This window comes from Entelurus aequoreus, linkage group LG12 (assembly GCF_033978785.1).
Source record: "Entelurus aequoreus isolate RoL-2023_Sb linkage group LG12, RoL_Eaeq_v1.1, whole genome shotgun sequence".
Lineage (NCBI taxonomy): Eukaryota > Metazoa > Chordata > Actinopteri > Syngnathiformes > Syngnathidae > Entelurus > Entelurus aequoreus.
Genome location: NC_084742.1, coordinates 30622523 through 30766701, shown reverse-complemented (window position 1 = coordinate 30766701; position 144179 = coordinate 30622523). Strand labels below are relative to the sequence as shown.

General features: G+C 39.6%; 5 protein-coding genes across 13 annotated transcripts in view; 2 read left to right on the top strand and 3 right to left on the bottom strand.

The window, feature by feature from the left end:
- The window catches only part of LOC133662007 (protein bicaudal D homolog 1-like), a 37001-nt gene extending 29583 nt beyond the window's left edge, over positions 1–7418 (bottom strand). For 2 of the 3 annotated variants that reach the window (XM_062065644.1, XM_062065646.1), the window contains exons 1-2: positions 7382–7418; positions 5141–5404 (exon numbers count right to left, since the gene is read on the bottom strand). In XM_062065644.1, the coding sequence (XP_061921628.1) occupies positions 5141–5404; positions 7382–7396 (279 nt within the window). In that variant the 5' untranslated portion in view covers positions 7397–7418. The remainder of the gene's footprint in view (positions 1–5140; positions 5405–7381) is intronic. The other variant, XM_062065645.1, reaches the window with a different exon arrangement.
- A 446-nt stretch (positions 7419–7864) lies between these two features.
- On the top strand, positions 7865–20377 carry strap (serine/threonine kinase receptor associated protein). The gene is made up of 9 exons (XM_062065643.1): positions 7865–8304; positions 8570–8705; positions 12037–12118; positions 12197–12269; positions 12405–12504; positions 12605–12742; positions 16756–16892; positions 17921–18070; positions 19724–20377. The coding sequence occupies exons 1-9, from the start codon at positions 8193–8195 to the stop codon at positions 19783–19785; spliced, it is 990 nt and encodes a 329-aa protein (XP_061921627.1). The 5' UTR covers positions 7865–8192; the 3' UTR covers positions 19786–20377.
- Positions 20378–23345: 2968 nt separating this feature from the next.
- spx (spexin hormone) lies at positions 23346–30883 on the top strand. 3 transcript variants are annotated; one of them, XM_062065641.1, is made up of 7 exons: positions 23346–23481; positions 27382–27623; positions 27826–27906; positions 28353–28410; positions 28480–28542; positions 29318–29404; positions 30685–30883. In XM_062065641.1, the coding sequence occupies exons 2-7, from the start codon at positions 27618–27620 to the stop codon at positions 30747–30749; spliced, it is 360 nt and encodes a 119-aa protein (XP_061921625.1). In that variant the 5' UTR covers positions 23346–23481; positions 27382–27617; the 3' UTR covers positions 30750–30883. The 3 variants fall into 3 exon arrangements, with proteins under 3 accessions (XP_061921625.1, XP_061921624.1, XP_061921626.1); XM_062065640.1 differs by having other exon boundaries at positions 23382–23481; positions 27602–27623; XM_062065642.1 differs by lacking the exon at positions 23346–23481 and adding an exon at positions 25646–26435 and having other exon boundaries at positions 27602–27623.
- A 10455-nt stretch (positions 30884–41338) lies between these two features.
- Positions 41339–80813, bottom strand: gys2 (glycogen synthase 2). Of its 5 annotated transcripts, none has more exons than XR_009828049.1 (18): positions 80612–80813; positions 74878–75059; positions 73434–73625; positions 73068–73253; positions 66858–67002; positions 66246–66363; positions 65454–65574; positions 65257–65363; positions 65091–65150; positions 64942–65020; positions 60118–60231; positions 59123–59249; positions 58183–58278; positions 57943–58106; positions 57370–57450; positions 51539–52038; positions 41903–42368; positions 41339–41651 (listed from the first exon to the last, which is right to left on the bottom strand). XR_009828049.1 is itself a non-coding variant. In XM_062065638.1 (17 exons), the coding sequence occupies exons 1-16, from the start codon at positions 80733–80735 to the stop codon at positions 51817–51819; spliced, it is 2118 nt and encodes a 705-aa protein (XP_061921622.1). In that variant the 5' UTR covers positions 80736–80813; the 3' UTR covers positions 47875–51593; positions 51787–51816. The 5 variants fall into 5 exon arrangements, 3 of the variants coding, with proteins under 3 accessions (XP_061921622.1, XP_061921621.1, XP_061921623.1); XR_009828050.1 differs by lacking the exon at positions 41339–41651 and having other exon boundaries at positions 41797–41970; positions 42080–42368; XM_062065638.1 differs by lacking the exons at positions 41339–41651; positions 41903–42368 and having other exon boundaries at positions 47875–51593; positions 51787–52038.
- A 6188-nt stretch (positions 80814–87001) lies between these two features.
- On the bottom strand, positions 87002–117791 carry ldhba (lactate dehydrogenase Ba). The gene is made up of 8 exons (XM_062065636.1): positions 117636–117791; positions 107989–108124; positions 107727–107844; positions 107492–107665; positions 103126–103299; positions 102924–103041; positions 92352–92475; positions 87002–87639 (listed from the first exon to the last, which is right to left on the bottom strand). Exons 2-8 carry the CDS (start codon positions 108115–108117, stop codon positions 87472–87474), a joined length of 1005 nt encoding a protein of 334 aa, XP_061921620.1. The 5' UTR covers positions 108118–108124; positions 117636–117791; the 3' UTR covers positions 87002–87471.
- Between the last annotated feature and the right edge of the window lie 26388 nt (positions 117792–144179).

Here is a 144179-nt window from a genome sequence, read left to right as displayed (position 1 = left end):
CCCCAATTCCAACCCTTGATGCTGAGTGCCAAGCAGGGAGGTAATGGGTTCCATTTTTATAGTCTTTGGTATGACTCGGCCGGGGTTTAAATTTACAACCTACCGATCTCAGGGCGGACACTCTAACCGCTAGGCCACTGAGTAGTGCCAAACACTCATGTTTAAATCATCTGTCAATATTGCCAACCACCTCTTCTGTTCTTCTGTGTGTAATCATTGCATCAAGACCCAATACTTTATCATCTCGTACTGTCTTGGTGATGACCTGAGCTCATAAGTAACGAGTCTGTCAAAGTCCCCATCATATTGTAGTCTGTCTACTCATTGTTTCCTGTGTCCATAAAACCCATACTATCGCGGAGAAAATACATGCACAAATAAAAGTTTAATTCAGGCCGACGTACTAACTGACCATCGTGCTGTTACTTTGTTGCCCCAAAACTATTACTATATAGCAGTTAATATGTTTCAGGCGAAAGTTTTTGCCAAAAACATTCCTCGGTTTTCGTACAATTAAACCCATGTAGGTGACTCAATCTCTGTGCTTTTTTTATTGAGTATGGCTGCAAAATAAACCACCTGAGTGCCTAATAAAGTTGTAGCAAACAGCAATAGTGGGAGTGTAACGATTGATTGATATATCAATAGATCGACTTATAGTCAGAAATTTCAAGTATATCTTAGCAAATTGGCCTTCCGGAATAGGTATCGAACTAACATCATTTTGATAGGAAATAAATCAATTTTATTGATTCTAGAATAATGAAAACATTTGATTTAGGAACGGCAGACTTTATATAAAGTTTAGCACTTAAACGTCTGTCTGACCGATCGTTGGGTCATCAAAACTGAAACGGCAGATGGTGGTCGAGAATGGTCATACCAAATGCAAACGCCACAACAACACAAAAACTCTCAGCTACAGCACGACTGTTAAAGCAACAAAAAAATAGAAATGACACACAACAATAATATAAAGCCACAACCTAACTTTAACCACAAAGGATGCGACGAACAAAACGTAAGTGACAGCGGAGCAAGTTTGCAGACGGACCAGCTTGAGACGGAAGTTTAAAAACAATGTAATAACCACTCACCGTATATCAATATTATTGAAAAAGTTAAGTTTTAAAAAAGTTCTTTATGACGGAAAAAGTGGTCACACTTCACTTATGTTCCCAAATTCGTTCATTACACCCTCGACCATTCAGCCACCCCCAAACTCCCCCCCCATCGTCAAGATTCATGTGAAGATGTTGAAAATGAAGTGCCACAAGGCATGCTCGGAGCACTTTTAGTTTCCCAGCCAAAAATAACCTAATAAATCATACAATCTATCAATTGTAGTCTAAAACATGTACCTGGTGCCATGGTACCTCAACTTAAGAGTGTTTTGAAATATGTTGAATATTATGTATAGTCTGCACCATACTGACGCAGAATGAGTCCAACACCAGCAAGGATGTTAAAATAATATCAAAATTGTTCTCTTTGAAAATATGGAAAAGCTGCCGATGGTGTGTTTGACAGAGAAGCAGCTGGAAGGAGATACAGTAGAAGTCCACTCTCCAAGGTAAACATTACTACAAACAAACTACTGTGGTTGTTAGTAGCACATTATATTGTATTGTTTTACACAATATTTCTTATCTAAAAGTTTGTTTTTGTTTTAAAAGGCATGTTACATGTTAAAAGTGTGCTGTTTTAGGTGCGTGAAGCACCAAAAACCATTGATTTCAATTATTTCAATGGGAAACCTTGCTTTGAGATACAAGTGTTTTGAGTTAAGAGCTCTGTCACAGAACCAATTAAGCTCGTAAGCTAAGGTATTAATGTATATTAAATGACAAAATACAAAAAATGTAGCGTTATTTAGGTTAACGATTATACTCAAGTGAAATATTTTTTTCAATGCACAATTATGTTTCAGCATTCCTTTGATTCATGACAGGTGCGCAGATCGGGGGAGGAGGGGTGCGCAAAAACGCAGTCATCGCCTGATGTTAAACATCCATATAGCCATTAAATTCGTAATTTATATGCATTTTACATTGTTTTCTGCATGTAAAACTAATTACTTCCAGTGACAAGTGTTTTGTGTTAACATTTTTGGGCATCTGGAACAAATTAATTGAATTTACATTGTTCCTTTAGAAAGATTTGTTTTGATTTTCATAAAATTCGGTTTTCAACTGACCCTATGGAAATGATTAATAACGGGGTCCACTACTGTTTGATGATAACATATTTGTATCTGTACTACAAGAGCAGGCCACATAAAACTCAGATTCAGCAGAATAGTGTACCTTCAGTTTCACATTACAGCGTGATTCATCTCATCTTACAAAAGAGGCGCTTGGCTTGTTGATGCTTTTGTTTCTCTTACTCTTATAAAAACCTCAAAAGCATCACTTTGCACCGTGTTTTGTTTTTTTTGTCCTCTTTGTTGAACATTGCCATCCATGCAGGGTAAATTCACTATGCAAAACGACAAGCTCCTAGTGAGGTAATTAGCAGCAAGCTGCGGCAAGCTCTTTACAGCTTTACTGACAAAGCAATCTAAGGCTACCTCTTGCTGTAAAGACCATGATTAAAACATAGAGTAACACCTTATCTAACATAAAGAAACTAAACTTAAACTTAAAGGAAGTTTAAGGCTATGTTTCTTTAAATAACGGTATTCATAATAGCGATGAGGTGGCGACTTGTCCAGGGTGTACCCCGCCTTCCGCCCAATTGTAGCTGAGATAGGCTCCAGCGCCCCCCGCGACCCCGTAAGGAATAAGCGGTAGAAAATGGATGGATGGATAATAGAGACCTCAATTAACCAAAATGGTCATTTTTAAACGTGAGGATTTATCATACAGTAGATATTTGGAATTGCATGCCAAAATGACTGGACCTAGTAGAATATCAAAATTGTCAATATATTCACTAATTCAAATACTCAAAATGAAAGCAATCAGGGGTACAGTTATTAAGAACAATTATCAAGAAAGCTGGCTACCCCCAATATTTTATAGATAAAAATGACAATAATAAAGAAAAGGTTGGACGGTTCAATAACTACTTAGTAAATATTAGACTAAACCTGGAGAAAGGAAAGATCAACAATCCCTCATCAATTTGAGGATCGGACTGAGGTAAGCCATGCAGTTTAATGTTTCTCACTGAAGTGACAGAACAATAAATAATTGATATTGAAACAAAATCAAAATCATCTACTGGCTGCAATGGAATCTATATCAATTCATCCATTTTGTAAATTATATATTAAAAAAAGGTTATCAAAGAGATACGTACATATACTGTATCATTAATGTATTTTTTTCAACTCATTTTTTATTTACAACAAATATCAACTCACAAACTACAGGCCAGTTTCCTTACATACATAATGTTCCAAATTATACAGAAATGATATATATATATATATATATAGAGTAGGGGCAGCACTGTGGTACGGGGTTAGTGCATGTGTCTCACAATACGAAGGTCCTGGTTCGATTCCCGAGTTCGAAGTTTGCATGTTCTCCCCGTGACTGTGTGGGTTCCCTGCGGGTTCCCTGCGGGTTCCCTGCGAGTACTTCCTCCCACCTCCAAAGACATGCACCTGGGGATAGGTTGATTGGCAACACTAAATTGGCCCTCGTGTGTGAATGTGAGTGTGAATGTTGTCTGTCTATCTGTGTTGGCCCTGCGATGAAGTGGCAACTTGTCCAGGGTGTACCCCGCCTTCCGCCCGAATACAGCTGAGATAGGCTCCCGAAAGGGACAAGCAGTAGAAAATGGATGGATGGATATATACAGTGTATATATATATATACACAGAAATGTATATAGGTATTTATGTGTATATATATATATATATATATATATATATATATATATATATATATATATATATATATATATATATATATATATATATATATATATATATATATATATATATATATATATATATATATATATATATCTGAGATTCCAATAAATACAATTATTACAATACAATCAATATTAAAACCAATGCAATATAGCAATCAACATTATTTGGATATTTGATACAACTTGCAATCAATTTAACAACCAATGCAATATTGCAATCAATATACAACCGATGCAATATTGCAATCAATATAATTTGGATATTTGTTACAATATTGCAATCAATACACAACCGATGCAATATAGCAATCAATATTATTTGGATATTTGTTACAATATTGCAATCAATACACAACCGATGTAATTTAGCAATCAATATTATTTTAATATTTTTTACATTATTGCAATTATTATTACAACCAATGCAATACTGCAATCAATATTAGTTGAATATTTCTTCAGATATTCCAATCAATATTACAACCAATGCAATATTGCATGAATATTATTTGCTTATTTGTAACAATATTGCAATCACATCAAACGCAATATTGCAATCAATATTATTTGGATATGTGTTACAATATTGCAATCAATATAACAACCAATGCAAGATTTCAATCAATATTATTCGGATATGTGTTATAATATTGCAATCAATATTACAACGAATGCAATATCGCAATCAATATTAATGTATTTGGATATTTGTTACAATATTGCAATCAATATACAACCAACACAATATTGCAATCAATGTAATTTGGACATGTGTTACTATATTGCAATCAATATTACAACCAATGCAATATTGCTTAAATATTATTTAAACATTTGTAACAATATTGGAATCATAGCCAACGCAATATTGCAATAAATGTCATTTGGATATGCGTTAAAATATTGCAATCAATATTACAACCAATGAAATATTGCAATAAATATTAATTGGATATTTGTTACATTATTACAATCAATATAACAACTAATGTAATATTGCAATCAATAATATTTGGATATGTGTTACAATATTACAATCAATATTACAACCAATGCAATATTGCATTACTGAGCATGCAGGTGAGCACATGACACCTTTGCCTTGTTACTGCATTGTTAACATCTCTATACAGGTATCATAAAAGTATATTAAAGTTATTCTCCCCGGCATGTTTCCTAAAATGCAACTTTTCAAATTCTACATAATAATAATGTAGCTATACTTTCTTTCTTCCAAACTATTATGCCATACCGCTGTTGTTCCCACCTCCTGCAGCTGGTCCAGCTCCTGCCTCAGAGCCTCCTGCTCGGCCTCCAGCTCGGCGTACTGCTGCTTCCAGTTCTGGTTCTCCTCCAGCACCGCCAGCCCGCACTCCGCTGCCCGGATCTTCTCGCGATTGGCCTCCGCTAGCTCCCGGCTTAGACGCTCCACCTCGGCTCGGCACTGCTCCACCGTGTCTCCGCATCCTCCTGCTGCTGCCCCACCGGCGGCCATCGCCCTTCTCCTTCCTCCGAGCTGGAAGACGCGGCGTGAGGAGGGAGGAAAGTCTGCTTTAGCTCTTATGTAGGAAACAATAAAAATTCATGAATATCCACTAAGGTTGAGTCATCTTCAGCCATGTGATGCGGATCTTTACGATCCCCTTTGTTGGATCCAGCTGTGGACCACATTTATTGTAAAGACCACATCACTGGGGGGCAATACTGTAAGGGTTGACGTCTATTCGATACCATGTGCATACAGGGTCAGTAGTCACAACGCCGATACCATTAGATGATTTTGCTTTTAATTTGTTAATGAAGATTATAATCCAAAACAAATCACGTTAAATAGTTTGGTCCAACAACCTAAAGAATGATCACACAGTAACTTTTGAACAATTTACAGTAAAAGACAATGGAATAACAAATTGTGTCATTATTACCTTGTTTATAACAGTACTACAGCGAAGATTTTGATCTCGGCATCGATACTATCGCTATTTGTATTGATCCGCCCACCCCTAAGCAGTGTGACAGAACAGGCACTAACCATAGCAAAAATCTTCAAAGAGGATAATGCAATTTTCTTAACACTTTTTTTGTGTACTACAGACACACTTAGAATTGAACCAAAACAAAAAAGTGACATATATTAGCATTGTTATAAGAAACATATCACATCACTTTCTATACCAATTTAAAGGGGAACTACACTGTTTTGGGAATTTTGAATATCATTCACGATCATAATGAAAGATATGACATCAGATGTATTTTTTTTCTATGTGTGCCCCGCCTTCCGCCCAAATGCAGCTGAGATAGGCTCCAGCACCCCCCGCGACTCCGAAAGGGACAAGCGGTAGAAAATGGATGGATGGATGGATGGCATTCTAACTTGCAAATAAACGTGGGAGGTCCTCTATTTCGCCCATAAAATCCAATAAATAACCATAAAAACCGCCAACAGCACTCCATTTACATTATGTGATTTGAATATTAACCAAGAATTAGTGATATTGTTATTATAAGCACTAACACAGATGAACTATTAGCGGCGCTGTGATCACTAGTCTGTGTACAATTTCGACGTGTTTTCTCGCTACCTGCAGGAAGTGTATTGTAGATCATAAATTATGCATCTCACCTGGACAGAAGAAGTCTGAGGACATCGCGACGACACAAAAATACTTTTCGCCGTGAGGATTATAGTAATTCTTCATCTAAAAGTTTATGAACATCCTAGCAGTCTGCATCCTAATGACAGCAGACATTGTACAGTAAGTGATGTTTTATTTGTATTTGTTGGCTCTCATGAAGTCTGCAATGAGCAGTAATCAGTGATGGAAGAAAAAGCATCTGCTTTTTTTTTTTTTTGATCATGCACCGTGTATGCTTAAAATGATCAAAATACGTAAATATTCAAAGTTTTTATAAATGTGTCCGTTACTACGTCATGTATATAAAACCTCAATGGAGGTGTTTGGATGTTTTTTTAAGGGCTTTGTAGGCGGAATAGAGCGGCTCTCATAATTTCCATTGTAGGCGGACTTCTGATCGCATTTATTTAATATTTAGAATGCAAAAACATTCTATAAATAACATACATCGTCATTTCTCTCATAATGATTGTGAACGTTAGGCAAAATAAAATTTAAAAAAAACAGTTCCCCTTAAAATCTCCCATGTTTTCCTATAGCTTGTTTGAAATTAATTAATTTAATGAATTGATTGATTGGTTGATTGAGACTTTTATTAGTAGATTGCACAGTGAAGTACATATTCCGTACAATTGACCACTAAATGGTAACACCCGAATACGTTTTTCAACTTGTTTAAGTCGGGGTCCACTTAAATTGATTCATGATACAGATATATACTATCACATATATGGGCAGAATAGATTAATTGTACTATTTGACACTACAGTAAAGCATTAGAATTGTTGGATGTATTTAAATTGACCTTATTAATGATTAAAAAATCATACTTTAGCAAAATAGCTTGTATTTACCTGACACACTGCCATATAGGGGAAGTTGCTACAGCAAATTTGGTCCTCTTATAAAACACGAAGTTACAAAAACAAACAATTTACTGTACTATAAACACAACTACAATGCTGTACTGTAAACACAACTAGTATTTGGTATTATAATGTATTTTGTCAGAGTTTAGTGTCCAGCAGGGCGCAGTACACCACCAGACACCTGACATGGATAGTGGCGGACACAGGACTCATGAGGGGTTACCTTCAAAACAAAAGCATATTATGTTCATCAAACTAACCATTTTCTTTAGTGGCAATATTGTAAGTTAAAATAATAAGAACAGCAATATTAATACAATCAACAATGCATAAAATAATCTATTAAATTAATACATTTAGCTGAGGTTACTAATTTGAGGCATAGTACTGTAAGTGACAATGACAGCGCTTTATAAAATATGTTAAGTCACGCTACAGTTTTATTTTGAAAATTTCCCGGAGTGAAATCCTTCTGTGACTGGAGGAACACCGGGTCGATCACCCCCACAGCAGATGGATCACATCGCACGTTGCTAGTTAGTTGCTATTTTGTAGCTATTAGCACGGTAGCCATTCCTTTGCTGGGGAGGGAGACTCGCCGTTTAAAGTTAGACACAAAAATTACGCCTTTCATTTTCATCTGTGTATACCAAAACAGCAAATTTGAGCTCCTGTACAACGGATATCGCCGAGCAAACTTAGAGCGTGTCTTTTCCATTCGCCGTTAGCTTAGCCAGCTAGCTCGCAGCGTTAGTGCTACCCGAGTGAGGAGCGTCACCCGGCCGGCTGGAGGACCATGGCGATGAGACAAACCCCACTCACCTGCTCTGGTCACACCCGGCCTGTGGTGGACTTGGCCTTTAGTGGAATCACCCCCTATGGCTACTTCCTCATTAGCGCCTGCAAAGGTGAGACTGCCATAACATTCATTCACATATAAATGTTATTGTGTCACTGCATGACCCCAAAATATGCTGACTCACTTGTTTTATTTGATTAGTAAGTATCGTGTTAGAAGATGACTAAGTCTATAACTTACCTGTTTCACACCAATTTAAATGGAATAAAACATCTCACTGGTTTGATTTATATGCATACACATGTTGATTGCAGAATAAAGTCATTTGTGTCAAAATATGTTTCACCCAAAAGCATGTGTTTTTTTTATGTTAGATGGCAAGCCCATGTTGCGCCAGGGAGACACAGGAGACTGGATTGGAACGTTTCTGGGTCACAAAGGCGCTGTCTGGGGAGCCACTCTGAACACAGACGCCACCAAAGCAGCCACTGCCGCAGCCGATTTCTCTGCGTGAGTGGGGTGACTGTACAATCAGGCCTGTATCATAAGGTTTTATATAGTGCAATGCCTAAATGGATACAGTGGAACCAATATAAGTTAACAACCCTCTTAAGTCAACCAGCTTATTAAGTCCTGGTCCACCGTGTTGTTCTTATTACTGAAAAGTGGCCACTTACAGTAAGTGAACGTAGACACACAAGGTCGACGTAAAATTCGAATAATGCACGTCCTCGCAACTTTATGATAAAATTAGACTCTGCGCGGTGCTCAAATGTGTATGTCATGGATATAATCAAAACTTAGTGGTTAGAGTGTCCGCCCTGAGATCGGTAGGTCGTGAGTTCAAACCCCGGCCGAGTCATACTATAGACTATAAAAATGGGACCCATTACCTCCCTGCTTGACACTCAGCATCAAGGGTTGGAATTGGGGGTTAAATCACCAAAAATTATTCCTGGGCGCGGCCACCGCTGCTGGTCACTGCTCTCCTCACCTCCCAGGGGGTGATCAAGGGTGATGGGTCATATGCAGAGAATAATTTCGCCACACCTAGTGTGTGTGTGACAATCATGGGTACTTTAACTTTTAAGTTTGTTCCTGTGTAGATGAAGCAGGAACAGCAACGTGTAACAGAAACATTCTTATTACTCAAAACAATTGTAGTCCTCCCGCGTACCTCAAATCAACTTCTGGTTCATGTTTATGGCGCTAAGCTTTTTAGGTAATGTAGTATGTACTGTAAACATGGTGTGTACCTTAAGGTCTGTTTGGTATAAATCGAGTACAACATTGATACAGTATTTGTTTTAAAAACAATTATTACATTTAAATCATGTGCTTTTTGAGGTTAAGGTTCCAAGGAAAACCTAAAACATTGATAGCCAATTCATAAAGTCACGAGTTGTATAAATGTTATTGAAAAAAGCACGCCTCAGAACATTGCAACTTTTGCTGCAGCTGCGAATTCAGGTATTTTATGTGGGGGGCCATCACACAAAAAAATTGCAAAATCCTGGAGGTACTGAATATTGCTAAGCAGTGTGACAACTTAACTACCTTTTAGTTACAACAGTGACTTCCTGTTCAGCGCAAAGTAAGCTGCAAGATAAAAGTATGAAGGGGTACATAAAAAAATAAATTCACCCCGATAAATATATATTTATTTTTTTAATAGGTTGTACTCACCAGACGTCACGTCCGGCTCATTAACATTACGAGGCTCGAAGTGGTGGCCCAGCGAACAATTTGCATGTTTAGAAGAAAAATGCCCTATGCTTTTGTTGTTTTAGGCCGTTCAGATCGCGAAAAGGATAAACGTTTTGTCAGAGTTCCTCAAGATGTATTCAAGAAAGGTGAAAGATGTCAAGATTTTACAAAAGACAATGACAAAAGTGGTACACACTCCAATCCAAGGCAGCAGATCGAGTCGAAGAACACATGAGTTTGCGCTGATCACTTTGTTAAAGGTTTGTTTATTATACTGTAAATGTTTAGTATTTCCTATTTAAGTATTAATCTTGGTATTATTTGTATTTTATCTTGTTTAGGAGTTTTTAAAACACATTTTTGCTACAAGTGTTTCGTAAACCACCAACTTGCCGAGTCTAAATAAAAGAAATCAAATGTGACCAAAACTTAAAATAGTTAAGCTTTTACCAAAGGCAGCAATCATATGCTCAGCTTTCAGCACATACACAATGTTGACATCTGTAGTTATATTTTGATAAAGACGGGGAAAAACTCGTAAACGGGGCGTGCACCAACAAGGCAACAAACATGGCTGTAGACGCTAAGATAAATCATGAAATGCAACCTTACTTGAGCAAAATGATGCGTATTTATTAGGGAGAGTTATAATTTCCTTGAACCAGGCCCACACAAAGAAGTTGTAGACCTCCATGCCTTTCCTTATTTTCATGTGTTTTGCCATGTAGAATGATGTCTGGAGCACCAGATAGTTCGACATGTCTGGGAGCGCGACCAACAGAGAATTCTTGAGCTCACTCGACAAATCTTTTTTTTTGATAATGTATAGGGACAGATTACATTATTTAGTTTTTTTTGCTTGTATCTGTTTTAAGTGGTAAAATCTAAGCCCCTTGCGTACTCGAATAGTTCACACACTGTTTGCTGCAAAGTAGCCATGTTGGTTTGGTGGCCCACCACTTTTTTTTACTTCCATTCAAAAGTCACGTGACTGGCTGCAACCTATAATATTACATTTTTAAAAAATATGTTTTTAGGCCATCTTTAGAGAACCAAAAGGAGCTTTTCAAACCTTTTAAACGTTTCATCACCAATTAATACATTAAGAGAATCATGTTGAATTGAGAATCGATTTTGACTTGTCACCCCAAAAATCATATTGACTTGTCCGCCGTGTGTCCAGCCACAACCGTTCCGACAGATTTTGTAGAGCAGTGCAAAAAGAGGCTACAACAAAGTTAAACAAGACAGGAGAGGACAAAGAAGCAAGCAGGACAGACATGGAGATGGGAGGGAGTGCGACCGCCTTTAGAGACAAGAAAAAGACCTTATGGTTGAGTTTTCCATAAAATGGTCAGAGACACATATGCTTGCTTACAGGAAGTTGCTCTGTGTGTTTGTTGCGCTGTCATTTTTGTGTCTGCACCGTTATTTAATTTATTGCTGTGTCCAGCGGGATTCAAGGTTGCCATAATACATCTAAATTAGCCGGCCAGAGTGCACGAGCTGCAATTACAATAAACTCTGAAGTTATGTAGACGACCACTTAGGGCTGGGCGATATGGCCTTTTTTTAATATCTCGATATTTTTAGGCCATATCGCGATACACGATATATATCTCAATATTTTGCCTTAGCCTTGAATGAACACTTGATACATATAATCACAGCAGTATGGTGATTCTATGTGTCTACATTAAAACATTCTTGTTCATACTGCATTAATATATGCTCATTTTAAACTTTCATGCAGAGAGGGAAATCACAACTAAGTAAATTTAGCAAAACTGTATTTATTAAACAGTTATTAAGCAGTGGCACAAACATTCATGTCATTTCCAAAACAGAAAGTGCAAGATTGTCAGAGACATTTTAAAACAAGCTATAAGTGCACTTTTGTGCATGATGACACACAAGATATTTCAATAAGTGTCACATTAAAATGAGCTGTATATCAAATAGTATACTGTATGTCCTACGGTGTTGATGTGGAAAAAGTTGCTTCGGCATTTAGTTGGTGTCCTAATGTGATGCATACGCATTGCTAAATGTGCCTCAAAGATACCTGTAATTGACTCCATATATGACAAATAATCCAATTTAAATATTTTGCGTTAAATATTGTGCTTTGCAGAAAAGTGTGGGATGCAGTGAGTGGCGATGAAGTCCTCACACTGGCACACAAACACATTGTCAAGAGTGTCACCTTTACTCAGGTGGGTGGGGTGTCCTATGGATGTAATTTTGAAATGTCCCGGTTAAAAATAATATTTTACTTTTGTGACACCTCACAGGACAGCACCTGCCTGTTGACTGGAGGCAACGACAAGCTTCTGCGGATTTATGACCTCAGTAGCCCTGATGCAGGTGAGTGAATGCAAACATCTGCTTCGTTATGGATCTCCTTCATTGCAGTAGAGCACTGCCCCGTATTGGAGGCTCAACCGAAACGCAAACCCTGATATTTGTTTTACAAATGTTGTCCTCTTTTTGTATATTCAGCACCACAGGAGATTGCCGGTCATACTTCAGCCATCAAAAAGTCCTTGTGGTCTAACAACGACAAACAGATCATCTCGGCTGCAGATGATAAATCCATACGGTCCGTGAAGTGGCCGCTCTTCATTTACATTAACATGTTACCACTAATCATTCACTGATTAGGCTAATGGTGATGTAATTGGGTTATTTGGGACGACCAGACTCTGGGACAGGACCTCCATGGAGGTGGTGAAGACGCTGGCCTTTGATGCGTCCGTGAGTAGCATGGAGTACATGGCTGACGGGGAGATCCTTGTTATCACGTACGGCAAGACCATCGCATTCTACAATGCTCTCAGGTTTGTACCACTCTCACCATATTGTCCACTTTCTGCCGTAGTTGGAGAAGGATTTATTCATCCATAAATATGATAACTAGGTGTTGTCATGCAAACATTGTTTTTATTTAATTTACAAGAAAATGTTTTACGAATGAGCACAACTAAGGTTGTCAAAAGTATTTATACTTCAATATAGAGTGGGATACCAACACACAAAAATACATAGATACCTGCGTTTTTCAGTATCAAACACTTTCTTTTGCAAGCCGCCTCAATTCTAAGTCAGTGCCAAAGTAGAAATCCTGTTGTTTTAAAAGAAATACAATGTTTTCATATATTTATTTACTAGTAGAAGCCTGTTACGAACGCAGATTTAGCGCTTCTGGTTCGCCCTCGCTCATAAACAAATCATAATGGAAGTGTCGCAGTGTAGTAGGGATGTAACAATAGATGTAACAATAAAAAACAGTGGTAAAACTCAGCTGTTAATATTATCGTATTAAACTAAAATGTTTGAAAAACTGAATGATAACCACACTTTGATAAACTTATGCTTGCTAGCTGGATTGAATGCTAACATGAACACAAGACATTAATTTATTTCCCTATTAAGAAAAATCATACCCCAATCAAGGGGGGGTCTTGGTGAACTGTCATTGGGGGCCTGAGAGGCAAGAGACTTGCAGTATTAGCGTCTTTTTTAATTCTTGGGCGATACACAAGCCTCCAGCTTGGTGGCAGCGCTGCTCGAAATAATCAACAGGCTCAACCAGGAAATATGACAAAGTAAAGATAAGTTGTCAAGGAGTGGTGTGAGAAAAACAATACACAAGTCTTCAGCTTGATGGCATCAAAGGGGAATTGCACTTTTATTTGGAATTTTGCCTATTGTTCACAATACTTATGAGAGACAAGAAGACAAAAGGTTTTTGTTTTCGCTTTCTAAAGTATAAAAGTTGGCTCGTTTTAGGTGGCTAGCAATGCAGCTAATCGGAGCAATCATTTCTACCTCTAAATCACTTTAAAAACGCATTAAAAAATCGCCAACAATATTTAATTTACGTTCCGTAACCTGTATAATAACAAAACTTTAGTGACATTGTTATTGTAAGAGCGAACACTAAGGAACTCTTTTTGTAGCGTAGTAACACATCGGCGTGCCGTAAAAGCTAACTACGGAAAGAAATAAGCTGGCTTCTACGTCAACACGAAAAGCGTTTGAATTTGTAATGCACAACACAATTCGGTAAGACAACAATCTGTACTGACTGAAAAACATAAACAATAATTTTACAGTATCCATAAAGTATTAGCCCACATTTCATGTTTTGTTTGTACACAGCTAGCCCGACAGCGTATGCACTGTAGTGTACGGTGAAGTGCTGCGTGTATTATGAACAATGGCAGTGTTTCCCACACATTCATTTATTTGTGGCGGCCCGCCACGAAAGAATTACGTCCGCCACGACTCGGATTTCCTCATTTTTATTTTCGGGATTTGAATGCATTTATTTTGAAAGGACAGCTGGAGAGAGACGGGGGAGGGGGGAGAGAGGGTGAGAGGGGGGATTGACGCGGAGCAAAGCGACTGTCGGGTGGGGTCGAACTGGGTCGCCGCCGCAGCGGGTGCTCTACCAGGTGAAATAGGTTATAGCTGCATCGCTCGCGGCTCGTCATATATGTAACGTTAATCCGCGATTTCACAGAGCGTTTCACTGACGGTGAGCAGCCTGACGCTGCTTCATTAACACCGCCGCTCGCTGTTTGACTCGGGGGCCGGGGCAGACGCACGCAGTAACAGTCACCTGTTACCATACCGACGAGCTAACGTGTCCAGGTTATAACTGTAATATTCATAGCCAATGAAGACCCTATGTTGGATGAGTGGCATTTTAATCAGGCGTCTGTTTAGGCAACTACATGCTCAAGGTGGCCTGGTAGGGGACACAGCTAACGGTAGAGAAGTTGGATGTAGATGACCTGTTGGAATAAAAGCACAACTCAAAGCCTGAAGAAATCGTCCTGCAGTTTATTCCATACATGGGAATATTACAATAACCCTGTTGTCAATAAACACACATGGAGACGGTGCTTCAGATACTAATACTAATTTGATACTGTAGTAGTTATCTTTTGTGTATTTACAATGTAAAATGGATGGATGGATGGATGAATGGATGGACGTTTAAAACACAACTGTTATTATTAATTAGTAAATATACATTTTTTGAGTCTTTTTAGAGAAAATCATATAATTGTAGTAAATTATGCAAGTTACTCAATGATGTCATGGTGACCACGCCCCCACCGCCACAGGTATCTTGGCAGTTTATGGGAAACACTGAATGGTATAGTGACTCACTCGATGGACAGTTGTCCGTTTGGTCAAGCTGGCCGGGGACGTTTCCAGTTGATTTGGGCACTCCCAATAATTCGGCATAGCTTGACTCAAAAGTTCCAGATTTGCAGCTTGACCAAATCGCACCGACCTCACTCTCTTGGCTTCAGTCTGCTCCAACGTTTCACCCTCTTCTTCGTGCTCGCTTCTATAAGCAGCAGTCCATCCTCCGTTCGTATATTCAGCTTCAAAAAGATAAGGTTGTGAATCGTCATTTGTCCAAAAATGGTCGTCTTTTTTTGTCTGTTACCAAGTCTGCCATTATTAGAACACACTCCGAAGTACGAACACACAGTAGATGCCGGAAGTTGAATGTGCGCTGCTACGGAAACGGAAATAAATGCGCCAGAGAAGGAAGTCCTGCTATTGATTAAAATGACCAAAATACGGTAAATATTGTACATATTACATATTATTATGACTGTGTCTGTTACTACATTATATATATACTTGCAGTGTGTATATAAAACGTTGATGGAGGGTTTTGAAGTTGTTTTAGAGGGCTCTGAAGGCTACATCAGTGGCTCCCATTAGCCGCATCTTTCAAGCGTTTATCATCTTTAAAATCCTTAAAAAAAAAAAACATTTGTTGTTTTCTCTCATAGTGATTGTGATCGATAGGCAAAATTCCCCCAAAAAAAGTGCAGTTCCCCTTTAAGGTGCTGGCGCCAGCAACACAAAAAGTGGTTTGTACGGATAATAAATATTAGGTTCTCCTCTCAATCCTTATTAAATTTAGGGCTGGCATGAAAAAAAATTATGTCCAAGACCAAAAATAGAGAGGCACTGCCCCAATCTAACCATGTACAAACACATTACTGTCTGAACAACTAAGATATTGCAGTAGAGCAGTGCCCCACAAAGTGATCGATCTATACTCAACATTGTCAAGGCGATGAAAAGGTTGACACTGACGTAGGTGAACTCGCGTGATGTCACATAAACTGGACATGAGGCAAAGTGAACACATATTACAAAATGTTGTCATTTGGCAACACTTTAAACACTACTGCTATACTTATTCCACCAGGAAGACCAAGTGTGGCTTGGTGACCGTTTGTTGAACTAGACTTTTTTATTTTTGCACATTGTACAAAAAAACCCCAGCAAAAATGTAAAAATAGAGCAAAAAGGTATAACGTAATGAGAAAAGGCTGAAATGTTGATTGTAATGAATACAAACATAAAGATTAGTCAAATATGTTTTAGCCTTATTAGCTTATTTCACTACAAATTACATGATGTCACACTATCACCATATTGAAAGAATATTAAAAACAAAATTGTTAGTAAAATTTAAAAGTACATGGGTATCGTATGGACTCCTGAAATTCTGGCATTGTGATAACACCAAGTACGAAGACTTGATGAGTTAACATGAATGGATTAGTTGAGCAAGTTCTACTGTAGTCTTAAATGCTAATTGATGTTCTAAAAATGTGAGGGTTGCTTAAAAGCGAGAGTACACAAGAAAAGAAGAAAAAAAACAATTGGCAAGTGCAGTCATCGGAGCAATACTGCTGTACAAAACATGATCCGATAAAGACCCCACCCACAAAATTGTGTATAATACTGATGTGGCAACACTTACTGTCAGTGTTTATTGCTTTATTCAATCATGTTCATTTTTCAGCCTGGACCTGATCAAGGCAGTGGAGGCTCCAGCTCCCATCAACTCGGCGTCCCTCCATCCAGATAAGGACTTTTTTGTTGCTGGTGGCGAAGACTTCAAGCTCTATAAATTTGACTACAGCACCAAGGAAGAGCTGGGTGAGGACCTGATTTTACGTGCGTGCGTGTGTTAGGGGATTGGGCTGCAAGGCTAATATTAGTTGACTAATGCAATCGCTCCTCTACAGTTGTATTTGGGGTGCACAGTGTGTGTGTTGCGGCGATTGTGCTGATAAAGAATACAATTACACGCACACATGTAGCATAGCTGAACGTATTACAATTACCCCATCACAATACATATTCCAAACTTCCAAACTAAGAAAACAATAGTCTCCAAATAAATCCACAAAGTTGAAAGACTTGTCATTTATAGGGCTGCAACATTATTATAAAATTATTCGACAGCTTTGTTATTGTCGACAGGTTGATTTATAAAATTTTAATTGATAGACTGTTTATATTTACACTTTTATTGAGTAAAATAATTACATTTAGTTGCAATGATTTGATAATTGCAACTAAATAACAGTACTGAATAAAAAATACTGTTTGCACTGAATGTCATGATGTATAAAAACATTTTATACTTTAAAGTCTATTGATTTTTTTTCACTTTGGGTATGTAGTTTGTGGAATAAAGTAAAACCATGTCTTTGTCAGTAATTATGTTTCTTTTGTTACAATTGAATTTACTATATTACAATGAGTTAAAATCAAGCCGTGGACACAATGTGAAACTCAAACGTGTACAGATCATAAGCAATAATCGTTCGACTAGTCGAAAAAATAATCACTGACGAGTGGACTATTAAAATAATTGTTCGTTGCAGCGCTAGCCATTTAAATATGTGATCACTCCACATCGGATACAGAGAGCAGAAGATACATTATAAAGGTGACCATGTCAAGACAGGAATGACATTGTCGTGTGAATAAGATTAGCATAACCATTTTATTTAAATAATAAATAGACCTGTTCTATATAAAAAAGTCCTCTTTAAATTACTTAGGTTGTAATCTGTCTCCTTTCTGCCTGTGATATATGTAACGATACAGTACATCTTTGTAATTTCATCTGTTTAGTGAGCGCAGTCCATGTGCCTAATGCCATTGTCTCTTGCTAGAATCCTACAAAGGTCACTTTGGTCCTGTGCACACTGTTCGCTTCAGCCCCGATGGCGAGCTGTACGCCAGCGGCTCTGAGGACGGCACTCTTCGTCTGTGGCAGACCGCAGTGGGGAAAACCTATGGCCTCTGGAAATGCGTTCTTCCTGGTAAATCTTTTTTTGTACTAGCAAATGCTGCTCTTATCAAAAAGCAAACGATAGAGAATGGTTGTGTAGTATGAAGCATGTTAACTGTAGCTTTTAACACTCATTAGTCACAAACATACAACATTGGGGACACTGGCACAATGTGGAGCGCAGACTACAGGCTGACATTTTTTCTGTAACCACATAGGTCATGAGACTCCCACGGGAATATTGCGGGATGGAAGTCATCTTTACTATTACGTGATTGGGACAGTACAATGTTAAACGTGCCGTATTTGTCGGACGATAAAGCGCACTTAAAATTTTGTCAGTGCGCCTCACTGTCGATTTTTTATTTTTTTGCACCTAATGTAAGGATTAATTTTGGTTGTGCTTACTGACCTCAAAGCATTTTTATTTGGTACATGGCATAATGACAAGTATGACCAGCAGATGGCAGTCACACATAAGAGATAGTGTGGACTGCAGGCTGACGCCCTCTGTTTAATAAATGACGCAAGCAAGTACTTGTAAGCAAGCAACCTCAAAATGTTGATGTTTTTTTGAGAAATAAAAACATTACACACGGCGCTCAAAAATCTGTCACAATGTTTTAGTATGACTTTACTAAGCTACGAAGCCGCACCGCTTAATGGATTGTTGGCGCATTACGGCTACTGTAGTCAGATGTACTGTGCTTCAACATAAGGGTATTATGTTGTGTGGATAAGGACCCCAAAATGGCACTTATTAGGAGACACATTGTCTGGCGTTTTCGTTTCGACCTATTACGCAAAAACAACTTTTCTTAACTATTGGTTTCTACTGTTGTGTATTTTGAAGTCTCGAAAATGTGTGCACGTCCGCCAGTGAAGCCCACCCTAAAGTCAATACGCTCTTTCTCTATCCTCTTGTTGTGGGACATTCATCCTCCGCTGTTGCCATTTCTAATATAAGGTATCGTTCAGTTCTAACTTAAATGTGTACGTAGACTCGCTATGCAAGCGCTACAAACTACCGGTACAACAAAGATTGCGGGGAGAAGACGCTGTCAAAGTGGAGCCACGTACAGTAAATAAGACCGCCCACAAATTGGCCCATCTAAAGAGACGATAAGAAAGCGGCTTGAAAATGGTCTGTAAAACAATCTATGCAACATTTTGACTAAAGAACCACCATTACATGTTATGTAGACCACGAGGAAGTGTTTTAAATGTAGAAAAAAATCATAGTATGACCTCTTTACTGCGCCTTATAATCTGGTGCGCCTTTTGTACGAAAATAGACCTAAATAGACCCGTTCATCGACAGTGCGCCTTATAATCAGACAAATTAGGTGTACCAGACCGGAGCGGGTATCAACCAACGGGAAACAGAAGCTAAGATAGGGCCAACATTTTGTAGTCATCTGTCGTCTGTGTGAGTAACATAAGCCAAAAGAACTACACGGCCCAGAAGGCAAGAGTGTTACTAGCCAGCAATGTAGGGAGTGCCAATATAGAAACTGATGTGGTAAAATATGATTTACAATGAAGAGTAAGAAATAACACATCCATCCAACTCATTGGTGTAAGTTACAAATGTGCGTAATTAACACTTCTTAAAAAGTTTTTTTTCATGGTGCAATTATCAATACTAAATCTTTACCTTTTGACTTTTTGTGTGACTCCTTAGAGGACCTCGGAGCAGAGAACACTGAGCAGATTTATACCACGCCCCCTGAGATAAAAGTCTAAAAAGATGAAAAATTATTTGGAAAATGCACACAGAGGTTGCAAAAAAACAAACAAAAAAAACAGAACGGTGGTCCAGGGTTGTGGGTTCAGGCCCCAGCAAGGAGCGGAGTCCAGAGCATCTCCATCTATCAGGAACTGATGTGGATATTATGGCTGACTTGTCGGTCACAGACATGTGTGCACACACACGGTTTATGCAGGCATGTGGACAAGGAGGACGACAGAGTAAAGCAGTAGAGCTTATTGATTGTTTTGTTCATGGCTGCCTGCTTTCTCTCTGATAAGCCGAGTTGTGTATGTCTCCTTAAACATTTGTCCTTTTAGTTGATATCATATTTCAGTATTTCATAACCAGCTAAAGACCTTTTTTGTTCTCAGTTCATGGTCACAATATTGCTAACTTTGTGAGGAACTTTTGGCTTTAAGAGTTTGCAGTAGCTGCTCGCCTTAAGAGAAAAAAAAAGTTAATTGTACAAGTAAAAGAATGTTTTGTGACAAAAGTGGAAAGGGAAAGAAACAAAATGTCACTTTTTCTTTGGGTTTGTTTATGATCCATTGGTTAAATAAAGAAATACGTTTTATTTCAAGGTAATACACACAATTTCAGTGTTGCTTTATTTCATGTTGCAGATAGAATAACAGTTATCTGTGAATTTGTATCTTTTTAAATAAATTGGCACTTTTATGCCCGCTTAGAAATAAAGACAACTTTGTACTCGTACTTTTTAAACTTCTTACATCGTTTCTTCTAATCCAATTATTTCTTTTTGCCGGTGAATCCTTGTTAAATAAATTCAACACTGTTAGATCATTGGTGTATTTGAACAATTGTCTAAATATGCTCAAATATGGTATACGACACACCTAAAACATTCATATTGATAACTTTCAGATTGATTGTTTTGAAAAGACAAATTCTCATAGTGCTTTTGTCCATAGTGCATGTTCTAAAAATAAACTAAATTCATTATTAATTGCATATTTTTAGATATACACCAGGCTTAAAAACAATGAAACATGTTGAACAATACTTGAAATGCCCACACAATAATTTAAAATGAAGCGGTCATTCTCTGGGGACCTTATGAATTATGTCCCTCATAAAAACACTTTAAAGTATGGTGAAATGTATATTATACTGCTTTGTACTTGACGTGAACTCTTAAGAGGACACGTTTTAGTTGTCATGTGACCATCACAAGATGCCCCACAATAACAGCATGTCAGTTAACACTTCTTTCTTTTTTTTAACTAAAAATCCCATTTTAATGCTTTGATGAGATGTTGAATATTAAAATGCAACTGTTGCTATATTTCTAAAATACATTTACCGTATTTTTCGGACTATAAGTGGCAGTTTTTTTCATAGTTTGGCGGGGGGTGCGACTTATACTCAGGAGCGACTTATGTGTGAAATTATTAACACATTACCGTAAAATATCAAATAATATTATTTAGCTCATTCACGCAGACTAGACGTATAAGATTTCATCGGATTTAGCGATTAGGAGTGACAGATTGTTGGGTAAACGTATAGCATGTTCTATATGTTATAGTTATTTGAATGACTCTTACCATAATATGTTACGTTAACATACCAGGCACGTTCTCAGTTGGTTATTTATGCGTTATATAACGTACACTTATTCAGCCTGTTGTTCACTATTCTTTATTTATTTTAAATTGCCTTTCAAATGTCTATTCTTGGTGTTGGGTTTTATCAAATAAATTTCCCCCAAAAATGCGACTCATACTCCAGTGCGACTTATATATATGTTTTTTCATTTCTTTATTATGCATTTTCGGCAGGTGCGACTTATACTATACGGTATATGAAACAAGTTGGGAAAATATCGCTCAGGCTAATTCTCGCCTTGCTATGAAGTTACTTATTTGCCAAAATACTTGTAAGATAAAAATTTCACTTTTTCAATGAATGAGTACATTTGTGGTAACGGGAGCTCGGTGAACTACAGGGATCTGGCGAGAGTCAGGTTCCATTTGTGGTAGGCCAATATAAAACGTTGTTATTTTCAAATGACTACTTTTATCAGTGTAACAAACTGGTATTTCAGGGGGTAAAAATGTTAAAGGTTTTGCGTGTTTTCCAGTGGTATAGTGCAACGTTCACGGTGCTTCACTTTTTTTTTTTTTTAACATTGTTACAGCTTTGTTTCAAAATTAAAAGTATTTCCTCAAAAATTGTTCTACTGCATTGTATGAAAAACTAATACATCACAAAGTATGCACATGCTTTTGCCCAATAATAGGCATACAATCTTTGGGCAGTTACTTTCCGACACCATTACGCTTTGCAACACCTCAATCTCCATCTGTTGTGAATAGTAAGAAGATTCAAATCTGGGCTCTGGCTGATCCACTCAAGGATATTCTCAAAGTTGTACTTTAATATCTGCGCTTGTGTTAAGAATCGTTGTCCTGCTGAAAGATGAACTAAAGAGCTCAACCAACTGGATTGACCTGCGGTGGTCTCCAATGGTTCTGCAGAAACATCTCAAAGATGATCAATGGAAACAGGGTGGAGCTAAGCAAAATGTTTACATTAATGGGAAAGGGTGTGCATACTTTTGTGATTTCCCAAAAACTGCTTTCATGTTATCACGACCTGTGAATTTAATCCCATGTGGGGGACAAGGTAGCACTAAGGGTTAAGTGGAAGTCTTTGACACAGACACTCATTTACTCATGTCGAAAGTGCCTGCAAGTCTTGAAATAATGAAAATCGGTTAAGTGAAACCAGATTTAGGATCAATAATATTTTTAAGCAAGATAGATGCTAAAAAGCCAAAGTAAACTGGCAATGAAACATGACACTACCTTCTAATGGTTGGAAGAAAGCTTGTCAATCAATTCAAAGCATGAACAAACAGCCATTTGATTGCAAAGAGAGAAGGGAAATAAGAGCCAACAGTGCCATCAAGTGGCCAACACACAAAAACGCACATTATTGCTTTAAAGGTCAACACAGCAGTGTTAATAATGCGTTGACTAAAAATGTTCGTCAGAGTTATCGTCAGCTACCCATTTTCCCCTGACTAAAATAGGACGACAACGAGTCAAAACAAATGCACGTTTACGAAAACAATGACAAAATTAATTGTCAATTTAGTCGCCGAATAAAAACGAGACAAAATAACTGACAGAGGAAATCCAATCATATTTTTTTCGTCTTGAAGTAGGTGGGACAAGTTATGAATCTATCCAATCACAGTGGCATGCCGGAGAGGGGCGGTGGTAAATCATGGCAGGGATCCAATAAGAGCTACAACTACGAAGACAGTGTTTTGATTTTTTTTACCGGGAAACAAGACTACATTGTAGGGAAGTAACAATAAACGGTAATAATGATGACGGCTAAACACTCCTGTATTACCCATTTCAATTAAAATGATCTAAAAACCGATAACTGCACTTTTATAAACTCACGAGCCACAGCGGAATTACTGGTGCTGTCACGCCAAATTTCTTCCCCCTACAAACCCCCCCCCCCCTTTACTTCCGGGGCTGCGTCCAATAAAATCCTTGGACCTTAACCGGCACGGGACTGTCCTGTTTCGCGCCTGTACAAAAAAAAACAATAATCGATTTCTTCAGATTCCAGCAGCTGTCAAAGACGAAGTATCCTTCCTGCGACGGGCAGTCAAAGCCGAAGTGCTATCGATCGCTGTCAATGACGTAAGAGGAAACATGACCACGGAAGTAAATGGGGGGGGCGGTTGTAGGGGGAAGAAATTTGGCGTGACAGTGCCAGCTCGCTAGCTTGAATGCTAACATGAAAACAAGAGACATGTTTCTCCCTGTTAAAAACAACATATCTCAATTTAAACTTCTATAAACATATTACTGTCTGAGCAACTAAGAGAGAATATAGGACCCACTTTGTCAAATATGATGACGTCATATAATTTTAGTACGAAAAAATAATTCAACAAATTTTAAGTCCCGCCCCTGACTTCCGGTGTGTATGTCCTGTCTTCTGACGTCCTATGATTTGACCGATCAATTTATGAAAGATGTGTCCTTTCATCGCTATATATTTACTATATTTAATTTGACAGGTCTTTGAAATATTAACAAAATTATCTATATATTTACTATATTTAATTTGAAGTTATTGCGGCTGTAGTCATTGTGTGTTTTGAGTGTAGGCTTGAAGGGGTCTCGTGTTCTTAGTAAGGGTTTTTTTTACAGGAAGTTTAGGGGTCCTATATTGATCGGTCAAATCATAGGATGTCAGAAGGCAGGACATATACACTGGAAAACAGGGAGCGGGACTTTAGTTTTTTTGTATAAAATGTATATGACGTCATCACTTTTTGACAGAAAGTGGGTCTTATATTCTCTACTAAGCTATTCAGTTGCGCACACTGAACCTACAAGCTCTGCTCTCTGAGCACGGAATTATAATGATCGATCTTTCCTCAGAGAAAAAGAAACAAAGTGTTTTTTGCGTTCAAGTACCACTGAACAGAGAAGGACAGATAAAACGCCTGCCAGAGGTGATACATAATTATAATTGATTTTATTTGTTAAACACTTTTTATTTAAGTAAATCTTAAAGTGCTACAGTACAAACAAATATTTACAGTACAAACATAAACAATTAGCTATTAAAACAGATACAACACTAAGACTAAAACACTTCAGTGAAACAAACACATGAAATGCAAAATAGTGTTTTTTCTAACAGTGTGTTATTTTAGTTATGTTTAATAGGCTTTTTGGGCACACTCAATCACATAACACCGATATTCCGTCATACTGTGCATCTTAGCCAGCCGGACCTTGGTATAATAGGTACGATGTATTAGCTTGCACTGAATAAGGCTGTCTAACACAAATAGAAGACTTGTGAACTCTATTTAGAAGTTTGGTCCAGCTCTCCTCAGAAAGGGTCACTCCTAAGTCACACTCCCAAAGTGACTTAATTGAAAATCAGAGATTCAGGGCGTAAATTACATTTTTTTATTGTAAATATGTGTAATTGATCCTTGTAAAGTCGGAAATGGTGTCAAAAAAGCGCCTAAAACTGTGTCAGTCATAAATTTTGGAAACCTTGGAAAAGTATTATGAACAAAACTCCGGATCTATAGATACGTATCTAAAAAAAATTGTTGTATAGGTAGTGAGAATTATTACAAAGTTGCTGGAAAGTGGCAAACATGTTGTCAATGTATACATCTTTAATGTTGTTGATCCCCAGACTTAACCATCTTAAAAAGGCACTATCGACAAGAGAGGGACGGAAAGCATGATTAGCAGTAATGAGTGCAAGACTAAAAATAGTCTGTAAACCAAAATAGCGCTTACACTGAACCCAAATACTGAATGAGTTTTTTTTACGATTGGCTTTTTCAAAAAAGCAGAAGTAGAAAAGTGGATGGGAGAGTGAACCAGAGCACTAAGAGAGACTGGTTTTGTTGAGTTAGCCTCCATAACCAATAAGGATGTCCGATAATGGCTTTTTGCCGATATCCGATATTCCGATATTGTCCAACTCTTTAATTACCGATACCGATATCAACCGATACCGATACTGATATATACAGTTGTGGAATTAACACATTATTATGCCTAATTTGGACAACCAGGTATGGTGAAGATAAGGTCCTCTTTTTTTTAAATTAATAATATAAAATAAGATAAATAAATTAAAAACATTTTCTTGAATAAAAAAGAAAGTAAAACAATATAAAATCAGTTACATAGAAACTAGTAATGAATGAAAATTAGTAAAATTAACTGTTAAAGGTTAGTACTATTAGTGGACCAGCAGCACGCACAATCATGTGTGCTTACGGACTGTATCCCTTGCAGACTGTATTGATATATATTGATATATAATGTAGGAACCACAATATTAATAACAGAAGGAAACAACCCTTTTGTGTGAATGAGTGTAAATGGGGGAGGGAGGTTTTTTGGGTTGGTGCACTAATTGTAAGTGTATCTTGTGTTTTTTATGTTGATTTAATTAAAAAAAACAAAAACAAAAAAAAAACGATACCGATAATAAAAAAACCGATACCGATAATTTCCGATATTACATTTTAAAGCATTTATCGGCTGATAATATCGGCCGGCCGATATTATCGGACATCTCTAATAACCAACCATGACGGAGGGAGATCAAATGCTTCATAGCCAATATTTAAGAATTCTAATGTTGGTTGCCCAGTAATAAAATCTAAAGTTTGGTAGTGCTAATCTTCCCGACGATTTGGCTTTCTGTATTAATTGTTTACATAATCTGTGAGTCTTTTCATTCCAAATTAAGTGTAAAATCTGACTAATCTAATTTACGAAAGGACTGAGGGAGAAAAAGGGTTAAACATTGGAACAAATGAGAAAATCGCGGCAGTACATTCATTTTAACAGAGTTGACACAGGCCACCGTAAATAAATTAAGTGAGGACCAGCAGTCAAAATCTCCCTGGATTCTGGACAACAGTGGAACAAAGTTGGCTTTATAAAGCTTTGCAAGCGTATGTGTGACCCGGACACCCAAGTAGGTGAAACTTTGCAAAGCAATTTTAAAGGGAAAATGGTCAGAGCTTGTTGGATTTCCCTCAGCCAGACATCACGGAATTCACAGGCACAATACACAAAAAAGAAGCAGCACACGACAGGTCAGTAAAAATGATGGTAGTGTTGACGGCTGGAATTAGTAAAAATATAAAGATGAGGTGACGACTTGTCCAGGGTGTATCCCGCCTTCGGCCCGAATGCAGCTGAGATAGGCGCCAGCACCCCCCGCGACCCCGAAAGGGACAATTGGTAGAAAATGGATGGATGGATGGATAAAAATATCCACAGAGCACCCGCAAAGCATGCCTTGCACAGACCATGCTCAACCGGAAGTCAGCATGTTAGCTTTTTTAACTAATTTTTACAGGTTTGCCCCTCAGGGTCATATAATTTGATGCTTGGCGCACGTTAAATGTTAGCACGCTGACGTTAGCATTTTATCATGTTTACATTAATGTGCTAGCTTTTCCTGCTCAATTTGCTGAAATGCTCTTTAGAGTCGCATATTCTGTTAATCAACGCTATCTAGCCGGAGCTGCCCATTAGCGTTTTAGTTTGGCTCTGGCATTTCAGCAGTCATACGCTTTAATTCTTAAAATGTGTATGTTCTAGTTATAACAATTATTTGACAACATTGAACTGTGTGGTTTGCTAAATTTAGACATGAGTTTTCGAATTCTACTTTTCATACTTGCATTCTAATTTATAAGAACACAAAAATACAAAATTATATATATACATCCCTACTCCTATTTTAGGTTTTTGGGTGCTTTTAGGCCCAAATTTGTTAATAAACTAAGTCAAAATATTATAAAAAATTAGGAGTGCAAACCTGAACCCAAACTGCAGTCCAGCACCATTTCTTATTATTGTTTAGTTCCATCGGCTCCATCTTTCATTTTATCCATGTTTGCTTCTGTGCTCAAGGGGCACGTGTGAGTATTTCTATTGACTGTCACCATGCAGTCATTGTGAAGAACTGCGCTGTCCATTAATAGAGAGAGAGACCTGCTTATGAACACATTTTTAATTCAGAAATATTTACAGTGGCGTGCAATCAATGAACAAAGCTGAATGGATGTGTGGCGTCTATTTATTCGTTCATCACATTGACGTGACCTATCGCTTGCTGACGTCCTGAAAGAGAGCAGTGGGATGTCCACAATCCACCACCCCCACAACCCCCATGACAATATAAATACAACAAGGCGGATGAGCAGCACAGGCAAACTAACCTTTTCACCCTTCTTTACTCCACTTCTGGAAGCCACATCACTTTCACCATGAAGGTAAGTCAATTATAAAGATATTTTTAATCAACTTTTAACAATATCTTGATTATTTTTGCACTATTAGCCAGCACTCATGCTAATATTTTAGACCTACTTGCATGCCCCAAAGAAGACATTATGAATTTTGTAAGCAGTAAATATGGCGACTCTCCAAAATTGACATATTTTATTGTATTCAAATGCTTCTTTTCTCCCACAGGGTTTGAAGTCCATGACTTTAACGTATGTTCTCACACTCCTACTGGCTGCATTTGTCACGCAAACCTGGAGTGCACCAAAGGTGATATTAATATAAAATACAACTTAATTTAATAAACATTTGTTTTGTTTTTAAGCTAGTTATTTTCTACATTGATTAGATTCATTTATTATATTTATTAATTATTACTTGCTCTAAGGTGTTTGTGGTTGCTGCTTTAAAAATATATATTTTTTAAAACAATTGACAGAATGCACAAGTTATACAATTATTTAAAAAATAATTTATATTAAATGTGTGCAGCATACATTTTTTTGAATAAGTTATTTTTATTTTCATTTATTTGTATTTATATAGTAATATTTTTATTATAAAGATTGAACATTTTAAAATGTTAATTGGTTAATTCATCTTTTTTTTTTAATTAAAAAAATATGTATTAGAATTTTAAAATAAATAAATATTTTGTCATTTTTATTTATTTTCTAAAAAGACGTAGAATACATAATTTTATTTCTCCTTTTAAGGCTTCTTTCCAAAGGAGAAACTGGAGCCCGCAGGCTATGCTGTACCTCAAAGGCACTCGTATGTACATATTAAATTATTTGGATTATCTTGCAATTTTAATAACGTGCACTTTTTTTTTTTTTTTAGAAGGACGCAGGTTCATCTCAGAGGACCGAAAAGAGGGTGATGTGTATGACACATTACACTTAGGTATGATAATATTTTACTACACTTAATTATGAGAATGATACATTTTTGGAATAATTCTGTCAATATTAATGCTATCCATTCATCCATTTTCACTTTTATTTTTATATTAAAAGCTCAAAGATTATCCTTTTTTCGTGCACTATTTGGAAATGAGTAGAGATATCACATTTAAAAGAAACAAAAAAAACACTTTACCTCACTCTTCTCGAGTCATTTTTTACTTTAGTAATTTATTTATAAAAAATCATTATTATTGATGATTAATTTTATACAGTATGTAACTACAAAAAAAATTATAACATAATAATATAAATAATCATTACTAAATAAAGCAATTTGTGTAAATTAATTAATTAAAAAAAATCAATATTGTTAATATAATAACTATTTTTAATCTCCACCGTTTCTGCTTTTCCCCGTCAAGGTTTGCCACAGTGAGTCAATCAGCATCAGTGGTTTTAGTTTTGTTTTACACTGCACTCCCTTCCTGGCGCAACCCTGGCCGGGAATGATACCCTAAACTGCTATGAAAAGCATAAATGTGTACAATTACACACAAGGGATAAAAAAACACAATATATTATTATTTAAAAAATATTAAATTGTATTGTTTTATATTAATCACATTTTTGCCTAAGGTTGGTTTTACACCCTTAAGTACTCTAATACTGTAATATAGTGTAGAACATGTTCAATGATATTTGGTTTTAGCATAGTAAATTTGCAGGTTGAAGGTTTAAAAAAGGTACGATGGGCTGGTTTTTTTAACTTTCAGAGACCCGTAGCCAGAACACAGAAAAGCTGAGCGTGGATCAAGCCGCCACTGTTTTACTCAACTTTTTGCAGCAAGCCAGGGATGGAGGTGAGAACAGAGTTTACTGAATTAAAAGTATTGAGAGCGTCTATGATTACAGGACCTTGACTGTAACCTGAGGGACACAACTATGGGGAAAACAAGATGCTATAAAACGTATTGGTTCAATGATAGTCATAAGGCAAATGAAGCAGCTTTAAATGTTTAATTTGGTGTAATGTTGTCGCATTTCAAAATAATTTCCGTATATGTCCAAACTTTTCGCATTAGCAGACTTACGGTTGTCGACATAACCGAAACCAGTCAGCGCTTCCACTTTTACTTGTGACTTTGGCCACAGACGTAAAAAGAATGGCCGATAATTAAACATTGTTTTTAACCTACGGTAGTTTGTTGACATTTGTAACATTTCTGCTTTTTAATTTCGTTGTATGTCGTAAATACAATGACTATAAAACTTTTATGCACACGCAAGCCTTTCTTCTGGTGGCTAAGAAGCAAAAATAAATAAGTAAATGAGTGCAGTTTACTTTGTTACCGCTATGCTTTTATTTTTAAGTTTATTTTGCATTGAACAGGAAGTCACTGTGTACATGTACCTGTATAATGCTAGCTAACTAGACAATAGTTGTGTTTTTAATAATAATAATAATAATAATAATAATAATAATAATACCTGGGATTTATATTGCGCTTTTCTAAGTACCCAAAGTTGCTTTACATGTAGAACCCATCATTCATTCACACCTGGTGGTGGTAAGCTACTTTCATAGCCACAGCTGCCCTGGGGTAGACTGACGGAAGCGTGGCTGCAATTTGCGCCAACGGCCCCTCCGACCACCACCTATCATTCATCATTCAATTCACCGGTGTGAGTGGCACCGGGGGCAAGGGTGAAGTGTCCCGCCCAAGGACACAACGGCAGTGATTTTTTTTTTTTTTTTTTTTTTTTTGATGGTAAGAGGCGGGGAGCGAACCTGCAACCCTCAGGTTTCTGGCACGGTTGCTCTACCCACTACGCCATGCCGCCCCATTTTGTTGTTGTTTCACACTTAGTGATAATGATGAAGTTACGACACTACAAAAATACTACAACATATGTCAACAAACAGAAATTCCCTTTTTGGGGTCTCAAACTTTGTAGACAAAAGCGGTCTACCATGTATGTTGATGTTGAAAGTCAGTGTCTTTCAATATGATGAAATATGCAGGTTAACTCTGTATAAACTTATACTAGACAGCAAATTACATACCATTTTGATATAACATATTGTGTTATATATAATAATAATAATATGGTGATGCTAACGTCTTTCTTGTTCTTGTAGCGGATGAAAACCCAGATGAGATGTACTTCCAGGAGATGCCGGTGTGGAAGAGAGAATACTTCTAAGTACTCCTTTAAAATATGATGGAGAAGAAAATATGTTTTTGTACATTATGTAGATGATACAAGTATATTTCAAATGTGATGTTTTAATAAACGATAAATAAAATAATATTATCTCAAGTTGGACTGCTCTTTACACTCCCAGCAAGGGATACCTGCACAATATAATACTAATAATACAACAAATCTGCCAGTCCAAAACCATTTTATTTATTAAGCTATTATATTTGTATTAAAATTAATTAGATTGTGTCCAGGGTGTGTATATTGGTATTGTGTGCTAGCTTACTATACATGATCAGGCATCAAGTGAACACAAACGGTTAAAGGTACACACTAGCAAATACAAACAATGGGTTTTTACTCCTATTTTTTAAGAAGGAAAAAGTAATGTTTGGTTGCAGCAGTGGTTAGAAAAAGAGCAGGTTTGCATTTGCAGTCCAGCATACAGTATATCCACTGACTATTGGCTGCAAAGTGCACATTTCAGCTTCACTTGACTCACTTTAAACCCAGTTATTAAGCAAAAGTAAAAATAGGTAACTTCTATGAAAAATAGTTCTGTTTATGTCGACGTGTGTCAAGTAAAATTAACGTTATTATCTCTAAGCAGCATGCACACAGGGACTTCCTATTTAGTGCAAAGTAAGCTTCAAACTAAAAGTAGTACTGTATTAACCTGGATATTATCAAAACAACTAACAAAATGCACCCATTTAATGTTTTTGTAAAGACTTTTGCTACCGCTTACAGTATGTAAGTGTCAGTCCAGGGTCTGTCCAGGTTTCAGCAGTTCAAATGTAAGACTTTTTAAATACCTTGAATGAATAAAAATGATCCATAATGACAATAGACAACAAAGACAAAGGAAAATCAGAGGCTCAGAATATTTGGGCAGTATATCAATTCATCCACTGCTCTTTCACATTGAACAACTAAAATGCTTAACCTATCTAAAAACACTACAATACAAACTAACATTTGTTTGGAACACTGAAATAAATATTGGCAAACATCGTAACGGCCGTTATACACCACACACTGATGGCGGAAGCTGCCATGCAAGACGCTAACCATGACCCATCAGGAACAAGGGTGAAATGTCTTGCCCAAGGACACACCAGCCATGACTAGGATGGTGGAAGCTGGAATTGAACATGGAACCCTGAAGTTGCTGACACGTCCGCTCTACCATCAGTACCACGCCGCCCCAGAAAGTGCAGTGTGCTTCATATCGAGTGTTTTCACATAACAACAACCAGGAAGTTGGCCACGATGAAGGAAAGCACACCACTATATTATCTGTAAAAGAGACTGTCAGCACCTCTGTTAAAACTAATTAGTTAACTTTTGCAGTGTTTTCAGCTGTCCGAATTGAGAAAACCGAGAACATCTACACTAGTACTGTCTGCACAAATTTGTTGAAAACACAGAGAGCAGACAGAACAATTGTCTAAAACTTTTCTCTTGTAAATTGAATGTATTTAATGTTGGCTACCGGGTCCTCACCCAAGCACAAACTGATTGTAAGTCAACAACCATGTATAGCTTTTAAGTTCAGTTCCTGTATAAGCTTGGTAAAAACATTATGTAGTTTACAACGTCTGGGAAGCTGACCTTTAAAAATAAAGAGGTATAAAAATAATAAGGGGATTACATTTTATTAGTTATACTCCTGTGAGTGCACTATTATTAGTCATTACGACACAGATAAATTAGCATGAGCTTATTTTATGTAATGTAATAATTTTACTAGTAATCATCTCATACAGTATAGATATTATTTGGCATATGGTGATACTTGGTGCAGCACGGTGTCATAGGGGTTAGTGTGTGTGCCTCACAATACAAAGGTCCTGGGTTCGATCCTGGGCTCGGGATCTTTCTGTGTGGAGTTTTGCATGTTCTCCCTGTGACTGCGTGGGTTCCCTCCGGGTACTCCAGCTTCCTCCCACTTCCAAAGACATGCACCTTGGGATAGGTTGATTGGCAACACTATAATGGCCCTAGTGTGTGAATGTTGCCTGTCTATCTCTGTTGGCCCTGCCATGAGGTGGCGACTTGTCCAGGGTGATCCCCGCCTTCCGCCCAAATGTAGCCGTGATAGGCTCCAGCACCCCCCGCGACCCCGAAAGGTAAAGCGGTAGAAAAATGGATGGATATGGCGATACTTTACCCACAACGCTCTTCTTTGGGGGTTTAAGTCGATACCTGCACTGTTGTGCTGTTTTAAACAGCACAACAGTTAATGACCGGGCCTACCGGGCCCAGGCCCAGGGGGCCAGAGGCCCCAAGGGGCCAGGCCAACTTGGCCCCGCGGCCGCGACCCAAGCAAAACTACTTTTGCAAAAATAATAATCTTAAGCCCCAAGGGGCCAGGCCAACTTGGCCCCGCGGCCATGATCCATAGAGGGTAAGAGGCCCCAAGGGGCCAGGTCAACTTGGCCCCGCGGCCGCGACCCACAGAGGGCCAGAGGCCCCAAGGGGCCAGGCCAACATGGCCCCGCGGCCATGATCCATAGACGGTCAGAGGCCCCAAGGGGCCAGGCCAACTTGGCCCCGCGGCCACGATCCATAGAGGGTCAGAGGCCCCAGGGGGCCAGGTCAACTTGGCCCCGCGGCCACGATCCATAGACGGTCAGAGGCCCCAAGGGGCCAGGCCAACTTGGCCCCGCGGCCACGACCCACAGAAGGCCAGAGGCCCCAAAGGGCCAGGCCAACTTGGCCCCGCGGCCGCGAGCCACAGAAGGCCAGAGGCCCCAAGGGGCCAGGTCAACTTGGCCCCGCGGCCACGATCCATAGAGGGTAAGAGGCCCCAAGGGGCCAGGTCAACTTGGCCCCGCGGCCGCGACCCACAGAGGGCCTGAGGTCCTAAGGGGTCAGGCCAACTTGGCCCCGCGGCCATGATCCATAGAGGGCCAGAGGCCCCGAGGGGTCAGGCCAACTTGGCCCCGATCCATAGAGGGTCAGAGGCCCCAAGGGGCCAGGCCAACTTGGCCCCGCGGCCACGACCCACAGAGGCCCCAAGGGGCCAGGCAAAATTGGCCCCGCGGCCATGATCCACAGAGGGCCAGAGGCTCTCAATCATTATTATCAAAGCTAATTCTCAAATTGGATGGATCACACAACCTCACTCACATATTCTTTATCAATTATTAAAGGTTGTTTCTGAATTTTGATCACAGAACTTAATGCAAATATTCTTGATTGATTGACAAAGCTCATTCTCAAATTTTGATTACACAACCTTACTCTGACAAATTATCATTATCAAAAAGCTCTATCTCGAATTTGGATCACAGAATCTCACTCAAGTATTCTTAGCTGTGCCCCTCCCCCATCAAGTCTTTCATAAACCGGTCTGTTCTTTTAGAATCTCCTCATTTGGTATTTTGAACTCGTGAGAGACTGCTCAAAATTTGGTTTCCTTTCCCTCAGTTCAGACTCAGAGATAATTTGAAATCATTCAACAAGAAGTTTAACGCGCGCACACACACACACACACACACTTGAGTTGAGCATTACTTGGAAATTCTTATATTTTCCATTTTGCTGTTATTATCAGCATCTTCCCATTTTGTCCTTTTCTTTCGAGAAAGTTTACAGTCTGACATTTGTCACTGCTGTCAGTTAATAACTTTTTGGTCTTTGACCCATTTTGTCATTTTCTCGATTCGATCGTCACTGACCACTCTCTCCTGTCTGGCAGACATCGTTGCTGCCATCATAGCTAGCAAGCTGCCTGCAGCGGGTCATCCCTATGTTCCCCGTCCCTATGTTACCCGGGTCCTATGTTCCCCTCTACCGGGGAACTAAGGACCCTTTTTAAAAAAAAAGGGTTCTATGTTCCCCGCTGCGGGGAACGTACAACACTTTTTCCAGAAAAGGGTTCTATGTTCCCCGCTGCTTCCAATGCGCGACTAAGTAAGACGCACGCAGACACGCATGACAGAGACGCGTTTAAGTTGTCGAAGGAAGGAAGTTCGCGTTTGAGTTGCTCTATCTGCTGCCGCACGCCCTGTGACAGGTTAGGTTTAGGGATGGTTTTGGTCAGGGCACAATTTCGCCAAAAAAGTGCTCCACAACGCCCTGTGACAGGTTAGGTTTAGGGATAGTTTTGGTCAGGGCACAATTTCGCCAAAAAAAAGTGCTCCACAACGCCCTGTGACAGGTTAGGTTTAGGGATGGTTTTGGTCAGGGCACAATTTCGCAATTTCGCCAGATACAATGCAGGGAACATAGGACCCTTTTTTAGAAAAAGGGTCCTAAGTTCCCCGGTCGCATACAAAGACCCAGGAACAACCGGGGAACATAGGACCCGGGGAACATAGGACCCGGGGAACATAGGCACGCTCCCGCCTGCAGATAGCAACATTTTGGTGTCCTTTGGGAAAATATTTAGAAAGAAGACAAAAGTACACACAGTTGTACAACTATTATCTTTATGATCTTTTTTTTGTTAGTTTCTCTGTTACTGTGTGTGGCCAATTAAGCGACTTTTGGCCATACCTGGCTGGTGACATTTAGCGACTTTCTGGTTGATGTTAAGATTAATAATAGCAACAGTTCTCTTCATCTTAATGCAATTTATTGTGTCTGTCTCTCCACATTTTGCCATTAGGTACTTTGAGCTCTTGTTGGTCAGTCACTCTAAGGTACATTGTTGCTGCCATCATAGCTAGCAAGCTGCCTGCAGATAGCGACATTTTGGTGTCCTTTGAGAAATATTAAGAAAGAAGACAAAAGTACAAGACATTGTACGATTACTATATTTTTAAAATTATTTGTTTCACTGTGTGATTGACCGACTTTGCCGCTAGATTTCGCGTCTTTTGGCCATACCTGGCTAGAAAAACATCATTTAGCGACTTTTTGGTTGTGAAGATAAGTGGTAAAAGCAGATCTTCCTGTTGGTCTTCCCACATTTTGCCATTTGGTACTTTGCACTCTTCTTGGTCACTCCAAGGCATTTGTCCCTGCCTTCAGCTAGTCACTTGGCTCTTTTGGAATATATTTCACTGTAATTGGCTCTCTCTCTCTCTTTCTCCTCAGTACAAATCAGCCTGTTCCCTTGCCATTCATCACTGACCACTCTGCTCTCCTGTCTGTCAGACATTATTGCTGCTTGCAGATAGCTTGGGGTCCTTAGAGAAAATATCAGAAGAGAAAAGTACACAATTATCTTAATTATCTTTTTTATTCAGTCAGTCCTTCAGTGAGTCCCAGTGTGTTGGCGATTAAGCAACGTTGGCATTCAATTAGCGACTTTTGGCCATACATGGCTGGCGACTCAAAAAACTAGAAAAAAAGTACAAAAAGTTGTACAATTAATATCTTTATTATCCTTAATTCCCCTGAATCCTAGAGTGTGTTGCAATTAAGCAACTTTGCTGCTAGGTTTAGCGACTCTTGTTTTGGGCATACCTGGCTAGCGACTACAAACATTATTCAGCAACTTTTTGGCTGTTAAGATTAACGTTAATAAATTAAATCCTAATACAATTTATTGTGTTGGTCTCGCCATCTTGCTATTAGGTACTTTGAATTCTTGTTGGTCTCTGCTAAGGTATCTGGCTGTTGTCTTTGCCTTCAGTTAGTCACTTGGCTCTGGAATATATTTAACTGTACTTGGCTCTCTCTTTCTCCTCAGTACAAATCAGTCTGTTCCCTTGCCATTTAGACATTTTCTTGATTGGATCATCACTGACCACTCTGCTCTCCTGCTGTCTATCAGACATTGTTGCTCCCATCATAGCTAGCAAACTGCCTTGGTGTCCTTTGTGAAAATATTTAGATAGAAGACTAAAGTGCACAAAGGTGTACAATTATTATCTTTTCAAAATATTTGTTTCACTGTCAGTGTGATTGACCGACTTTGCCGCTAGATTTCGCGTCTTTTGGCCATACCTGGCTAGCGACTGAAAACATCATTTAGCAACTTTTTGGTTGTGAAGATAAGAGGTAAAAGCAGATCTGCCTGTTGGTCTTTCCACATTTTGCCATTTGGTACTTTGCACTCTTGTTGGTCACTCCAAGGCATTTGTCCCTGCCTTCAGCTAGTCACTTGGCTCTTTTGGAATATATTTCACTGTAATTGGCTCTCTCTCTCTTTCTCCTCAGTACAAATCAGTCTGTTCCCTTGCCATTTAGACATTTTCTTGATTCGATCATCACTGACCACTCTGCTCTCCTGCTGTCTATCAGACGAATCAGTTGATTCTCTGCTCTCAATTGTCTATGCTAGTAAGCTGTTATTCTCTGCTTTGGAGTGTTGATGCTGGGTTGCTAGTTTTCTAAATCACCTCACACACTTGAAGGAAGCAGCACCGATCATAAACACACAAACAAACTCACACACACACACACACACACACACACACACACACACACACACACACATAGTTGGTTTATCTGTTGTGATAGGCAAAGAGCCAATGTGCAAAGAAAGAAGGGAAATATGGATCATAAACGTTTAAGTGGAGGAGCTAGAAAAAAAATTCAGCAAGAAAAGAAAAAAAAGGAATCAGTTTTACTTGAGAGTGTTCCAAATATCTCCAGCTTCTTCAGTACAAAGACATCTGCTGAAAGCAATTCTATAAATGCTACTGCAAATTCAGCTAAGGTTAGCAATGCACCTGAGCTAGCATGTAGCTCCCAAGATCCTGAGACCACTACAAGTGTAGACACTGAACCAAATGCTTCTGATGCTTATGATTCAACCAATTCAGCAGTAGCCAGTTGCTCGGATGAATGTGAGGTCACTGCACCTCTGGACAGCATAGAAAATGAGCTGAATCTTTCTTCAACACCATCTACAGTGACAACTCTACCTAGTGATCCCGCTAAATGGGCTGAGACCCTCACTGAGTCAATGAAGGAAGTTCTTATTCAAAGAGGTGCAAAATCATTTCACAACCGTCACAGCCATTATCCAGCTTCTGTGAGGAACAGTGGGCTAGGAGGCAAAACCCGATGCCTAAACAATGAACATTTTACTTCACACTTGCCCAATGGACAACGAGTACAAAGAGAGTGGCTGATGTACTCTCCCTCTACTGGTAATGTTTACTGCTTTGCATGCAAACTGTTTTCCCCAAAAACGCATTCTTTTGTGACAGGCTATTGTGATTGGAAACACTCAGAAAGATTTGGTGAACATGAGCGAAGTGCTGAGCACATAACCTGCATGCAAGCAGTCTTGAACCGCGCCAAAGGTGCCACAGTTGATGCAGACCTGTTCAAACAGTTTCAGGCAGAGAGCAGCTATTGGAGGCAGGTGTTACAAAGAGTTGTTGCAGTCATTAAATTCCTTGCAGAAAGGGGCCTTGCATTTAGGGGTAAAAATGAATCGTTAGGGTCTCCTCTCAATGGGAACTACCTTGGTATTCTGGAGGTCCTGGCTGAATTTGATCCCTTTCTAAAGGATCACATCAGAAAGTTTGGGCAGATGGGTCGAGGTAATACCTCATATCTGTCCTCCACCATTTGTGAGGAATTCATTGAATTGATGGGTGCAAAAACCAAACAGGCTATAGCAGATGAACTGCAAGCAAGCAAATACTACTCTATCATTGTGGATTCAACCCCAGATTTATCTCATGTGGACCAATTGACATTCATATTCCGTTTTGTTAGCAAAGAGGGCAGTGTTGTTGAACGCTTTGTGGGTTTTGAGCCCATTACTAGCCATACAGGTGAAAGTTTGGCTAACTGTGTCATGTCTGTGTTGGAAAATCTAGGGTTAGAGCTGTCAAATTGCAGGGGGCAGGCTTATGATAATGCCAGCAACATGTCAGGGAGGTATAATGGGTTGCAGGCTCACTTAAAGAAAAGCAACCCATTAATACACTATATTCCATGTGCAGCTCACTCTTTGAATTTGGTGGGAGTCAACAGCATTGACAGATGTGGAAATGAAGTCTCTAAGTATTTTGACTTGATTCAGTCTATTTACAACTTCACAACTGCATCCACACACCGATGGGACAGGGTATTTGGCAATTCCAACATAGATCTCACACTTAAAGCTTTATCCAACACGCGTTGGAGTTGCCGTGCAGAATCTACCAAAGCACTGTGGCAGAACTACAGTAAAATAAAAGCAGCACTACAGGTTATTTCCACTGATGACACAGAGAAACGAGACACACGAACTGAAGCTGACAGTCTAGTGCGGAAGCTGGATTCACTTGAGATGGCCTTCATGGCAGGCTTTTGGGACACTGTTCTGTCCAGATTTCAGGCCACAAGTCTGCAACTTCAAAAAGCAGACATGGACCTTGGTACAGCAGTTAGATTGCTGGAATCTCTGCGCACCTTTGTTCTCTCCCAAAGAGATCTATTTGATCATTTTGAGCAGAAAGCCTTAAACATGTTGGGTGGCACCCCATCTTACAGGGCTGAACGGACGAGGAAACGTAAAAAGTTTGCTGATGAATCAGCATCCCCAGATGTTGTGCTTGAGGGAAGGCAACTGTTTCAAATAGAGACATTTATTGCCTCTATTGATCAACTGAGTTCAAGCCTTAATCACCGTCTGGAGGCCTACAAACATCTGAACAATTTGTTCAGTGTCCTTTTCTCTTTGGATACAGAGTCCAATGCTTCAGTCCTTCACAAGGCCAAGATTCTCACTGAATCATACCCATCTGACCTCAATGAAAGTCTTGGACAGGAGCTTATACAGTTCAAATCTTTTATACAGCTCAACAACACTGATGAGGAGAGGACCCCTTCAGGACTGCTCAAAACAATAATACATTTTGGACTACAGCCTACGTTTCCTAATACATACATTGCGCTACAGATTTTTCTCACTCTACCGGTCAGTAACTGTGAGGGAGAACGCTCATTCTCTCTTTTGTCAAGAGTAAAAAATGAGCTGCGCACAAGAATGACTCAGAAAAGATTAAATGCGTTATCTCTAATGGCAATTGAGAGTGAGCTGACAAGAGAGTTGGACTTCAATGATGTGGTGGATGATTTTGCAAAATTGAAAGCACGAAAGAAACCCCTTGCTTAAAGGTGCACTGTGTAAGATTTTTAGGTTATTTCCAGAATTCACCCATTCACTAATGTTAGGCTACCTGTTTTCATGAATACTTACCACCACCATAAAATTCTAAGTATCCATTATGACTTGGAGAATTGCACTTTTGCCATTTCTGGGAAGTGTCACCTGGATTGTGAAGATAGGATTGACTTTAGGCAGAAGCTTGGTGCTTTCTCTGGCAAACTGAACCTCAAGCTTCATTCTCTGCAGCTTTGCATTCTTGTGCAGACTTTCATCCACAAGGAACTTTTCAACTTCCCCACTATCGTGAAGGGGCCATCAAAAGATTTCAGTGTGTCCAGCATGTCTAGTCTCTTACTCTCCTTTCTTTGAGCCATCTCTTGTTTCTCATCTGCCCTACTCTCGAATTTTGCCTTCATGAATTTACTCCAGTTGAGTTCAACCTCCCTTTTTGCTTGTGCTGCTGCCTTGAAACCTCTGAAGCTCCTGGCTCTTCTGTAAAATTATTGACCTATTGACTGCGTTCAGTGTGCCCAACTTCTTCAGTTTGTAGTCCACCTTGCCACATTGTCTCTCCATCCCAATGTTGTGCACAGGGGTGCCATCAATGTTACTAGCCTGTTCACTGACAGGGTCCATTGGGAAGGTCTCCTCATCCATCCTCTGCCTGGCCAGGACAGTCTTCAGATGGGGCAGCATGAGATCTGTCAGCTGCTTCACTTCATCCAAGTATTCGGCAGCCACGTCTGACACTGAGTTCAGGACATGTCCAGTGCCTGTCCAGCCACTATAGCATTCTTGGAAATGGGCTATCTTGACCTGCATGCAGCCCTTGTACCATGAACTGGCCTACACCTTTCTTTGTGGTGCTCTCCGATGCATGTTATCATTTTACCTTTCTCCTTCTCCTCAAGCTTAACCACAAATAGATACAGACTTTGAGCCTCAATTTGCTGCACAGCTGCCGTTATGCCAATGTGTTTTCCTAAGATATTATTTTATTTTTAATGATAGAAGGGAGGAAAAGGGGGCAAAAATCATGTCCGATTTAGTTTTTTGGGTGGGTTGGGGGGTTTATTTCATGATAGCTACCAACTTCCAATACATAATATCTCTCAAATGACCCAATGCACCATCACTGAAGTGGGCGTAATCATTTTCAAAAATGTTTATTTTTAGGCCATTTATCCCCTCCCCCTGTGTCTGTGTGAAACCTGTGCTTGTCAGTGTCTGTGTGGTATACCTAATAGTGTGTGTGCAGTATGTGCACTCTTCTGTACAGTACAGTGTGCATGTCTGTTCACAGTATACAGTATTTCTTGCATAGTGCGTGCGTGTGTGTGCGCCCACACGCGCGGGGGGTTGAGGGGCCAAGACCATGTCAGGCCCAGGGGGCCAAAATTTCTTAATCCGCCCCTGGCTGTTTAGGCATCTTTTGACACAGATTTGTCCAGATTTTCGACTTTTTCATAACCATTCCATTCACTTGAACCACAATGTCCACCAACACTGCCCTCCACGATGGCTCCAAACACGGGTCCTGACCAGAGTTGTGACATCAGTGAAAAAATGTATTTCAATCATGCATTAACTTGTTTGTTCTACAGCCACAAATCATTCAACTTGCACCTATACTCACTGGCTGTGACATGGTTGTGCAGGTACTTTGTCTTGTAGATATGAATAGCGCTTGCAAAAAAAGTTGAAGTCGAAAGTTGATGCATTTGTTTTAAATACTGTATTTTCTGGACCTATGCCCAGGTGCATGTCTTTGGAGGTGGAGTCAAATTGCCTGGAGGGAACCCACGCAGTCACGGAGAGAACATGCAAACTCCCCGCCTTCCGCCTGAGTGCAGCTGGGATAGGCTCCAGCACCCCCACCCCCGGTAACCCTGAAAAAGGACAAGCGGTAGAAAATGGATGGATGGATGGATTTTCCAGACTAAAAGCCGCTTTTTTTCCCATAACGCTTTGAACCCTGCTGCTTCTAAAACAGTGTGGCTCATCAAGTCATGTCTTGATTTATGTTTAGTAGCTTTATTTCCTATTTACTAAGTTTTTGCTTTGTGGCGTAATGTGCGCCGTCGATAGACACATTTTTTTTTCATGTTTTTGCCTATTATATGGAATAAAGGAATCTTACCTGCACGCTGCTCTTGGTGCTTCCTGTCCTTTCTTCGCATCGTAAGAATACCACCATCGCAGCATTGCCTAACAAAGTGTTTTTGACAGATAAGGACAAACATAGTATTTTTGATAAGTTGAAAGCAGAGGCGCTGTTACTGTGGTATTCCTCAGAGGCAAGGAAGATGAGGTGTACCTCGCTCCTGAAGGATTGGAGGCATGGAACTCCCTGATGGCCTAAATCATGGACGCAGAGAGCTGGCACCATTCCCGGGAGAAACACAGGGAAATGGCCCCGTCGGACCTTGTTTTTACCGATGATGTAGCCACCCTGCCATCACGCACTGGACGTCGCCAAAAGCCGGTCCCAGCGTGCTTCCCGCGGAGATCAACTCTTCACCCGACCCAGGCATGGACCACTGCTTCTCCATCGATTCTTCAGCCATGTCCAGGTATGATGAACTCCCACCTTTCCTCTATATAGGCTGCTTGGGATGTTGTAATTTCACAACATACTGTATATATCGTTGGCTTATAGACCGGTGCAGCTAATATATCTAAAAAAATGTTTATCTTCAAAAATTTGATGTGTGCTTCTTGAACACTATATTATATACATGTACATTATATAGTCCGGAAAAACGGTAAATATAACATTAATGTACTTTTTAAGGCCTTTTTATTGTCATATTAAATAAATCTTATGAGATTTTCATAGAATTTAAAACATTTTGGGGTCTTAAATTATATATTTGGATTTTAGAGTTTTAACACTTTAAAACCCCACATGTACCCTGTCATCCAGACATAAACAGGGTCTTCTCGAGCACCAGTTCCATCGCAGGAACTTTACTCAAGAACCAGGAACTTTGGGCCTTCGAACATTTTTCTGGGCCAAAATTCAGTCATTTATGAGAGTAGTACTTTATAAGTTCTGGGAACCATTAGGCAGAATTTGCAGTGCTGAACTCAATTGAGTATTTGACATCTTTGAGCTTTTTATTTCACTGTCCAGGTTTGAAAAGTCTACAGCTCACTACGATTCAGATGTAACACTTTTACTTTGTGCTACAAAATGGAGTCTCTGAAAAAAGGCTGACCACATATGTGCGGGGATATTAAGGTGCAAACTCGGTAATTGTTCTACAGGAAAAATTAACGCTCAATTCAAGATATGATAACGTTTAGTGAGGAATGGAGGACTGGTTGATTATAAGTAAATCCCTTATCATAGTGGAAATGATTTATGAGTGATGTCGACGTAACTGAAATCTAAACCAAAACCAGCCATTAAATTGTGACCTTTAAGGAGAATTGTGAATATAGTGTACTGTTAGTTACACCCCTATTAAACCCCAAACATCTTTATACATCATACTGGGAACCTTATCCTCAAAATAGTACAGCTTGTAATGACTGTATTTATGTAACATTACAACTTTTCTCTCTCACTGTTAAGACTTGTAATTATATAACTTTATTTCTGCAGTATTGCAACATTGATCTTACAGTAGCTTTCTTTATTCTGTGACATTACAACTTTTCTTGTTTACTTTAAGCTATTGAAAGCTATGAACCTTTTTAAAATAAAAATTCACAGAATGTGTGAGCAAAAATATTGTGTTTCAGTTGAAATAAATACAAACGTACATTAGTCACACAGTGGTGCAGCAATAGCAATAGGGTGCCAAACCATATAAGTCAGGTTTGGTGTCAGATCAATTCCACAGACTTTTGGCGCGTGAAAATGCGATAGATCAAATTAAAAGCACACTTACCCGTTGTTCTTTGCATGTACAGAGCTAAGTTTGGGCAATTTCAGCACTACATAAGATTTGAACCCTCTGAGCCCAACATAGGTAGATACATAGATTTTTTATTGGTTTGACAGGATTAGCAGAACTTCCACACTTTTTTTGTGTAGCATGTAGGGATGGGTACCTCTTACATTTTCAGTACTTTTGTGTCTGTTTAAATGTGTTAATAAATGTCAATTGTCTAAAAAGAAATAAAACGGGAAAAAAAATAGAATTTAGCATTTAACACTGAGCAAATAATACGCGCTAAACAGAATGTGAAAAAAATAAAATAGCGTGTACTATGCAATTTACTCACACTGTCTGTGCAATTGAAGAGTGGTGCCGACCGCCCTATTTAAATAAGGATCTTGCAAGCATACAGGGTTTTTACCATTTTCTGCACATTCATCTTATCATGCTGCTGTGTGTGACGTGTTGAATGCAAGACACTGCACAATACAGCATAGTAATATATCTCCTGAATTAAAAAAAAAATACATTAAAAAATAACGCCAGCAGAAACCAAAGTCCATTGAAATACATTCATTGAATGTATTTTTAATCAGCCCCATAAGTCATGCAGAACCCCCTATAACAATTTTTAAATGATGTGGCTGAATAGATGATGTCTAATATTTTTTATTTCCGACCGTCCAAAATGTTGTAGGACGGCGGATTCTCGTCTGTCCATCGTCTGTCTGCAGCGTATTCACCGATTCTGCAGCAGTGTGTGAAACTGTCTGTTTGCACGTCTTTCTGACACATGCTAAATTTAAACGTTTTATAGTTCTCACAAAACGGTGAGTAATGATAAATCACACTGTGTGTGCTAAATAATTATATTTGCATTTTCTCCTTCTAGTATTGTGGTCGTTTTAATGATATCAGCATATACTTTGCATATTAATGAAGATAGAGACGCAAAATGTATTGTATGCCCTGTTTTGCTCACTTAACAGATGCAATACACTTTGCACACGTTAGTAGATCAGCTTTGCGTGTGCGATCAGGTTTGCATGTGTTTTAGTACACGCAAACCTTTAGTAAATCAGGCCCTTCGTGCTTTAGTCAGGAGGTATGTAGTCTATGCAATTAAAGTACCAGTGGAGTAGAAAACAAGTTGTCTCTATACTGAAGCTATAATCATATACTGTATATCTGATGTATGACACCGAAAGATAAATAGATATGATCAAAATAGTATCAATCTCACGGAGATTCCCGAGCCATTTTGAGAGATAATGAGTGAGCCAGTCACGTGACGAAGAGGTACGAACCGCAGATCCCTTCCCCATCTCCAACAATGCAGATCATGCAGACTTTGTGAGAGCCTAAAACGATTAATTGGGGGAAATGATGATCCATAAACTTGTATTGTTGATCCTATAGATAAGGAGGGTGAGATACAAGTTTTAGAAGCTCTGCTAAACAGATCCAGCTTTAGTGAAACACTAAGCCAGTGGTTCTTAACCAGGGTTCGATCGAACCCTAGGGGTTCGGTGAGTCAGCCTCAGGGGTTCGACGGAGCCTCCGCCGCGGAGGTCAAGACACACCCGACTCATCGTGTAAATAAAAACTTCTCCCTATCGGCTTTATGGATACGATAACAGCAGAAGTCAGACTGATTTGCAAGTGTGTAATTTGTTGTGAGTTCATGCACTGTGTTGGTTTTGTTCTTTGAACAAGGTGATGTTGATGCACAGTTCATTTTGTGCACCAGTTGTTGTGTTCATTCAAGTTAATCTTAAATACTGTTCTTATACTTGAATGCCTATTGGTAATGTGTTCTACTGTCTTACTCAGGCTATTTACGTTGTGCCTTTTGATACCTTGAAGCCACCGTAGTTGGGCTGGGCCTTTTGAGGAAGTGACTGAAATAAAGGAGAGTGCTGTTGTGAAGTTGAGCGAGGCTGTTGTGTCTGTTATTCGAACATAACATTTGGCGAACGAGGATGGCTGACACACCTATATTCTCCCTGCCACCTCCGGACCCGTTTCTACCCCTCCCGGGCGATCCTGTCATTCCCTGGAATCAGTGGAAATCGTCTTTTGAGACGTATCTTTTGGCCACAGGTTTGGACAATGCCACTAGCGCGAGGAAGCGCGCCATCCTCCTACACCTGCTTGGAGCGGAGGGGAACAGAATTTTCAATTCTCTCAGCGGTACGCTGGACACTTATGATGCAGTCATAACAGCTTTGAGCGGACATTTTGTAAAATCACAGAATATCCTACTCCGCCGGTTGGAGTTCAGACGAAGATGTCAGCGCCCGGGTGAGTCTGCCAGGCAGTATGTAGCAGATTTAAGAGCCCTATCACAGAACTGTAATTTCGGCAACCTCACTGATGAACTCATTCGAGACCAGCTCATTGAGAAAACGTCTAATCCCAGAGTGCAGGAGGAGTTGTTACTCAAGGATGCAACTTTGACACTTGATGACGCACTAATAATCGCAATACAAGTGGAATCGGCTACTGAATGTGCGGCCAAAATTGCGGAAAATAAGCCTCATAGGCCTACCCCTGTTATTGAACAGTCAGTGCAACAGCTATCAACCTCAGACCCTGATGCTGCTATACAGGTAGCGCGTCCCCAGCCAACACGTCAACAGAGACGGTGTGGGAATTGTGGCTCCAACCGCCATGCAACAAGGGCCCAGGACTGCCCTGCTAGGGGCCAAACTTGTCGCCGTTGTCAGAAGCCTAACCACTTTGCCAGGTGGTGCCGGTCCGCTCCGGCCGATTACCCTGATGCACAGTCACATGACCCGGCGGTGCCTGTGCGCACTGTAGGCCCCCACTCAGCGACTTTCTCGAGGTGCCCTGTTTACCTGGATGACTGCTGTGTCCCTCTCCTCCTCGACACTGGGGCCAAAGTGTCACTACTGAATGTCGACACCTGCAACCTGCTCTTCCCGAACAGACAGCTACAGCCCCCGTCCACTGGCCTCTGTGGCTACGGCCGCAGCAAAATCGATGTCGTCGGCCTTCTCTACCTCCCGGTTCGCTACACCTCTACAGCTGTGGACCGTTTCCCGTTCCACATCACGCGCCGCGGCGAGAACATCATGGGCCTCGACCTCTTCACTAGCCTGGGTTTTACCCTGCAGGACAACAGCGGTATGCGGATTCTACACGTAGCGTCTCCGAGGCAACACGACCAGCCGGAGCTGTTTAACGGCCTGGGCTGCCTCAGCTCATTTACACACAAGCCACTCCTGGACCACAGCGTGCCTCCCGTGGTCCAGCCCCTTCGCCGTGTTCCCCTGGCTTTGCGGGACGGCGTTACGCAGGAGCTTCAACGCCTCCAGGCTGGTGGAATCATAGAGCCCATCGACGCTTCCCCATGGGTGTCCAACATTGTCATCGCCAAGAAGAAGTCGGGCGGACTGAGAGTCTGCGTCGACCTCCGCCAAGTGAACAAGGCAGTGGTGCCTGACAAATATCCTCTTCCTACGACGGAGGAACTCACTACACACTTCCACGGCTCCCGAGTTTTCAGTAAATTGGACTTGCGCCAGGGCTATTTACAAGTCCCTTTACATAAGGAGAGTAGGGACTTGACAGCGTTTATCACCCACACTGGCCTGTACCGCTACACGAGGATGCCTTTTGGGCTCAATTCAGCGCCGAGTTGTTTCCAGAAAATCATGTCCACAATCCTCGCTAGCTGCACTGGGACTGTGGCGTATCTGGATGATATTGTGGTGCATGGGCCAGATGCTGCCACACACGATGCCCGCCTGGAACAGGTTTTCACCGCACTCAAGCGCCACCATGCCACGCTGAACACAGAGAAGTGTGTTTTCGCTGCACCCGCCATAGACTTTGTTGGGTTCCGTGTCTCCGCCGACGGCATCTCGCCTCTCCAGTCGAACGTGGATGCCATCATCGACGTCCCCACTCCTGCGACGGCCTCCCAGGTGGCATCATTTTTGGGGATGACAGCCTACTACATGCGGTTCCTGCCTCAGTACTCCTCCATTACGGCCCCGCTCAGGATGCTGCTCAGGCAGGAGACACCATGGTCTTGGACTCCCAAGTGCCAGGTTGGTTTCGACGAGTTGAAGCGGCTCCTCACCACGTCTCCGATCCTGGCGCACTTCCAACTGGACAGCCCCACATTCGTGACCTGTGATGCTTCCGCAGTGGCTCTAGGTGCCGTTCTGTCACAGATCCATGATGGCGTAGAGAGACCGGTAGCGTTTGCCTCTCGGGCGCTCAGCCCCACTGAGCAGAAATATTCAGTGGGCGAACGGGAGGCACTCGCCTGTATATGGGCATGTGAGCGTTGGCATCTCTACTTATACGGAAGGTCCTTTACTTTACGGACGGACCACCAGGCCCTGACGACCCTGATGTCTACCTCTGGTGTGGGGCACAGGCCCCTCCGTCTTCACAGATGGTCAGACCGTCTGCAGCAGTATGACTTTCAGCTACAATTCACCCCTGGCAGGAATAACGTGGTGGCAGACTACCTGTCCCGTCCTGCCACCACCCAGGGCCCCGCTGTCTCTCCGGAGGACGAAGAAGACGTGGTCCACCTGGTCCACTCACCATTGAAGGACACTGTCTCCCTTCGTGATTTGGAGACGGCCTCAGCAGCCGAGCCTGTCTTCACCATGCTGCGTGACTACATCAGACACGGTTGGCCTTCCCGTGTCCCACCTGAGCTAGAGCCGTATTCCCGTGTGAAGAACGAACTGTCATGCTGGGGTGAGGCCTGCATCGCCCGGGGACACTGCGCTGTTATCCCAGTAGCCCTCAGAGGGTGTGTCTTACAGATGGCACACCAGGGTCACCTTGGCATAGTCAAAGCCAAGCAAAGGTGCCGTGACACAGTGTGGTGGCCCGCCATCGATCGAGACCTGGAGGGACTCATCCGCTCCTGTGCAGCGTGCCTCACCAGTGGGAAGACTGGGCCACCCGCTTCGCCTCCACTCCAGCCCCTGGACTGGCCAACTAAACCGTGGGACCATCTCCAGCTTGATATCTGTGGTGAGCTGCATAATGTGCCACACCACCAGAGGTTTCTTGTGGTGGTCTACGACCTGCATTCCAAGTGGCCTGAGGTGGCTCCCATGGGAACGGTCACCTCTGCTGCCGTCGTCGCCTTCCTGGACCGCCTGTTTTCCCGTTGGGGTTTACCCCGAGCCATCACCACGGACAACGGTCCTCAGTTCCTGTCCTCGGAGTTCACCGCCTACCTTGCCAGCAAGGGTGTTACTCACATCAGAACCTCCGTCTACCACCCCCAGGCAAACGGGGGGGTGGAAAGGTACAACCAATCACTGAAGAATGGACTGCGTGCTCACATGTCCGAGGGATACTCGCTGGAGGCTGCACTGAATCAGACCCTCCTCCACTACAGGGCGACTGTCCACTCTACAACAGGGGTCTCTCCTGCCAGCCTCATGGTGGGTCGAGAGTTTGTGCTTCCCCTGTCGAGACTCCGCCCACCGATGGCCGCGAGCCCGCGACCATGCTCAGCAGCAGTCAAGTCTCGCGTCAAGGGACAACAAACTTCCATGAAGCAAAGGTTCGATCAGAAGCACAGGGCTAAATGGCCAGCTGTCAGAGTGTCGGACTGGGTCAGAGCGCGCCGGCCCCACCGCGCCAACAAACTGTCAACATTCTGGTCTGCTCCATACCAGGTCAGCCGCCAGCTGGGCCCAGCTTCATTTCAGTTAACCGATGGATCCCGTTGGCACGCTAGCTGCCTGCGCAAGGTACCTGCCCCTCCTCACCAGCCTCACGTCACAGGGGTGGCACCGAACATTCCCGCATTGGGGCCACGCCCTCCGGTGCCCGATCCAGTGGCAGCACCCCTCGCCCAGGCTGTGCCGGTCGCGCAGTGCCCTGCTCCAGCACCGGCCCCACTGCCGGTCCCCCTTGCTCCTGAGCCTCGGCCTGTTAGGGCCCGTGCACGCCCTGAGCGTTTTCAGGACTTTGTGGCCACCTTCCATACTTGAAGTTTTAAGAGAGGAGGGGAAATGTTGTGTTCATTCAAGTTAATCTTAAATACTGTTCTTATACTTGAATGCCTATTGGTAATGTGTTCTACTGTCTTACTCAGGCTATTTACGTTGTGCCTTTTGATACCTTGAAGCCACCGTAGTTGGGCTGGGCCTTTTGAGGAAGTGACTGAAATAAAGGAGAGTGCTGTTGTGAAGTTGAGCGAGGCTGTTGTGTCTGTTATTCGAACATAACACCAGTAAAAAAACATAACTTTGTCTTGAACTTGAAAAAAAACATCATTTTATTTTTCACTAAAGAAGGGTTCGGTGAATGCGCATATGAAACTGGTGGGGTTCGGTATCTCCAACAAGGTTAAGAACCACTGCACTAAGCATCATGTAGCAGTATTGCTAAGTGCTAAACAAGAAATGCAAAATACAAACATAATAAAACAATAGCTTACTGTACAATGTCTGCTCTTACTTCGATGACGACTGATAGGATGTCCATATCTTCCAGTTTCAAAGAAGAATTAATCATGATGCACACGAAGGGTTAACAAGGAAACGTCTCCCTGTCTTTGGTTGTGTGTTTGTCTCCATCTCCGGGTATGAATTGAATGTCACAGATTAACAACTTCTAGATTCATGGCTAAATCCTCCTAATATCCAGATGAGAGGCATGATTTATAATCTAAAATAACTTTGACGAGACGAGACGCGATAATGCGGGAGCAGCAAGACATCAAGGCCAGCTCACAATAAAGCAGCAGAGGGTGACTTAGCTGTGTGTTATCAATCCGCCGCTAAAAAATAGTTTGTCTGCGTTAGCGCTTAAAATAACAACATTGCTAATATTTGGTTAATATTCAGGTCATGATTTGTATATAAAGAATTGTTAGCGGGTTTTGGATAGTTATTTAGAGGGTTGTGTGGGTGCAATAGAGAGTCTGCTTTGACTCCATTGTTAGCAGACTTTTTTTGTATTTATTTATTTACGAGTGGAATATTCAAAATGGCTGACTGAATTTGTGGCATTTTGTAATAGCCATGAAAAATAGCTAATGCTAATCAGTGGCATGTCTTTGGCAAATCCAATATATATCAAAATCATATTTAAAAGTGGATTGTCAATGTACTTTTGAACTCCTTCTTCTTGCTTTGTTGACAGGGAACAAGTGTGACATTAACTAGAGACAGTACAGCTGAGTGCTTGACTGCTTGTTTCCCGGCCAAGTGCTTCATATATTGCCAAGTCTGCAACCAGACGTGACGTCATGAGCAACTGAGGTATTAAAATGTAGTACCATTGGATTTTATGTGAATCGGTATGCAGTACTACTGACATATTTCGGTTGGTGCCTGTAAAAGTACTGAATTCGGTACCCATCCCTATTAGCATGTACAGTAGAACCCGTTTAAGTCAGTCCTGTTTAAGTCGACCAACACATTAAGTCTCGGTTTCCGTGATCTTTTTATTACTAAAAACTATCGGCTTAGTCAACCTCAACATTGAATTTGAGACGCAAGGGAACCATTTCTATGAAAAACATGTCAGTAGTGTAGAAGTGTTGTTAACATCATCATTACTGCTTGCGGGTATTCGCACAAGTGGATATGTGGTTGTGCAAATACCTGCAAGCAATAATGATGTTGTTAACGACACTACTAAAAAAACATGCACAAACATTTTTCACCAAAGCTAGTCCAAATGAAAGAAAACAAAAATGTGCACGCAATGGCTAGTTTCAATTATGCTGATTAAATGTTAATGTCGATGCGAGTCAGCCAATTCGACAGATGTTGGCTTAAATGGGTTCCACTGTATTTAACATTTGTAGATACATTTTTTTTACTAATTGTAATATGTATTCCTCATGTAGTCAATTACAACGTTACCTGAGTGTTACATTTCCAAGGAATCAGTTTATGTCAGGTGTGTCCACTGCATAGCCTGGGAGATATTAAACCAATTAGCTATGTCATCTATATTTTGTTCAGATAGTTTCGCATATATTGACCAACATTAGATTGGATCTTTCATGTACAAAATGTATCAGTGTGATTTATGCGACCCTTGTTGAAAACACACCCCTGATTTACGTCATCGGCAATATAATAAAAAAAATGGAACAATCTCATCTCACCCTATTTCTAGGAACCAGTCAGGCATCATGTCAGTTTCCTGATTCTCCTGGATGCTTCTTTTTGCCCTCTGGTGCAGCACCCAGGACAAAAGGAGCCTTTATGTGCAGCCGGTCCCTTTCGGCCTCGTCATCTTCATCGTAGGGCTCATTGTCGTCATCATCCTCCACATCACTGTGATGGGGCGTGGAGTGAACGGAAGCTGAGGGAGAGGGCGGCACTGAGTAAGGTCGGGGATAGCGGAAACCCTCTGTCTGTGGAGACAAAAGAAAATAAACTGATAAACTGAGGTTTCACAACAAGATGTGAAATAAAGAAAGCAATGAATTCCTTGGCTCTCAAATGTTATGTCAACAAAAGCGGTCAACCATGTACAGTATGTCGATGTCTACTTAATCTTTTTACTTTTCGGTGATATGAAGAACACAGCAGATAGGGACTTTTTGTTTTTGTCCTGTCCAGCTTCTCAGGCAAATCATTATGTTGATGTAGATGCCCATATTTGCTGTACAGATTTACTTTACAAAAGAGAAGTGTGGGATACTTCTCTTGACTTATTTGTCTCTGACTTTATCAAATGGATTTATATCAATGTTTGGCACAACTGGACCAGAGCAGGAGGGGATAGAAAGAGAAAAAAAGGAGGACAGAGGGGGAAATTGCAGATGGGAACTTAATGAGTTGGTCATAGATGAGGTGTTGACATAAGCTTTAGACTGCATTCCAACTTTATTGTCACAGCATTAACCTCTTAAGGCCCAAGCTGTTTGTTTACATGTTTTTTTATTTCTCTTTGCTATTTGGGCTTATTGGACCCCAATTAGAATAAAAACTAAAAATCTTCTTTTAATATGATTTACTTAGTCCATAAATGCACAAACATGTACTTCATGTGTAGTGACATACAAATTTTTATTTTTACACTTTTTTTTTCAAAATTCCATCGTATGTTATACTCTTCTGACACTACCAGATAGCAGTGTAAGTGTCCATATGTCGGCATAAGACCCCGATTCAGTAATGTACACAATTTTGGAAATAAGAGCTAAAAGGTGCTGTCCATGCATGTAGCCACTAAGGCCTTTAGAGGTTAAGGCAATTTTTTTATATTACAACTTTGTGTGGTAATATAAATGTACAGTCAATCTTAAATATGCGTCTCTACTACAGTCCTTGGTGAAAACAAGTCTTGTGTTGTGACACAACGTACCAATTGGCATCAATCCACCCCAAAGTGATGGCTTGTCAATCTTTCAAATGCTAAACTGTCAATTAAAACCTGACAAATGTGGATCAGACAAAACAAAAACCACCTTGTGCGTCACTCATGAGAAGCGATCTAACCTGAGATTTAGCAGTGCATTTCTGTCCTCTGTAAAGGAAAAGGACGTGCTTGACAGTCGTATTTACCCAAATGCAACACACAAGAATAAACTTTGATTTACAGTGGTGTATAATTTGTCTGTCCAAGGAAATACAATACTGACCAGCATGTCTTATGGGCACACAAGATGTTCATTATTGTGTTTTTAAAGTTAAAAACTGAGGGGCTTTTTCACTGGTTTGAAATGGGTTTTGTAACAGACATCAAAAACACAGTAAAGTACATCTGCTGATGCTTCTGGTCACTTCTTCAGTGATGTTTTTGCAATCATTGGGTGTACCGTCATCCAGGTGACCCAGCCATGGATGATCAGGCCCCTGCTTGTGAACAGTTGGCTAATTATCTATGACTTCATATATTGCCCCTCTTGAACCACTGCAAGGCTCTTCCTCTCTCCCTTGATGCTTTAACTGCAGAAGGCTCTGGCCAGAGAATGGGCAGCGAAACCTCTGCATCCCACCTGCACTGGAAAGCACCATGCTCTACTGTACTTGTAGAGTTTTATCTCAAATGCTTCTTACAGGCCGGACGATCGGGATGATAGCAGAAATATGGCTGGGGAACTTCAGCTGCTTCTCAAAGTCCATTAACAGCTGCCAGTCTCTTGCAGACTGGTGTTGCCTGCTCCCAGGCTCCAATGATTATCTCGGTAGGACGTACCTGCCTTGCCCATTTAAGTCAAGCGCTGATGGCTTTAGCGATGGTCTTAAGGACTTGGTCATACCTCCACCAGTACTGTCCTCCAAGTAAGGATGTGATCTTGGGTTATTTAACTTTGAACACACTGGGCATGCTGGTGACTGTGCAATTCGCTGTGTGTGCACGCTTGGAATCACATCATACACTGCCTGGATCAGGAAAACAGCTTGATTTTCCAATATCCTTTGTGGTGGACATGGGGACATATTACCAATACTTTTTTTTAATTTAAAATGTTGAAGATGGTTGTGTCACGATCGGCTTTTCCGGAGTAGGACACCAACGCAGAGAAGAAATACTAAGAATAATAACAAAAAACAAACTCAAAAAAGAGTGAGGAAAAATTACAGAAATCACACACAAAAGGTGTAGAGAGGAAAAAGTTAACACAACACTGCAGCGGCAGACAAAGAGCCACAGGAACGAGCATGAGTGGAGCCAAAGCAGAGGAGATGAACACGACTAGGAATCTACTGCCGCTGAGACTGGAGAGTTTAAAGGGGAACTGCACTTTTTTGGGAATTTTGTTTTTCGTTCACAATCAATATGAGAGACATAACGATGGATGTTTTTTGTTTTTTTTTGCATTCTAAATATTAAATAAATGCGATCAAAAGTCCGCTTACAATGGAGCATGTGGGAGCCAATCAATTCTGCCTATAAAGCCCCTAAAATAACATCCAAACACCTCCACTAGGGTTTTATATACAGTACATGATGTAAGTATATACTGTATGTAATGTAGTAACGGGCACATTAATAATAACATTCAATAATTACGTATTTTGATCATTTTAAGTATACGTGGCGCATTAATTTCAAAAACGCATTAAGACATTTGCTTTTTTCTTCTTCTTCATCACTGATTTTTGCTCACTGCAGACTTTATGAAAGCCAACAAACAAGTTAAAACATCACTCACTGTGTAAGGTCTGCTGTCATTAGGATGCAGACTGCTCGGATGTTTATATATTCCCATTTATATAATTATAATAATTATAATTAGGGGGCTGGCTGGTGACTGGTTAAAAAGTTATTTAACAGGGAGGGTACAGTTTGTAAAAATGGGTAAATTTTTATCTGATACTCTTGGCATTGCTTGTGGTATCCCCCAAGGGTCAGTGTTGGGGCCAAAACTGTTTAATGTGTATATTAATGATATGTTTAATACATCCAAAGTACTGAAATGTATACTATTTGCAGACGACACAAATATATTCTACAGTAGTGATGACTATAATGAGCTCATAAATACAGTAAATACAGAACTAAACATAGTAAAAAAATGGATGGACACAAATAAATTATCTTTGAATATAAATAAAACTAAGATAGTGATGTCTGGAAATTGCAACATAACGTCTGAACAGAAAATAAGTATTGATGGTACCCAAATTTAAATCGTAAATGAGAATACATTTTTGGGAGTAATAATTGACAGTAAACTATCATGGAAACCTCATGTCAGACACATTAAAACAAAAATCTCCAAAAGCCTCTCAATTATAAACAAAGCAAAACTATACCTCAATGAAAATGCACTCCGTACTCTATACTGCACCTTGGTACTGCCATACCTTACATACTGTGTTGAAGTATGGGGGAATACTTACCACAACACAATTCATCCTCTGATCATATTACAGAAAAGAGCAGTACGGATCATTCACAACATTGGTTATTTAGAACATACAGGGTACTCATAATCTGTTTATGCAATCAAAGTTGCTCAAATTTGATGACCTTGTTAAATATAATACATTAATAATCTTATATAAAGCATTTAACAAATTATTGCCGCCTAATCTACAACGTTTTTTTATAAGACGAGCGCAGGCTTATAACTTAAGAGGCTTTGGATACTTCTTATTGCCGAGAGCTCAAACCACTCGTAAACGTTTTTGTGTGTCTGTATGCGGAGTAAAAGTATGGAACAAACTTGACTTACAACACAAGCAATGCCAAACTATTAATCGATTTAAACTATTATACAAACATGTGGTCTGGTTCAAATATAGAGATGAGGGTCTTTAATTTGACCTGCTGTTGTACTCTGTCTCAAAGTGTTAACATGTGCTCAATGTTTCCTTACCATTATTGCTATGTTGTCTATTACCATTGTTGGCATTTTGTCTATTACCATTGTTGGTATGTTCATTATTCCTACATTGTTGATACAAATTATTGTTACGTTGTAATAATTATTGTTACCTGTGGTAATGCCACTATAATACAACATTTGTATTATAATCCTTGAACAAAGTAACAGTGAACTCATGTGAATAATCACTGAATGGAGAACTGGGGGTGGGATTAAATAAATTATCTTCTTCCCACTCCCTTTCAGGCAAAACTGGACAATCATGCATTACATACTGTACATTTACACTATATTAATTTATATTATTATGTGTTGTCAACTTTGTACTTTTTTATGTCATTGCCTGAAATAAATAAATAAATGGGAAAAAAATGAAAACATTTAGATGAAAAATGAGTCATATACCAATGCATCCAGACACAGAAATGCATGATTGTAACCAGGAAGAAAAAGTATGGTATGAAAAATATGGCGTAACACCAAAACCATGAAAAAAAAAATTCAAACACCTATTTAAGGCTTTTGTCATCTGCAATGTTACTCGAACTGTAAACATGGAATATCAAAATATAGGCAAGTCAAACTGTACTGGCACAACCTGTCAGTCCGAGTCTGACAATATTCTTGTGTTTCCTATAGTTTTGTATTCTCTTCCCTTCCTTAATGTTGATGGCTTGCCATCGCCCATACTTTCTGTTCAATTTCCTGCCTGGCTCCCTGAGTGCTGTTTTCCTCACCTGCCTCTGTTCAGCGATCAGTAGACCCACCTGCTTCTGATTGCTAATCAGAGAACTATATTATGCCAGCCAGCAGTGGCCCAGCACTGTAGTCAAGTTTGGAGGATTGTGACTTTGTCACTTAACTATGTTACTGATGATTGTGTAGTGTTGCTAACTATTGAAAACTATTGTTTGTTATGCTGCTTATACCTCGGTTGCACTACTTGTAGCAACAATTAAAGACTCTTACCTGTACGTCGTTAACTGTCTCCTGCATCTTGAGGTCACAACTGCCACAATAATGCGTGTTCGTGACACTACACATCGCTTTACATCATAAATCATTTTTCTAGGTGTCAAGAAGCTATTATTATAAATTATATTGTAAATAATTTGATGTGTGTATACTATTTTCTAATTAGATAACACAATAAATACATGATATAGATAAAATTATGATATAATCATATCTAAATTTACAAATAATATAAAACAAAAATAATGTGAAGTAAGCATTATGTGGTGCTTTTCTGGAGCAGTCAATTGTTTGTAATTATTTGCTAGTAAACATACAACACAGGGTTACTAATTTAGCCTGACATTTGTGCTAACATGTTACAGTATTGAGTAGATGTAGAGGTTATTACACTGAAATTTGTTGCTTAGTATAGTTATTTCTTACCTTCAGAGGGGCCATTGGGTCCACTTTGAACTTGTCGGGGAAGGCTCTGCTGAGTGCAAGGTGGCGTGCATGTATGTAGAACTGTTAACGACAAGTCAGTAAACCATTCAAGTCAATTGAGTCAAAAGAGCATTTTTTCACTCCACTCTGTGTATATATTTTTTGCGTGTGTTACATCCATCAGTGTAGCCTGGGTTGCAAAGTGTAGTACCTGCGCCTCCTAACCCATAGTTGCACCAGTCCATAATTGTTTTTATCCGTTTGTCCCATCTTAAAAACAGCTAAATCAAATACTAGCAGGTAATTATTGTTGATGTTGTTGTTGTTGTTGTTGTCGTCGTTATTATTGTTTTCTGGTCTCACATTTCTCTCAAGAGAAAATTATAATTTCAATTGACCAGTGCCGTTATTTGAATCCTGGATAATTACTAGAAGACAATTGCCCATTAACATTTCAACCACTGTGTTTAATTAGGTTTTAAACTTTTTCTTGAAAAATACTAAAATAAGTAACATATTTCTCTGCATATACAAGAAGAAAATAGAATAGTTTTAAGTTTTGCATTAACAAACCCGTCCTAGGTATCTCCAGTCCAACAGGTCGGACAATCTCTCAGCTCTGTTTCGTTGGATGATGCGCTGACGACGGGACTGTTGGCAGAAACTGAACATGAACTGAGTCAACTGATTACAGGACTCCTCAGCAGAACGGAACCGCCGGTCCACAATGTAAATACCTGAAGCCAGGAAGAGATCAATTGCGTTAATAAAACAATACAGTATCTTTGTGCATGTGCGTATGTGTGCACACACCATAGGCAGCAGGGTCGGATACATGCTCCTCCATGAAGCAACCAAAACCAGAAAGATTGGTGGTCACACTGGGAATGCCCATGACAGTGCATTCACCTGGGGAAGCAGAAAAAAATCAACTCAAGGTTAATATGTACATGATTTATGGAGAGGTTGTTGGAGGTAAAACTGAGAATCTAACATCAAGATGATCTAAAACATGCCCGTCTGACCGAAATATATGAATGTTCAATGGTCACTACAGTATTGTTGAAGAGGCTTCATCTGCTGGATGTGGTTGGTCACTGCCCCACTTGACCTCAATACAAGTGAACTATAAGTGAAATTAACGGTGTATTCATTTGAGGTCTCAACCAAATGCAATTGGTTCTTGCTATGCGTGTGCCACATTTGACAGTTTCATTAAAACTGGTTGTGTAACTATTGGCCACCAGTACACTTTTCAATCAATCATTATTCAAGCAAGACACAACAAGACTAAAGGGAAGCTGAGGAAGAGACACATTTTAGAAGGCCTCCAAACCACTGAGAACACAAGAACAGTTGTTAATTAACATACAGGTAAAACTCGAAAAATGTGAAAATTGTGCAACATTCAACTTCGAATGTGAAACTAATATGTGATATAAACTCATTACAAGCAAAATGAGCTATGCCACGCCTTTATTTGTTATAATTTTGATGATCATGGCTTACAGTTTTTGACAACCCAAAATTTTCTGAGATTTTCAATTCAAGGTTTTCATAAACTAAGCATTATTTACAATGTATATCAAAAGAAGGCTTAAAATATATTGAGTTACCTGTTATGAGCATAAGTCATATATTAGCTTCACCTCGTAAATCTAATTTCTGGAATAAACAAACAAATATTAAAAACATTTTTGTTTCACCTGTATGTGATCGATACAGAAAATTTTAAAGATTGTAGAAACCATACCTGGTGTGTAACCCCATGGCTCATAGTAAGAGGGAAATACTCCAAGGTTACAGCCACGGACAAAGTCCTCATAGTCCATGGGCAACAGGGGACTAGTGGAGGACAAGAACTCAGGATGGAAGATAACCTGAGCAAGACAGGAGAGAAAATGTAAAAACTAATCAGAAACCCCTCACCGAATTTGGATATTTGGAAAACTATGCCTCTAATGTCACACAAAACCTTGACAAGGTTTGAGTCAAACATAAAGAACATGAACCATCACTATGAAGGACCTCCACACACCTCAGTTTATCAAGCATCAAAGGATTAACTTGTATGTTTTTCTTTTCTTTGGCTTTTTGATGCATTAATTTAATTAATACATGTTTTTACAGAAATTCACAAATTTCATGTCGACAAAAGCTGTCATTTGAGTTGGGTACTTTTTTAGAAAAAGTAGAAGTAGACCAGGAATGGCTGTCATAATATTAACTGTATGTATTATTGTTAATCCAAATGCCTTATATTTATTGTGCAAAATCCAAGTCCGTGCACATTTGTTGTAGGTGATGCTGGTGGGTTTTTTTTAGATGCACATCTTTCCGCATTTGTGATTGCTTTTCTTTTTTCAAAATGCACATATTCTTTCGAAATGCACATTTTGGACATTATCCTGTAATCTATCTTTTTATTTTGTTGTATCATTTATACTGTAAGTTTTTGTTTTTTTCCCATGTATGTTCAGCACATGTTGGGGGACCCCGATGAAAAAATTGATGACATTGACGTCAATAAGCAGGTCCGACTTAAACAGGCTCCACTATATCAGCACGCATAACGTCACCATAAACATCTTCAATTGTTACCAAAGTTAAGGCAGTGTGGTTTATAGTGGAAAAATTAGATGCGTGAGGCACATCTGTAATCACATTTGCTTTACACTTTTATCATTTACCATTTTGCGTCTCAAAGGCGAACAAAGGCAAACATCACATAGGGAAGCAATTGTACACCTTAATGCGGTCATTCCTGGAATTGAAGAGGCCAATTCGTCTGATGTTACTCAGAATGGGATCTGTTGAGTCATCCAGCATGTTGTGGGTTGTCACTGGAGGGAGGCTGTGTCTCTGTAAATATACAATCATAAAAGTTGTAAGCCCTTAAATATTTAATTCGGCCATGTTTGATTATATAATGTACAAGAAGTGGATGTCCACGTTTAAATTATTTTTCTTTTTTATATTTTACAAAAATTGAAGGTAAGTACAGGTTCCAATACTGTAGATACTTGTACATATATTCACCTACAGCTTTTAAAAAGTGGTGCTGAAGGTTCTATAGAGTTTAACTTGACAAGGCCAAATCCTACTATTTTCTCATTAATGCTCATGATTGACTGCAGCTGAAAGTGTCTCTTTAGCAGCAAAAACAATATTTATTTCACAGCACTTATTGGATGAACAAACACTCAAACAATTGGAAAGTACATGGACACATGAGAAGATCAAAGGAGAATCATATATTTACACTAGTCTGTTGAAACTATTTCTAAACAAATGAATAGTCCAAGATCAGTTCCAACAATTGTATGTGGGCACAAGTTATTCAAATGTGTCGCTACTTTGCCGAAGATTGAAAGGATATTTCATACCAAAGACTATAAAAATGGGACCCGTTACCTCCCTGCTTGGCACTCAGCATCAAGGGTTGGAATTGGGGGTTAAATCACCAAAAATGATTCCTGGGCGTGGCACCGCTGCTGCCCACTGCTCCCCTCACCTCCCAGGGGGTGAACAAGGGGATGGGTCAAATGCAGAGGACAAATTTCGCCACACCTCGTGTGTGTGTGACAATCATTGATACTTTAACTTAACTTAATATTTGTTAGGCTGTTCAGAAACAACCCAGAAACCACCAAGGCTCAAGTCTAACATGAGCTTGAAACTGCTGGAACACAAGCGTCACTGTCCACAGTGAAGACAGTTTTACATCAACATTGACTGCGAAGGTGCTGACCAAGGTATACAGTAATGTGTATCCAGTAAAAGTCATAGTTCTAATACATACAATTTTACATTTCCATCATCCAAACAAAAGCCAATCAAGGGAAATGTTTATAGTTTCGATCATGGACTAGTTTTACCTTTATTTTAAATCTTCCAAAATGTTGCTTAGAAATACAGAAATAATCTTAATAGTTCTGAAGATAGCACACTGACTGTTAGGTTTGCGGCTAGAGAAGCTTGAAGCGTGACCCCAAGATGCAGATGCGGAAGTCGGAATGCAGGTAAAGATAATAATATATAATGACTGTAAATGAAAGGATAGTGGACAGGGCGTGCACAAAAAGCTAACAACCATTCAGATATCAACAAACACAAAACAACACATAGGAGAGCTTGTGCAGTCAGGACATGCACAACACAGAACAGGACAATGATCCAGCCCCATCCAGAGGGCAGGGCTTGCATATTAAGCTTCCTTATTGGCAACCAGGAACAGGTGTGTCCTGATTGCCAACAAGGGACAGGTGAGAAAGGCAACACTCCGGCCAGAAGAGAAATGGCAGGAAATGAAAGACAAACAGAAAATGGAAACAAGAAAACAAGGGCACTGAAACGGAAATAACACTAAGCAGCATCCATTGTTCCTTTTGTTCATATGTTTAGTTTGAATATCAAAATATTTAATAAATATGTTTATTGCGCCCGCATTTAAATATTTTATACAGTATTAATATTAAAATGATTTACAGTGAAGTGTTATAAGAGACTGAGTCACCCGACTGCGACTAGTAAATTTTCCTAGTAGGAAGTATTGATCTCAACACACATTATGGAAACCTCAGATTAATGACATCTGATTAGGCTCTCATCCAAATGCATAAAACATAAAACTGGTGAAGCTTTCACTCTTTTCCTTGTGAGTAGGTGTAATTTAATGTGCCTTCACTTGACTTCCAATCAATTCCGATTACCTGTTGTTTATAGCACAATTCTTCTCAGCAAATCATAGACTTGCTGAATTTGCAGTCATGACAAAAAGCTGTGTTCAGAAAAAAGACTTTAATTTGCAAAATGTAAGAACTTTTGGTTAAAGAGTAGGTAAGGTTACAACAATCCTTTTTTATTTCAAGTCAGAATACTCATTGTGCTATTTCCCACCGCATATTGTATGTTATGGTATGTATTTTTGTCATACTCTTGTTTTCTGTTATGTGAAGATGTCAGAACGTTTCCCTTAACTCTGTGCTTTGACTTATTGTGTTTCGCCTCCTGCTTTAGATACCAATATTTTACTAGTTTGTTTTTGACTGCATTACTTTTCCTCATTATTCCTTTCTCAGTAGGTTTTTCATTTCTATTCCATCTAGTCCAGGGGTGGGCAATTAATTTTCACCGGGGGGCGCATAAGCAACCCGAGCACTGCTGGAGGGCCACACGACAATATTTCAATTAAATTTTGCTCAATATTATTTTTGATATACCGTAAGATAAATAATAATGATGATAATAATAATAATAATTAATAATAATAATAATAATTTAATGTAACCTAACTTAACTTTATACAAAAGCAGATTGCTTTTGATGGTCACTTTATCCTGCATTATCCAACATTTTTCCCCGTCAGATTTGGACAACCATCTGTTGTTAAAAATAGTTTTCAATCATATTTATTTTATATTGTTTTTTATATTGGTTTTATATGTAATTGTTTTTTCTTTTTATTCAGTCATTGGTGGAGCTAAGGATAATATTTGAATATTGTTTTTAATATTGTTGTGCAGCACTTTGGAAACATTTTGTTGTTTAAATGTGCTATATAAATAAAGTGGATTGGATTGTCACACCTGCCAGCTTGTCCCATTTCAGTCCTAACATGTCCAAATACGCATTTACCTATGTGAACAAGTCATTACCTGTGGTTGTCTCTTTAATTGACTGCATGGCTGCCAGCTACTCTGTGATTTGAAAGTCTGCAGTTATCCCACGTAAGAAGAAGAGCAGCTGGGCGGTGTCACGTACATCACAGCTCTCATCCAAAGTTAGCGAAAAACAGTCCATGTTTCCGGGCATATCAGGGCAACAGAGTCCAATAAGCACTCCTTAATAAACTCTCCGTCAGAAAACGCCTTACTTTTTCTGGCGCTTTTGTGAGAAATGACGAAACTTGTCCTGACGGCTGCATCTCTGGGGGTGTGAAATATGGCAAAAAGTCCTTGTTGGGTTTGCAGTTTTACCATCAACGCATCGGCCTCCCTTGCGCGCGCTTCATCAGACACATTCCGGTATTTTCCCTCGTGTTTCTTCGTGTAGTGGCGATTAAAATGATATTCTTTAAACACAGCAAGCTGTGTACCACAAATTAAGCACACGGCTTTACCATTAATTTATGTAAAGAAATACTTGGCAGTCCATGTCTTGTTGAAAACACGCCATTCGTCATCAACATTTCTTTTTTTAGCGTCTCATCACTTGTCTCTATGCACCTTCACTCACAGGTTCCCCCCGGACATACGGCATAAATAACACATTTCAAAATAAAAGCAGCACAGTTGTATTGCGCGCACGACACAGATGTTTTTTAAACTTTATTTTGTCATTTGTGATTGCGCCGTTCAATTCACAATCGCACACGCGCATACGTCCACACGGAAGTAATACAAATAACGCTTTTCATAACAAAAGCAGCACCGTTGTATTGCACACTCGACATAGATACTTTTTGAAATTTATTTTGTAATTTATGATTGGCCTCACGCGGGCCGGATGCGGCCTGCGGGCCGTACAATGCCCAGGTCTGATCTAGTCACTAGTTATATTCGTCTCAATGGTTACTGATACTTTTTTTTTTGTTTTCTCTACTTGATACCTTCCTTTTTTTCGCATGTTTTCACTAATTTGGACATGTAGGCAGCTGGGTAATAAACTGAGACTCACCCATCAACTAATGTCTCTGCATCGGCGTCCTAACAACCCAGTTCGTCACACCAGACTCGTCGCCAGTCTTATTTGCACTCCATTTCAAATATCAGAAATATTGACGTTAAGATAAATGTATTTAATTGAGGAATGTTTTAATAGGCATGTATATTTTAACTGTCTTCTATAGCAGAGACCACCAGCCTATTAAACCACAGTCAGCACAGACAGTTTTAGTGTGCTTAGTTATTGCACTGACTTTCATTCATGCTTTTCTACACATCCCCCACACCCATTTTTGTAATTCACAAGCAGCTGCTGCCATCACTCTATTTTATTGTTACACTGCTTTAGAAATGCCTAATCGATTCATAAAAGTACAGCTGAGGTTGTCAATGTGCAGTGGAACTCCATCTAGCAGACTATTTTCAACATCTCCTCAGTGTTGGAGATAATAGACTAATGGATGAGGGAAAAGCACAAAGGTCCATACATCCTTTCCACGATAATGGATGAGGGAAAAGCACAAAGGTCCATACATCCTTTCCACAATGCTGGTTGACTTCCATGTTGTACTGTTGTACATTACCATCCTCTTGGTAAAATGTATATGTTTAGGACTCCTGTTTTATTTTATTCATTTATTCATTATCAACACATTAAAGGCAGAATCATTAAATCATTCAATGATCAGCTACACAATCTCATAAAGTACATGAATACTGAACTGTAGGGTTATACTGTACATGTTATGCTTTATCATAATGTGCTTATAAATTATACATAATTATTAGGTTTTTCGACTAATAATGAAAAAAACATTTGGTTAGAAACCCTGGGGCTGTAAATGCTGAATAGTGAATAGGCAGGGATTCAATGTTAATGCTTCATTTGAATTAGTTAAGTAATTACCTGAGTGGCATAAATGGCTCTCTTCATAATAGTAAGGTCATCTCGGTCCAGAATGGAGTTCATATTAGGGATCTGACCTCTAAGAAAAAAACACCAGTAATATTGTCAATTTTTTGAAGGAAAAAAAGGAAATTTTACAATTTACATACTTTAATAGAGCATCATACAGCCGTTTCCCAAATTTCTCCTTCACAGTGTGGGCGGTGTCCCTATGACATAAAAGCACAAGGAGCTTAGAGTGGTTTGTGTTAGGGAGTATACTTTAATAAACTACATATGCGTAACATGCAGTAAATGAAACATAGCAGGGCATACCAGAGTTGTTTGCGTACAGCTTGCCCCTTCAGGGACTCCACATTGAAGTTGTTGGTTTTTGCTGGCATAATAAAGAAAACTACTACTGTTATGTCGTTTCTGTGGACCTGTCCAGAGGGAGGCAGAACAGGAAAGAAAGATTTACACAAGCAGCAGGATGATCTCTACATATTGACTTCATCTAATGCAGGCCTCACCCTCAACAGGTAGTTCAGCCTGGAAAGCGACTCAAGGAAAATATCAGCACCCTTGTTGGAGAACTCATAGCGTCCAGCAATGAAAAAGAAAAGGGTTTTCTCTAAGTTGAAGTCCAGATGTCTGTGAAAGTGAATGGATTGAAATCAAAACATCACACACACATTAATACATCTGAATACAGTATACATATATGACGCAACAAGGAATTATTTTAGTTTATGTTGACTTTAACTTCATCATTATGGCAAAGCAACAATCATGTAGTACAAGCAGTCTGTGTGATTTACAGTAGGGAAGGGATGCATATGGCCCCATTCCTTGGGGGATCTTGCATGTGAGGAAGAGGGGGGTTCAAGGATTTTATAATGCAATCTGCTGAAAATGATGGAAAGCGCCACTTTACATAGCAACTGACACAATGGTCAAAGTTGAAATTACCACATAACACATTTTAAGATATTCAACACTCTATTACTGTTGATAGTGCACACCCCTAATTTGTTACGTTTCATGTGTTAGGTAAACCGTGACAAATGGGGCCATATGAATCCCCTTCCTACTGTACTTCATAGATATACTGAACAGATAAATCTGGTTTACTTTTTTTATGTTTTATTTGTGGGTCAAATGCAAAGGATAATTTCACCTCACCGAGTGTGTGTGTGACTATCGTTGGGAGTTTAACTTAACTTTAATGCCACCAGACATTATGTGGCTGGAGATAAGACAGACAATGAGAAAAATGGTTGTGGCATGTTTGTGTCTTTTTCATACCTAGAGAGTCTACCCACCCGTAGAAGTGTCCTCTGACAAACTCCTGGATGCGAGCCTTGTTGATGGAGTGCAGGTTTTGGAACTCATGCATGGCAGAGAATTTTTTCACATTCAGCCCATTGGGAGTCATCGTATCTGTTGGATCAACACACAGGTTTAGGTGAAGAAAAACAACAATGCTCTCTAAAGTGTGAGAAATGGGGACGAGGGGATTTACAGAAGCTAACTTCCGCTTCGGTTAAGCAAACTGGGTCAGTTGAGGGGGCTTACTGGACATTTTTTGGGCCCAAAAAAAATACAGTAGCAGTAGAAGTAATAGTGGTCATAAATTTAAGTTTGGAATCATCATCCTGCCACAGCACACATCACCAAACATGGAACAAATATAGCAAGCAGGGCAAAATAAGATTTTCTTGGGAAAACAAGAGGGTTGACGGGTATTCCAGTGAATGCTTAACAGATTTGTTTCTGTTGACAAAAATAATTAAATAAGGCAAGAAATAGGAAAAAAATAAATAAATCAAATGTTTTTTTTAAATCGTTGAAGATGTTTGTAAAATAACCAGATGTGTCTTGCTTGAGGCCCTCAAATGGACAGGGCAAATGGTACAGTTAAACAAAATGTCTACCTGGCTTTCTGTGCAGGATGTGATTGGCCTCCACAGCAGTGATCTGGGAGACTGTGGTAAAGACATGAGAACAGTGGACAGCAGCTCTCTCCAGACAGTACCGATGGTAGATCTGTCGTTCACCAGCCTCTTTATCAATGTTGAACTACAATAATTACACATTAAACACACAAAAACTGCATTAGTTTTATGGAAAATTACAAGTAGACTGCTGACATCAGGTATTTTAAGATTTGTTAATTTTTACTGTGTATTAATGTCCAATCATCCAACCATCCATTTTCTATACCACTTGACCTAAACAAGGTCACGTTCACAGTCTCTGCATGATTACCCCAAGATGCATGTTTTTTAAGATGTACTCTGTAGCAGACAGAGAACATACGAACTCCACAAAAAGATTGAAACAGATTTGATACTAACTTTTTGCCCATGCTGGGCACAAACCAGCGACCACACATCCCCACTGATTGAGAGTTAATCAATTAATCAATCAAAGTTGATTCATATAGACCTTAATCACAAGTGTCTCAAAGGGCTGCAGAAGCCACAATGACATCCTCTGATCAGATCCCACAGTTAAGTCAAGCATCGTAAGCCAATGTGCTAAAATGCAACCACGCTGAAAAGATAGCCAGAAGGAGATATGAAATCAAGATAAAGAAGGAGCTTTCAGATGGTAGTCTCAGCAGCAAGAAATGGTGGAACACTGTAAACAACCCGTGAGGAAAGTCAACCATTCATGTGCTGAAAGATGAACAGCAAGTATACATGACAGCAATAGATAAGAAAACCATCCTAGGAAACCATCTTATATCAGACAGACAGTTTGGCTTCAGACCACACCACAGCACAGCAGACATCCTAAATATCCTTACTCAAAATTTGTCAAACTCTCTAGACCAAGGCCATGAGGTATGTGTGATTTTCCTTGACATCAAAGGAGCCTTTGACAAAGGGTGGTACAACGGTCTCTCCTTCAAGCTCTACTCAAAAGGAATAACTGGTAAACTGCTTTCCTGGATCAAGAGCTAACCATCGGATTGTTCCATAAAAATTGTGCTATCTGGCCTGTTATCAAACTCTGCCTCCATCAATGCTTCAGTCCCTCGGGGATCAATACTTGGTCCAATCCAGTTCTCAGTCTTCATTGAAGACTCTACACATTTTGTGGGCATCCTTAGTTATTTTTCCTCACTCCTTTTAGAGTGCGCTTTTTGTGATTATCCTTATTACTACGGCGAAGGCCAATCGTGACATAATCACTGTTATTATAAAAATTTTAAAAAACAGTGCTCCCATTTTGAACCTATTTAAGCATGTGAGTCAACTTTAAATCAATGTAAGTTAACCAATGTGCTTACTTGTCTATATAATAATCCTACCATAAGTCTAATTAACAGCACCTACTTGTTGATATGCTAGATCAGGAGTCACCAACGCGGTGCCCGCGGGCACCAGGTCGCCCGTAAGGACCAGATGAGTCGCCCGCTGGCCTGTTCTAAAAATAGCTCCAATAGCAGCACTTACCAGTGAGCTGCCTCTATTTTTTAAATGGTATTTATTTACTAGTGTGACAGTCCTAACTGTCGTGCGGGTTCTCAGGACCATCCAGGGAAGACATTGTCGTGAGACGGTTTAGACTTCTTTATTATTTCAATCAGTCTGTTGCGTGCTTTTCAGCAGCTGCCTTTTTTCTCACGTGAGCACACGAATGGTTTCCTCCCGTCCGCCGTCTGCTTTTCAGCAGCACGTCGCCGTCGTTTGCGTGGCAGCAGAGGATGGTTTCCTCCCGTCCGCCGTCTTTCTCCGTCTCCTCCCTTGATGTTCACGCCTCTCACCCTTTTATACGGTCCGAGAGGGTGATTGCACTGTCCACAGCTGTGCGCTCCACGCACCTTATGCTGATGGCGGCGTCGCTCCCAGCGCGCCCCACCTTGCCGCTCGCTCGTCCACGCCTCCTCGCCGCCATCTTGGAGCGGGCGCCGTGAGTCCGCCGGCCCCGCCTCCCCACAACTAGCAAGCTGGTCTCGCTTTGCTCGACATTTTTAATTCTAAGAGAGACAAAACTCAAATAGAATTTGAAAATCCAAGAACATATTTTAAAGACTTGGTCTTCACTTGTTTAAATACATTCATTTATTTTTTTACTTTGCTTCTTCTATTAGGAAAGGAAACTAAGAAAAACAAAAATCTAGAAAATCTGTAGAATCAAATTAAATCTTATTTCAAAGTCTTTTGAATTTCTTTTAAAAATTTTGTTCTGGAAAACCTAGAAGAAATAATGATTTGTCTTTGTTAGAAATATAGCTTGGTCCAATTTGTTATATATTCTAACAAAGTGCAGATTGGATTTTAACCTATTTAAAACATGTCATCAAAATTCTAAAATTAATCTTAATCAAGAAAAATTACTAATGATGTTCCATAAATTATTTTTTAATTTTACATGAGTTATGATTTGTACAAACATGGTGCAAAGTAATTCATGATTTGTTAAAAAAATGTTAGTGGCTAGCTAGTTAAAATGGGATATTGTGATTTCACAAGACTGTCTTAGTGATCATTTGAAAATGTTCAATTTGAAAAATGTGCACTTAGAGAAAATATAAAAATAAAGTGTTGCATATTGATATTTATCTGTTTCTATATATATTTAATGTGAGAAATCATTAAGATGATCAGTGTTTCCACAAAGATAAATATAATTAATTATTAATAATAACATAGAGTTAAAGGTAAATTGAGCAAATTGGCTATTTCTGGCAATTTATTTAAGTGTGTATCAAACTGGTAGCCCTTCGCATTAATCAGTACCCAAGAAGTAGCTCTTGGTTTCAAAAAGGTTGGTGACCCCTGTGCTAGATCAACGGATCATTCCCGTCCTTAGATGAGGAATCATTAAAAATCAATAAGGTTCTTTCTTGAAGGTTTTGGCTATAACTCAACATGATATGGTAATGGTAGGGGTGTAACGGTACACAAAAATTTCGGTTCGGTATGCACCTGGGTTTAGAGGTCACGGTTCGGTTCATTTTCGGTACAGTAAGAAAACAACAAAATATACATTTTTGGGTTATTTATTTACCAAATTTGCAAAATCTTCCACCAAAAATATTTTTCTTAGTGAAATATTTGATGTGAAGTAATCGGAACCTTGGATGGGTCAATAATTCATAACAACATTGATTTTGATTCAATATTATGTTTTGAGCAATGACAGTTTGAAAGAAAAAAAAACAGCTTTGTTTTATTAGTCAACATTGCAACTTTTTCTAAATTACATTTAACCTTTAAGCTTTTTTATTTCACTTTTGTTATGTTTTTGTTTATTTTAATAGTATTTTTAGAATGTGCCGTGGGCCTTTAAAACATTAGCTGAGGGCCGCAAATGGCCTACGAGGGCACACTTTTGACACCCCTGCTTTAGATAATAAAAAATTAAATCTGATAAATCTATGGATAAAAAGCAGAGCCTGGCGACGCATGCACGTTTATCATAACTCTCTCGCTCGCTCTGCTTTGCCCCTCCCTCACGAATGCTGCTGCGTGCACAATTTGTTTTGTTTTTAACCCCTTCTTAACCCTGAACGTACTATGAAAATACACGCAACCCTAACTCAAAATGCCGGATATTTGAGGCATTTAAGAATCTCTGCCCTGACAGCTCCGCAAAAGAGGACATGTCCGGTGAAAAGAGGACGTACGGTCAGTCTATCGTAGCCTGTTAGCTGCTAGCATGCCATGTGTTGTGCCTCGGTGTGCGTTGTTTACACAACGTGCGTTACGCTACTTAATATGTCCATGTGGAAACTCGTTCAGTACACCTCCGAACCGAACCGGAACCCCCGTACCGAAACGGTTCAAAACAAATACACGTACTGTTACACCCCTAGGTAATGGTGTTCATTTATAACCTCTGGATGTGTGTCCTTCATCATAATGTGTTCTCAATATGCAAAGTGCAACATTCATACTTGGCATCATTTCAACAATAAAACAGATTAACTATATATGGATTAACTGTTTAGGTCAAACAGTACACCTTTGTGGTCAATTACCCACTGAACCAGAGAGTGGCCTTTTGCTCCAGGTTGACCTTTACAATGAGCCAATTACAACCCCTTGCCCTGAAACCATTTACACACATTTCAGAATCATTAATGATAATCTAAGTGTTTGGAAAGGTCTACAATATTTTTCAGTCTGTGTGCAAAATTACATCCGTACCCACATTAGTGAGTTCAAACTATTTGTAAGAGTAGATAATGGATAGGAACAGCTTTCTACCCTCTCTTAGGTTTAATGTATGTTATGAGGAGAGCGGTAAAATAAATTGGCAACTTGGTGTACTGTAAACAGTACAGTGGTACTTCGGTTTTAGCTAGTAATCTGTTACAAATGCCATAGATAGTAGTCACCGAGCCCTCAATTAAAAGTAGTTTTTCAGAAAAAAACCATCTTTTTGTGAAAGTTTGGTGGTGGAGCAGGACTCTTCTTGGCACACACTTGAAGCAACTTTTTCACAGACTGAAGGCACATTACCGCGAAACAAAAAGGTTAACCAGAAACTTCCTAATTCTTCAGATGAGACTGGAGGTTTGAATTGGGTCCTGAATTGGGTAATACAACCAGCATTTTTGTTCTTCGAGTCGATCTTGGGCATTTTGAACTTAACTACAGATGCGCGTGCATAAACCAAAATTGATGGATATGCGTAAGGCAGTCTGGGTAGAATTATACCATGTATGGATAGTCCGCTGACGATGTTCCTAATTGGTGAAGTCACCCATTGTGCACATTCCAAACGGACCGTTTGGAAGAAAGTAGATAAGAAAACAAGATTGTTTTATAAATATTTCCGCAATGCCTCCATGCTTTGATTTCAAATTTTCGGGATTTATGCAGATCTCAAATGCACAACAGCAGGTACCACTAGGTAAGAAAAGTTGGTTTTGCATGATAGGGCCCCTTTAACACAAAACATATAAAGAATAACTATAGTTTCACATGACAAAACAATGCAAAATACATATAAATGACGACTTAAATTAATAAATGAACATTTAACATCATTTTTACCTTTATTGAACAAGGAGGAGGGTAGTGGAAAGCCACACGGACGGCACATTTGTATTTTGCTACAAGTTTTTTCTTGAATTCAAGTCGAGTTCATCACCTTCTTCATTAGTCTTGCAACTTTCTTTGGGCCCATTTGCGGTTGTACTCGATAAAAAAAAATCAGACACTGAGTCACCAATCAATACGATTGTTCGTTTGGGCACTCGATTTTGCGGAATGATTTGTGGGCAAACGGACCACTTTGTTACGTGCAATTTTTGGCCATACAAAGACCGAGATGGTATACAAAACATTTTTGGCAAACATTTTAAAAAACGAATCATAGGAAAAGCTTCATATACAAAAACGGAGGTGGTACTGTACATATTAATAGCAAAACTAAAACTGGAAAACTGCAGGGGTCATTACAGCTATTTCCTATTTGGCCCTTTTTGAGATAGGGTGATCATTAGGGTCACATATGTAGACAGTTACAATATTATTTACAGTATTGATGTGCATGTGCATGGAAATGATGCCACCGACTCTATCTACACCTACACCAAATAATTAGGAGCCTGATCACAATTATAATGCCTAGGGTTGCCCCGCCATATAAGCAGAACACACACAATTCGTAGGTCCCCGCAAGTCGCGGGTCGCATTGTTTGGTGTGGAGAAGCGCATAATAAATGCCAATAACGAATGACAGGACACTTTATATTAAATTGTACTGCAAATGTATTCCTAGCCGCTTCCTGCCCTGTCAGTGACAAAAATATAATGGCAAATTTCTCCAGTGGTGTACAAAATCTGTGTTCGAATCAGTGTTGATTTAATAAGATTTATGCTATATTGATGTTAAAATTGCACTAAAAAAATAGTATTGAACAATCTCTTTCTCATTCATTTGTTTTGGTACAAAACATGCCTCAAATTAAATTCAAGTTTGATTAAAAAGTATAAAAATAATAGTTTTTTTTCTGTATTATCATAGTTGTTGTTTTTTCATTATTATTTGTATTTATCATATTTTGTTATATTTAAAATTATTATAAATTATTTATAAAATTATTAATAAATTTTTTCTTTGAGATCACATTACTAACATTAATATTATTAACAATAAACTAACACTGCAAAGATTACCTTGTCTAGGTTGTTGTAGAAGTCAACATTTCCAGCACAGAGGTACCGTCCCAGCAGAGTTGCATGAGTAGTGAAAACCGTTGCCATGGGGATCTTACGAGAACGACAGAGAATAAGCCCTGGACCTGCCTGCCACTCATGGAAGTGAGCGATGACATTTGGATTGTCTCCAAGCTGGTCTGTTAACTAAAAACAAAACAAGTACATCGACATGGTCAGTACATTTATGACACTGGGTCAACTTACTCTCAGACTCCCAGACTGTAAGACAGACACACACAGGCAAGAGAAAGAAGGGCAGCCAATAAAGAAGACATAGAGAGTAAGGACCCATGCACCAGCAGTGCACACAGAGAAAGACCTAACCTCTTTAAAGAACCAGGCAATCAGGGAGCCGAGGATGAGTGCGTCGTTGGCTTCTCGGTCTTGGTATGGCAGACCAATGTTGCAGGTCTCCCACAGGTCCCCCTTCCAACGGTCCAGGTTCCAGGCCGCAGAGCCAATGTCAAACAGGATAACATACGGACTACCCTCGATTAGCCAGCGGCCAAAATAAACCTATAATCAAAATAGTTTAAAAAAACAAAAAACATAATTGCAATAGGCCATGCGATGAGGCGGCGACTTGCCCAGGGTGTACCTTGCCTTCTGCCCAAGTGCAGCTGGAATAGGCGGCCAAGGAGGTGGTCCATTGTACGTTAGCATTGAGCTAGCAGCATTCGAGCCAATCTCCCTACCGTATAATTGTATTGCTTTTTTTCTGTTTATTCCAAACAATATTATTAGTTTAACATGATTACTACATGTATGTGCACTTCGTATGTATATTAAAATACTTTCATTTGTGTGCTTAGTTTTATAGTGACTTCATTGTGGAGAACATCAATAAACAACCTCAAGTTATTTATTTTATAGTGCAGCCTGTTTTACATTGTACAATAAGAAGCAGAAATAAAAAATAGAACTAAATGATATTATATGAACAAATATATGGGAATACTAATAACTAATTAAAAATATTTGTTTTTAAATACATGCAAAACATTTGTTTAGCTTTTTTTAAAGAAAATATATGCATCATTACCGATTAAATTAATCATGATGTCATATATATGATGAGGCTTTATTGGTATTTGTTTATATTTCTGTACTTTACTGTGATGTTAAGATAATTTCCTCTTTTTATTATTTATTTCTCTTTGTTTTTAACATGTCAAAAATAAAATACTACTAGTACTTCTACTAACCCAAGTAATGCACTCAATAATGGAGGGTTATGGTGTACGACTGCTATCTAGTGGTCACCTCTATCAATTACAAGAAGTCCCTATTTAGTGAACTGAACTGAATGTCAAAGTAAAACATTTTTACACAGTATTGGTTGCTATAATTGCTTTGATTTGTGGACATACACTCATCAAAAAGTGGACAAATAAATGAATTCAGTAATTAATTTCTCCTCCTTAGTAGCCTAACACAAATTGGTATTGTTGCTTCAATGCAATACATATAATAGAAATAATTGAGCTAAATCCCATTTCCAGATACTACTTTGTATTTGTATCTGTATAAAAACACAAGATAAAATGTAGTATTAACATTCAAAATGTCAAAGTACACTTTCTAATTGGAATAATAAAAAACATTAGTCCATAATTACATTGACCATTTTTTTAGCTGTAATGTCTTTAAAGCCATTTAATTACACTACCTAGCAACCTTGTATGTTCTAAATTGTTGTGATATTTGTATCCACACCCTACAATGACCTTTCACCTTTTTTACGAGACAAAATGTACCAATCTCTCACCTGACAGCCATTGTGGATCAGGGCGTCCATGGCATTTTGGATGCTGGGAATTGGCGGCTTGCAGGCCTCCACTTGTGTCTTAAAATTGTGTTCAAAATATGGCCCAAGCATGAAGTAGTTTTCCCCCCATTCGTCCACAGTGATCTTAGCCTTTGTCTGGATCACAGTGTAGATTCCACCGACTACAGGGGAAAAAAACATCACAAAAAACATTTAATGTTTGCAAAATGTTCTATTTCCGTCCGCCCAATCCCAATTAGCAAAAATCCCTGAAAACAAATTATCTTCACATTTTAGTAACCCATAATAACACAAACAGGGTAACAATTTGCGCTTTAAAGGAAAAATTAGGGTGGCTGTCCCACAGACCAAATGGAATTCACAGAACACATTTGTAATGTTTTTTTTAAATGAAAATATTACTAATTCATACTCAAGCTGTGTCATGTTACATTTATAGTTTGCAGTGAATGTATTCATTATTTGAGAAGAACTCAACATGACATGTTTTTGTGATAACAAAAATGTCCTTTGAATTAAAACAAATAATATCCATGTATTACAAACCACTGAAACAGTGACATTAATCAAGTGTCTAATGAACATTTTTACTAATTTGACAAATGAGTCACAACCGGATTTCCATAGGCATTAGCTAAAAGCCAGATAGCAATATCAAACTAGCTTGCTTTCTGTGAAGAAATGTAGTAATAACCGTAAAAGTGTTATATTTGATATACTATTAAAACATTATAATTGTTAAATGGCAAATACAATTTTGGAAATTAGCTATAGCTTACCTGACACAATGCCATTTTGGGGACACCATTTCCTGGCAGATGACAACCACTCATAAACATATCTTAGCTTAATAGTTTTGTATTAGTTTACTCAGGAGATATAGCAAATATAGTTTAATTAGAGCCGTCGAATGGCTTTAAAATGATCTTAAATAAGGAAAAAAAACTTTTGTAAATTAGCTAGCTTACCTGACACACCGCCATTTTGGAGAAGCCCTTTCCTGGTATAGTCACATGACTGTCGTATGACAACCACTCTTAAAGCTTTCCTGCTGCTTACCTGACACCCTTGCTATTTTTGTTATGCTTGATACAATTGAAAATAGGCTTACAGGATCACTATTGCGAAGTACAGCGGTATGCAAAGTAACGTAACTTTGTTTAAATATATAAGCTTTATGAACCTTGGGTTAGGTGAACGGTCTTTTGGGCTGAGTGATTGTGTGTGTTGATCAGGTGTTTGAATTGTATTGGCGTGTTCTATGGAGCTAGGAGCTAGCAGAGGAGCTAGGAGCTAGCATATCAAACACGTAGGTGTTTTTATGCAGGATTAATTTGTGGCATATTAAATATAAGCCTGGTTGTGTTGTGGCTAATAGAGTATATATATGTCTTGTGTTTATTTACTGTTTTAGTCATTCCCAGCTGAATATCAGGTACCGTGAGTAGCAGCTGCGCTTCCAAACATTTGATCGCTTGCCAGTACGTGCGCGTCACGTACGTTACTTTGTTTAAATATATAAGCTTTATGAACCTTGGGTTAGGTGAACGGTCTTTTGGGCTGAGTGATTGTGTGTGTTGTGCAGGTGTTTGAATTGGATTGGCGGCTTATATGGAGTTAGGAGCTAGGAGCTAGCATAGGAGCTAGGAGCTAGCATAACAAACACTGAGGTGTTTTTATGCAGGATTAATTTGTGGCATATTAAATATAAGCCTGGTTGTGTTGTGGCTAATAGAGTATATATATGTCTTGTGTTTATTTACTGTTGTAGTCATTCGCAGCTGAATATCAGGTCACCCCCGGCTCTCACAGCATCTTCCCTATCTGAATAGCTTCCACTCCCCACTAGTCCTTCACTTGCACTTTACTCATCCACAAATCTTTCATCCTCGCTCAAATTAATGGGGAAATTGTCTATTTTGTTTTTTTTTAAATACTGACAAAATGTATGAAATATTTATGTAGCATTTGTAAATGTATACATTCATTCAAATAAATTGGCTTCTATTTTGTACAATGCTGTAGTTAAATAAAGTTACCTTCTGTAGTTAAATATAGTTAACTACAGCAATGTAGTTTATATTTACAGTATTATTAGAGATGTTTAATGTACTTTTAAATATTTATTTAAATCAAAGATTTGTTAATATTTTGAAAGTAATTCTTATTTGAATTAAATTTTTTGCATGTTATTAGCTTTAGCAGCGGTTGCCAACATTTTCCAGCCCAAGATCCTTGGTCTCAGCCAAAAACAAAGAAATATCTGCCCCTGCGTCAACTATATTTTATATGTGTATATATGTATATATCACCCCGGTGGGGCGGTATCTGTGTTATCCTCAAGCTCGGGTCCTCTACCAGAGGCCTGGGAGTTTGAGGGTTCTGCCAATAACAGGCTTGTAGGGATGAAATAGCCTCTGTGTTTTTCCTGACCTAACGTATATTGCTCTCTACCCCGGTATTGAGCACTGTATAACGGATAAACCACAGAAACCTCGACTATATATATCCATCCATCCATCCATCCATTTCTACCGCTTGTCCCTTTTGGGGTTGCGGGGAGTGCTGGAGCCTATCTCAGCTGCATTCTGGCGCTATATATATACATATATATATGTATATACACTACCGTTCAAAAGTTTGAGGTCACCCAAACAATTTTGTGGAATAGCCTTCATTTCTAAGAACAAGAATAGACTGTCGAGTTTCAGATGAAAGTTCTCTTTTTCTGGCCGTTTTGAGCGTTTAATTGACCCCACAAATGTGATGCTCCAGAAACTCAATCTGCTCAAAGGAAGGTCAGTTTTGTAGCTTCTGTAACGAGCTAAACTGTTTTCAGATGTGTGAACATGATTGCACAAGGGTTTTCTAATCATCAATTAGCCTTCTGAGCCAATGAGCAAACACATTGTACCATTAGAACACTGGAGTGATAGTTGCTGGAAATGGGCCTCTATACACCTATGTAGATATTGCACCAAAAACCAGACATTTGCAGCTAGAATAGTCATTTACCACATTAGCAATGTATAGAGTGTATTTCTTTAAAGTTAAGACTAGTTTAAAGTTATCTCCATTGAAAAGTACAGTGCTTTTCCTTCAAAAATAAGGACATTTCAATGTGACCCCAAACTTTTGAACGGTAGTGTATATATTTAATGCATGTATAATATGTATGTATGTATGTATGTAATATATATATATATATATATACTGTATATATATATATATATATATATATATATATATATATATATATATATATATATATATATATATATATATATATATATATATATATATACTGTATATATATATATACTGTATATATATATATATATATATATATATATATATATATATATATATATATACTGTATGTATATATATATATATATATATATATATATATATATATATATATATATATATATATATATATATATATATATATATATATATATATATATATATATATATATATGCATATATATATATATATATATATATATATATATATATATATATATATATATATATATATATATATATATATATATATGTATGTATATATACAGTATATATATAGTCTTTTTGGGGGGTTTTGTTTTGTTTTGTTTTGTTTTTGTTTTTGAAAGACAAAGTTTTGTGTCGTTATTATTGGCTGATTTCAACATTTGGCCTTTTTCTCATTGTGTTTCTTGCTGTTTTCCCAATTTTTGCTGGTGTTTTTTGTAATGTGTCTAGGGCCAATGACAAACGAGTCACGGGCCACAGATGTGCCAAACTTTGGGCACCCCTGCTGTAGAAGCAAATTGTTTATGGTCACTGTAGTCTTAGTACTGTAGTGAATTTGTTCATCCTCTGTCACATTTGGGACGCGAGTCACATGGTTGTCTTGCTTCAGCGCCGGAAGTTATAAAATCAGCTGTTCACCTGGCAGGTTTTTCCTGTGTGATTAAAAGGGAATAAACTGGGCAGTCCTTTAGCTGCTGCCTTTGATCATATTTTACTGCCTTTGCAAAAGTCTATGTTTAGTTTTGTATTCACAATAAATCAACACAAAACCTGTACTTTGGAGCAATGTTCAGGGACTCTAGTATTTAATCTAACTAATATGCACAGCATATAACATAAAATATTTATTTTTGAACATTATTGGCATGTCTCTCCAGTGGTCATTGATATTTTTTGTGTTGTGCAATAAAGGTTCATGGCCAGAATTTGTTATGTTGTAACATTTAAAACTCGTGGATATGTTTTCCTTTTTTCCCCAGTGCTTTAGTGAGCAAAAGCAAACAAAACACTGATATGATGATTGACGTCAGGCCAGAATGATGTTAAAGTACATCAGAGGACAGCATCTATAGAACAGTAAACTGGACATTATGACCACTTTTAGCAAAGCAACTAACTCATAGACAATATAGACAGTGTATAGACAGTGTATATAACAGTGTATAGTATGCATACAGTATAAGGATTTATTCAACTGAGCTTATTATTTCAAAAACTTTTTAGGGTGTCCATAAAGTCTGAAGATACAGTATACATATAAACTATTCAAAAACAATATTTAAGTAAAATAAAATGGACAAGCGGTACAAAACAAATGAATGGATGGATGTATTAAATAATAAATAAAATAATTATTTACTGAAAAATAATTGCATTTAAATTACTTGAAAAATACATAATTGTTAAAAATATATAAATAAAAGCATGTATTCAAAATGTTTAATCTGAGAGTAAATATGTACGGTAGTATATCAAATTTTGGATATATTAATTACTTATTTAAAAAATATATAATATAATTTAATATTGTTTATCTGATAGTAAATACATTGAAATATATATAAAATATAGTATAATATAATAAACATCCTTTTAAATACAGTAAGTACTTATTTAAAAAATATTTATTTACAAATCATTTGAATTGAAATATTATTAAAGACAAATATGTTTAAAATAGAAAAATAATTTGAACATATTTGCATTTTTTTTAAATAAATGTTTTTTAAAGAAAAAAAGATACATATCTATTTATATTTAATATTTTTACAGGTTTTCCATTTTTATAGTCTGGACATGCAGAAACATATACAATTATAAAAAATATATTGAGATAAATGTTTTTTAAGATTTATTCTATTATTATTTATATAATGGAGCTACCATTTTTCATTATTTAAAAGTAATTTAAGTTTTAAGTATTCTTTCTAAATAATTAAATGAGAATGAATAATGACAATAAATAAACAGTAGCAGTACATGGAAAATAAAAAACAGATAATAAAATAATGAAAACCAGAGTACATAACTGACAGAAACATTGTTTATGGATAAATGCTGATTATGGATTAAGCATAAATATGTCATCCCTCCATCCAAATGTTTAATGCAAACATGACGGATGATCCACTGCCATGTGGTGTGTTTGCATTGATAAGGCAATTAATGTGTTTTTAATAGTTAGGGTTCTTTACATTGTGGACTGGGACCACTTATCTGAAGCTTAATGTTTAACCCTTCAGAGGCTATCTCTAATTTCTCTGGCTTCCAATATTTACTCTGTGAGGAGCTTCAGAGTTGAACCCAAAATGCAACACATTTGAATTTCCTCTACTATTTGACCCACATAATAATAATATGTGTTTGATGTTTTTTTCCCTAAATTTTTGCACAGTTATACACATTAAGATCTCACCTTTATTGGTGACTTCCCAGGCCACCTCAAACAGCAGCAGGTCTTCCACGGGCAGCTCATCCTCCTCCCAAGCTGGCAGTACGCCGCTTAAGGATGTCATGGACAGTGAGCGTGAAAGTGGCATCTTCAAACGCTGCCACGACACAAGATTTCCTCTAGATAGGTGAGCAGATGTCCTTCAGGAGAAAGCTGAAGTGGAACAAGACACATACGGGGTGAAGTGGGTGGCTTCCACCCCGCCTACTGCCACCAACCTTTAGCCTACCACACGCACGCACACACACACACACACACACACACACACACGCACACACGGGTGAAATGTTTAGTGACACCATGAGCTGGTTAGGAAATGTTGAGGGTTTGATCCAAAGCAAAGTGGAGGACAGAGAAGCAAGTTTTTTAATGACAAAAGTTGCTTTTTCGGGTTGCAGACACGTTGTAAAAATTATCGGGATTTCACAGCATGTAACAGTATTTTAAAATACTTTATTCAAAATTTACTCTAAGATTAATAAAAATAATAATGGATTAGATTTATATTTTGAGACACTCAAAGCGCTTCACAGGGAACTGAGAACCCATCATTCATTCACTCCACATCCACACGAAGATGGTGGTAAGCTACATTTGGAGCCACAGCTGCCCTGGGGTAGACTGATGGAAGCGTAGCTGCCAATTTGCGCCTATGGCCCCTCTGACTACCATCTATCATTCATTCACACGGTGGGATAAGTGTCTTGCCCAAAGACACGATGGTGAAAGCTGGATTCGAACCGAGAACCCTCAAGTTGCTGGACAGCCGCTCTACCATGTATTCCTACATTAAACAAATGACCTTAAAGGCCTACTGAAACCCACTACTACCGACCACGCAGTCTGATAGTATATATATCAATGATGAAATCTTAACATTGCAACACATGCCAATACGGTTAACTTATAAAGTGCAATTTTAAATTTCCCGCGAAACTTCCGGTTGAAAACGTCTATGTATGATGACGTATGCGCGTGACGTCAATCGTTGAAACGGAAGTATTCGGACTCCATTGAATCCAATACAAAAAGCTCTGTTTTCATCTCAAAATTCCACAGTATTCTGGACATCTGTGTTGATGAATCTTTTGCAATTTGTTTAATGAACAATGAAGACTGCAAAGAAGAAAGTTGTAGGTGGGATCGGTGTATTAGCGACGGACTACTGCAACACAACCAGGAGGACTTTGAGATGGATAGCAGATGCGCTAGCCGCCGACCTCACCTTGACTTCCTCCATCTCCGGGCCGCCGACCGCATCTATGATCGGGTGAAGTCCTTCGTCGCGCCGTCGATCGCTGGAACGCAGGTGAGCACCGGTGTTGATGAGCAGATGAGGGCTGGCTGGCGTAGGTGGATAGCTAATGTTTTTAGCATAGCTCTGTGAGGTCCCGTTGCTAAGTTAGCTTCAATGGCGTTGTTAGCAACAGCATTGTTAAGCTTCGCCAGGCTGGAAAGCATTAACCGTGTAGTTACATGTCCATGGTTTAATAGTATTGTTGATTTTCTGTCTATCCTTCCAGTCAGGGATTTATTTATTTTGTTTCTATCTGCATTTAAGCACGATGCAATCACGTTAGCTCCGTAGCTAAAGTGCTTCGCCGATGTATTGTCGTGGAGATAAAAGTCACTGTGAATGCCCATTTCGCGCTCTCGACTCTCATTTTCAAGAGGATATAGTATCCGAGGTGGTTTAAAATACAAATCTGTGATCCGCAATAGAAAAAGGAGAAAGTGTGGAATCCAATAAACCCTTGTACCTAAGTTACGGTCAGAGCAAAAAAAGATACGTCCTGCACTGCACTCTAGTCCTTCACTCTCGCGTTCCTCATCCACGAATCTTTCATCCTCGCTCAAATTAATGGGGTAATCGTCGCTTTCTCGGTCCGAATCGCTCTCGCTGCATTGTAAACAATGGGGAAATGTGAGGAGCCCTTCAGCCTGTGACGTCACGCTACTTCCGGTACAGGCAAGGCTTTTTATATCAGTGATCAAAAGTTGCGAACTTTATCGTCAATGTTCTCTACTAAATCCTTTCAGCAAAAATATGGCAATATCGCGAAATGATCAAGTATGACACATAGAATGGATCTGCTATCCCCGTTTAAATTTAAAACAATTCATTTCAGTAGGCCTTTAAAAATTACAATAGCCTTATATTTCCAAGCAATTAATAGCAATTAATTGTCATTTTAATTGTAAATTAGTGTAAATGTCAGTGTGAAAGTCAGCCAGCAATTTGCTGTAAATTTACAATGGAATTTTTTACATCTTCTTCCGCTTATCCGAGGTTGGGTCGCGGGGGCAGCAGCCTAAGCAGGGCAGCCCAGACTTCCCTCTCCCCAGCCACTTCGTCCAGCTCCTCCCGGGGGATCCTGGGGTTCCCAGGCCAGTCGGGAGACATAGTCTTCCCAACGTGTCCTGGGTCTTCCCCGTGGCCTCCTACCGGTCGGATGTGCCCTAAACACCTCCCTAGGGAGACGTTCGGGTGGCATCCTGACCAGATGCCCGAACCACCTCATCTGGCTCCTCTCGATGTGTAGGAGCAGCGGATTTACTTTGAGCTCCTCCCGGATGACAGAACTTCTCACCCTATCTCTAAGGGAGAGACCCGCCACCCTGCGGAGGAAGCTCATTTCGGCCGCTTGTACCCGTGATCTTGTCCTTTCGGTCATAACCCAAAGCTTATGACCGTAGATGAGGATGGGAACGTAGATCGACCGGTAAATTGAGAGCTTTGCCTTCCGGCTCAGCTCCTTCTTCACCACAACGGATCGATACAGCGTCCGCATTACTGAAGACGCCGCACCAATCCGCCTGTCGATCTCACGATCCACTCTTCCCTCACTCGTGAACAAGACTCCGAGGTACTTGAACTCCTCCACTTGAGGCAGGGTCTCCTCCCCAACCTGGAGATGGCACTCCACCTTTTTCCGGGCGAGAGCAATGGGGCGGATTTGGAGGTGCTTGATTCTCATCGCAGTCACTTCACACTCGGCTGTGAACCGATCTAGTGAGAGCTGAAGATCCTGGCCAGTTGAAGTCATCAGGACTACATCATCTGCAAAAAGCAGAGACCTAATCCTGCAGCCACCAAACCGGATACCCTCAACGCCCGGACTGCGCCTAGAAATTCTGTCCATATGAACAGAATCGGTGACAAAGGGCAGCCTTGGCGGAGTCCAACCCTCACTGGAAGCGTGTTCGACTTATCGAATTTTTTACAGTGTAGAGTAAATATTCTGTAATGATATGCTAACGCTGCACAGCTCTTTTCAACGCTGACACCAAAGCAGGCAAGTACATCATTGCCTGCTTTGGTTACTTATTCAAATGGATTATCCAAACTGCAAACCGAGGCGACAACTTTTCTGCGAAAAAGCGTATGAATGATGCATTTCAGGAGCAGAAAGCACCGCAAATTTACCTCTGCAGACGTAAAAGCGTGTGATTGGCTGCCAAGGTCACCTATCGGGTGGGATATAAACAAAGTCTGCATGGAATGGCAGCGTCAGTATCTGGTATACGTAGTGCAATATTGAAGTCTAAAAGGTTGCAGCTGTGGTTGTGATGTGTGCACGAGTTTGTCACGATCCGCAGACTCTGAGAGGGTCCCTGCCAGAAAACACAAGGAACAAGTATGCTAATTAACTTTTTTTATTGTAGAACAGAGGAAAGTTGCTTTTTATAATCTATTTGACATAAACTATGAGTGATTACTACATGTTTATTACAACTATATTATTATAATTTATCCATCCATCCATCCATTTTCTACCACTTGTCCCTTATTATAATCCATTGAACAAATAATATTGTGTAATGTAGTCAAATTAAATGACAACATCTAATTGCATGGTTAAACGTCCATCCATCCATCCATTTTCTACCGCTTGTCCCTTTTGGGGTCACGGGGGTCGCTGGAGCCTATCTCAGCTGCATTCGGGCGGAAGGCGGGGTACACCCTGGACAAGTCGCCACCTCATCGCAGGGCCAACACAGATACATAAAGTAAATACATTGTTTTTAATAGTGCTTTCCACTAATCATCACCATAATCATCATAATATACTTGAAGATTTGTCCCTAAAGTCTGCACATAAATAATAGATTTGTCAAATTAGTTTTTGATTATTAAAAAAATACCAAATCAATCATAAGTGACAAAATGAATTTTTTTTTAGATGAGAGCAAAAAAAATTGTCATAACTACAGACATAATGTACATCCATTATAAAAATTGTAATAATATATTTTTGGGAATAAACAAATAAATCAAAAGTTATACAATAATTATATTGACATATTTTAAAAATAAATCCAATAAATTCAGCATATCATAACTAGAGACATAATATATACGTAAATCCATTGTACTTTTTTTGAATGTAATTCATTTAAAAATAAAACACAAAATAAATCCTAAATAATAAAATCATTATTTTAACAAATCTTGAAAATAATAGCAAATAAATATATCATAACTACAGACATAATATAATTTTTTTCACATTCGATTCATATATATTTTAAAAATACTACATAAATCATGCGTGATCCAATTATTATATTAACACATTTAAAAAATAAATAAATATATGATAGGATATACTTGTATTTATCCCACAATGGGGAAATTACCTTGTTGCAGTGCAGGTTTTTACTTACAGTAACAGAAGTAAAGAATAATGAAAAACAAAACAATAGTATGAAATACTACATATTGCTCACTAATATGTGTAGATCCTGCCATTCCATCCATTTTCTACAGCTTGTCCCTTTTGGGGTTGAGGGGGGTGCTGGAGCCTATCTCAGCTGCATTCGGGGGGTAGGCGGAGTACACCATGGACAAGTCGCCACCTCATCACAGGACCAACACAGATAGACAACATTCACACTCACATTCACACACTAGGGCCAGTTTAGTGTTGCCAATCAACCTATCCCCAGGTGCATGTCTTTGGAGGTGGGAGGAAGCCGGAGTACCCAGAGAGAACCCACGCAGTCACGGGGAGAACATGCAAACTCCATACAGAAAGACCCCAAGCCCGGGGATCGAACCCAGGACCTTCGTATTGTGAGGCACATGCACTGACTAACCCCTGTTCAACCGTGCACGCCACAAAAAAAGATCACAGTAATCACATAAGTGCGTTGTAAAGTCTTATAGCTGTGGGTAGAAAGGACCTGCGGTAGCGCTCCTTCTTGCACTGTGGATATACTGTATAACAATGATAATGATAGTACAGTATAATTTCAGTTTGTGGACATTTGTATACCAGTTAAACACAATGTAAGCGTACAGTATTACACAATATGCATGAGTATTGTAGGATGATGTGGTTATTACAACTGTATATATGCAGATAAATGGATGGACAGATATGGATTGAAATGCCATTCATTATGTCACTATCCGTGGACCTAATAGTATTTTTGAAATGATAGATAAATGGATAGATAGATAGATAGATAGATAGATAGATAGATAGATAGATAGATAGATAGATAGATAGATAGATAGATAGATAGATAGATAGATAGATAGATAGATAGATAGATAGATAGATAGATAGATAGATAGATAGATAGATAGATAGATAGATAGATAGATAGATAGATGCTTAATTGATTTTGTTGCTGTTTGTCAAGGTTCCATTGTAATTAATCCGAGAAGAAGCACCGTAGGACATTTTTTGGAAGATCCCAAACTGTGTTTCTCCCTGAGTGAAAACAACGCCCAACAGCAGCACCGTCAACAACAACAACAACAACAACAACAACAACAGCTCAGCTGCAACAGCCACAGGAGCCAGTTCGGCCTTTGCTTGGGGAAGCACTACAATCAAGTTTACACCTACAGGAGAGCAGTTAAAAGGGCCAGAAGAGGTCGATTTTACCTCGCGAACCACAGCAAATGTAAACTTGGACCACAAAAATGTGACATTTGATAAGTAAAAAGGAAAACACATGACTTATTGTACTTATAAACACCTAAACACATGCTGTACACTAGCATTCGTAATCACTCTTTCTTGCGTTGTGTACATACATGTAGTGATATTAGGTGGTAGTAAAACACCCTTTTATTCACAAATAGCTTGAATATGAATACAAAAACTAAACACCTCGGATAAGCGGAAGAAGATGGATGGATGGATGGAAAAACTAAACAAAAAAATACAAATAAAAATAGATAATTGATTTTAGCCAGCTAACAAAAAATATTGATATAGTAGTCCATCCGTCCATTTTCTACCGCTTGTAAGATACACACTTTAAAGTCATGATTCAAAAATCATGAATGAATTGTATGCGGTAGCAATGTATATGAATTATAAACTTTGTCATTCCAGAGAAGAGTGCTTTGTCAGGTGTTTGAATTCATTTATTAACTGCTTCCATCACAGACTCAGACAATTACAACTTGTGCACTTTCAAGTTCTTCTGTACTAACCTACATGTGCTCTGGAAATGCTGCTTCATAAGACACAAAGGCAACATGAGGAAAACTGTTTGGGTTCCTTCTGGATAGATCAGCTTCTCTATTTGTTTCACAATAAATGCAGGAACTTTATTAAAGACACACATTAAATCAATTGTTTTGGTTGTGCTTGAATCTGGGGTAAACAGCAAAAACACTACAATATTTTTTCAATTTACTAGTCGTTTGGGAGAAAATGTGCTTAATACTTGAATCTTGTCATGGTTAAAACAACGCTGGTGTTGTGCTTTTACATAATTATCGCAGTTGTACACAGAGGAATGACGTAAAATGATCAGATTGTGCAAATTGGGTCCGGATCACGGTGGTCTACCGAAGTTCACACGTCCTTGAGGTCCCTCTGGATGCCCCACAGAGTGTCTGCGCTCCTTTTCAGCTGTGACACCTCGGCCTCAGTGAGGGTCACGTTAATGACGCTGCTCACGCCGCTGCTGTTCAGAATGCAGGGCAGGGACAGGAAGACCTCCTCCCCGATGCCATGCATGCCCTTTGGTAAACAGACATGCACACTTAGAGCCTCATCTACTCAGGTCCAAATAAGAAGTGTTATACAGCGTGTGCAAACTCTAAAACGGCGTGTACTATTAATGGGCGTGTCGCGTGTGATCTACTAAGACTTTGTGTACAATCGATAACATGTGCAAATGTGGTGCAGACCGCCAAATTTAAATGAGCTTTATGCGTGTATACAGGCTGTCACCATGGAAACACTAATTTCATTCCACATTCATGGCATCGTATGGTCAGACCTGTGACGTTTTGTTATGAACATGCAGCACACAAAGATAACATGTGTATGTCCATCTTCCCTGGGCTATATTGAAGTGTGTTCTAAACCAATGGTGGCCACATTGCAGTTATGGCTGCCTTCAAAAGGGCTGCTTGTAACAGTGAATATGTATAATTATAAAGGTATCATTGCCTTACGATATTACTTCACGATTGCTTATGCATTTGATTATTACATTGTACAAATGGATGGATAACTTGCTTTGAAACCATGAGTGAGATAATTCACATGCAAGCAGATATTTAGGTATTCATTTTTATACTTACAAAAAAATTGCAATGCAGGATATATTCAATATTTGTTGCATGATCAGACACTGTAATATTGAAGTTTAAAGGACAAGCAAATTCCAAGCGGTACATACATTGGTAATATTGGAAAGATCGATTACATTTAGTTTGAAAGATTAAAGGGAACCTGCACTTTTTGGGGGGAATTTTGCCTATCGTTCACAATTATTATGAAAGACATGACAACAAATGTACTTTTTTACATTCTAAGTCATAAATAAACGCTAATAAAAGTTTGCTTACAGCGGAGCAAATGGGAGGTCCTCTATTCCGCCCATAAAACCCAATAAAGCGCCAACAATTCTTCATTTACATTTTGTGACTTGAATATTAACCAAGTATTAGTGATATTGTTATTATAAGCGCTAACACAGACAAACTATTTATAGCGGGGTTGTGATCACAAGCTTGCGTGCCTATGTTGACATGATCGACTGATCAGCTGCTTCCTCGCTTCCTTGCTCATCAAACTTTATTCTTGGGGACGGTGTGGCGCAGTTGGGAGAGTGGCCGTGCCAGCAACCTGAGGGTTCCTGGTTCGATCCCCAGCTTCTACCAACCTAGTCACGTCCATTGTGTCCTTGAGCAAGACACTTCACCCTTGCTCCTGATGGGTTGTGGTTAGGGCCTTGCATGGCAGCTCCCGCCATCAGTGTGTGAATGTGTGTGTGAATGGGTGAATGTGGAAATAGTGTCAAAGTGCTTTGAGTACCTTGAAGGTAGAAAAGCGCTATACAAGTATAACCCATTTACCATAACCCATTCTAGATTATTAATCACGCCTCTCACCTGAATAGTAGAAGGATGAAGATGTATTCCAACAAGTTGGTACACTTCGACAGCCAATTATGGCCAGGCAAATGGCAAGAACGACACAAAAAGACCCTTGATCCCACCCCCTTTTCTTTGCGAGGATTATTAATCATTCTTCATCTAAATGGGAATATATGAACATCCTAGCAGTCGGCTTCCTAATGGCAGCAGACCTTTTACAGTAAGTGTTGTTTTATTACGTTTGTTGGCTCTCATAAATTCTGCAGTAGGCACTAATAAGTGAACGTCGTGACACGTTTTATTAATTAACCACGTATGCTTAAAATGATCAAAATACGTACTTATTACATGTTATTATGAATGTGCCCGTTACTACATTACATATATAATTACGTCATGTACATACAACTTTAATGGAGGTTGTTCTGAAGGTTTGTATATTTGTGTAATTGTCCCTTTAGTTCTGCAGATTGAAGATAATTTCTGTTAAGGGATTAATTATTATTTATTTCTATTTCATATGTGTCGTTTGGGAAGCTAAAATGTGCTTCTGTAAGTTGTTTTAACCGTTGCTGTGGTTGCGGTTGCTATGGTTACGGGCAGTAAACATGAATTGATTAACGTGGACCCCGACTTAAACAAGTTGAAAAACTTATTCGGGTGTTACCATTTAGTGGTAAATTGTACGGAATATGTACTGTACTGTGCAATCTACTAATAAAAGTTTCAATCAATCAATCAGTTCCGTTTCCGCTGGCAGGTAAAAGAGTGAAAGTGTTTAGAGAACTCCGACATTAACGAGCAACGTAGCGTCGTTAATACTGCACGGGAGATAGTTCACCGCGGCTGCAGCTTGGAGAAGTAACTACTCTGGAGAGCGAGTGTGGGAACATTAGAGAGAGTTTAGCTGTTTGCTATCGTGGTTACATCAATGCGAGGGACGTGGACAGCGCGAGGTAGGAATGTCACGGACTAGTCGGCAGAGAGGTGACCCAGGAAGAGGCTGGTTCTCCTCTCGCTCCATACTGGGCTCGGGAGGCGAGCTAAAGGAAGCACGGCCGAGTTTCTCTTCTCTACAACGGGAGGTGTCCCCCCTCTCCAACGCCCCCTTTGTATCCAGCAGTTTCAACTCACCCCACGCCACCCCTACGTGCACCACCGAATTAGCAGAACCGCAACGGACAATCTTCTGGCCCAGCCAAGGGGCCCAGGTTGGACATGGACTGTGTGTGTGTGTGTTGTGTGATTGGTTTAGTGCGGGAGGTCCTAATGGGGAGGCAGTGTGTGAGTGGGGATGAGTGTAATTTATGTGTGTTTATTATTGTCTGGTTATTGTATGTTTATGTGGTATATAATAAATTGTTCAACTATATAAGTCGTCTCCTCTCACTCTCCCTTAGACTAGATTTCTGTGGTATATAGTGAATAATTCGAGCATCCCCCTAAGGCAGGAATGTCAAACTCGTTTTCATTGAGGGCCACATCGCAGGTATGGTTGCCCTCAGAGGGCCGCTTAACAATGAGTAATATATGAATATACATGTATACATTAACAATACATTTTTTTTACATAAGCTGCAAAAAAAAACAAAAAAACATTTTACTTTAAAAACTGTGAGCTCAGTGACCAGAATTTTACAGTAAAAGCAGTGGGTTTTTTACAGCATAAAATGTTTTTTTTTATAAATGGAATGAAAAAACAATACCATTGTTTTAGTGTTAAAATTCAAGCAACAGAGCTGACAGTTTTATTTTTTTACCATAAAATCTTGTTTTATGTTGTTGTTTTTTTGTTTTTTAAGGTTTTAATGTCTTACTGTATATGGAAAAAAACAGTACCAATGTTGATTTTACGGTAAAAAAAACCTCAGTCGGCGGAATTTAACCGTAAAATCTATTGTCAATTTTACAGCCTACAATTTGATTGATAATTTGTTTTGAAATCATAAGTCAAGCAGATATTTAAGTACAGTATTTATCTTTATTTTAACAAAAAATATGTTTGGAATACATGATAATATAATATTTGATTTTGATAATATTGAACTTTAAAAGATATGCTATTGCATGCAGTACATGATTTTTAATGTCAAAAGGGAAAGAACAAATATATTTAGTAAGAAAAGATTAAGCATTTTATTAACGCATATTATTTCCAGGCTTTCGCGGGCCACATAAAATAATGTGGCGGGCCAGATTTGGCCCCCGGGCCTTGAGTTTGACACCCGTGCCCTAAGTTAACATACAGTCCTTTACAGGCTTCCGTACAGAGGTGTTTCAATGTTTTTTAAAGGTTTTATAGACAAAATAGAGCTGCTCCATTAGGCTTCATTGTAAGCAAGCTTTTGATCGCATTTAGTTAGAATGCATTAAAAAAAATACATCTGTCGTCATGACTTTCAAATTTTGTCCATTGTGAACAATGGACCAAATAAATTTTAAAAAAGAAAAACTGTTTCCCTTTCCTTTTGTTGACGCACATTTCTTCCAGGCTTACAGGCCACATTCCAGGCCGCATAGAATGCGGCCCAAAAAAATATTGTTGCGGGCCAGTAAAATGATGTGGCGGGCCATGTAAAATGATGAGGCGGCCCACATAAAATGATGTGCCAGGCCTTTAGTTTGACACCTGTGATTTAGACAACAGAATCTATTTTTAGCACATCAAAGGTGCGCTCTGGGAGGCACTAAGGTGTTGTGATGATTCGTCTGGATCATTCTAGATGGAAGTAAATACAAGAAAAGGCTGGTAGCATATATAGACAGTATATATAGACATGTAATAAGGGGCAGGGGCTCATGCGGGGGAGGGTTGATGTCACCCAAAAGGGTGTGGGGTTTAGACCATGTGACCACAGTCACCATTTTTAGCTGGAAATCACCTAAGTAATATCCGGTAGACATTTTTGTAGTCCCAAACACATCCGCCATTTCTGAAGTCTGCGTTTTTCCACTTATCCATTCTGAATTTGTTTCATCCATCTATTCATTTTCTAGATAATCTTACTTATCTCATCATATGAAATATAACTTACTTCACTAATTAATATTTATTTTTATTGTTATTACTTATGGAGTATATTGTGAATAAATTGAGAACAGGAAGTGAACAAAAGTTTTAGCAACTGTTATGTAAAGGAAAAGGGGTAGGATTAAATAAGCTGTGCTTCTTCCTACTCCTTTTCAAACATGTTGAATAGAGAAACTGGAAATTGTGATCCATCTTGTTGTATGCATGCATGTTCAAAATAAACACAAACTCAACTCAATTCCATATCCAAATAATGTTGTTTCATCCATACCCAAGGATTTGCCTGGATTTCAAATCTATTGAGTGTATCTGACCTTGACCATGGTGGAAACCGGGTGGACGCGGCTCATGTTCCTGACGATGCTCTCCGTCAGGTCGGCCACGCTCAAGCCGATGGCCCAGTTGGTGTAACCCTTCAGCTTTATCACCTCGTAGGCACTTAAAAAAACACAGAAAATACAGAATGTATATGTGGATACCTCGCTAAGTATACACTAATCCATTGATTTAACATTTATTCGCTATGATGGTGCTGTTAACAAAACTACAACACATGTCGACAAAAACTGACCGATTTTTCATAGAAATTACCCCCTTGGGGGTTAAATTTGACAAAAACGGGACAGGCTTGAACAAGTTGCTGTTACGGCGGGGGTGGCGCAGTTTACTGCGGGGGTTCGTTCCCCTGGGATGCAGACGGACCACTACGGACAAGGCATGCAGGTAGGAACATGATTTAATCTTCAAAAACACGTACCAAAAACAGAAAACAAGCGGAAGGGAAAATGTGCCGATCGCACGTGACGCTAAGGTACAAACTAGCACAGGAAGCATAAATTAGGAGCCAAGACATATCAACGTAACCTGTTGCATACAGCAAACAATGAAGCCAGGACGAGTGTGGCGAGAGAGGTGAATAAATAGCTCTCTGATTAGTGTTCGACAACAGGTGAGCGTGCCTACCACTATCCAGAGGCAGGTGAACCCAATTAATCCCCATGGAAACTAAAACAAACCCAGAGGTGCACAAACAGGAACTAAGGGAGTCCAAAACTAACAGAAAATAACAAAACATGATCCGGGCCACCGATCATGACAGTTCCTCCCCCTTAGGGACAGATTCCAGATGTCCACCAAAAAAAGGCAAGGTCAAGAGTCATGGGAGGGCGGAGGGAGGACTTGGCGCTGGGTCGCCAGACCAAGTGTCCCCGCAATCAGCGAGGGAGAGTCAGATGGCAGCGACGCGTTGAACGCCGCTGCAATTGGTGAGGCGGGCGACCACGGAACGGCCACATCAGTGGCCGACGAGTAGGTGGGCGTGAGTCACGCCAGAACCTCAACAGCCTTTGAGTCTTACGCCCAATTCGTGGGCGTCGCTGCTGTCTGCGCCCGGGGCGTCCATTTATTGACCCTTGAGAGGGCCGCATGCATAGCCGGCCAGCCGGAGGTCGCGGAGGCGACGACGCTGGCGATGAGGAGGGTGGCGGCGCCATGGAAAGGCCCGCTGGCGATGAGGAGGGTGGCGGCGCCGTGGAAAGGCCCGCCGGAGACGACGAAGGAAGCAGCCGTGGAGCAGGTACAGGAACTGGAGCTTGCTTCGGCGCAGGTACAGGACTGGAGCTTGCTTTGGCGCAGGTACAGGACTGGAGCTTGCTTTGGCGCAGGTACAGGAACTGGAGCTTGCCTCGGCGCAGGTACAGGAACTGGAGCTCGCCTCGGCGCAGGTACAGGAACTGGAGCTCGCCTCGGCGCAGGTACAGGAACTGGAGCTCGCCTCGGCGCAGGTACAGGAACTGGAGCTCGCCTCGGCGCAGGTACAGGAACTGGAGCTCGCCTCGGCGCAGGTACAGGAACTGGAGCTCGCTTCGGCGCAGGTACAGGAACTGGAGCTCGCCTCGGCGCAGGTACAGGAACTGGAGCTCGCCTCGGCACAGGAACTTGTGCTCGCCTCGGTGCAGGAACTGGTGCTCGCCTCGGTGCAGGAACTGGTGCTCGCCGAGGAGCAGGAACAGGAACTGATGCTTGCAGAGGAGCAGGAACAGGAACTGGTGCTTGCAGAGGAGTAGGAACAGGAACTGGTGCTTGCCGAGGAGCAGGAACTGGTGTTAGCCGAGGAGCAGCGACTGGTTCCAGTGCTAGCCTTGGAGCAGTAGGTTCAAGTGCTAGCCTTGAAGCAGCAGGTTCAGGTGGCGGAGAGGATGGCGTCTTCAGGCCCACCTGGGCTGAGGTTAGCCGTGACCTTGGCAGAGGTGGCCTAGCTGGGGGTTGCTGCTTGGCATGCTGAAGGACTGGTGGTGGTGGACGGGCCGGAGGTTGCTGCCTGGCTGGGCGCAGCTGTGCCACCCCACTAGCACAGCTCCCGGCACTAGCCCCCCCCTCAAGAAGCGGATACCAAAGCGCTCCTTGCGGACTGTAACAGTCTTTAGGAGTGGGTGGGGGGAGGTCAGGAGGGAGGTAGACTCCTCCCCTTTAAATTGTCCAGAATGTCTCTTTCTATCCCCCACCTGAGAATGTGTGGGAGGACAAAAAGGAAAGGTCTGTGACATGGGCGGGGCTTCAGTCTTAGGGGGCGGTCGACAGAGGGAAACAAAAGGCAGAATAAGAAAATCCAGGTCCGTGACGTCATCGGAAGTGGGTGGAGTAAAGTTATTGTTGCCGGAGTCTATCTGGCTCATAGCACAGTCGGTAAAGTGTTTGGCAAAATGCGTGACAGGATTGCCAAACATCTGAGGGGAAAAGTGAGCTGCCTGAGGCGTGCTGTGTATCGGAGGAGGAGTCTGAGGGAGCGGCGCGTCCTGGCAGCGAAGCAAAGCCCTTTTAAACGGCTTCCGTCTTCGCTGACGCGTCCGGTACTGCGGTGGGGCGGCAATGTCCTCGGGCCATACGGAGTTGATAGACCCCACATTAGGTCCTGCCGCTCAATGGAGCAATAGCGGAGAGTCTCCGCCTCCATCGCCCTCAACACCATCCACGTACCTTCCTCGTCCACCTCCTCGATGTCCGTTGCGGGGGAACTGTGTGCTGGCTTCATTCTGTTACGGCCGGGGTGTCGCAGTTTACTGCGGGGTTCGTTCCCCCGGGATGCAGACGGACCACTCCGGACAAGGCGTGCAGGTAGGAACATGATTTAATCTTCAAAAACACGTACCAAAAACAGAAAACAAGCAGAAGGGAAAACGTGCCGATCACAGGTGAAGCTAAGGTACAAACTAGCACAGGAAGCATAAATTAGGAGCCAAGACATATCAACGTAACCTGTTGCATACAGCAAACAATGAAGCCAGGACGAGTGTGGCGAGAGAGGTGAATAAATAGCTCTCTGATTAGTGGTCGACAACAGGTGAGCGTGCCGACCACTAACCAGAGGCAGGTGAACCCAATTAATCCCCATGGCAACTAAAACAAACCCAGAGGTGCACAAACAGGAACTAAAGGAGTCCAAAACTAACAGAAAATAACAAAACATGATCCGGGCCACGGATCATGACAGTTGCATTGCAGGGTAGATACTTTGTAACCAATAAATGTACACTGATACCTTAGAAAGCGTTCTGGGACGCAGGTTGTGTGCTGTTTTGTTGTAATTAAAAAATATATTTTTAACATTGTAACAAATGCAATCGAGTATGGGGGTCCCTTGGCATTTATGTTGCTATGGTAACTGCCACAAAAGAAGCTAATATCAATGCATGCATGCTATTCAACGTAACTGAAAGAATGTTAGCTAAAAGTTGAATCAAAATCTATAGCTCTTGCGGCATACCGCAAGGATCAATACTGGGACCAAAATGTTTCAATTTCTTTACCAGGGCCAGGATCCAGGGGTGCCAAACTTGTTTTTATTGAGGGCCACATCGCAATTATGACTGCCCTCAGAAGGTTAAATTAATTGATGTGGCGGACCACATTAAATGACGTGATGGACCACAATAAATAACATGGCGGGCCACATTAAATGACCCGATGTACCAAGTTAAATGACATGGCAGATGAGGCCACATCAATGAGGTGAAAAAACGCCTAAATGACGTGATGGACCACACTGAATGATGTGACAAACTACATTAAATGGCTTGTCAGGCAATATTAATGAGGTGACGGACCACTTTAAATGGTGTGGTAGACCTCATTGAATTACATGACGGGACACATAAATTACATGGCGGACCACATAAATGATGTGACGGACCACTTAAAAGGACGTGATAGGCCACATTAAATGACTTGTCAGGCCACATTAAATGACGTGACAGACCCGGTTAAATGATATGGCGGGCCACATTAATTGATGTGACAGACCACGTTAAATGATATGGCAAGTCATTTTAAATGACATGGCAGGCCATTTTAAATTTTGTGACAGACCAGATTAAATGACGTGATGGACCACATTGAAACACATGACGAACCACATTAATAGAAATGGTGAGCCACTTTAAATGACGGGACGGACCACATTAAATTATGTGGCATACCACATTAGATGGCATAGCAGGCCATATTAAATGATGTGACACACCACGTTAAATGACATGGTGGGCCACATTAAATGAGGTGACGGACCACCTTAACCAACATGGCGGAACACATTAAAAGATATGGCAGGCCACCTTAATGAGGTGACGGATCACATTAAATGACGTAACAGGCCACATTCAATGAAGTGACAGACCACGTAACAGACCACATTAAATGAAGTGACGGACCACATTAAATTTTGTAACAGATCACATTAAATGAAATGACGGACGACCTTAAATGATGTGGCACCAGGGTTTCAGAGGTTAAAGGAAATGCATGTGAATGCGGAGCACAGTGTGCTGGTAATTGTATAAGTGAGTATTGGATGCTTTGAATACGCATTGCTGCAGACAGATTACATTAAACCCACCACAGCTGCAAGTAGCAAATCCCACGGGGCTATTTGAACTCAAACTGTCATCACCGATTGGCCTCAGATTGCAAAAACACTCTCAGCCTTCCCACTGACAGACAGCAGCACTAAACATAATCCATTCATGTATTGATTGTCTATAAATAACATGGTATTATTTACTGCCTGCCTTATTGTGTCCAACATGGCATTAGTTGACAGTACATCAGTTAAACAGTACAAACATTCAGTGATTTATTGTTGAATGCATGAACAGGGACCGACCAACAGCAATACGACCAAATATGCAAGCGACACGGAGGCGGAAGAATGCAAGCCGGCTGATGATTTTCAAACTCACGACCACAAAACCGGACAAGGTAAAATTGATGGTAAAATTTTAAAAGCCTTCACTTACAGGTGTCCAAAAGTGTGATACAAGATACAGCTTTTTACAATTTACAAGGAATAAAAACTACTAAAAACAACAGCAAATATGGAAAAAAATAAATAAATTTAAGTTACCTTTAAGAGTAATTTTACCTAAATATTGCATATTTGAATCAGTGCTGACCGTATTTTCGGTGTTTAAGTTGTATACTACTAATATTTTGTCATGTGCAATACAAATCTGAATGCAGGCTACAGCTTCTTGGCATATTTATGCTGGATGAGCTCTTTTAGAAAATAATTTTTCATTATTTTGTCGAGTGTTAAAAATGTTAGAGCCCTGCGGATGTCGTACAACAATATTTCATCCTTATACTTATATTTCAACAAAAATAAAATCACAGTACTTTTGATTTTTTACACAAAAGGTATATTTTTCTCAATATTATTATTGTATATTATATATATTGTAATATTGTTAGTTAGCACTTCTTCTTTGCCGAGATAATCCATTCACCTCACAGGTGTGGCATATCAGGATGCGTATTGGACAGCTTGATTACTGGACAGGTGTGCCTTATTTAGATTGGCCACAATAAGAAGACCGCCCCGAAATGTGCATAAGTGTTGCGTTAATATTTTTGTTGAGTGTAATAACTATACATATATAGTTATTACATATATATATATGTAATAACATATATATATATATATATATATATATATATATATATATATATATATATATATATATATATATATATATATATATATATATATATATATATATATATATATATATATATATATATATATATATATATATATATATATATATATGTATATATCACTTTATTATAGGACAGTGTTGGATACATATAATAAAATATGATACATTTATATATATATTTATTTATAAAACCTATACATAAATATGAGTACACAATACTATGATAATATAATAGATGTATAATTAATTATTGTTATTTATTAAGACTATGTGAAAGTTCAACTCCTACCTTGTTTCCTTCCCTGACAACCTCCTTGAGGTTTTTTAATCATCATTTGGATTTTATTTATGTTAATTGAACGTTTTTTTTATAATATCTACAAAGTTCAATGAGCAGGTTGTGTTCTGTGTGACAGGTTAGTTGAATTTTTGTACTGGTTGACTATGGAAGGTTGTTTGGATTGGGTCACAGAGGTAAATGCTGTACTTTAATGATTTGAAAGTTCAACTAATGACAGAGTTACTTTCGTTGGCCATCAGATGGTGGTAGAATGGGAGCAACCGGACCAATGACACATAATATGGGTGCACCTCTCCTGGTCAAATTGATTATTGTACTAAAACTCGTGCCATATCGCGGGCCAAATTTGTCAAGACTTGGTCTATGGAGTGATTTGTTCTCCCGTGGTGCAAATGATGTGGACCGGACGTGGCTTGGAGGTGAGTACATAATTTAATATAAGGACAATAAAAAGGAATAAACAAAAGAAGCTCACAGCGGAGGTACAAACTTGACTATGAAACAAAAGACATGCACGTGGGCACAAAAACTATGAACAATAAACAAAAACTTACCCCCCCCCCCTCTAGGGGGGGTAACCCCCCCCCCTAGAGGGGGGGGGTTACCCACATATGCGGTCCTCTCCAAGGTTTCTCATAGTCATTCACCGATGTCCCACTGGGGTGAGTTTTTCCTTGCCCGTATGTGGGCTCTGTACCGAGGATGTCGTTGTGGCTTGTAAAGCCCTTTGAGACACTTGTGATTTAGGGCTATATAAATAAACATTGATTGATTGATTGATTGACTTGGCATAGAACATGGCATGAAGACGCGTGATCATAAAGAGGGCAGAGCATAAATGTGCGGAGAAGGTGATGTCGCCAGGAAGACCAACAGAAAAAGACAGGCTTTAAATAAAAGTGACATGATTGGTGAAAACAGGTGCGTGACTCAAAACGTGAAACAGGTGCGTGACGTGACAGGTGAAAACTAATGAGTTGGCAAGGTAACAAACAAGGAAGTGCACAACCAGGAACTAAAAAGAGTCCAAAAAATAAACAGCACATGGCCAAACCAAAACATGATAAACAGACATGACAAAATTGAAGACGACTGCGGGCCGTAATTTGGAAATCCCTGGGCTAATCTATGTTTTTTTCTTTGCTGATGGCTAAATTATAGAATGGATTAAGCAAAGAAATCAAACAACATACTAATGTGATCCTCTTTAATAAACTGTTCAAACTCAAAGTGTTTACAAAGTACAAGGAAGAAGAATCCTGATAAACATCTTCAACCTTATTTAAAAAGGAGAAAATCTTATTCATTAAGAACGAATAAAAACATCAATGACTTTTCTGTTTTGTTTGATCAGCTGTTTTACTGCCGTGTTACAGACACCGTTTGGAAACAATTAAGGTATGTAAATAAACATTTACAAAATCTTTCTATGTAATTATCTCATTTCACAACCTTCCCGGTTTATATCTTCACTTTATAATCCGGTGTGGCTAATATATGAAAAAAAAAAAGTTTTCTTCTGAAATTTAATGGGTGCGGCTGATATACCGGTGCGGTTTATAGTCCGAACAACACGGTAAACGGAATTTGACATTAAATAATTAAATGACACATTTAATAACATGTATGTATTTAATTTAAATTATAAATAATTAATGACATATTTAAGTAAGTATTTAAAGATGTATTCATCCATTTAATTTTGTTCCATTTGGCCCTCCATAGTCAAATTCCCTATTCTTCTTTAGAAATAGAATCGAACGCAGGACTTTCTCGCTGTGAGGCACAAGCACTATCCACTGCTTCACCGTGCTGCCCTGCCCGAAAGAAGTAAGAAGGAAGGGAATTCTCAAAAGGCATGTTGGACTAATGGACACATGGACTAATCCTTTCCCACAAAGAACACAAGTGTGAGTACAGTCACGCTGATGCTAATCAGGAGTTCTGCTTGGGGAAGTTTGGAAAGTGAAGTAGAGAAGACAGGCATGTGATTTGACCACAATGAAAAAGACTGAAAAAATTTCCGGGGGTCTGGGGGACGAAGGCCCCCAGCCAGATCCAGGGGGGACAAGGGGGGCAACGCCCCCCGAAGCTCCTGGTTTTTCACCAATTTAACATGCTAAAATTAACAAAGACAAAATAGGATATAAATATATGAAAATAATTAAACATGTTTAGTATTGTTTACTCATATTTGAAAATAGGAAATAATAATAATGTGAGGACACTGACATATTGCATGAAACAAGTGTGAAAATATTTACCTTCAAGATTGTTACACCACTGACAATAGTTTCAAGAGACTACATAAGAACTTAATATTACAAAATAGTATTATATGCAAATTTATTTCTAATAAATTGTTAACTGGAGTCAATAATGCGACTCTTTGAATTTCTGTCATTTCATAATAAATTTTCACGTGGCTTTTTATTTTTAGAAAAACCCATTTATATTTCGAAAAGCAATAATTGGTTAATATTTAAAACAAACATGCGTATTTCGCAAGCAAATATTTTTTAGCTTACCTCATTATTAACAACCCTGTCTGCAACTGAAGTGGGTTGTGGGTGGATCTTTCCTCTCGATGTCACTTTCGGTTGACATCCAAAAGTACCAGCTAGTGAAAAGTTCGTTTTCCTTGCTTCAAGTTGTTTCATATGTTTTTGGTGTTTCGCATGTACTTCCAAAGCCTTGAAACCTTGTGATCCATAGTCAATATTATCATGACACCACGTGCACAAAACCTTTCCGGGACGAGCGATTTTCCGAATAAAATCACCGAACAAAGTCGTAACTTCCTTCTTCCCAACAGTATCAGTGATTTCCCTTTCCATCCAGTCCCATCGAAACTTATTTTTGACATGTTTATCAATGTCTTTTACTCGTAAAGCGTCCTTTCTCTCGAGAACTGACATCGTTTACATATGGAAAATGGCGGTAATAACCATTATGAAAGATGACGTTATTAACGTCATCATTCATAACAGATGTCCTGATTGGTCACAAGGAACATATCGACCAATCAACTACGGCGTAAAATAAACTACGTCTCGAATCTTGATTTAGGGTCGGAAAAAAAACGGAAAAACGGGAGATTTTTTTTTTTTTTTCCCCCGAGATTAAAAAAGACGGAATTCCGACTTTAGACGGAAAAATCACATGCCTGAGAAGATGATGATACTGACTTTTAGAAAAAAAATATTTTATTTTGTATTTGTTACTCCCACACATTTCTCCCCCACTTTCCTTACTTTGAGTCATATCAGCAAGGCACACCTGCAGCCGTTTATCGTTTATTGCAGCTAATTGGTTCCAGGCCTGACCGTGGTAAGTACATTTCCACAAAGTAGAATTATTATTAATACATTGAATATCTTCAAAATAAGAGCATAACAAATGTTTATGACCTTCTAAATATGTTTTCAACACAATTGCATCCTTCTAAACACAAAATAAAACCCACACTGCAAACGATTTGCCACTTGCCAAGATTTTACACTTTATTTATAGAAATGTCTGTTGCCCGGGTCATGTTTAGTTTGGTGTATCCTGAGTTGTTGTCTATTCCTGTTTAAGCACCTTTGTTAGTATTCTTAGTGGTCAGGACGCTCACCTGCTCCCGGTCACTAATCAGAGAGCTACTTAATCCTGCCTCGCACCACACTTTGTCTGGCAGTCTCACTCGCTTCATGCGACAGTTAGCGTTTGGTTACGCCTACTTGTTACTGGCCTCTCGCGCATTCTTGTGTTAAGCTTTGCCGCAGTTTCCCGCGCCATCGGCACATCCACCTTTTTGTGTTTTTGCCCTGGCTTATTGTGAGTATATAAGCATCTTACCTGCACGCTGCCTTCCTGCCGTCCTTTCTGCATCTTGTGGACATGACCACCGCAACCATGCGACCAGACGTAACAATTTCCCTAGTTTTAAGAGTTATTTATTTAATTGTAGTCATTGACTTTACACCATAATCCTAATTTTAGCATGAATAGTTATAGTCTGTCTATTCTAGTTTAAAAAATGTTAAACTTGAGCAAATAACTATTCAAATAAGAGATTTAGGTTGTCCCCACATAGAAAATCTTGTTTAAAGATTCTGCAACATCCCAAGGATGCTTAATTTAAGAATTGCAAGTTGAATAAAGCTTGTTTTCAGAATAAAATACTTATTTCTATCTTAAAAGTCCTGCTAATCCCTAGATATACAAATATTAATTTAGGATGTCTTATTAAGTAAAATTAGCCAGCTGCATGGACAGATAATTTCAGTATTTTTTTCCTAAAATCTAGTCTTTTTATCTTTTATTTTGTCAGCTCACTTTTTTGCAGTGACTTCCTGTTCAGTGCAAAGTCAGTTTCAAAATAAAAGCATGGCGCAATTAACCACAGACACTAATAAAATGCACTTATTTTATTTATTTATCATCTTATTGTATGTTTCTGGTCAAAGTCAAGTAACTGTGGAAGCGATGGCCAGGTTCAGTGTCAGGCATGTTGACAACCGCTTATGTCGCAGTATGGTGATCGTCAACTTAAACGTGAACAACTGTACTATTTATCATAGTTAACATTCCACTCACACACAGCGTACCTGTCAACCACAGCCTTATGTGTGGCATTCCACTGTTCCTTATCAGCATTAGTACCAATCTCAGGGTTGAGTTTTTGCAAGTTGACGCCAGCGACGTTTGCACCACTCCACACAGGCACTGAAATAAATAAAACATGCTGTATCAGCATTAATTTGACTCGTTCCAGCATTTCAGAAAAACAAAAGGTCTGCGGACACCCACCACTGGTGTCCCCGTGCTCGCCCAGGACCCATCCGTTGAAGGAGCTAGCGTGGATGCCGAGGCGCTCGGCCATCATGAAGCGAAAGCGGGCCGAGTCCAGGTTGGTGCCGCTGCCGATAACGCGGTGTTTGGGGAGGCCGCTCAGCTTCCACGTGACGTAGGTCAGTACGTCCACTGTGAAGGCAGGGCAAGTTTATTTATAGAGCACAATTCGTACGCAAGGCAATTCAAAGTGCTTTACAGAAAATTACAAGAAGGCAAACATTAAAAATACAACAAAATTATAAAAATAGTTATAATGCGTATCCAAATCAGAAAATAAAATCATCAAAACAATCATAAGTCAAATTAAAATCAATCAAATAGTGTAGATCAAATACTTTCAGTTGTCATATGCACAATTAAATGAAGGGTTTTTAGCATCCATTTACAACATTGCAGTGGAATTGTACATTATGCAGAACTTTATTGATTCATCAGGCATGTGCTCTGAGGGAGTGACACCATATGCAGTATACAAGACAGTACAGTAGTAGTAATAATACAAACACCTACTGCATACTTGCCAACCTTGAGACCTCCAATATCGGGAGGTGGGGGGCGTGGTTGGGGCGGGGGCGTGGTTAGGGGCGTGGTTAAGAGGAGAGTATATTTACAGCTAGAATTCACCAACTCAAGTATTTCATATATATATATATATATATATATATATATATATATATATATATATATATATATATATATATATATATATATATATATATATATATATATATACATATATATATACATATATATATATATATATATATATATATATATATATATATATATATATATATATATATATATATATATATATATATATATATATATATATATATATATATATATATATATATATATATATATATATATATATATATATATGTATATATATATATATATATATATATATATATATATATATATATATATATATATATATATATATATATATATATATATATATATATATGTGACGGTCCACAACTGTATGTGGCAAAATGCAGCTCCACATTGCTGTCGCTTCAACATATCACTGGCACCAGGTGGATTATGAATTTCTTTTATTACAGTGTCCTGCAAAACAGTGCAAATTGTGAGACTGTGAGTCCACTTGGGTCACGGGATTATCAATTGGAAGGCGTCACAGTTCTGAGCACTTCCCGCAGGTAAAGTACATACCACTTCTCGCCAGCAAGAGGCGCTGTTGCAACACTTCATTCATAATTTAATCAAGCATAATGAACGTCTGTTTCTACACGTTACATATATATATATATATATATATATATATATATATATATATATTGATTTTATTATATGAATAAAAGAAATACTTGAATTTTAGTGTTCATTTATTTACACATATACACACACACACACAACACTCATCTACTCATTGTTGTACTTGAAAGTACAATGCTTTGTTAAGGGTTGAATTGTCCATCCTCTTTCTATTCTCTGTCACTATTTTTCTAACCATGCTGAACACCCTCTCTGATGATGCATTGCTGTGTGGCACGCACAAAAGTGCTTTCATCAAATGCACGAGAGTGTGGAATCTTCCATCTCTCCCTAGCATGGCCCAAAACCGGTCAATCCTTGCTTCCTGGGGAAGATCTTCCCTGGCAAGCAATTGGTACTCCAGTACTTGTACCCGGAGGCTGGTCAGGTCCAATCGCAGCTGCGGCAGACTTTTATTTTTTGGGGCGTGGCCTCCAGCTCCGGCTGAATACCGGGAGTTTGTCGGGAGAAAATCTCTGTCGGGAGGTTGTCGGGAGAGGCGCTGAATATCGGGATTCTCCCGCTAAAAACGGGAGGGTTGGCAAGTATGACCTACTGTATATCAGGTATATACCGCTAAATTGATTGGGGGCCACATTTTCAGAAAGCTAAAGACCTGGGGGCCGCACTTCTCCTTTTATTGTTATTCTTCTTCTTTTTTTTTATGTTACGGAGAACCAGCGTCTTCTATTTGATTTTGGTCTATTCATTTTGTCACACAGGAGCACTCTTTTGTTTTTAAGGCCTTTTTGCAAAAAAAAAATTATATTGAAAGATCATTTCATGTCAGTCTACCCCAGGGCAGCTGTGGCTACGAAAGTAGCTTACCACCACCAAGTGTGAATGAATGATGGGTTTTTAACATGTAAAGCGACTTTGGGTACTTAGAAAAGCGCTATATAAATCCCAGGTATTATTATTATTATTATTATTTCTATGAAAGCACTCCAGTGGTTTTAAAAATCTCCTGCTAAAATTTGAGTCTCTCACAGCTTTTTGAATTGAACTTACAGGCACCAGTTGAATAGCCTGAATGATGAAAAAGAGAGGACCTAAAAGGGAACATTGACGAACACCAATAGTGTAACTAACTTTTAAAGTTCTATTATTAGTTTTCAAATGTCTTAATTGTCCTTTGCCTTCTAACCTATTTGATCTGCTTTCACTGCATCAATCCTCACAGATCCAGAGATCCCCAGGCACTAGCTTTTTCCATCCATCCATCCATTTTCTACCGCTTGTCCCGTTCGGGGTCGCGGGGGATGCTGGAGCCTATCTCAGCTGCATTCGGGCGGAAGGCGGGGTACACCCTGGACAAGTCGCCACCTCATCACAGGGCCAACACAGATAGACAGACAACATTCACACTCACATTCACACACTAGGGCCAATTTAGTGTTGCCAATCAACCTATCCCCAGGTGCATGTCTTTGGAGGTGGTTTTTATCTTTACCAAATACTAGAACAAAGACCCACGGTGAGGCTGCATTTAGCCATTGTGGAACAGCCTGCCAGAGAGCAACAGGACTTCAGAGACCGTTGAAATGTTCTTTAAAAAAAGCTAAAGACACACCTTTTTATTCAGGCTTTTACCAATCATCTTAAACTCTTATGTTTGTATTTATTTATTGTGTTGTTTAATTATTGTTTAATTATTAATATTACTACTATTATTCTGTCAATGTTATGTTTTTTATTAACTTATTAATGTATTATTTACATTTATATTTCATATTATATAATTTTCACATATACAGTATTTGATCATATGTTTCAGTAAATTTTTTTAGATGGCTTTCATTTTAGTTATTTTCTAGTCTGGACGCCTCAAAGGCGGCGTTTTTCCCTCAACTCCAGTGCCAAGGTTTGTTTTTGTTTTGTTACTGTCAATAGTGTGTGTGTGTGTGTGTGTGTGTGTGTGTGTGTGTGTGTGTGTGTGTGTGTGTGTGTGTGTGTGTGTGTGTGTGTGTGTGTGTGTGTGTGTGTGTGTGTGTGTGTGTGTGTGTGTGTGTGTGTGTGTGTGTGTGTGTGTGTGTGTGTGTGTGTGTGTGTGTGTGTGTGTGTGTGTCTTCTTTTCATTTTCGTACAGCATTTTGTTTGCCAGTTGTCTGTGTATGAAAAGTGCTATATAGGTTAAATTTGATTTGATTAAGAAGCTGATCATGACAGAACATTAAGAAAGTACGTGACAAATTTAAACGTAGAAGTACCTCAATTTATGAGCTTAATTGGTTTTGTGACGGAGCTCTTAAATCTCAATTGGTGCTTTCCTCACTCAAAACAGCCCAATTTTAAAATGTAACATGCCTTTTACAAAGAAAATTTTACTTTTAGATAAGAAATATTGAATGAAGATGATACAATAGAATGTAGTAAAATAACTACAGTAGTGTTATGAAGTAATGTAATAATAATGTGCGCATTTACCATTTTAGAGTGGACTTCTACGCCATCTCCTTCCCGCTGCTTCAGCGTCAAACACTCCATCAGGAGATATTCCATATTCTCTTGAATAAATGTCCACCGTTTAGATAATATTTTAACATTCTTGGCTGGCATTACCGACTCATTCTGCTTCAGTATGGTGACTAGCAGTGAGATGCTCCAACTGCTCTACCAGTGGGGACGGTGTGGCGTGGTTGGGAGAGTGGCCGTGCCAGCAACCAGAGGGTTCCTGGTTCAATCACCACCTTCTACCATCCTAGTCACGTCCGTTGTGTCCTTGGGCAAGACACTTTACCCTTGCTCCTGATGGGTCGTGGTTAGGGCCTTGCATGGCAGCTCCCACCATCAGTGTGTGAATGGGTGAATGTGGAAATAGTGTCAAAGCGCTTTGAGTACCTTGAAGGTAGAAAGGCGCTATACAAGTATAACCCATTTACCAATCTGGCGACTCTTTCTTTAATTCTTAAATTTTTGCTTGGTACATAAAACATATGAATTAGCCGAGAAACAGCTCTTTTCTTAAAACGCTCTTAAGTTGAGGCACAACTGTACATTCATCAATCGATTCAAAGCACTCAAATGTTGTGTTTACCAGGGTTGGAGACCACGATGAGTGTGCACTGTGGGCTGTACTTGACGATCTGAGGGATGATGGCCTTGAAGACATTGACGTTCCTCTGTACCAGGTTGAGGCGGCTCTCGCCCTCCTGTTGACGGACGCCGGCTGTCACCACGACCAAGCGGGAGTTGGCCGTCACCGCGTAGTCTGGAGGACAAGAATTGTGTTGGTGCATGAAGTATTTCAAGGGCGCTGACGGGTCCCTGACCTTTGTCTGCAACAATCTTGGAGGTCTTAAGGAAAAGACTGCCATGCTGCAGGTCCATCAGTTCTCCCTTCAGACGATCCTCCATCACGTCCACCAAAGCCAGCTCGTCACACAGATCCTGTGAAAGGAAATGTGGGGTTGAGGACAATCACCATCAAACTCCTGTATAACTCAGGTTATCAGTATTCAATATCAAGTCTAGGTGGCTCAGTGTTCCAATACTTTTGCCCAAGTGGTGTTTGAGACAATAAGAATGTCTTACCCGCAGGAGGATGCTGATTGCACAAGCCATGCCTACTTGGCCCACCCCGACTACGGTCACTTTGTTCCTGGGGGGCTCAGTGGAGCTACCAGGCACAGGACTGATCAACTTCTGGAGGACCGACGACATGATGGAACTGCAGGGGACAAGTTGATGTTGGCGTCAAAGAATTTGTCTTCAGTCTTACGCTAACCACATTTGTGTTTATTTCTGTTTACCTTGTGTTTATTATTGTGGTTTGCATTGATGTTTGACTAAACTGAAACGTGTTACCCTGTTCACCTTCATGTCACACTGAAATACTACTTAACGCATCGCTAATAAACGCATCACAAACAAAACAATGCTACTAAATGCATCGCTGTGTAATACACTGCATCACGACACACCGAATTGCTACTTACCACATCGCTACTAAACGCATCGCTACACAATGCACTGCATCCCAATGCTACTAAACACATCAGTACTGAACACATCGCAATGGATCGCATTGCAATGTGACAGATTACAACTGATCGCAACGCATTTTTATGCAATGCACTGCATCAATGCGCACCAAGTTGCTACAAAACGTATTGCTACAAAACGTATTGTTACTATACTCATCACTGCGCAATGCAATGCTACGAAACGCTACACGATGCACTGCATCAATACACACTGAATTCCTACTTAACGCATCACTACTAAACACGTCTCTACTGAAGGCACTGCAATATTGCTCTTTCATGCATTGCTACTAAACGCATCACGACTAAACCCATCGCTACGCAATGCACTGCATCACTACACAATGAATTGCTCCTTAAAGCATCGCTACTAAACACATATATACTAAACGCATCACCATGCAATACAGTGCAACTAAACGCATCAGTATGCAATGCACTGCATCACAATGCAAAGAATTGCTACTAAATGCAACGCAACTCATCACATCGCAAAGCAACCAGGGCCGTAATCAGGATTTGACATATACGGAGGTCAAAATTCTGCAACTTCTGCCTTCATCCTGTTCTCTTTCTGTTCCTCCATCCACTGTGTGTCCCTTCACTGCACATCTTAAAGTAACATTTAGGATGTACAATGCTAATACTCTAGAACAGTGGTTCTTAACCTGGGTTCGATCGAACCCTAGGGGTTCGGCGGAGCCTCCGCCGCAGAGGTCAAGAAACACCCGACTCATCGTGTAAATAAAAACTTCTCCCTATCGGCGTATGACCTGGTCCCTACACACCGGAGCTCTTGTAAAAAGAGCTCAGCAGCGCATGCACTTTTTGTGCATTGCTTGTTATGAAATAATAATAAACATGAATCCACTGTGTACTCAGCCCATTACATACATAAAAAAATCACGTGTTTGTGTGCCTCAGACTCTCAAGCTCTCCTTCTGTTGGCAACCACTGTAACGCTCTCTGATTTTGGTTGCTATGGTAACGTTTACATGCCTTCAAACTAAGATGCAGATACAACATTAAAAACGAATATAAAGTGCATGACATGTTTAACTCACCGTAACGCTAAATCAATGGGAGCCCTGAGCTTGTTTCTCTGCAACGAGACAGTCCTAACTAGGGGTAATGGGAGACAAAGACACCCCAAGTGTGTTGCTTATGTCCAGTCTGCCCCGTTGTTTTGTTTTGGTGGCTGTCACTGCAGATAATCCCGCTTCACACAGATAGGATGTCGGAAATGGCAACAGGGTTTTCAGTACTGTGGTGGCGATCTCTGGGTTCTCTGCCATGACTTTAATCCAGAACATTGTTGTCTCAAACACACTTTTAAGGCTACCGTCATTTGTGATCTCCAGCAGTTGATCTTCTTCTTGCACAGACATCCTGGATTCACCTGCTTTGTCAACAAATTGTCACAGCGCGGACTCGAACCCGCTTCCCTCCTGCAACTGAGTGTCACAGTTCCTCCTCCGGCTGCTCGCCCCCGCTCACACTGAGCGCAGCACGTCCACGCAGCGACAAGCCTACAGACAATCGGCAATCTGCACACCTGGGACTGATGAGGGCGAGCTGGATAAAGGACCAGTGGACCCAGTGGACCCAATGATCCATGCGGGAACTTAGTTTACCTCATTGTATATCATAAGCCTTATGATCTCTCTCTCTGCGTTTTTCCCTCCGTGTTCTGACGTCCCTGTTGTTCTCCCGCAGTGCCTTCCCGAGTATCCCCCTTTGTTATCTCCCGTTGTTTCCTCCATGGTTTTGGACTGCCTTCCTCGATCCTCGACCCTCGCTTGGACACGGACTCTGACGCCTCTCTCTCGCCCTGGATCTTCTGCCTGCCCCATGGACTGCCTTTTTCTGCCTTGTACCTTCTCCTTGTTTCAACATTTGGTAAGACTCAACAGGTAATTATTCATACACATAGTCTTCCACCATACACCCCTTCTGAATATTAGTTCACACTCCATTTCCGTAGTTATTATTATTGTTGTTTGATTATTATATATATTGTAATATATATATATATATATATATATATATATATATATATATATATATATATATATATATATATATATATATATATATATATATAAAATAAAGACATAGAGCTACACCTCGCCCTGGTGTCTTTGCCGTCATCTCCCCTCTGTAAACCATAACACAAATGGGTCGCGGATCCATTCCTTGGCAGTTCGTGGGTCCTTTGAAGTTGGGAAGTAGCTCTCCAACTCTTTTAAAAGCACAGACAGGTGATCGTGCATCAGCTTGGTGAATGAAGGCGCAGGCTCAGTCTCACACAAAATCCCCGCTAATGTTTGAAAGACCGGCCGCCACATATTATGCAGAGCGGGCTTGGTGCGTGGGAATCACCTGTTGCGATAAATCCATATTTCAAGTATGGCTCCTGGTATTGTCTATTAAAGGCTTTCTTTTTGTTGGAAGTCGTAGGGTGTTCTTCTCTCTCTTCACTGTGCCTTTTCCCCTTCACAAATAAACTTTCCAACGACGTCTGTTTTTTACTCATTTTGCTAGCTGGGTTAAATTTTGGCGCTCAAGTGACCAAGATATACCCGAGAGAATCCGGTAATTTTTCAAAATAAAAAAGACTTTTCAAAATAAAAGATCGTTAGGGCTCAGATAATAAATAAAACGGAAATAACTAATTATTTCTTGTGCGGCCCGGTACCAATCGATCCACGGACCGGTGGGTTGGGGACCACTGCTTTAGATAACTACTTTGAGCTATAACTCATCACAACATCATGTTCGTTATATTTATGTTGTGTTTGCTGGGGGAGCTGTGACGACACAGAAGGGGGCAATATTGCTCTGTATTTACTATCTATATACCCAACATAATATATATAAAATAAAGAAACAATACTAATAAATAAACTAGAGAATGGTGTGTGACAAATATCCAAGAGTGTGTACGGTGTAAGACTATGTGTAGGAATTAATTGCTGAATGTTTACCAGAAGTGATGAGTGAGAGGTGTCACAAAAATCCAAGCGTGTGTATGGTGTAAGACTATGTGTAGGAATTAATTGCTGAATGTTTACCAGAAGTGATGAGTGAGAGGTGGAAGATCAGGAGGGTAAGGGAGCTCGGAGGTTCGTGAGCCAAGCAGGAAGTCGGGGGCTAAGCGGGGCGTCAACAGGTCCGTGTCCAAAGAGAGGGGATCGAGATCCAAGAGAACCAGAGAGGAAAAATGAGGACGACGGGAGAAGATGAGACGCACACCTCGCCACGCAGGAACGGGGATTTGTTGTAGGAACGACACAACAATGAAACATGGAGGAGAAATCAGAGAGAGAGCAGGATTGCATCAAGCATCAGATGATCGCTTACTGTACGCCAACAGAAGGTTATGTTCCGGCACGGGATGGCAGATTGTGCAGGCTTTTGAAGGCAGGTCTGATCATCAACTCCAAGTGTGAAGATTGCTAGCGATTTACTGCTGCTGTTCGCTGCCGCCGGTCTGGGGCGCGCTTTGCGCGCTCTCGGAGCTGCGCTCGGTGCAGCGCACTATTGCGCGCCCGGACCGTGACAATTGATTTCATTATAAGTTCAGTAAATGACCGTTTTGAACCATTTATGAATGTTTTATCCACATCCACGCCATTCTGGGAGAAGGCAGACCTGCTCACCATAATATCACCTCTTTATTAATAGGCAGTGGAGTTGTCATAGACATTCATGATGTGGTTAAAGCAATGGAGCAGCTACTGCTGTGAGGGATGTACACGCTGACGCAGCTGCTTTCAAAAATCTCCGTCATTCTTCTGCTCTTAGCAGTCAATTGTCACTAAAGCTCTTTTTCTTTTATCTCCATTTCCCTCTTTCACCTGTTAGTTTAAAGGCCTACTGAAACCCACTACTACCGACCACGCAGTCTGATAGTTTATATATCAATGATGAAATCTTAACATTATAACACATGCCAATACGGCCGGGTTAACTTATAAAGTGACATTTTAAATTTGCAGCTAAACTTCCGGTTCAAAACGCCTCTGAGGGTGACGTATGCGCGTGACGTAGCCCGGGGAACAGAGGTATGCCTTCCCCATTGAATACAATACAAAAAAGCTCTGTTTTCATTTCATAATTCCACAGTATTCTGGACATCTGTGTTCGTGAATCTGTTGCAATTATGTTCATTGCATTATGGAGAAAGAAGCTGAGCAAGCAAAGAAGAAAGTTGTCGGTGCGAAACGGACGTATTTTTCGAACGAAGTCAGCAACAACAGTACACAGCCGGCGCGTCTTTGTTTACATTCCCGAAAGATGCAGTCAAGATGGAAGAACTCGGATAACAGAGACTCTAACCAGGAGGACTTTTGACTTCGATACACAGACGCATGTAGAGAACTGGGACAACACAGACTCTTACCAGGATTACTTTGATTTGGATGACAAAGACGCAGACGTGCTACCGTGAGTATGCAGCTTTGGCTTCTAAACATTTGATCGCTTGACCGTATGTGCGCAACTTTTTTTTTGCGTATGTACGTAACTTTTTTAAAATATATAAGCTTTATGAACCTTGGGTTAGGTGAACGGTCTTTTGGGCTGAGTGATTGTGTGTGTTGATCAGGTGTTTGAATTGTATTGGCGTGTTCTATGGAGCTAGGAGCTAGCATAGGAGCTAGGAGTTAGCATAACAAAGACGTAGGTGTTTTTATGCAGGATTAATTTGTGTCATATTAAATATAAGCCTGGTTGTGTTGTGGCTAATAGAGTAAATATATGTCTTGTGTTTATTTACTGTTTTAGTCATTCCCAGCTGAATACCAGGTACCGTGAGTATGCAGCCTTGGCTGCTAAACATTTGATAGCTTGACCGTATGTGCGCGTCACGTACGTAACTTTTTTAAAATATATAAGCTTTATGAACATTGGGTTAGGTGAACTGTCTTTTGGGCTGAGTGATTGTGTGTGTTGATCAGGTGTTTGAATTGTATTGGCGTGTTCTATGGAGCTAGGAGCTAGCAGAGGAGCTAGGAGCTAGCATAACAAACACGTAGGTGTTTTTATGCAGGATTAATTTGTGGCATATTAAATATAAGCCTGGTTGTGTTGTGGCTAATAGAGTATATATATGTCTTGTGTTTATTTACTGTTGTAGTCATTCCCAGCTGAATATCAGGTACCGTGAGTATGCAGCCTTGGCTGCTAAACATTTGATAGCTTGACCGTATGTGCGCGTCACGTACGTAACTTTTTAAAAATATATAAGCTTTATGAACCTTGGGTTAGGTGAACGGTCTTTTGGGCTGAGTGATTGTGTGTGTTGATCAGGTGTTTGAATTGTATTGGCGCGTTCTATGGAGCTAGGAGCTAGCAGAGGAGCTAGGAGCTAGCATAACAAACACGTAGGTGTTTTTATGCAGGATTAATTTGTGGCATATTAAATATAAGCCTGGTTGTGTTGTGGCTAATAGAGTATATATATGTCTTGTGTTTATTTACTGTTGTAGTCATTCCCAGCTGAATATCAGGTCACCCCCGGCTCTCACAGCATCTTCCCTATCTGAATAGCTTCAACTCCCCACTAGTCCTTCACTTGCACTTTACTCATCCACAAATCTTTCATCCTCGCTCAAATTAATGGGGAAATTGTCGCTTTCTCGGTCCGAATCTCTCTCACTTCATGCGGCCATCATTGTAAACAATAGGGAACTTTGCGTATATGTTCAATTGACTACGTCACGCTACTTCCGGTAGGAGCAAGCCTTTTTTTATCAGATACCAAAAGTTGCAATCTTTATCGTCGTTGTTCTATACTAAATCCTTTCATCAAAAATATGGCAATATCGCGAAATGATCAAGTATGACACATAGAATAGATCTGCTATCCCTGTTTAAATAAATAAAAAAATTTCAGTAGGCCTTTAACTTTAAATTCTCGTTTTTTTTTGTTTTTCTTATGTAGTTTCTCTCTGCACTGCATCATGGACTGATCACCATTCAAGACGGTTGGACGATGAAGGGCGAAAACATGCGTGGCCGGGACTTCTGTGCCTGTGTCACCTCTCATTGGGCCTAGGCAGACAAGACGTGGACTAAGCCAATCAATTGCCACCTTTCTGGTGCTGTTGTGTGTCGGGCTATGGCTGTCCTTCTCAAATAGTGGGGTGGACCCCCTGATGCCGGGGGGCGCGTGTGACCTCGAAAAACATGCATTTTATTGCCGTACCAGAATATGATGAAGCGTATGTAGCACTTGGCTTCACTATAACCACGAAGGAGACGAGGAAAGACCGGTTTGTTGTTTCCTTTAATGTTAATAAGCTTCCAATGTTATGCAGAGGTATCGTTATAACAATTTTATAGACAAATTATACCATTTATAGTAATAGCTCCAGCAGTGCATCGCTGTTATGCTACTCTTTCATTATGATGGACATTTGCACGTATCCCACCAGAGATTAACAAATTGTGAGCAATAAAGCAGAAATGGAGAAAAAAAAAGCAGGACAAAGTCGGATTCAATGTGAAGTGAAGCAAACTGGGCTGACTACAAATGGAACATGGAATGGCGGAATAACTCTTCCAGACTCCATGATTACACACTAAAAAATGTTGGGTTAAAAAATAACCCAATTTTAACCCAACTGCTGGTTCAGAAAAGGACAAACCCCTTATTTGAACTTAACTCAACATTTTGGGTTAAATTTTTTCAACCCAACTTTTGCGTTGAATTATTTAACCAAAAAGTTGAGTTATGATAATGTAACGTTGGGTTATTCCCACCCAAACTATTGGGTTGAATTATTTAACCCAAAACTTGAGTTCTCCTAACTCAATGTTGATGGTGATTGTAAATATTGTTAATGAGATTAATCCATAATAAAATTCCCTTCAAGAAAAAAGTAACTTTTTAATAACAAAAATGCGTTACTTGTTGAAAAACAACCCAAAAATGGTTCATAATTTTTTAAACCCAGAAATTGAGTAAATATAATACCCTTATAACCCCAAAAATGGATTGCTCTTCATAAAAATAACTCCAAAATTTAACCCAACACTAGCCACTCATAAATTGGGTTATCAAAATAACCCAGCATTTGTTTTGTGTGTACATCCCTGAGGCCAGTGCATTACTACCGGCAATATGCTTTACCAGACCTGCTTGGGTCAGGCTCAATCGCCTTCGCACTGGTCGGCCTCTTCCACTCAACTATGTGCAAATGGGGTATGACTTTATCTGCAGAGGAGCAGACTGCAGACCACATCATGACATCATGACATCATATCCCATATGCCGCCATCCTAATGGGGATCGTGGTATGGCAGGTGTGGACGAGAGCTTGGTCAGTAGCCTGTTAAACCCTCGCCCAGCTGTATAGTGGTTACACCTCTAATTAACATCTTTATCCAAACAAAGAAGAAGAAGAAGACACGGCAAAGCAGTAAATGGGTCAAGCGAAGCCATTAGCTCATCAGTAGCTCCTCCAGTAGCCTCTTCAAGACGAACTCAGCACTTTCCATTCAAAAACAGCTGTCAGCTTGATGGAACACAGTTCTACAGTACACTACTGCAAACTACAAGCGCAATGATACAGGTGACACCTACACTTGCATGACTGTTGCATCAGTGGTTAAAAAAACATAGGCGATAAAGACACTAAAGATGTTTATATGGCAACATTCTTTTTATACTTCCAATATCAGGAGGATTTTTGTTGCATCTCTAGTTCCATCCATAGTTCTATGGCTATCATCACACTTAAACGCATTGACATCGCTGGTCCACTTTAAAATAAAACACACAAAGAAAAAGCTGAAGTAGTTCAGGTGTGTCCAAACTTATTCCAAGGGCTCATCCATCCATCCATTTTCCACCGCTTGTCTCTTTCGAGGTCACGGGGGTAGAAGCCTATCTCAGCTGCATTCGGGCGGAAGGCGGGGTACACCCTAGACAAGTCACCACCTCATCACAGGGCCAACACAGATAGACAGACAACATTCACACATTAGGGCCAATTTAGTGTTGCCAATCAACCTGTCCCCAGGTGCATGTCTTTGGAGGTGGGAGGAAGCCAGAGTACCCGGAGGGAACCCACGCAGTCCCGGGGAGAACATGCAAACTCCACACAGAAAGACCCCGAGCCTGGGGATCGAACCCAGGACCTTCGTACCCCTGTTCCACCGTGCTGCCCACATCAGTGTTATGTTGTAAAAAAAAAAAAAACATAGAGACACTAAATATGTTAATATGGTAACATTCTTTTTATATTTCCTAGGAGGACTTTTGTTGCATCTCTAATTCCATCCATAGTTCTATGGCTATCATCACACTTAAACACATTGACATCCCTGGTCCACTTTATAATAAAACACACAAAAGAAAAAGCTGAAGCAGTGCAGGTGTGACCAAACTTATTCCACCAAGGGCCATTTATGTTTGATAATGTTAACCAAAATGAAAACAAAGTCTCAATTAGACAAAACGGTCCAATATGATTGTGTGTATAATATTTATTTTGTAACAACACATCCGAACTAATTACTAGTTCGGATGTGCTTGTTTCGTCATGCTTTTTTTCTTTCTTTCTTTTTTTAAAATAAAAGAGCAAAAGTTATTCTGAAATGTACAATTTCTGGACTCAAACCAATCAATTGAACAATTCAAGGCCCCCCCAAAATATTTGTATCAAAGTGAAATGCATAAAGTCCCAAAATCAGGACAGTAGACTTTTTAATGCTAACCCTGCTGCATTGTGCTAACATGACTATCACTACATACTGTACATTTATTCACCTTATCGCCTTAGATATTTTCAAAAGGTGCTATGAGAAGGTATATAAGCAGCAAAAACAACACGACATATTTTAGCCTAAAAAAATCCGTCAAATATTTATAAAAATGTATTTGCTATCATAACCACATCATTTAGTCTGTCTTAAAAATCCGATGCTTTTCGGTAGAAATGAGGTTATGTAATTGTGGCTGCCATCTTTATCGCATTTTAAAGAGGCTGGCGCACATTTTCTTCATTATATGTTTGACACATCAATGTATATTGACTCGATAGTTAGAAAAGACACACGAGCAAATCGCGTGAGAAAATCCCGCGGTGATGCAGCAGTCCAGGTATGAAAAGTGTGCATTTTAGCTCGCAAAAAAATGCGTTACATATCGAATGAGAAAGCGAATGAATATCAAAACATTCTTACGTCTTGTTGTGGCTTTAATCCGGTATTTGTGCTGCTGGTCCCGGGCAGGTGGCGAGTCCGCGAGGAGGCTGCTGGAGAAATGAGGAGAGAGAGGAGGGAGAGGAAGAGGAGGATGAAGATTAAACGTGACTCAATCCGGAAAGATCGGGGTTTTTTTTGTCTGTATGATTACTGACAAATCATGTAAACAAAACATGAAGGATATTGAAGGAAATATACTGTACTCTTTTCTTTTGTTTAATTCAGTCTAAAAACCCTCCCGATTTTCCCGGGAGACTCCCGAATTTCAGTGCCCCTCCCGAAAATCTCCGGGGCAACCATTCTACCAAATTCCTCCCGATTTCCACCCGGACAACAATATTGGGGGCGTGCCATAAAGGCACTGCCTTTAGTGTCCTCTACAACCTGTCAGTCACGTCCAATTTTCCTCCATACAAACAGCGTGCCGGCCCAGGCCCCAGTCACATATTATATGCGGTTTCTCCACACACATAAGTGAATGCAAGGCATACTTGGTCAACAGCCATACAGGTCACACTGAGGGTGGCCGTATAAAAAACTTTAACACTGTTGCAAATATGCGCTACACTGTGAACCCACACCAAACAAGAATGACAAACACATTTCGGGAGAAGATCCACACCGTAACACAACATAAACACAACAGAACAAATACCCAGAACCCCTTGCAGCACTAACTCTTCCGGGACGCTACAATATACACCCGCACTATCACCAACCCCCCCCCCCCCCCCGCAAAGTATGATGGCCCTTGGGCCGGATCAGGCCCGCGAACAGGTTTTATGCGGCCCGCGAGATGAGTTTGCGACGTATAAAATTGAGCTGAAATTGTTTAATGAAAGAAATTGCTGATCTAAATGTGTTCCACCATGAATTGATTAACGTGGACCCCGACTTAAACAAGTTGAAAAACGTATTCAGGTGTTACCATTTAGTGGTCAATTGTACGGAATATGTACTGTACTGTGCAATCTACTAATAAAAGTTTCAATCAATCAATCAAAGTCGCAATAACAACTCTCTGTTGGGCAAGCAAACGCTTGATACCTGGGCCAAGCAAGAGGTACGCAGTAAAGCGCATATAGCTACGGTAACGCTCGGCTGTGGCTCCTACCATCAAACAAATGAAACGCAAAACCTGCAGTTTTAGGTCTTCTGCTTCAAACACATTATTCTTTGGCGCCCTCATTGCCCCTAAATGTCTGAAAAGTGAGTATAACTGAACCATCTTCAACAATTTCTACCTCCGTGTGTGTAGTTTGTTGAGCTAGCACAGGGTTAATACCTGGACATGACAAATGAGGTATTTGATACCTCAAAGTTTATTTATTTTTTCAATCCCAGATAGGCCGTGACTTCGTGTTTATTGGCTTTGTAGATACACTGACGTCACGGATTGAACGGAAGTATTGGGACACCATTGTGTCCCAATATAAACAGCGTCTGTTTTCCTCGAAAAATTCCACAGTATTCTGGACATCTGTGTTGGTGAATCTTTTGCAATTTGTTTAATGAACAATGGAGACAGCAAAGAAGAAAGCTGTAGGTGGGATCGGTGTATTAGCGACTGGCTACAGCAACACAACCTGGAGGACTTTGAGTTGGATAGCAGACGCGCTATCCGACGCTAGCCGCCGACCGCACCGATGATCGGGTGAAGTCCTTCGTCGCGCCGTCAATCGCTAGAACGCAGGTGAGCACTGGTCGTGATGAGCAGATAAGGGCTGGCGTAGGTGGAGAGCTAATGTTTTTAGCATAGCTCTGTTGAGGTCCCGTAGCTAAGTTAGCTTCAATGGCGTCGTTAGCAACAGCATTGCTAGGCTTCGCCAGGCTGGACAGCATTAACCGTGTGGTTACAGGTGCAGGGTTTGTTTCGGTGTCTCCTGATAGTATAAGTAGCAGTAGTGTTGGTGATCTTCTGTCTATCCTTCCAGTAAGGGGCATGTTTCTTCTGTTTCTATCCGCAGTTAAGCACGATGCTATCACGTTAGCTCCGAAGCTAAAGTGCTTCACCGATGTATTGTCGTCAGGGGCGCCGAAAAGGGGGGGTAAAGGAGACGGATTCTAGGGGCCCATGATGGAGGGGGGCCCAGAGAGGCCCCTAATGATGATGAAATTATAATACAGGGGGCCCTGTAAAGATTATTTTCATGGGGCCCAAAATCCCTAGCGGCGCCCCTGATTGTCGTGGAGATAAAATTCACTGTGAATGTCCATTTCGCGTTCTCGACTCTCATTTTCAAGAGGATATAGTATCCGAGGTGGTTTAAAATACAAATCCGTGATCCACAATAGAAAAAGGAGAAAGTGTGGAATCCAATGAGCCCTAGTACCTAAGTTACGGTCAGAGCGAAAAAAGATACACCCTGGCGTCCTGCACTGCACTCTAATCCTTCACTCTCACTTTCCTCATCCACAAATCTTTCATCCTCGCTCAAATTAATGGGGTAATCGTCGCTTTCTCGGTCCGAATCGCTCTCGCTGCTGGTGTAAACAATGTGCAGATGTGAGGAGCTCTTCAACCTGTGACGTCACGCTACTTCCGGTACAGGCAAAGCTTTTTTATCAGCGACCAAAAGTTGCGAACTTTATCGTCGATGTTCTCTACTAAATCCTTTCAGCAAAAATATGGCAATATCGCCAAATGATCAAGTATGACACATAGAATGGACCTGCTATCCCCGTTTAAATAAGAACATTTCATTTCATGTAAGTTTACCAGCGCCCCCTAGCGACCAGAGTACTGTACTAGGACATTATTGATCAACTAGTGGCTCGTGACTCAAAAGTGGATTGCAGTTTTGCAAGGTGGGTGGACCAATCCAGGTATCGATACCAGTGCTGGTATCGGTTTTGGGTCAATACTAGCATGATGAGGTCAATATTTTTCAGTTGTCTTTTACACAAATGTACTCTTCGTTGTGATATTTTGCCGTTGTTACTTTAATTTATCAACGGCGTGGCACGGTTGGGAGAGTGGCTGTGCCAGCAACCTAAGGGTTCCTGGTTCAATTTCCACCTTCTACCAACCTAGTCACGTCCGTTGTGTCCTTGAGCAAGACACTTCACCCTTGCTCCTGATGGGTCTTGGTGAGGGCCTTGCATGGCAGCTCCCGCCATGAGTGTGTGAATGGGAAATAGTGTCAAAGCGCTTTGAGTACCTTAAAGGCCTACTGAAACCCACTACTACCGACCACGCAGTCTGATAGTTTATATATCAATGATGAAATCTTAACATTATAACACATGCCAATACGGCCGGGTTAACTTATAAAGTGACATTTTAAATTTGCCGCTAAACTTCCGGTTCGAAACGCCTCTGAGGATGACGTATGCGTGTGACGTAGCCCGGCGAACACGGGTATGCCTTCCACATTGAAGCCGATACGAAAAAGCTCTGTTTTCATTTCATAATTCCACAGTATTCTGGACATCTGTGTTCGTGAATCTGTTTCAATCATGTTCATTGCATTATGGAGAAGGAAGCCAAGCAAGCAAAGAAGAAAGTTGTCGGTGCGAAATGGACGTATTTTTCGAACGTAGTCAGCCACAACAGTACACAGCCGGCGCTTCTTTGTTTACATTCCCGAAAGATGCAGTCAAGATGGAAGAACTCGGATAACAGAGACTCTAACCAGGAGGACTTTTGATTTGGATACACAGACGCCTGTAGAGAACTGGGACAACACAGACTCTTACCAGGATTACTTTGATTTGGATGACAAAGACGCAGACGTGCTACTGTGAGTATGCAGCTTTGGCTTTTTTTTGCGTATGTACGTAACTTTTTTTAAATATATAAGCTTTATGAACCTTGGGTTAGGTGAACGGTCTTTTGGGCTGAGTGATTGTGTGTGTTGATCATGTGTTTGAATTGTATTGGCGTGTTCTATGGAGCTAGGAGCTAGCAGAGGAGCTAGGAGCTAGCATAACACGTACCGTACCGTAAGTGCGCGTCACGTACGTAACTTTTTAAAAATATATAAGCTTTATGAACCTTGGGTTAGGTGAACGGTCTTTTGGGCTGAGTGATTGTGTGTGTTGATCAGGTGTTTGAATTGTATTGGCGTGTTCTATGGAGCTAGGAGCTAGCAGAGGAGCTAGGAGCTAGCATAACAAACACGCAGGTGTTATTATGCAGGATTAATTTGTGGCATATTAAATATAAGCCTGGTTGTGTTGTGGCTAATAGAGTATATATATGTCTTGTGTTTATTTACTGTTGTAGTCATTCCCAGCTGAATATCAGGTACCGTGAGTATGCAGCCTTGGCTGCTAAACATTCGATAACTTGACCGTATGTGCGCGTCACGTACGTAACTTTTTAAAAATATATAAGCTTTATGAACCTTGGGTTAGGTAAACGGTCTTTTGGGCTGAGTGATTGTGTGTGTTGATCAGGTGTTTGAATTGTATTGGCGTGTTCTATGGAGCTAGGAGCTAGCAGAGGAGCTAGGAGCTAGCATAACAAACACGCAGGTGTTTTTATGCAGGATTAATTTGTGGCATATTAAATATAAGCCTGGTTGTGTTGTGGCTAATAGAGTATATATATGTCTTGTGTTTATTTACTGTTGTAGTCATTCCCAGCTGAATATCAGGTCACCCCCGGCTCTCACAGCATCTTCCCTATCTGAATAGCTTCAACTCCCCACTAGTCCTTCACTTGCACTTTACTCATCCACAAATCTTTCATCCTCGCTCAAATTAATGGGGAAATTGTCGCTTTCTCGGTCCGAATCTCTCTCACTTCATGCGGCCATCATTGTAAACAATAGGGAACTTTGCGTATATGTTCAACTGACTACGTCACGCTACTTCCGGTAGGTGCAAGCCTTTTTTTTATCAGATACCAAAAGTTGCAATCTTTATCGTCGTTGTTCTATACTAAATCCTTTCAGCAAAAATATGGCAATATCGCGAAATGATCAAGTATGACACATAGAATAGATCTGCTATCCCCGTTTAAATAAAAAAAATTCATTTCAGTAGGCCTTTAAAGGTAGAAAAGCGCTATACTAGTATAACCCATTTATCATTTATAATTTGCTCCAACAATTGTATGAAATCACGGGAAATATGTTTTTGATTGTTGTAGTCCAGTGTTTCAACATTACGAGAGCCCTTTAGACTTAAAACAATACCCTTTAGTCAGCTTTACATTCTTTTAATCCCATATAATAATGCTGCCTGAGGCTTAGCCAATCAGCGGCCACAATACTGAGCGGCGTGCTTTGATTGGTTTGGTCTCATCTTGTGGCCAATACTACAATGGTATTGCTATTTTTAGTTCATTTGGCAATTTTTATACTTGAAAATGCTCAATTAAATATCCTTTATTTATTAATTTTAAATCTGTGATAGAGTGAAGCCGCATATTTCCTTCACATACCTCCATTAGGAGTACTGTCATGCAGCATCTGGTCAAAATAAAGTGTATAATAGTATAGTTTAATTTACAAAAACACTCACTACACAATGTGAAAAAAAAGTGTTTTATACAATATACGAGTATATACTGTATGATGAATATATGACGGCAGCATTTGCATTATGTTGGTGTAGGAGTTTTGATATTCCATTAATGTTCTCCTATTATTATGACTATTGTCAATGTTTTGTCTCTTCAGTGTGGCTGTATATCATATTTATTAACAAACATGACAATGTGCAACCACAAATCAGTGAAATTGTCACAATATTTTTGAATATGATGTCCTTAAATGCAACAGCAGCATTGCAGCCAACATGGTGTCTGTGGTGACACATGCATGGGAACACGTTGTACCCGACCGCTCCTGCTGATGCTGCACACGTGACGCCATGATGGCGGTGCATGGCGATACAGGCAGGCACCCAATAGGACGTCGTGGTTGTCTTTACCCATCCAATGGGTTTGCAGGGGGGGGCTCCCTTAAAGCATCCATGGGCTGCATCAGGAGCTTTTGTGTGCGTGTTTGAGGACCGTTACATTAGATGGGGGATGGGGGATTAGACCCGTTGGTGAAAAGGAGGCAGGCCAATAGTTACATAACAGAACAAAATCCCCATTATGGTCGGACCTGCACGCAAATATGTCATAATCTTGTATCAAATCAACAATATTGTCTTGTATGTGCTAATTATTCTAATTAAAGGATATTCTAATAATAAAGAATGTCAGTATTAAGTATGGGCAGCACGGTGGCAGAGGGGTTAGTGCGTCTGCCTCACAATACGAAGGTCCTGAGTAGTTGTGAGTTCAATCCTGGCCTCGGGATCTTTCTGTGTGGAGTTTGCATGTCCTCCCCGTGATTGCGTGAGTTCCCTCCGGGTACTCCGGCTTCCGCCCACCTCCAAAGACATGCACCTGGGGATAGGTTGATTGGCAACACTAAATATTGGCCTTAGTGTGTGAATGTGAGTGTCAATGTTGTCTGTCTATCTGTGTTGGCCCTGCGATGAAGTGGCGACTTGTCCAGGGTGTACCCTGCCTCCCGCCCGATTGTAGCTGAGATAGGCTCGAGCGACCCCCGCGACCCCGAAGGGATTAAGCGGTAGAAAAATGGATGGATGGATATGAGTCATTAAATGACTTCCGCCTCCTGGTGGTAGAGGGCGCTAGTGATCCTTCTTGCGACTGCTGGTACTGCAGAAGACCGGTGCTGCAGAAGAAGACAACAGGCAGCAAGAGTGAGGAGCCATTGTTTACTTGCACTTTTACCATGGAGGATTACATATCTAAAATAAAACTGTTTTCTAAACTGGACTTTCAATCGAAGCAGGAGGTAATACTTAAAGGAAGATCTCCATCGAGACAGAGAGACTTTTAAAACTGAAGAAAGATAAGGAAGACTTCTATAGGAGCTGCGCATGGACTCATTTATACCTAAAGGTAAGACCATAATAACGTTTTTTTTATTCAATGTGCTTTTCATGATAAGGTAAGCGCCGGAGTGAGAAGAAGTTTTAAAATAATTAACGCATGCTTGTCAATCCCGCATGCTTTTGGTAAACGCAGGAGTGAGAAGAGGTTTTAAATTAATTAGCGCCCCTGCGGCTATTCAAGGAAATACGGTATACTACTAGGGGCTGCGCGATACTGTAAAAGATAGCATCAATCTAATAATGCCAGCATGGCCGATACTTTTTTACTTCAAATCCCATCCATTCATCCATTTGTATACCCCTTATCCATCTCAGGGTCGTGTGGGGGGCTGGAAGGCGGGGTACACCCTGGACAAGTCGCCACCTCATCGCAGGGTTAACACAGATAGACAGACACACTCACATTCACACACTCGGGACCATTTAGTGTTGTAAATCACAAACTCTCAGTCATAAGAACACTTTTTGAATGCACCAATCTCATCAACCAGGAACAAGACAGAAAGCATTAAGAACAAAAAGCACTAAGAACTTGGAACTACCCAAAGTGTGTTAAAAAATCATACTATTATGAATATAGACATCAATGCCACTCGAAACCCCAAACTCTGCTGTGCACTTATTTCCTGACTTTGTACATACCAACATCACAATATGATCAAATAATATATCATACACGTTTGTGTATTTTATCAAATGTATAGTTAGCTATTAAATCGTACATTTCATGTATAAACTGCCTCTACCTATGTATTCCAGCAGACTATTCTAGTCACCCCAATAGAGCCCCTTTGGTCATGTGACCTGGCACAATATTATTAAGCTCCATTGAGTCTGCAAAGTCAATGAATGGACGCATGAATGCATTTGGCAAACAGACCAGGTTTTCACTACACTGATTCCTGCTGACTCGTTGAATTGTCACCATTCTAACACAGCAACTAAACAATTAACCAATTGGTGTCTTTCTTGTTAGATTTGTGCATGTACCAAAGTTTTATTGCCATTGGTGTCAAGACCTAGTTCAACAGAATTAGCGCATCTCTGTCAGATACGATTTATAAACAACAGAAGAAAACAGAAGAATCTTTTTTTTTTAAGTATGCATTGATGGAGGAAAAGCATATCAACTAACTGCCGTAGGTTGAAAATCCATTCTAATATACAGTATGTCAGGCCAAAGTAAACGTCCATTTTGGTTGTGTTGACAACTGCTTATGTTGACATCAGTTGGCCAGTTGGTTAAAACATGTTTCACCGTAGATCATTGATTCCGAGGGGAATTGCACCATTTAAAGAAAATAAATAAAGAAGTTTTCATACCAGGAGTAAAATCTGCGGAACCTCTTTCTAGAGAGATGTGGCACAATCAAACACTTTTATGTTAAAATACTGAACAGATGTTTACCTTATCCCAATAAACATCTGTTCAGTATTTTAACATAAAAGTGTTTGATTGTGAGGCATTAAAAGCCACAAAATGCAATGGGTCCATCGGACCCACAAACGCTGGCTGAGTAACAACAATATGAATGTTGCACGGAAAATTTCTCTGCCAGTTTCTGCATCCCACAGGGATTTGTCTTTTGTGTTTCTGCACCTGCGGTTCCCACACAAGGTTGCAACATTGTTTCTCAACACTGTCTGCTATCATTTTCTCTCACATTTGACCCTCTGATGTTCTGTGTATCTACACTCTGTCCTCTTCCTGTCTAGGCCTGTTGTGTGTGTGTGTGTGTGTGTGTGTGTGTGTGTGTGTGTGTGTGTGTGTGTGTGTGTGTGTGTGTGTGTGTGTGTGTGTGTGTGTGTGTGTGTGTGTGTGTGTGTGTGTGTGTGTGTGGGTGCGGTACAGAACATCAATTTCCACACTTTTATTAGCCCCGGGTCCAGTGGACCCGGACATCTTATATGTAATAGAAATGTGTAGGGGGGGTGTCTGGTGTGTGGTCATTAAATATGTATTCTAATATATGTCTTTCACAGAAAATGAGCCAAAGTCAGTGAGTCTCAGTTTGAAAAATTAATTGTATCATTTTTCTTTTTATAAAAAATGAAAACGGGTCCCACAGACCCGAACACCACACAAGGGTTAAATGATGTGGCGGGCTACTAAAATGATGTGAAAGCCCACTATCTTAGTGGTTCAGTGTATGTCATGAATAATCTGGTCAAAATCTCCACTGGACTATGACACCAAGATTTTTACAGTACACTGAAAAAAATGATTTTTTGGCCTTGTAATTGTTACTACGGATATTAATTTAAATTTTACAAGGATTTATTATTTCACTTCTTTTACTTTAAAATCTCACCTTTTATTTAATGTCTTACTTGATGGTTGTCTGTAACTTTGTATCCTCACTTTTATATGTAAATTTGATCATTCACTCCCAGTAATATTTACTTAACTAATATATTGATTTTACAACTTAATACCAGAAAGTAAAATATACTTGGGTAATAGCAGTGAACCTCGCCACCTTGTGGCCACTCAGCGCATGCGTCAGAGGATCGTTTTCGCTTTTCGGCACCAAGTTTTCACTGGAGGACAGAAGATGGCTGGACCATTGGCGTTGTTAGGCGTCTGTATCCAATCCATTCCACTTGTTCATATAGAAAATGCCCACATTACTCAAAATCCAGTCCGCATTTTCTCTGCGACCTTGCTTGCGGTCCTTGGACTTGTTCATATAGAAAATGCCCACATCACTCAAAATCCAGTCCGAATTTTCTCTGCGACCTTGCTTGCGGTCCTTGGACTTGTTCATATAGAAAATGCCCACATCACTCAAAATCCAGTCCGCATTTTCTCTGCGACCTTGCTTGCGGTCCTTGGACTTGTTCATATAGAAAATGCCCACATCACTCAAAATCCAGTCCGCATTTTCTCTGCGACCTTGCTTGCGGTCCTGCAGGTGTGCAAAGCACATTAGCACACAGCACTGCAGAACAAGAACCTTGTGTCTGCAATTGTAAATAATTTAGTTTTTAAGTTTTGTGTTTCTTGTAGAATCTATATAAAGTAATATACATTAGCCTATTGTTAAAATAATGAAAAAAAACTTCATTAAATATATTTGTTTTATTGTATTGTTACATTAATAGCTGTTGTATTATTATAGGATGGCTTGTTAAACATTTCATAGGATTTCCAGAGGGTGGAAAAACCAAGACATTTAATATAAAACGTAAAATTAATAAATACATAAAAAGAAAAAAAAAATGGTTAAAAGCCATCGTTCCGTGCATTTTTTTTACCGTCCCCGGGACAACGGGACTGCATTAATCTCAAGCCATGGAAGTTACATTTAAATATTTATTTATTTATATAGTATTAGAGAGTTTCATGAATAAAAATAGAATACTCGAAGAGAACCAATATGGATACAGAGCTAATGTTTAAACTTCAATGGCTTTAATTGAAATTACAGAAGAAATTACCAATGCAATAGATAGTAAAAAATGTGCGGCAGCGGTTTTTATGGATCTAACTAAAGCATTTGACACAATTAATCACAATATTTTAATCAAAAAACTAGAACGATATGGCATCAGAGGGTTAGTCTTAAACTGGATAAGAAGTTATCTAACGAACAGGAAACAATACGTGAAGCTAGGCGAACACACGTCTACAACGCTAAGTATATCCTGTGGTGTACCTCAGGGATCAATACTAGGACCTAAATTATTCAATCTCTATATAAATAACATTTGTAAAGTTACAAAAGATTTAAAGTTAGTATTATTTGCAGATGATACAACAGCGTTTTGTTCAGGAGAGAACACACAGAAGATAATACAAATAATAACAGAAGAAATTAACAAATTAAAAAGATGGTTTGACAAAAACAGACTATCGTTGAATATCAGTAAAACTAAAATAATGCTATTTGGTAACAGTAGAAGAGAAAGTCAAACACAAATACAAATAGACGGAATAGAAATTGAAAGAGTAAATGAAACCAAATTTCTAGGTATAATGATTGATGATAAATTGAACTGGAAATCTCACGTAAAAAATATACAACATAAAGTAGCAAGAAACACATCAATAATGAATAAAGCAAAACATGTTCTAGACCAAAAATCACTTCATATTCTCTACTGCTCGCTAGTGTTACCATATCTGAGCTACTGTGTAGAAATATGGGGAAATAATTACAAAAGTACACTTCATTCATTAACGGTGTTACAAAAAAGATCAGTTAGAATAATACATAATGTTGGATATAGAGAACATACATATCCTTTATTTATTGAATCAAAGAAACTGAAATTCCACGACATAGTGAATTTGCAAACAGCTAAAATTATACACAAAGCAAACTACAATATGCTACCCAAGAATATACAACAATTCTTCTCAAAAAAAGGGGAGAAATATAATCTTAGAGAGAAATGTAATTTAAAACATTTGTATGCACGTACAACACTTAACACCTTCAGTATATCAGTATGTGGAATTAAATGATGGAATGGATTAAGCAAAGCAATCAAACAATGTACTAATATGATCCACTTCAAGAAACTCTTCAAACTTGAAGTGTTTACAAAGTACAAAGAAGAAGAATACTGAATTTATTTAATTCATCCATTCCTTCACTCTCAAAATAATCGTACTTATCTCATCATATGAAATGTAACTTACTTCACCAATTATTATGTATTTATTTATTTTTATTGTGATTACTTATGGAGTATATTGTGAATAAATTGAGAACTGGAAGTGAACAAAAGTTTTAGAAACTGTTATGTAAAAGAAAAGGGGTAGGATTAAATAAGCTCTGTTTCTTCCTACTCCTTTTCGAACATGTTGAAAAGAGAAACTGGAAATTGTGATGTATCATGTTGTATGCTTGCATGTTCGAAATAAACTCAAACTCAAACTCAAACATTTTATTGTTTGCATTATTTGTTTCAGCATTGCACTTTGAAGATGGTCCCTCAGCTCTTTGATAGCTTTGGCTGTCAGATTAGCAGACGGTCTTTCTTATTTACAGTATATATAAACGTTTCTCATTTCTATTCAGACTTCCATATACCGTAATTTCCGGACTATAAGCCGCACCTGACTATAAGCCGCACCAGCTAAATTTAGGGGAAAATATAGATTGCTCCATATATAAGCCGCACCCGACTATAAGCCGCAGGGTTTTGATGTGTAATTACCGTAGTATATAGCAGAGGTGTGGACTCGAGTCACATGACTTGGACTCGAGTCAGACTCGAGTCATGAATTTGATGACTTTGGACTCGACTTGACAAAATGTAAAGAGACTTGCAACTCGACTTAGACTTTAACATCAATGACTTGTGACTTCACTTGGACTTGAGCCTTTTGACTTGACATGACTTGCTACTTTCCCAAAAACCCAAAGATTAAAAAGTTATTTGGGAGCGCGCCGCTCCGTATTTTTCCTTTTCTTTGTCTGTGTCTATCAGCGTGTTGTTCCTGTCAGCTGGTGTGCTCTCAGTACAATAGCCAATCAAATTAGATCTACGCTGTTTTCATCCCACAGCTCTCATCCAATCAAATTGCAGGACAACCAATGAAGAAGAATTGTCAAACAATGCGGCAGTGAGAAACAATTATGCCAAAGTTAATTTCGTTCGGGTATTAAAACTACGACTCGGTCAACAAAAAACGAATAGCCCTATGCAAATCATGCAGTTCGAATATTATAGACGGAGACGTAACAACTTCCAACTTCGTTCGACATTTGAAGATGCACAAAGAAGGGTAAGTTTTGAATGTAAGCTAACGTTTATTGGCTAAGTAACGTGACTTTTATTTGCTGTTTAGTTAAATCAGTGAGGCTGTAAACTCACTGCTAACGTTATAACCATAGACATCTTATAAGGGTACGCAGCATCGCGCCCTACTGCCTACAGGCGCAGACGAGACGCGGGGCCGCCATCTTGGAGTGGTGATCCGCTCCACTAGTGCAATTCATTTGGCAGGAGCAATGAACTGTCAGCGCATTTAATTCATTTTACCTCACTGAATACCACTGATTTTCACGCGCTTTTTTGTTAAATGTGTAGCTATGATAAAGGACACATGTTTTGGCGTGTTTTATTATTCATAGTTTGCTTAACAGTAATATAATATTCTTATACACTATTGACCAGACGTCCGAGATCAAAACTGGGAATATAATCCCAGAGAAAGGGGGAAAAAACGGTCAGCTATTTTTAAATTGAAGAAACAATATGATTAGGTTATATATACATGCGTATATCCTACATAAACAATGTATGAATACATTAGATATCTATATATCTTATAGACTGTATCTCTGTTGCTGCAGCAGCAGAGAGTTTATTCTGTCTTGACACTTTGTATTGATATTTTGTATTACATTCTTCCCTTAAATGATCATGTTTACAGTCATTGTTTTATATGTATTTTTTATGTATGTCGCTTTGGATAAAAGCGTCTGCCAAATACTTAAACATAAATATATATAAACACCTGTAAGTCTTTATATCAGCTAAAACCACCAATCTGTTTCACTGGATTCAGAATAAAACCAAATTCTGTCTTACCCAACAATGTTAGTATTTGAATATTGTTACTTGAAGACTTATTCCTGGTTACAATTATACTGTTAAGAAAGTATTGTCTTATATTTTGCCTAAAATGAGAATGCATCATAATCAGTGGCGGCTGGTGAATTTTGTTTTAAGTGGGGCTGAAAGTTTGTAAACCAAACCCATGTAGGGGGGTCATCTTCCCCCAGAAGATTTCTTTGTGATTTTCACATACAAATATTAAAGATCTTTGCTCCTTCTCAACTCTGTGGTAATATTATTTTCATAAAATACAACCAATAGTACATTAATGTTAAATCTTACTTGTGAAAAGTAATCACCCGATTTCTATTTTCAACAGTCCGCTCATTTGAGTTGGAAAACGCTGAACACCATCTTTGTTTTCTACCTGTCAACTGTCAGCTTAGGCTGCTCGCCGGCTCCTCATCACCACTTCAAGATGGCGGCCAAATTGCTCGTGTCACAGCAGCCAATGCTGCGTCTACTTATAAGATGTCTATGGTTATAACGTCATTGCAAACACAGCAATATGTTGCGTCCACTGCAGTTCGCTACCTTATTCATACTTTTTGTCAAGTGATTTTTTTTAAGCAGGGTTGCATGAGGTACCTATACATAACGTTACGTTAGTCAATGTATCACACACAGTAACGTAACGTTAGACGGCGATCAGCAGCACCGCGTATTTTAGCCACCTACAAAAACACAAACATAGTCAAATAAAGGTCAGTTAAAATGTATACTATATTAAGAATATGTGAACATATTGCATAGGGCCCTGACATCTAAAAAGTATAACTCTGTTCATTGTTTTGTTCATGTTTTTGTTATGTTTTTCATATGTATGCACACATCAACACACATACAGTATGAGATGAGATCAATGAGATAAGGTAAGAACAGGATAGAAACTGCTGTGGAACTACCGGTAGTTACAATGCAATGCAATGAAATACAATGTTAACACTTTTGTGCAAATAAGTACAGTTGCACTTGTTTTTTCAAATGTGTTTATTCTGTAAAGGAATGAGTTAAATGTTTAAAATGACTGGATAATAGTGCTATTATGAAGTGCAATGTCAGCACTATTTTTTTTTCCTGCAATTTCAAATGCATTTGTTTTAATAAATAAATACAGCGTTTTAAAAGCATACACAATCTGTGTAAATATATTAGTCTGTGGTTAAAAGGACTTGAAAGGACTCGAAATTCAAAATGCAGGACTTGGGACTTGACTTGAGACTTTCCAGTCTTGACTTTGGACTTGACTCGGGACTTGCCTGTCTTGACTCGGGACTTGACTCGAGACTTGAGGGCAAAGACTTGAGACTTACTTGTGACTTGCAAAGCAATGACTTGGTCCCACCTCTGGTATATAGGGGTTCCTGCTACCACGGAGGGGATTGTCGGGACAGAGATGACTGTTTGGGAACGCAAAGCGTCCCATTTATTAACTATAAATCTTTCAATCATTCAATCAAACTTTCACATCTTTGACATGGCGAACAGCATTCGTGCAGAGTACAAATAATACAACGGTGCAAAGTAATACAAAGTGCTCGCATGTACGTTATCAAAATAACCAGCCTACCGGTATATGAAAAGTCAGTCTTTAATCATTGTGTCATCGTCTTCCTCCTGCGTACTAAAACCACCGAAATCCTCTTCGTCGGTGTCGGAGAAGAACAGGCCGTAAATAAGCCGCACCGTTGTATAAGCCGCAGGGACCAGAACGAGGGGAAAAAGTAGCGGCTTATAGTCCAGAAATTACGGTATATTTAATTTCCTTAACGGCTTGCCATAATATATATATATATAAATATATTATATACAAGCCAAATTATCCCGATCCAGATATTACTTTAATTCAAGTAATTAAGTAATATTTCCAGGGCTTGAATTTACAACCATTTTAGTCACATATGGGCCCAAAATGTAATCTGTGCAACTTCAAAATATTTGGGAACAAACAATTATTGTATTGTGAGCTAAAGTGGTGGCATTAGCCTCTATGTTGTGAATGAATAACAGAGGCTAATGCCATGACTTTCATTGTGTTTCAGTGTATCTTGAAGGATCATGCAAGTAATTGTTTCTTGTTGATGCTGTAAACAAAATGTCACTGAATGTTTGTTGTTGTACTGAACACAGATTGAAAATAAACCGACTGAAATAATAATAATAACAATGAATCATTTCTAAGTCTTTGTTGGCCGTTTGTGAAGTTTTGTGCTCGTGCGCTACGTTCGCTCGCATCCCGTGCATCTCCTGGGGGCTAAGCCCCCCATGTCCTTAAAAGCTAGTGACGCCCCTGGGCTGGGTAGTCATTTAGCAAGAAAGTTCATGGATATGGAGCCACATGGGTAGGTTATATGCTTAATTAACTTTGTACGTCGCCTTTGCTTATCTGTTCAAGTCAGTGTTGGAATATGGAATACTTAACGTTAGCATTAGCTAACCCGTTTAGCCTGCCAGCTAGCTAGCTAGCTAGCTAACAACTGCAAACTTGGCATTGTGGCACGCGGCTACTTTTTTGGATGTGTTTACGGTTGCAGAACAGGAGATTTTTATTTTTACTAAACCTGTAAGGCTTCATTTAGGATATATATATATATATATATATATATATATATATATATATAGCAATTTCTTTGCTCCGGAGTCCGACAACATTAGCATGGATATCTCCTGCTGTTTATTTATTTTATTTTTTGACGGTAGTCCAGCAGTAGTGTTTTTCTTAAAAAACAAGTATTTTTTTTAAAACAAGTATTCCAATGAGAAAAAATTGCAATTTGCAGCAACAAGCACACCCTCTTCAGGACCTGAAAATATATCATTGTAACTTAAACCTGTCTGGTGGGATTCTTAATTTTGGAGCAAGGTTAATTTACTTTACACCATCCGTGGTCATTTTAATGTCAAAAATATTTTAGGGGAACTTTCTGTGTCATCAGTGTTCTTCAAATAAACATTTGCTTTCATTTCTCATATTGCAACACATGGTATTTTAATGATATGTCATAATATAATTTCTCAATATATTTCATAGAATATTGAAGGACGTTGACTCTCAGGAATTTGGTCTCAACAGCTTACGCAAGGTAAGATAAAATTAGTGCTGTTGAAGGTTTAAATTGATTTTTTTAATGACACCAATATGGTTTAGTTATGAGATGTTTAATTTATTTTACAGGTGCCTCAACATGAGATGGCCAGCTCTTTTCTTTGAAACTCAGGTAAATCCATTTCTTGTTTATTTACTTGCTCCTTGGCAGCCCACACAGCAAAAACACTCCGCGGCGGATCCCCCGCGGAGGCGTCGCGCTTTCCGGAACGGAACCGCGAAACGGAACCGCGAAACGGACCCGTATCGGCGTCCACTTGCTCTCAGGAACGTATCCGCCACGGAGGCGGGTCGCGAATCCGCCGTGGCGGCGCGCTGCATCCGCTCCGCACCCATGATCAAAGCCTAACCTCCCGCCGCGGACCAGCAACGGACTCATAAAAACTCTGGCTCATCTGGCCGTTTTGGACCCCTTTATCTTATTTTCAAAATCCCTTCTGTTCTTGCTGTAGGATAAAATAGGAAACTAAAAAATTCACTAGGCCCTACTACAGCAAGATAGGCTTACATATGCATTGCCTTGTATTTTTAAACTAACAATATTGTCAATAGGCAGAAACAGAAAATGGTCAATTCACTCTATAAAGTAAATATATAATATATAAATATATATATAAAAAGTAAATATACATATTTAATCTATTAGGCTACAACTTCAACGAAATGCTGCTCCATGCACAGCTAACATATCAGAAAATTAATAACTGGTGAATGACAAGAAGTCCAATAAAAGGTTGTTTATTTATACATATACATCTCTATTCCTCCTGAGGAGGTGGAAGTGGGACTCGTCTCCTCGTTGCCCGATCCCCCGCCAAGTTGAACCACCTGATGGCGTGTTTGGTGACCTCAGCGTCCGTGGTTGACCTTGTCAACACATTTTTTCTCACAGCACCTGTAATCAAACAAGATTACAACACAGATACGTTTGTTTATGGTATGTAGCATCCAAAGCCAAGTATGCTTACACAATGCAAAATATGTGATAGGTATTAAGGAGATTACATTTGAAAAAAAACATGACTTAAAGTTACTGGAGGTGGTTAAAATAAGGTGCGTAAACTATGAATTTGTGATCAGGGTATAGGTGTGCAAGACATCCAAAATGTTCAAACAATATCGTTATTTGGTTCCTTGATCAGAGTACTTGTTTGTCTCTGTTGGATGACGGCAGCGGGGGGCATAAATAAATATCCATAACCCAACTTTGGGAGGTTGACATTGTTTTCTTATTATATTTGTACTATCATTCTATGTTTGTATTCGTGTAGGCCAGGGGTGTCCAAAGTGCGGCCCGGGGGCCATTTGCGGCCTGCAGGTCATTTTTTAACGGCCCCATGGCACATTTTTTAAAAATACGATTGAAATAAATAAAAAACATTAAAAGTGGTATTTAAAGAGCAAACAGGTGAAATGTAACAAGAAAATGTAGCAATGTTTACTCTAATCACACAAAGCTGCCATGTAGGCTGTTTGTTTCTTTAAAAAATAATAATCAATCAAAATCAATGTCATTAGGAATTATTGACCTATTCAAGGCTTAAGAAGTTTACCTTCGCAATCAGCTGGTCTTTGTTGTGCTTCATATGTTCCAGCAGGCTAAGGATCTGGATTACCTCAGGCGCTGTTGACAAACAGCAGTATGAAATTAACATGTTTCAGTGTTTATCCTCATTACTCATAATCCTGACATTAGCTATTGACCTTAGTTAATGACAAAAGTTATTGACAAAGTTTAAAGAAAATATGTGATTGCTTGTGAATTAGAATTTTTTCCAAAAATTTGTGGCACAGAATGACCATCCGGTATTTGTCAGTTATTGCTCACCGGAGCAGGAAATGTTGTCGGCCATCTTCCCCCTCGCCATGTTGGCCTGTAGGCCAGGCTGGATCCAGGCTCCTCTGTCTGCCACATGTTGAGGGCTGCTGGTGAGGGGGGTGGAGGGAGTCGAGGAGGGACTGCCGTTCCTAGTGAGGTGGGCATTGTGAGAGTCATCAGTTAACCATGACTGATAATACCCAAGGGGCCTATCTATTCACTAATATTTCAGGGATCAGTCCCTACCTTGTGTAACTCTCTGCATGTTTAATGCAGGTGCTGGTGAAGGCAAAATTGGTATTAAATGGTTGTGATCTGTTAACCATGGTTACTGGATGCTGAGATATTATTTCAGAGATCAGTCTTTACCTAGAAAGTTATCTCCAGTTGAGGAGTCGAGTTGACAAGTACTCATGACTGTTGCTGGCACTCGGCGAGACGGTGGAGCTGGGAGAAGGGATACAAGAAGAGGGGAATATCTTTAGCACTAAGAATGTTAACCATATCTTTAATATTAATGTGGTGGTTTCGTTTTTTTCGATGTTAAGAGATTATACCTTTCTCTGCCTGTGCAATTGGCTTGCCGACCCCAGAGATGCGAGGTCACTATTTCCCGGGTCTTCTTCGCTATCATCCAAGTCCCCGAGACGATGGCTGTTGGGTAACCATATCATTAGGATTATTGCAATACCAAAATTGCCAAATATACATATAGTACAAGCATCTCTGGTCTATTTTTGAATGCTACCGGAAATAACCTTCCTATTACTGTAGAAACATGACAAAAACAAGACGGAACACACTTACACTGGCTTCCTGTTCCTTTTTTCTGGCAGCTCCTCGTTCTCTGCCTCAGATTGCAGGTCTGAGGTGTCGCAGCCCTTTCCATATTGTTGCATTATTTGTAGTTGTCTAAAATGTAATATGTTAAAATGAACATGAGTTTCAAATTAGCTGTAGAGCTGAACAGAATATTATTATTATTGATGAAAATAAATCAGGTCTCTCTCTTACAAGAGACCTGGTCAGAACATAGACACAATAGGTTATTCCAAGCATAAAGAGAAGCAACTATGACGTTATTTTTAAACAAGAAATTTATGAATTTGCATACCACAAGTTTGGACAACAGAAACGTCAAATCTTGGCCAGTTTGGCTCATGCTGCTCCTCATTTAAAGCAGCCCTTTTAATTCTGTCTGTGTTTTTATAGCTGGGCCAGAAAACCATCCCATCATCATACCATCCACTTGGGACAACCGCAATGTCGCTGTTCATTATAAATTTAATCAGATGAAAAGGCATCCTTAATGTAGAAAGAAAGAAAAGGGGTATTTATTCATCGTCAAAGGAACAACGTGGACAAAAGCATGCACAGGTGTTAGTGTATACAAATAAGCAAGTAAGATGAGCTGAGATTTTACCTGAATGGTGCCCCAAGGTGGTAAGAATTATAAAAAAGGTAAAAGTACAGGTCATAATAGTCAGAACTTCAGCTCAATCGTAAAGTAGGGTTTGAAATTATGGGTGTAGTGTATACAAAGATCAGTCCCTACCTTGTGTAACTCTCTGCATGTTTAATGCAGGTGCTGGTGAAGGCATATGAATACGTCCTTCCCCATGGTGAGGTGCTAAGGGAGATAAATTGGTATTAAATGGTTGTGATCTGTTAACCATGGTTACTGGATGCTGAGATATTATTTCGGAGATCAGTCTTTACCTAGAAAGTTATCTCCAGTTGAGGAGTCGAGTTGACAAGTACTCATTTGACTGTTGCTGGCACTCGGCGAGACGGTGGAGCTGGGAGAAGGGATACAAGGTCAGTTATTGCTCACCAGAGCAGGAAATGTTGTCGGCCATCTTCCCCCTCGCCATGTTGGCCTGTAGGCCAGGCTGGATCCAGGCTCCTCTGTCTGCCACATGTTGAGGGCTGCTGGTGAGGGGGGTGGAGGGAGTCGAGGAGGGACTGCCGTTCCTAGGGAGGTGGGCATTGTGAGAGAGTCATCAGTTAACCATGACTGATAATACCCAAGGGGCCTATCTATTCACTAATATTTCAGGGATCAGTCCCTACCTTGTGTAACTCTCTGCATGTTTAATGCAGGTGCTGGTGAAGGCAAAATTGGTATTAAATGGTTGTGATCTGTTAACCATGGTTACTGGATGCTGAGATATTATTTCAGAGATCAGTCTTTACCTAGAAAGTTATCTCCAGTTGAGGAGTCGAGTTGACAAGTACTCATGACTCTTGCTGGCACTCGGTGAGATGGTGGAGCTGGGAGAAGGGATACAAGGAGAGGGGAATATCTTTAGCACTAAGAATGTTAACCATATCTTTAATATTAATGTGGTGGTTTCGTTTTTTCGATGTTAAGAGATTATTCCTTACAATGCCTGTGCAATTGGCTTGCCAACCCCAGAGATGCGAGGTCACCATTTCCCGGGTCTTCTTCGCTATCATCCGAGTCCCCGAGACGATGGCTGTTGGGTAACCATATCATTAGGATTATTGCAATACCAAAATTGCCAAATATACATATTGTACAAGCATCTTTGGTCTATTTTTGAATGCTACCGGAAATAACCTTCCTATTACTGTAGAAACATGACAAAAACAAGACGGAACACACTTACACTGGCTTCCTGTTCCTTTTTTCTGGCAGCTCCTCGTTCTCTGCCTCAGATTGCAAATCCCAACTCCATGTTCCTCAGTAATGTGACACAGAAGGAAATAGTTACAATCGTGAAAAATGTTTAAATCTAAGACTTCAACTGATTGTAACGGAATTGATATGGAAACGATAAAAAAGGTTATTGAAGAGATCTCAGGACCATTGATGTATATTAGTAACCTATCATTTCAAATAGGTAAATTTCCAAACAAAATGAAAATAGCTAAAGTTGCACCAATTTATAAGACTGGAGACAAACATCAATTTACAAATTATAGACCTGTTTCTTTACTTCCACAATTTTCTAGAATCATTGAAAAACTGTTCAATAACAGATAAAGAGTTTCATAAATAAAAATAGAATACTCGAAGAGAACCAATATGGATACAGAGCTAATGTTTAAACTTCAATGGCTTTAATTGAAATTACAGAAGAAATTACCAATGCAATAGATAGTAAAAAATGTGCGGCAGCAGTTTTTATGGATCCGACTAAAGCATTTGACACAATTAATCACAATATTTTAATCAAAAAACTAGAACGATATGGCATCAGAGGGTTAGTCTTAAACTGGATAAGAAGTTATCTAACGAACAGGAAACAATACGTGAAGCTAGACGAACACGCGTCTACAACGCTAAATATATCCTGTGGTGTACCTCAGGGATCAATACTCGGACCTAAATTATTCAATGTCTATATAAATGACATTTGTAAAGTTACAAAAGATTTAAAGTTAGTATTATTTGCGGATGATACAACAGCGTTTTGTTCAGGAGAGAACACTCAGAAGATAATACAAATAATAACAGAAGAAGTTAACAAATTAAAAAGATGGTTTGACAAAAACAGACAATCTTTGAATCTCAGTAAAACTAAAATAATGCTATTTGGTAACAGTAGAAGAGAAAGTCAAACACAAATACAAATAGACGGAATACAAATTGAAAGAGTAAATGAAACCAAATTTCTAGGTATACCTGTAATGATTGATGATAAATTGAACTGGAAATCTCAAGTAAAAAATATACAACATAAAGTAGCAAGAAACACGTCAATAATGAATAAAGCAAAACATGTTCTAGACAAAAAATCACTTCATATTCTCTACTGCTCACTAGTGTTACATATCTGAGTTATTGTGTAGAAATATGGGGAAATAATTACAAAAGTACACTTCATTCATTAACGGTGTTACAAAAAAGATCAGTTAGAATAATATATAATGTTGGATATAGAGAACATACAAATCCTTTATTTATTGAATCAAAGATACTGAAATTCCACGACACAGTGAATTTGCAAACAGCTAAAATTATAAACAAAGCAAACTATAACCTGCTACCCAAGAATATACAACAATTCTTCTCAAAAAAAGAGGAGAAATATAATCTTAGAGAGAAATGTAATTTAAAACATTTGTACGCACGTACAACACTTAAGACCTTCAGTATATCAGTATGTGGAATTAAATTATGGAATGGATTAAGCAAAGCAATCAAACAATGTACTAATATGATCAATTATTTATGCTTACATGTAGAAATAATAATAATAATAGTAAATAAAATAATAATAATAAAAAAAGGTAAATAAAGCATACAATAGTCTCTAATAAATTATTTAAATAAAAAACAGTATATAAAATATATACATCAGCAAATAACAAAAATATAGATCAAGAAAAAGGATCCTTAATATGTGCAGCAATTTTTCACACTCACATCACCTCATTTTATATTTTTTTTACAATTAACACATAATAGACATACCTTTTTTTTTTTTTGACTGGAAACAAAAACAACAGGGCGTCACACACAGCTAGTCCACAGTAAACAGGATCTCGAGCTCCACTAAAGAATAAAGAAATAAATAATACACACTCATATTAATAGCAAAGAACGGCTGTTTCCACTCCGTTAACGTTACGTTGTTGACTAACGAAGTAACGTTAGCGACCTGAGCCTAAACAACACTGACAATAAAGTAATACGCTTTTGTTTCAACCAGTTGGAAATATGTGGAATATCGTAGCATGTAACCTACACACATTCACAGCGTCTAACAAAAGATAGCCTAAGTTAACTGCATTTAACTTTTGAAACGTTCATTTACTACGTTACTCACCGGCTTCACGCGGGAAACTTTCAAATTCTGGAGTCGGGGTCCCCCGGAACACAAAACACAGATAAAAGACAATTTTACAATAGCACGGCGAAAAAATGACCGTCGTTGTGTGGTTTTTTTGACGAATAACACTCTTTTTCCACTTTTCTTCGGTCCCGCCTCACCTCCCGCGTGCAGCCATTTTGAATTTTCTGGATACGTGACGTCAGTCGTGTTGTGTCGTTCGCGAACGATTCGTTCAAAAGAACAAATCTTTTGAGTGAACGTACTGAACCGAATCACTTCATGAACTGATTTGTTCCTTTCTCAGTTCAGTTGAGTTCCGCCGCGACCATGCCGGTATGAGTGGAACTGGCGCATTCTGTGACTCACTGAACCCTCGACGTCGGCGAACGACGCAGCCAATGAGAGGGCGGGGGGAGGGACTGAGCGAACGATTCGTTCACCGCGGATTAACGACATGAATCACTCAGTGAACGACAACGCTCTCGCTCTCTGCTCTGCGGGGGTGGGGGGTAAAGTGTAGGGCAGGCTGTTTTGAGAAGATTTAAAATAAAAATAATAACTAATGTATGTACACATACATAGGCTATTATTTACACAGTTATTGTAACAAAAATAAATTTCTCCTTGGGGATCAATTCTGATTCATATTATTATTATTATTATCCATTCTACTGCAACTGTTGTTGTTGATGTTGTTTAGTAGCTATCATCATCATTATAATAATGCTGATTTGCAATTAAACTGTACTGCTGCTGCAGAAGTGATTCGGTTCACGTACTGAACTGGGGCCACAGTGTGGCGCTGTGTCAGTCACTGATTCTAGTGATTCAGTACAGTCAAAAGAACTGCAGAAGTGATTCGGTTCCCGTACTGAACTGGGGCCACAGTGTGGCGCTGTGTCAGTCACTGATTCTAGTGATTCAGTACAGTCAAAAGAACTGCAGAAGTGATTTGGTTAACGTACTGAACTGCGGCCAATTTTTTGAACGAATCATTTTAAGGAACTGATTCTAGTGATTCAGTACAGTCAAAAGAACTGCCGATCCCATCACTAGACGTCAGACGCACGTCCCCATGCAAAGCATTCTGGGAGGCGCCGCTGGGAGTGAATGGAAACTTGCGTCGCATCCAGAAAAATACGCAGCAAAGAAACTTAACTACCATAACATATTCTGCCGAAATTGCTATTCCATTTTAAATAAAATAGCCTTTTTTTTACAGAATATAAAGTTTTACTGCTAGTCCTAATATCAAACAACGTCATTACAATCATACATAAATGATGATGGAAACACAAAGGCCGATCTTTACTGTGAATGTAGCAATAAATTAATAAATCTATACTTACGTTCGTGTTCCAGCAAAGAAAGTCCAGAAATGATCGATCTTGGCTCATGCGCGTACACGCTAGTAGGCGCGTCCACGTCTGCGGGTGCAGACATTGGTCGGCTCAGCGCGCGTAGGCGGAGCCTATAACTCTAGGCGGCGCGCGCCGGTTTAGTTTGCGCGTCCGCGTACGCGAATCAGACACGGGTCTGCTCAGGATCCGCTGTCTGACCGTACAATTTTCAGAGGTGGAGCTGTATCCTCTAGGCGGAGCCAAAACGAATGTGACAGTAACGCGGGTTGGGCGACTTGAAGGCGGATCCGTATAGCAGTCTTCTGCTGTGTGGGAGGCTGCAAGATTAAGATACACTTTGCAAAACTATTATATATACACATTGTGATGATGGTTGTGTCACACTAAATTTATTTCATTAAGGTGGACTTGATAATGCTAATTAATAATCAGTAATCTTGTGTCTTGCTGTTTAAAAGAACCATGTACCAAATGTATGGTAATTTTGAAGGCAGACGTTTGTGTTGAAGCTCAATAGTATTATATTATACTGGGGAGACTACAGTATTAATTGTTCTAGCAAGGTGCGTGTCTTGATCAAGTTGTGTTTTTATCTTCTGTTTCAGATCAAAGAGGAGTTCAGAAGGATAACAACAGTTCATCTGGAGCGAACCTTTTTGTCAAAACTGGACACACACACTCCCAAACTCCTGGAGATATTTAGGACAAATCAGACCGATGCTGGATTCACTTGGCCAGGTAAAGTTACAGGGACATTAATGTAATTTGTGTCAGTCATCTTGTGTTGGGCTCATACACACTGAGCTAGCTATTATCATCTCTCTCTCTCTCTCCATCTATCTATCTATCGCTATCTCTCTATCTCTATCTCTCGCGCTCTCTCTACCTCTCTATATCTCTCGCTTTCTCTCTGTCTATCTATCTCTTTCTCAAATGAAATAAATAAATTAATATAATTTAATTATATTGCCTTTTACATGGCATAGTGAACTTTGCGTATCTGTTTGCATATACATGTTCTTTGCAATACATTTGCTTCTCTGTTTTATAGCAACATGTTGAAGGCAGAAGAGATCTCATCATACGTTGCCTAATGGAGTTCCTTGGAGAGTCGGGAGAGGAGCTGATCAAAGACTGCCAGGTACATTTTGAAAATCTAGGATTTTCTGATGATTATTCTCACCATAGTAAATGTATCTCTTCTCCAACCTAATACTATAACCTCTGTTCTTTGTGTATTCATGTATTTACATAAATGTCACATGTGCCACTATATATGAGGAAAAACATTTGTATTCAGATTAACAAAAATTTGTCCATTAACTTAAATTGGCAATTAATTGCAATGTGTCCCAATATTTCAACTGGTTCTGAATCTGAAATGTTTGAAAAGCAAATGTTTTGAAAGTATGAAAAATGGTATTTAAAACAACCTTCTGGATTTTTTAGACAATCGTGTTGAAAAAAATGATGGTTGCCTCAGTGACCCAAGTGTACACTGACAAATTAAAGTGCAAACCTGGGTTAACCCAGACAAAGATCAAATAAAATAAAATCAATAGTTACCTAAATACTTCCCCAGCATTTAACCAATGCCGTGGTCTCTGTATGTATAGGTTATATGAACTGGCTGTTTTAACATCATGAATCACCTCTTGGGAATTTAAGAGAAAAAACGTGTATAATATTGACTCCTGAGCACAGAATCACATGTTTTTCACAGGATGTAGGTGAAGAAGACTCTGTTCATCATGTCCTCAAGATCCTCGTCATCAGTGGAAATGCAGCACAGGAAGGCCACAATCCTGCCCATGTGTCAGTCATCGTCGAAGGAAAAGAGGTTCTGGATGACTGCAAAACCGTGGCAAAGGCTTGCCTTCTGCTCATGGGCTTAATCTACGCCATGAACTTGAGTTACCCACTGAAACTGAAATACACATTTGAAGTGTTTCAGAAGCTGTTTCTAGAGCCGGATGTTCTGAAAATGTC

Bases quoted from the DNA above. Each gene is read 5' to 3' on its own strand.
- strap (XM_062065643.1), top strand. From the start codon at position 8,193: ATGGCGATGAGACAAACCCCACTCACCTGCTCTGGTCACACCCGGCCT. The intron at 8,706-12,036 runs GTGAGTGGGGTG...TGTGCTTTGCAG, and splicing joins GCCGCAGCCGATTTCTCTGC to AAAAGTGTGGGATGCAGTGA. The intron at 12,743-16,755 runs GTTTGTACCACT...TTCATTTTTCAG, and splicing joins GCATTCTACAATGCTCTCAG to CCTGGACCTGATCAAGGCAG.
- ldhba (XM_062065636.1), bottom strand. From the start codon at position 108,117: ATGTCGTCGGTCCTCCAGAAGTTGATCAGTCCTGTGCCTGGTAGCTCC. The intron at 107,845-107,988 runs GTAAGACATTCT...TTCCTTTCACAG, and splicing joins CAATCAGCATCCTCCTGCGG to GATCTGTGTGACGAGCTGGC. The intron at 103,042-103,125 runs GTGGGTGTCCGC...TATTTATTTCAG, and splicing joins CGAGCACGGGGACACCAGTG to TGCCTGTGTGGAGTGGTGCA.
- gys2 (XM_062065637.1), bottom strand. From the start codon at position 80,735: ATGCCACTTTCACGCTCACTGTCCATGACATCCTTAAGCGGCGTACTG. The intron at 67,003-73,067 runs GTAATCTTTGCA...TAATTATTGTAG, and splicing joins TCTACAACAACCTAGACAAG to TTCAACATTGATAAAGAGGC. The intron at 65,575-66,245 runs GTGGGTAGACTC...TCACTTTCACAG, and splicing joins GTCAGAGGACACTTCTACGG to ACATCTGGACTTCAACTTAG.
- spx (XM_062065640.1), top strand. The intron at 27,907-28,352 runs GTGATATTAATA...TCTCCTTTTAAG, and splicing joins AAACCTGGAGTGCACCAAAG to GCTTCTTTCCAAAGGAGAAA. The intron at 28,411-28,479 runs GTATGTACATAT...TTTTTTTTTTAG, and splicing joins GCTGTACCTCAAAGGCACTC to AAGGACGCAGGTTCATCTCA.